This window comes from Cupressus sempervirens, chromosome 2, assembly GCF_028749045.1.
Source record: "Cupressus sempervirens isolate cs-2001-9-10 chromosome 2, ASM2874904v1, whole genome shotgun sequence".
NCBI lineage: Eukaryota > Viridiplantae > Streptophyta > Pinopsida > Cupressales > Cupressaceae > Cupressus > Cupressus sempervirens.
Window position 1 is genome coordinate 758,146,291 of NC_143119.1, and position 144,179 is coordinate 758,290,469.

At 35.0% G+C, this 144,179-nt stretch overlaps 1 protein-coding gene across 1 annotated transcript; it reads left to right on the plus strand.

Moving 5' to 3' along the window:
• Nucleotides 1-2,444: 2,444 nt before the first annotated feature.
• Nucleotides 2,445-71,114, plus strand: AIM1 (Enoyl-CoA hydratase/isomerase family). Its single transcript, XM_089815404.1, has 18 exons — nucleotides 2,445-2,692; nucleotides 5,557-5,628; nucleotides 5,770-5,832; nucleotides 5,943-5,999; nucleotides 6,264-6,331; nucleotides 6,433-6,514; nucleotides 66,857-66,912; nucleotides 67,181-67,483; nucleotides 67,922-68,008; nucleotides 68,105-68,279; nucleotides 68,472-68,593; nucleotides 68,881-69,044; nucleotides 69,198-69,452; nucleotides 69,575-69,696; nucleotides 69,856-69,977; nucleotides 70,275-70,423; nucleotides 70,547-70,685; nucleotides 70,782-71,114. The coding sequence occupies exons 1-18, from the start codon at nucleotides 2,599-2,601 to the stop codon at nucleotides 70,821-70,823; spliced, it is 2,172 nt and encodes a 723-aa protein (XP_089671530.1). The 5' UTR covers nucleotides 2,445-2,598; the 3' UTR covers nucleotides 70,824-71,114.
• The last annotated feature ends 73,065 nt before the right edge of the window (nucleotides 71,115-144,179 follow it).

Genomic DNA, 144,179 nt, shown 5'->3' on the forward strand with positions numbered 1-144,179 from the left:
CGATTGTTATTAAGCATCCATTGTTCTTTATATGACAATTTATATAATCTTTAGAATCTTCTCCTTTTCAATTTGCTTATCTCAGTAAATAAATAAAACATGTTCCTGTTTAATAGTAATAGAAAAACTTGTTGTAGGCACATTGTTGCAAAGATACCTACAATTTATATAATAAAAATGAATAACAAACTAAATAAATTACACATGATTTCAAGAAACAAGTAAAATTAACAACTCTACAAATAAGATGTGATTAATCATCAAGCATACAAATAAGAACAAAATAGAAGTTTAGAGTCCAAAAATAGTGGTTTCTCTAATCAAATCTTGCAATCTAGACATATTTGGGCATGATGGTAACCTTCTTGATGTGGACAGTATTGAGATTTGTGTCCTCAAGCAACTTGAAAATCAATCTTTTTATCATTAAGAACATGCCAAGAGACTACAAAAGCATTTAAGGGATGCAACTCTTGATGAAAGCAATGATAGATTTCTTTGAAAAGCACATGCAGTTCATCAAGAAATGCTCACATAATTGATTATAGGGTTGTGATTTGCTTGCACCACAATAGTTAGAGAATCTATTTTTGCATTGTTTAAAGAAATTAAAATGCAAAGATCATTAATCTATGTGTTTCCCATTCTTCAAGGTTTGTAATTTAATGCAAACATTTCCAAACACTAAACCACCATACTATTTGACTCTTTAAATTGAAACTATAAAATAATAAAAAGGGTTCCTTATTAATGCATTAGAACTCAAAAAATTGGTGTGTGGCTATAGGTACATCTCTATGTATTGATATTTTAAGAGCACATTACTTAAATTTTATGGTTTATGATATAAAAGTATTTGTAGTATTATTGAGTACCAATGTTATAACTCATTATATCATAGAAGAAAATGAATCATGAATGAAATGATAGATAAATACAAATTATACTAATTTTTATATGAAAATCCTTATAATCTATAAATAATTTTATATAATATAAAAATAATGGGTTCTTCTTGTATGGGTCTCGAGATCAATTTTCTTTATTTGAGCTTATTTGATGATGATGCCTTGTACATGGTTGCTATTGTCCCTAATAAAACCAATATCACCCTAAAGAGCCTTAGTTCAAGTTGGGTTATGGGAGCACCCTTAGATTATTATTATTATAAATAACCAATCAATATTTTGAATTTGACACCCTATATATTTATCTTGGGCCCTAAATTTTTTGTTTACGATATTTTTTATAACGAGAAACCAATAAACCCAATATGTGCATGAAAATAGATGTATTGACAATTATCCCAAAATATAATTTTCTTTGGTAAAATTTAATCCAAATGATGCTTGCATGATGCCACAAGGTACTAATAACTTAAAGACATTTCTTTGTGAAGCAACAAACCAACTTAGATAATCATGATCAATATCCTTTGCATAAAGTGCAAGACAATCAAATGCATCAATGCAATTCATTTTCATTTATTATTTATCTACTCATTATATATGTACACGAGTGTGTAAATTTATTTTATTATTTAACTTTGCCTACAATATATATCATTCCCCCTCCCCACCAGCCCAACTCTACATCTCTCCCTCTCTACCTTATTCCCTACTATCTAATTATATCTCTCTTTGCATCTATCCCTATCCCTCTTTATCTCCCCATCTCATATCGTTCTCTCCTCATATCTTTCTATCCATATCTTTGTCTACCTATATCTCTTTATCTCTCTTCCTATTTCTCCATTTTTTCCCCATCACTCTATATATCTTCATATAGCCCCCTATCTATATCTCCCCCTCTCCCTATCTATATTTTGAGTTGTCTTCTTCTCTATTACCTCTCTCCCTCTCTTCTCCCTCTTCTAGCTCCCTCTCTCTCTCCATCCATATCCTCATCTATGTATCTATCTATCTATCTCCTCTCTCTCCCTTTCTCACCTAACACAACCCTCCTTTTGCCCCCACCCTTGTACACCTCCCCTTTATTTATTTATGCATCTATATTTGTCTATCTCTACTTATCTTTGTAATCTCTCTTACCCCCTTCCACCTTGCCTTCTTGCTATCTTCTATTTTCCACTCTCTTTAGAGCCCCTCTTACTATCCATCCCTCTAACTCCCACCTCCCAATGCTCTTCATTTTAGTTTGATATCTATTTGCCTTTATATTTTTATCTTACCATATTTATTCTTTCATTGTGTACTCTACAAAAATATGAGAAAGCCTTACATTTTTCCTAATTGACCATATACACACCTCTTTGAGTGTACCCATTTCCATGGAGGTGCCTTGCTACTACTAATTTGGGATGGCCTACCGTGATACTAATGTATGGCTTTATTGACGCACCATATGATGTAATCGTTTCCGTCGTAACCGTCACTTTCCTGACCCTCTCTCGTCATCTCGACCTTAGTGCAACTGCAAAGAATATACAGCAAAACGAGAAAATCACATGATTGACTGGATAAGACAAGCACGGAGGCAATTTCGTACATATCAGATACCTCTCAGCCTGTCAAAAAACTGGATCGTGATTCCAGGGAGTAATAGAATTGTGTTTTTGTTTGAGGCTTGCATTCCATAATGGGAAAAATGGAGGTGACCATGGAAGTGGGAAGGGATGGTGTCGCCCTTATCAAGATCACCAATCCCCCTGTCAATGCTCTCGCCACACCGAGTAAGGATTATAAACTATTAGCAAATTACTCGAGTTCTTTTTGACGATGTAAGATCCCGTCTTTCATGCAATTTTAGCGCAAAAATTGAAAGTCTCTATTTGCCCTAGATCTTTTTACCGTTAATATTTAAAGCAGCTAGTGTTTCAAAAGGTTTGGGCAATTGCTGTACATTTGGGTTTTACAACAGCGTCCATTCTATGAAATGTCGGCCTATCTTTGTATCTGAGGCTAAAGGAATTGCAACTGCCAAGTTAAGATACGGGTTGCGTCTGATTGAGGAAAATTCAATTTTGGTCGATTTGGTGTTTCTATGCACTGACTTTGGCTTTACTTTGACTAGTCACGAAACCCGACATTGAGATCAGGGAATTGGCAAAGCATCACGAAGGACTCTTTCCATTATCAGTGTATAACTTTTGGCGAATCAACCTAAACTTACACATCCCTGGGCAACCTTTTTGATAATATGATATTTATTTACTAAATTCAAAATTCAGATAGGTCATTTCCCAAAACTATAAAAAAAGGGTCATGGGGAGGGTGACATTACATAGCTATTTCCATATTTATGATAGATTTCCACAGCCCATGATATCAAGATATAGCAATTTCTAGATTAAATTATGCACAAGAATTTATTATCAGTTATATTAGTGCGTGGATACAACTGTATATTGATTCTTATTTCAAACTTTTCATCTCTTTTTGAAATCCCTCTCCAGGGAATTAATGGATGGATTAGTTGTTTTTTGAATTGCTTTTATTGTCTTGTAAAGACATATGTAATGGGTTTGAAGTTGGCCACATGCATACATAATGCCTTTTTAAAACATTTAAATTTTTTTGTTCAATCTTATGCATAAGAGGCCTCCAAGAAGGGGCATAAGCATTAGCCAGTGTAGCAGACCATTTTTGTAGATTTTTGGACAGCGGTTGGTCCTCCTCCTTTTATTTCTCACGAGTAAATCAACTAGCAGTGTCTGTAGATGAGCTCTCCAACAAATGAATCAAAAGCTCATGCTCAGCTATGCTCTGAAAGGCATTATAACATATTTATCTTCATTCTTTTCCTCTTCCTCTTCCTCCTGCTCCTCCAGTTTCAAATTATCCATAAAATCCTTTTTGAATATATTTGAAACGTATGCTGAATTTTCTCTTACAAAATGATTGATTTCTTGCCAGTGGTAGTGGCTTTACATGCAAAAGAAAGAGAAGTACGTGAAAATGCCTCCCAAACTAATCCTAGAAGAGAGTAATTAACAAAACTTATATCTGTATAGTTTCAGAAAGGAGAAACCATATACACATATAATAAAGTTTATCATAATACAAGTGTATATGGGGAAATTCCTTTCGAGAGGAAAACTTACACTCTAAAGTATAAGCCATTTGTATAACCTAAGTAGCTGATCTTGATTCTGGTTGAATTCAGAATCGGCAAAATAAATTTCGGACCAGAGTCCAATATCATATATATATATATATATAGACGCACACACACGTGTGTGTATGTATGCATATTCATAGATTCATACATGTAACATGTCTATGTTCATTTATAATTCTTTTAGAACCTCAAAGTTCAATCATTGAATAATAATAATAAGAAAAATGCTGCAGCTGTATAATAGTGCTAGGGTTTGGAAAGGTCATATTAGAGTTTAGTATCACTTTAATTTAAAAAAACAAAAAAGAAAAGTGGGGCCTGTTTTTGGACGCCCAAATCCATGGATTCCCGCAAATTCTGCAGGGTTCCGGAATGAAATTCAGTTTCCATTCTGAAATTTGGGCGGAATCCAGATCTGGATCACACTGGAATCAGGATCTGGTGGTTTTTGGAGGAATCCTGTATCTTAATACAATAACTAGCAAGAAAGGTTACAATATAATTTCCAAGACGTGCCCTTACAGGAGTATCACCAAAATACAACTCTAGAGAAAATACAATAGCTTAGTAATACCTGTAAATTAACTATCCAAATTCTCCATCACAAGTACTCAATAAATTGTAGTGTAGGAAACATCAAATGGAGATTATGAACACCAAAAAGTAGGACATCCAAATAGGTAGTTGAAAAACGAACACCCAAAGCCCATGATGGAATCACTTGTTAAAATTTGCATATTCCTTCCTTCTGTCAATAGCACATCATTATCTCTTCAGCAACTCGGGCATTCCATTTTGCCTTACATTATTTCTATCAAAGATGCTTTATGACACATCATAACACGTCATAAGTTGATGAATAAGTTTAGTTCACTGTTACAATTCTTTCGTGTCTTAGATGTTTTTGTACTTTAAATATGGGAAGCTCAACTTTCAGAGTTCAGAACTTTTATCTGTGAGGACCCTTTTAAAAAATTTGTAGAGCTCAAAATTATGTACGCCATAGGCATCCCTGAACATGATGCTGAACAACTTGGAAGTTCTATTTTGGTTAAAAATCAACTCCATGAAAAGAAATCAATTTGCTTTAATATGCATATTAAGGCAACTGTCTGTAAATCATTTGACTTGCTCAAGAGAGAACCACAACCCTAGAAAGGAGAAAAACTCACAAAATAACAAGGGAAAGATTTCTTGACCTTCTTTTGTTATATTAAGAAATGAAACTGGAGATTAGATTTAAATGAGAGCAATGACCAGTAAATTCTCAACTAATGAAAATTTAAAGAGCTAATTAATAAACAGTCTTGTATTATTACCTTTTCAGTTTTTAGAGCACAATGTCATGTTTTAATATTGTGTAGTTTTTTTCTTATGTCAATGTATTCTTTATAAGAAGATATTTTTTATGACCATTTTAGTAACTATGCTAACATCGCTATATGCTTGTGATTTGCTTATCTTGTTTCTTTGCAGTTCTTGGTGCACTTGGGGAAAAGTATGACGAGGCAATGAGAAGAAATGATGTGAGGGCAATTGTTGTTACTGGTATGTATGCCCGTATAATATCAACAGCATATTCAAGTTCAAGGGTTTTTGGAGTTTTATAATTACACCCTGTCATACATAAATAGAAACACGAAAAATGACTGTATGTTCTTTCCCTACTCTTGTTTTCTTATCCACTAGGGCAGGGAGGCAAATTCTCAGGTGGTTTTGATATCAGTGCTCTCCAAGACTGTCAAAAGACTGGTAAGAGTTTCTGAAGGACTGTTACCAAAACTATTTTAATCTGTTGTTTCATATAATTTCGCAAGCTCCAAATTTTCTTAATGTTCGATATTGTAACTGTTCTCTAACAGGGGACACATCTAGCCTGGGTCGTGTGTCTGTTGATTTGATGATCAAAAGAATTGAAGGTTGGTAATGTGGTATTCAAGTTTTTTAATATAACTTTTTATTTCATTGGAAAGCTAACATTGATATTGTGAGCATGAAGGTGAATTTGTACTTTGGAGATGTTGTTTTTCAAGATAATATAAGTGTACATGAAAACATGTACTTTTTCTCTTGTTAGTATTGTTTCATTGCATGATTAAGAACATGAGATGTTAGAAAAGAACTTTTCTTGTTTTTATCAATTTGAATTGTGCCTCATAACACTGATTTGTGTTCTGATGTAGATGCTAAGAAGCCCTCCGTTGCTGCTATTCAAGGGCTTGCACTTGGTGGAGGGTTAGAATTAGCAATGGTATGGAACAATGACTCAGTTTCTTATTTTATATATCCAAAGGTTCCTAAGATTGCATTACATGATCTGTCTTAAGTTTCCAATTCATTCTGTTTGTGAAGTCTTGTCATGCTCGTATTTCAACGCCAAAAGCACAACTTGGGTTGCCAGAGCTTTCTCTTGGAATTATTCCTGGTTTTGGCGGTGAGTATTGGTACCTTATTCTTGGTTGTTTGAATTTCCAAAACATTATATTTTTTAATACTTATAAGGATTGAAACTGTCCTCTCAGATATGTTTGAGTGTGCCTCACATCATTCTTCATTATTTGAATATATTTATAAAAAGGCAATGAAATACCGTAATTTTACAGCAGTTTAAAAAATCAGTACTGGTCTTGGGATTTTTTAGGTGGTCTGTAAACATATATTGGAATTATTGTCTCGAATGTCAATTTATTGTTTGACCATTTCAAAATGTTTCCTAATACTGTATATCTAATAGAGAATCCATCAGTTGATATAAGGCAGTAAAGTTAGCCTTAGTATTTTAATTTTTTAACAAGGGCTCTAATATTGAGGTCAAAGACCATAGGGAAAACAAAGGAAAATTAAACAGACTCACTTCTTATACTGTGCCGTTTTGATCCAAGTTCCCTGGTTTTGTCATTTACCAGTCAATTTGTAGAAACAGGAGTCTTTTCGTTCTGAGAAAACACTCTTAAAAAATGCTATTGGAGCAAGTCTTTTCAAATCGGATTGTATTTGATAGTTTTTGCAGCAAACTCATAGCAATCTGGCCATTCTTTTTTATTTATTTTTTGTTGTATTTTGCAATGGTTGTCTGTGCCTGGTGTTCTATTTTATGGTGATGTAGTTTACTATCTGTTAATGTGAGTTTTGTTCCACTAGAGCATGCAGAATCAAATACTCAATGTTTTGGAGTGAAACACCGATTATTCAATCCTCTCCTAATATAAGGTCATCTCTCATGCTAAGATTGTAAAGTAAGATCATGAAATGACTTCAAGCTTTCTTCTATTGTGGATACTCGCTTAGTGAAATAATGTGATATGCTGGTAAACACTTAGGGGGCTTACGCTATTCATTCTTGATGGATATCAACGGTTTGCACTTCCAGAGGTTTAACTTCACAATGTGCAAAGAAAATGTAGTTTTGACTTTCCAACATCTACTTCAACTAAAAACTTGCTAATCATTAGCTACTTCTACTTCTAAGTATGAATATAAAGAATCACGGATAAACTTGGAATCTATTGTATTCAACCCTTAGTTAATTCAGATGAGGATCTGGAAGTGGATGCAAGAAGCGGGTGCACAATTTTTTTTTTTGTGTTTGCGGGGGGGGGGGGGGGGGGGGAATGTGTACACACACACACACACACATGCAGGAGCATTTTGGGGTAGTCAGCAATAAACTTGGACTCTACAAGATGCAACCCTTAGCTGATTTAGATGAGGATCTGGAAGTGGGTGCGCAATTGTTTTTGGGTGTGTGTGTGTGTGTGTAGGAGCATCCTGGGGTAGTCAACGATTCTGTACGCAAGGGCATTGAGCTTGGATTTGTGGACTTTTGGTTTGTGCAGTTCAGGATATGTTCGAGACACATTGGGGAACCTTGTCTTAAGTGTGCATCAAGTTTGGAGTTACTACGTTGGAGTTAGAGCCATTTTTGTGGTTGTTTGTGGGTGCTGGTAGTGTGTTCTTGATTTATTGGTGGAGTTTTTTTTGTGAGCTTCGATCCGAGGCAGTAGGCATGTGTGTTCTTGGTTTTGGATTGTTGGATGGCAGGTGGACCTATGCCTAAAGGTGCATAATTTCATATTGTCATTTGAGTTAGTTATGCTTGGGGCATGTCCTAAGTATTAAGTTATTTCATGTATTTAATATCTGTTGCCAAGCTGACTTGTGGCTTGAGGGTTTATTAAATGTAAGGGTTTATGTAATGTAACTTGTTAGGCCGACCTGTGGCTTGGTTTAGTATAAGTAGAGGATCTTGTGAAGTCTACAGTCATCATTCATGATGGAGTTGAGCATGGAGCAGTTGAGAGGAGCGAAGTTAGGAAGACCTAGTAAGAGCTAGTAACTAAGTGTGTGCTAGGAAACAAGAAGGTTGCTTGGTGGCCTGCGAGCACAAGTTTAGATTCTTCTTGGGGTTTCTACCAGATTGTGGGTCTGGGCTAGCTAGAGTTTGGATCTTGCAAGGTCTTGCAGATTTGCTTTTGTAATTGTTGATGTATAACTCGGAAGGCCTTACAGCCGAGCATATTGGATGTAAATCTTATGATTCTATTATGAGAATTGGTGTTGTTTTGGACCTAAATCTCTCTATTATTATTTGTATTCCATTGTGTGGTTATTTGCTTGGGGCTAGGACATCTCCTTTGGGGTCTCCTACCTTGTATTGCATTAAGTGGTATCAGAGCTAGTTGATCTTGTGGTGCTTGTTGATCTTGTGGATTTGTTGCTTTGGGTTTGCGAAGATCTTGAAAGATGCCTCTGAGTAGATTGACCCTAGGGCGATTGTAGATCTCTGTGATGCTATGAAGCCGAGGATTACAAAGAAGATTAGATTATATTTTAGATCTGAGATGAATTTTATGAAGAATGATATGGTAGCTGAGATCATGAGAGCTATAGCTAGTGTCCCTAGGAATGTTGGTATTGAAGATGGTTATGAGGAAGCCGCTAAAGTCTTTGAGGTTGCTGGATCTAGTGGTGAAGACAAAGATGATCATATGTGTTGTCCTGCATTTTGTCACCACAAAATAGAGGTAATAGTACGAAACTTTTTCAAACTAGTTTCATATTTCTCTAAGCTTATTTCATTATTTAATTGGTTTGTATTGATCAATCAAACAACAACAATTGATATAATGAATCTTTTTACTAAAGGCTTTCCTCAAGTCTTTTTTCATTTTTCTTCTTGTCAAGCCTATACTTGATTTTTGAGGCCTTCATCCCTTTGTTTGCTTTTGAGTGTGTTTGTTGGTTTTTAGTCTTTTGGTTTTGCTCAAGTGATTGCTTTCAGTTTGCCCTTCAATTTGATCTATCTTAGGGCTTAATCAGAGTTGACACTCAAAAAATATGACCATTTTAGTGCCCCCAAAAAGTGGACTTTTTTGATGCAACTGCATGAATCAAAAATATCATGTTATATTTTTAATTTGACATTCACTTTTTGAAAAATATAACTTAAATTCACTTTATGTTATGTTTTTAAGGTACTTTATCATTTAAATTTTCACTTAAAGTAACTATAGTGCACTTTATGTTATATATTTTTAAGTTGAGTTTTGTTTTTTAATTTTTCACATAAGTGACTATATTAACTATATAGTTCAATTTTTTTTTTTTTGATATTTAAATCAAATACTCTAGTAAATATTACTTATTAAATGATATTTGCATATTATATTGTTAATATGATAATATAAATATAATTTATGTCCCACTTAAGTAATATTTTATCAAAATTAAATTGGCATGTGCTTAATTGATCACTTAAGTTGTGTGCAACATGTAAATGAGAAAAATATGCAATAGCACCTAAAAGGTGTGTTATTTATGCAAATGCATGTAAACTCAACGTAAATGTGTAATGACATCAAAAAGTTGAGTTACATATGTTTTATGCAATTGCACCAAAAAAGTGTGTTTTTAGCTTAAATGCATATTTTAAAAATATGCATATGTACTAAAAAGGTCATTTTTTGCCTTGAGTTGCATATGCAAGTAACAAACACATATAATTGCACCAAAAAGGTATGTTTTGCACCAAAGACATACAAACACATCTCTAAAACCCCTTTTTGGGCAAAAAACATGTTTATAAAACATGCAAATGCACATAAAAGGTGTGTTTTTGCCTTGGGAGAGCTTATTACATGTTTTTAAAAACATGTAATGGCCTCCAAAAGGTGCGTTTGGGCCTATTATACATTTTTAAAACATGCAATCACACAAGAAAGGTCCGTTTTGCATTCAACTTCATGCATTTGCTCTTCCAAAACCCGTTTTTGAAAAGTTTATTGGCTTTGGCCTCCAAGAATTTGTTTTTGGTGATTTCTCCTAGATTTCTCTATGGAATGACTTGAAATTTTTTCCACAAGGGGCTTTTTCCCATTTCCATGCATTCTTTTATAAAAAATGTTGGATTCCTTGTGAAAAATGATGCATTTTATGGCATAATGCAGCCACGTTTTTCACCAAAAATGTCCATTTTAGAGTGAAAAAGATCACGTTTTTGCTTGGAGAAGGGGTGTTTTTGGCATATTTATCAATGTTCAAAGCACTAAGAATCACCTTTTTGCATTCCAGAGTGTAAAATGACTCATGCAATGCACTTGGGAAACCACGCTTTTACCCAAAAACGTCCCATAAACTTGCATTTAACAAAAACGTTGGAGGCTTGAGGGATTTTAGGGCACGTTTTTCATATTGGGCATGAAAAACGTCTCATTGGATGCTCATTTCGAATTCATCATTGCAAGGTTGAGAAGATCCAAGTTTGTTTGAGAAATTTTCAACATTAGAGCTTCTTTCTCCTTCATTTAGGGCATACAATCATCATGTAAGTGGACATTTTTCTTTTTGTTAATTAATTTGTGCTTATCTTGCTGATTTTGTGCATGTTTTAACTTGATATTTCACACTTGTTGATTTTGATGCCATGGAAAGTGCATTTTTCCTTTAAAAATGATGAAATGGTTCATTTTTATGTTTTTGGTTTTTTCCCAAACTCCAAATTTGATTTTGCATGTTAAAGTAGCTTACTTGTTGACATGTTTGAGTCTTTTGCCAAAGGTACGTTTTTCTTTTGAGTTTGTTTTTGTGTTTTGTGTGTTTGCATTTCTGTTTTTCTTCATTTTGAAGAAGTTGCAAGTTCTTTTCCAAGAACTTGAACATGTTTCATTCACGCCACCTTCCATTTCATTCCATTTCCATCTTTCCACGTCACAAAACTTCACATCTCATTCTTTATATGCGATTACATGTATTTCCATCTATCATCTGTACGTACATGTAATCTCATTTTCCATTTCCATTTTCACTCATCTCACTTTCTGCATTCAATTGCATGACATGATTACATGAAAAGTCTTTTACATGTAATTGCATCTTTAGAACCCATTTTTGACTAAAAATCACTTTTTAAAAGTCAAAAGAATGTCATGTGCATGTTTTCCCATGTATTTTGATTTCACTTTTCCTCAAAGATGTTTATAAAGTTCACTTCGCCTCAAGTTCAATTACATTTCCACCTTTTCATATGCACTTGCACTTAATGAGCAAAATACACGTCATTCCACTTCCTTTGTCATCACGCTTTTCATCGCATTTCATTCGCACTTACATGTAAGCTCATTCTTTATCCACATTTGCAATGTCATGTCACTTTCCAATCCCATTACATGTAATCTACTTTCTGTGTAATGACATCTTAAAAGCCCAAGTCACTTTGTAAAAGTCAAGAGTCTCCATTCACACACATTCCCATGTATTCCACCTTCATGTCTTGAAACACATTCATCTCCTTCCATTCTCACCTCATGGTTTCTCTTGTCATCTTCCATTTCCATCCACTGCATATGTATGATGTATCTTTTTGGGATAATTTCATCAGGTCTACAAAATATCTAATCCATACTTGAACCTTTTTTGCTTATCAAGAACCAACCTTCTATGGTAATATCCTCTGATGATGTATTTATTACAATAATAGATAAGACGTCTATTATTAGTTAATGGTTATCTTGTAAATATCTTTAGCTTTAGTTTGCTTTCGTTTTTTGCTTTCTCTGGAATAGAATGTTTCTATTCTTTACGATCGTTTCCTAAGGAAACATCATCTCTTCCTTTTGTATAAATTGACCTTTCGGTCTCTGTTATTAATAAGCAAGTATTTACCAATTACCTCGTAATATGGTATCAGAGCTAAATACTTAAATTTTTTCGGAAAAAATTATAATTTCTTCTTGAAATTATTTGTTTAAATTTTTCCAAAATTATTTCAGCTAATTTCTCCAAAACCCACCTAGGGTTTTTCTGCTTGGAGAAATTCCCGAATTACGGGTCTGCAAATCGCATGGAAATCGTGGCCATTTTTTGGAGACTCGCGTTTTTGGGGTGAAAATCTGCATGTTTCTATATCAAATCTTCATGCTCTTAGCCGTCTCAGTCTGTCATCGTGCTCTGGGAAGCAGATTCGACCATTTTTCATCAAGAAATCTGAAGTTTTTTCAAGCTTTTTTCAGCTAGGGCCGTTTTTTCGAAACCCTAATTTTTGGGGTCGAAATTTTTTTTTTGTTTGCAGATTCTTGGTGGGTTTTTCGAGAGCTCAATTGGTTGTCGTCCATTTTTTCTGGGTGCCTCGATTTTTGTGCCTCGATTTTCGAGCCAGCGGAATCAGAAAACGACAGCAGATTCCTTCTGGGTTTTTCGAGCTCTCTTTTGGGTCATTCTCTGATTCTTCCGTATTTTTGCCTCGAAGAATGTGCCTTCACAAATTTTCACAGTTTTTCATTGAAAAACGTGCCATGGCATCTCTGACAAATATTCTGCTCGAGCATAATTCCAAATTCAATGGTCGCAATTATGGAACCTGGAAGCAGCGCATCATCGCAATCTTCGAATATCGAAACACCGATCAACTTGTTCTGGGTGTTAAGCAGCGTTCGACTTCTCCGGGTCCTGATCAAGATACATGGGATCTGAACAATCGAGAGGCAGTAATGCTTCTCAAACTCTCCGTAGCTGATGACCAGCTTTCTCAGATTCCATCCGGCAAGACAGCGGCCGAAATTTGGACACATCTAAAAGGTCTTCATGAGACTTCCGACAAGAGCAAAGCCTTCTTTTTGAAAAACACTCTGTTTTCTATTGTCATGGATGAGCGCACCTCGCTCCAGGCACACCTGAATTGGATTCAGGAAATCCGTGATCAGTTACTTGCCATTGGTCGCAAGATGGAGGAAGAGGATATTGTGGTAATCACTCTTTGGAGTTTACCAAATTCCTATGAGCATTTTATCGAGACTCTCAACATCACATCTACTGGTGTTGATCTAAAGTTCACTGATCTCTGCACCTTGCTACTTCAGCAAGATCGGTGGAAACAACAGTTCGGTAGCAGCTTCAGTTCCACCTCCACTGAGCAAGCCTTTGCTGTGAAATCCTTTCAGAAGGATAAGGGCAAGTTTCAGCAACCATCTCGGCAGAAGTCTTCTGCTCCAGCATCCGATGGTACCAAAAAGAAGAACATTCAATGCAACTATTGCCACAAGTATGGTCACATGAAGGTTGCATGTCGGAAACGCTTAGCTGCCCAATCTAAGCAATCAGGTTCGCAACCCAAAGCGAACAGTGCAAAGCACATTGAGAAGGTGGAATCTGCCTTTTACGCCTTCATGGCTAAAAGACCCGCAGATCATGTACAGTCATCTGCCTGGTACATTGATTCAGGTGCCTCTCGACATTTCACTCACTGCAAAGACTGGTTTACTGACTACCAGCCTTATTCAGATTCTGTTATCTTTGGTGGTGGAGAAGAGTACACGGTTGTTCGTAAAGGCAACATTCAAATTCAGTCTATTGGGAGGAAGCTCATATTCCTTGATGTGTACTACGTTCTAGGGATGGAACTAAATCTACTCTCGGTCAGTCAGTTGCTGCAACATTCTCCACACTTGGCAGTCACCTTCAGTTCACATCAGTGCACCATCACTGATCGGGCGACTAAGTCTACTGTTGCAGTTGGTCTTGAGGATCATGGTCTTTTCAGACTTACTGATTCTAGTGATTCTCAGGACTTAGCTATGGCTGCTCGGCGATCTTCCATCAGCACACTTTGGCATCAGCGATATGGGCACTTAAATGTGCATTATCTCTCACAACTTGCTTGGGATGAGCTTGTTCTTGGTTTGCCAGAGATTCAAACCCAACACCTTGGAGTTTGTGATGCATGTCAGGCTGGGAAGCAACATCGCACACCTTTCCCCAGTGGCGATTCTTGGCGAGCTTCTCAAGTACTTCAGCTTGTTCATGTTGATATCTGCGGCCCTATGGCCACTCCTTCTGTTCTTGGGTACAGGTATTTTCTGTTGTTTGTAGATGATTTCAGTAGAAAAATGTGGGTGTATTTCCTTAAAAAGAAATCCGATGCATTTATTGTATTTCAGAAGTTTAAACCCTTAGTTGAAAAAGAGTTTGGGAAATCTATTATTACTCTTAGATCAGACAATGGGGGGGAATTTTGTTCTAATGTTTTCTCCAACTTCTTGGATACACATGGCATCCAACGCCAGTTCACCACACCCCACACGCCACAACAGAACAGTGTAGTTGAACGTCGGAATAGGACAATCACCGAGATGGCTCGTTCCATGCTCGAACACAGACATGTTTCAAAGCGTTTTTGGGCAGAAGCAGTTAACACTGCAGTTTATCTGTTGAACTGGTCACCCACAGTGGCGGTCAAAGGTAAAACTCCGGAAGAGGCCTGGTCAGGTCGCAAGCCCAAAATTAGTCACCTGAAGGTTTTTGGCTCTCTTGCTTTTGTTTGGATCCCTGATGCTTCACACACCAAGTTGGATGCCAAGAGTCAGAAACTGATGCTTGCTGGATATAGCAGTCTTCACAAAGCCTATCGCCTTATTGATGTTGAGACATCTCGTCTCATATACAGCCGCGATGTAGTCTTTGATGAGCAGCGAGGACCATTCATGCCTGTTTCTCCTGTTCCTGATCCAGCAGACCAGCCTATGTAGGTTCATGATTTGGGAGTTCGGCTTCCATTAGGTCCACCTGATGGGAGGGCTCCAGTAGCTCCTACAGCTCCAGTCCTGCCTGTGATACCTGTACAGCCACCTTCGGCTTCTCCTGTAGGATCACCTCGTTTTGAAGATGCTTCACCTGAGTTTGATCCAGATTCTTCTGATCAGGATCCTCCTGATCAAGCATCTCCTAGTACTATTGTTGGTCATTCTCCTCTCCGGCCTAAGTGGTGGGCTAAGACACTTGCTGATCTTCATGATGATGAGCTCATTGATGGGAGAACTACTCGGAAAAAGAGCAAAACTATAGATTCTGTTAAATTTTCTCTTATGGCCAACATTCACAGTGTGTTTGAACCTCAAACATATTCCGAGGCTAAAGGAATTCCAGAGTGGGAACAGGCCATGCAATCTGAACACCAGAGCCTGCTGAAGAACAACACTTGGGTCCTTTCTGATCTTCCCCCAGGGAAGAAACCCATTAGCTGCAAATGGGTCTACAAAATCAAATACAAATCAGATGGTACTTTGGATAAGTACAAAGCTCGTTTAGTGGCAAAGGGCTTTTCTCAGCGTCAGGGCATTGATTATGAGGAGACCTTTGCTCCTACTGCAAAGATGAGCACCATCAGATTAGTCCTAGCCATGGCAACACAGTTTGGCTGGAAGGTCCATCAGATGGACGTAAAGAGTGCTTTCCTGAATGGTGATCTCCATGAAGAGGTCTACATGACGCAGCCTCCTGGTTTCAAGGTTGCTGGTAAAGACCATCAGGTTCTCAGATTGGTAAAAGCTCTCTATGGTTTGAAGCAGGCCCCTCGGGCATGGTACATCAAGATTGATACGTACCTCAGTGATCAAGGCTTCAAGAGGAGTTCTTCAGACTCAAATCTGTACATCAAGACTACTGACAGTGACATCATCCTTCTGATTATCTATGTGGATGATCTGATCATCACTGGCAGTTCGGCATCTTTGATTTAGGGAATCAAACAACACTTATGCCAGTCTTTTGATATGACTGACCTTGGGCTCATGCATTATTGCTTAGGTTTTGAAGTTTGGCAACAGTCTTCTGGTATATTCATCTCTTAGTCCAAATATGCCAGAGCCTTGTTAGACAAATTCCGAATGTAGGATTGCAAACCTGCATCTACACCTATGGAGAAAGGTCTCAAGTTATCAGCCAAGTCTGATTCTCCTTCCGTTGATGATACTACGTATAGGCAACTAGTAGGCAGCCTCATCTACCTATTTGCTACTAGGCCTGATATCAGCTTCGCAGTCAGCTATATTTCACGCTTTATGACAGCTCCTAAGGCTGATCATTGGATGGCAGCAAAGCGTGTGCTTCGTTATGTGAAAGGCACTTCTGATTATGGACTTCTGTATTCTCGGAGTTCTAATCCTAAACTCAGTGGGTTCACAGATTCAGATTGGGCAGGCTCTGTTGATGATAAAAAGTCAACATCTGGATATGTGTTCAGTTTGGGATCCGGTGCAGTCACATGGACCAACAAGAAGCAGCAGGCAGTTTCTCTCTCTTCTACAGAGGCTGAATATAGAGGGACTGTTAAGGCAGGATGTGAAGCTGTCTGGCTTCGTCGGATGCTTGGGGATATGCAGATGTCACCAGCAGGACCGACTACTCTGTTTGTTGATAACGAAGGCGTTATCAAGTTAGCACGGAATCTAGTCTTCCATGAACGAACCAAGCATGTGGATGTTCATTGTCATTACATACGACAGCTGGTTGAAGACGGGACTATAGATCTGCAGTATGTTCCTACCTCAGATCAGACTGCAGACATTCTCACCAAGCCTCTTGGTCCTGATAAGTTTGTCAAATTCAGAGGACAGCTTGGTGTGTTAGATAGATTAACCATTAAGGGAGGGTATTACAATAATAGATAAGACGTCTATTATTAGTTAATGGTTATCTTGTAAATATCTTTAGCTTTAGTTTGCTTTCGTTTTTTGCTTTCTCTAGAATAGAATGTTTCTATTCTTTACGATCGTTTCCTAAGGAAACATCGTCTCTTCCTTTTGTATAAATTGACCTTTCGGTCTCTGTTATTAATAAGCAAGTATTTACCAATTACCTCGTAATAGTATTCACGTTTTGGAATTTTTGTGTTGCAGCACAAGCACAAGAGATGCCCTCACCATCAAAATCTAAGGGCAAAATGAAATACTAGTTTGATAAAGAGTTGGCTCATACAACTCAATCTCATGTTATTACCATTCTTGACAATGTATTAGATACAAAGATCGGACATGTGGACATGACTGATTTCTTGCGAAGAGTAGAAACTCTTGTTGGTCATGAAATGAAATGTATCAAGAGTAGTCATACTCACTTGGTGTGTACATTTCCCATCACTGCATGGAACCATATTTTGTTCTTGGATGCGCAAAGCGTTTCAGCCCAAAGTCAAAGACGATCAATTATGCTACCCAAAGTCAAAGACGATCAAGTATGCTAACGGAAACATTATTATAAGCCTTGATCCGGAGGTTATTGAGCAAATTTTCAAAGTGCCACATAATGCAAAGTGTGTAGATCTAACCAAAGATTCATCTTTAGAAATATGGAATGAGAAAAAGGGAGATTATTAGAAGTATGTGAATCTATATTGGTTGGATACCAAGAGAAACAACTTTTTGAGATGACCACAAACCGTTCATAGATCTAATTTCAAGCAAGAGTACAAAGATCTTATTATTTTTCTCAATAGGATCTGTGGTCTCGAAGATTCCAACAATTTTGAACCATGGATGTATAAGTTTATTTTCCAGGTCATGGAAAACAAGGAGCATATCTTTTGGGGATAACTGATCAGCACTGCACTCTGTCAAAAGTTGCTCAATGTAGGGACTTCAGTGTCTTTGTACATGAATTCCTACCTTGTTTATATTGCTGCTGCCATGGGATCTTTCTTTGGACTTTCAACGAAAGGAGATCGTCTTCAAATTCCAATTTGGGATTACTATGATCATATTACTTTGGCTAATAGTAAGTTCCATTTCGGAAGAGTTCAGGATGCTTTCTTTGGGCATTTCCACTGTTTGTTTGATAGACAATTATCCGTCAAAAGGGTATCTGATGAAGCTTGGGAGAAGATGATGATGACAATATCCAGAATATCATCAAGCTAGTTTTAATAAAAGATGCTCTTTTCCTATTCAATGGCATTAGAAAGAAGGTACATCTATCTTTGATATATTTTAATCCATTTTAGCAAACACCAATGGTGCAGGGGCACCTAGGTAGGCTTGTGAAAGACCTAGGGCTCCTAGGGTATTTTGGCTTGTAGTGGTGCTAGCCACACCATTAGGTGAATAATAGGCCTAACCTAGTCTTAGGTTGAGGTTAGTTAAGTTGTGGAAGTTTCAAAAGGTCCTAGTTCCTCCTAATTGCTTAATTAGGCTATAGAGCATTTTTTTGTGTTTTGAGGGGTAGAATGGTCAAACAAGTGTTTAAAGGACCTTATTACATGTTTTATAACCATTTAAGGCTTTTGGCAAGGTTTGACAACATTTGGAGCAAGTTTGAGAGTCAAACTCCAAAAGATGTAAAAGTTGCTAAAAAATTGTCAATGTTGTCAATGACAACATTGACGACTTTTTGTTACAATCAAGCAACTTTTTGGTTGGAGCTTGGTAACTATTTGAAGCAGTTGGAATCGGTGTGGGGATGTGTTTATAAGGCCATCCTTGACCTTTTGATAGGTTGGAAGTTTGTGAAGATTTTGTGTGTATGGATTGAACAAGTTCATTATCATAGTTTTATGCTTTTTAAGTTTTTAGCATTTTAATGGATTAGTTTGAGGACTATTATTGCTTGAAGTGTTAGAGAGGTTGATGTGTGATACTGTACAGTACTAGTTTGTGGTTTTGTAGAGTTTTAGTTGCTTGTTTAAATTGTTTTGGTTTTTGTTATCCTACTGTTTTGGACCAAGTGCTTGAACAAAATGGAGTCATAACTCCCTCTCCCACGGTAGGATCTGTATGACCTCTTGGGCTTTGGGAGATGACTCCTTGTACATATTATACAACAAAGGAGGAACCTTTGGAAAGAAAAGCAAACATTTCTATGGTAATGCCCTAGGCAAGCCAGAGATGCATGGGTAGGGATCACAGTCAAGCGTAGAGGTGTTACAGTGATTGAAAATGTTCAGGATACTTTAATCAAAGCTTGGTAAGTGTTAGGAGGATGTGTAATGAAGCTTCAATCTCCATGGGAGGCATTAGTGGAAGTTCTATGGTGGGCAAAACATGTTTTCTTGCAGATAGCTTGTTAAACCTTGAAAACCCTTGTTTTTAGGCATATTTTGTGGCGATATTGTACAGACAAGTTGGGAACCCTAGACCACCAAAATCTCTAAGTTCTCTGAAAAGTGTGTCTCGGTCAGTGGTTTATTTGACCCCTTGTTAAGGACTTTTGCAAGATGAGGAATTTTCTTCATTAGGAGGGCTAATTGCTTGTAGCCTTGTTTCAAGCAATTTTGTGAAATCTTGCATGATTTTTGTAACTCGATAAAGGGTTTCAAGTTTGTTTGTGGTTGTGAACCTTTAGGGAAATCCAAATGCCTTCTTAGGTGACCATCCATCCATTTGGTGAGTCATGTGAGTACTTGGGGTTGGTTGTAATGTGGAGAGTTATTGTTCTTACATTGGTGTGCACTAGTTGAAAAGCCTAGGACCTCTTTGTTAGGATCCTAAGGGGAATAGGTTAACCAGTAACCCTATTAGGTCAAGAGAAAGACCTAAGGTATCCCTAGGAGTAGCTAGGGTGGGAGCAAGACTTGTTGTCACATTAGAGTGGTATCAGAGCAGGTTAAAGACTTGGGAAGAAGGTGTATGTTTGTAGCTACTCGAGAGGTAGTGGGTGAGTCAAGCATGGTGACTAATGCAAAGCTAGCTAAGGAAGTTGATGAGCAAAAGGAGAAGAATAGACTCCTTGAAGTAGCCTTGGAAGAGAAGAAGACAAAGTTGGAGGAAGTTGTTGATGCAGCCAAAAGGAAGAGGAAGACAATGAGAAGGGTAAGGAGGTAGCAGAAGAGGATGTTGTCTTTGAGCTAGACTTTGTCTTCAATGAGTAACCTTTCTTGAAAGCTATTAAAGCCCTAGGTGGACTCTGTCTTGAATGAGGAACCTTTCTTGGAAGCTATTAAAGCCCTAGGTGGAAAAGCTTTGGAAGGTGTGCCACTATTTAGTGGAAAGATGGACATAGATATAGTGATGGATTGGTTGGATGGCATTGAGAACCATTTTGAATGTGAAGGGGTGCTAGAGGCACAAAAGGTCAAAGTGGCTAAGTCAAGACTGAGGGGCTCAGCCTTAACTTTGTGGAAATATGTCCAAGATGAGAGGATCAACATGGACAAGAAGCCTATAGCCAATTGGAATGCCATGGTTACCAAATTGAAGGAGAATTTTCTACTTGAGGATTTTGAAGTTCAGCTTCACAAGAGAAGACAAGGACTTAAACAAAGAGACTTGGATGTGGCCTCTTATACAAAGGAATTTCAGAGGCTATGCCTTCGTCCAAGAAACAAGAGGAAGAGCCAATAAAGGTGGCTAGGTATTTGGGTGGTTTGAAGTGGAATATTCAAGATGAGTTTAGCTTGTGGACACCTACTACTGTTCAAAGGTGCCATCAGCTAGCCCTAAAGGTGGAGGAAAAGAATAAGAAGAAAGGGGATTCCAATTGCAAGGATAGAGGCAAGGGCAAAAATCAGAGAGGACAAAGAGGGGGTTACCAAGAGGAAATTAACAGAGGAGTCAAGGTGAAAACAAGTTGATAGAGCAAGCCACTGAAAGCACTCCTAGAGGAGGATATAGTAGAGGAAGAGGCAACCAAGCAGGTAAATTATAGCGGCAAAGGATCAAGTAGAAGTAACTCATACTTTACTAGTATGAAGTGTTACAACTGTGGTCAACTTGGCCATCCTATATATACGTGCCTTGTAAAGCCATCTTCTTCAAATCATGTAAAGAGAGTAGCATATTCACAAGAAGATAACTCAAGCAACAAGGAGAATGAGGTTGATCACAGAGTCTGAGAAAGGTGAGAACCTCATGTTTATGAGGGTACTAATCAGTCAACTTGCTCCTAATGAACCTAAGCATAGGAGGGCTCCGTTTAGGATCAGATGCAAGATCCTTGGAAAAGTTTGCAAGGTTGTGGTGGATTCAGGTTCTACTGATAACATAATATTAGAGGAGGCAGTTGAGAAGCTTAAACTAGCTAAAATACCACATGTGAATCCATACAAGGTAACTTGGCTCAACAAGGTCAAAGCATACTAGTGAATGAGTAGACTTGGGTGGACTTCTCCATAGCAAGGTATAAGGACAGATTATCGTTTGATATTTTGCCCATGGATGCTTGCCATCTACTGTTAGGTAGACCCTAACAGTATGACAGAGAGGCCATTTATGATGGCAAGGCAAACTCAATATCCTTAAAGAAAGGAGGCAAAAATTTAAAATCCAATCTCTTTTGGAGGGAGAAGAGCCACAATCTAAGGTGCCTAGTGTGTTGTTATGCAGTGGGAAGGAGTTTGTTAAGGATCTTAAAGATGAAGAGAGTCAAGGCTATGCAGTAGTGTTGAAGTCCAAGGGAGAAGACAAGATAGTCAAAGACCCTTTACTTGCAGAGGTTCAAGCATTGCTTGAGAAATATAAAGACATTGTGATTGATGGCACTCTTGCTACCCTACCTCCTAAAAGAGTCATAAGCCACCAAATAGACTTTGTTTCTGGTGCATCCCTACCAAACAAAGCAGCATACAAGCTCATCCTAGACCAAAATCTAGAAGTGGCAAGATAGGTGCAAGAATTGATGGACCAAGGTCTGATCAAGAAGAGCATAAGCCCATGTACAGCCCCTGTGGTACTAGCATCCAAGAAGGGAGGAAAATGGAGACTATGTACGGACTCAAGGGCCATAAATAGGATCACAATCAGGTATATTTTCCCCATACCTATGATTGAGGATCTCATGGATTGTCGTGGAGGAGCAATGTACTTCACAAAATTAAATTTGAAGAGTGGATACTGTATGCCTAAAATGTGGGCACACTTCTATGAGTCATTATATTCAAGATTTCTCAAGAATGAGGTCTCGAATGGTGGCTCATAGCTCTCTATTCATGGAGTCCAAGGGTTTGTAATGGAGGCCCTCAGTTTGACCTAGTTTGTGCCCATTCAAGTACACTATGAAACAAGAGATTCAAGAATCCAAAATGCATGCAAATGGAGATGAAAACTAATCTATATGATAACAATGCAAAACAATGCAAGATCTAATCTATGAAAGCAAGATCTAATCTATCAATGCAATATCTAAGCTAATATGAAAATGCAAGGATGAAACCTCATGATGGAAGCCATGGATGCATGAGAGAAGAAGACAAGAAGATAGAAGTTCTCCCCAAAAAGCTTTAGTATTCAAACTCCTCCTTCAAAAATTGCTCTCCAAACTTGCAGCATAACAATAACATAATAATGGATGTACAAAAATGAGGAGAGGGCTCTCCCTTATAAAGGAAAATATGGAGGTGAGAGGCTTCTCACAACCAATATGGGATAATAGAGTTTGATTCATGTGAGACAAAATTCCACCAATGAGAAAAGAGGAGTGTTTGAGAAGTGGAAAGACAAAAAAGAGGACTCCCACTTAGAGATATGTGCATTTAAGTGTAGAGAAAATAAAAAAAGATTTATTTCATTTTATTTCCTTTTTCAAGTGGGATTTATTTAATTAAAAGGGAGCAAGTTCTTTTAATTAAATAGGAAATATTTAATTAAATTAAAAGAGGGGTTTTTCTCTTAATTAATTAAATGTGGATGAATTTAATTAAAAGAGAGGTTTTCTTTTAATTAAATGGGGACTTATTTTATTTAATTAAAAGAGAGATTTTCTTTTAATTAAATAAGAATTAGGATAAAATGATCAACCTTAGAAAAATAAATAATCGAATTTGATCAAAGAAATTGATTTGAATTGATTTAATAAAATATTGCAAACCATTGATTCAGGAAATTTGATAAATTGATAAATTGAATAATGGGGGCCCATAGTCTAGGCAACCATTTTAGGGTGCATACAGATACCACCAAATCAAGATTAAGGAGGGAGATGAGTGAAAAACAACATTTAAGACAACAAATGGGCTTTATAAATGGCTTGTGATGCCATTTGGTCTCTCAAATGCTCCTAGCCTTTTCATGAGGCTCATGAATGAAGTGCTTAAGGACTTTATTGGAAGGTTTGCGGTGGTATATCTAGATGATGTACTCATTTTCAGCAAGACCAAGGAGGAACACATCAAACATGTGGAAGCAGTATTGCAGAGGCTTCATAAGGAGAAGCTTGCTATAAACCTTGAGAAGTGTGACTTCTTCAAGCAAGAACTGGTGTACTTGGGTTTTGTAGTATCTAAGGGATCCTTGAAGATGGATCAAGAGAAGGTTGCTGCTATCCTCGACTGGCCACCACCTACAACATCTACTAAAGTAAGAAGTTTTCATGATCTAGCTCAATTCTATAGGAAATTCATTAGGAATTTTAGTGGTCTATGTGCACCTTCACTAGATACCATAAAAGGTGGGGTCAAGTCTAAGTTCAAGTGGACCTTAGAAGTAGAGAAATCCTTCGAAATGTTTAAGAAGTAAGTAGCTACCCAACCTCTTTTCCAATTGCCTAGCTTTGAGAAACTTTTAACTATAGAGTGTGATGCAAGTGGCCTAGCAGTAGGGGTAGTGTTGAGTCAAGAAGGTAGGCCAGTAGTCTTCTTTAGTAAAAAGCTAAACAAAGCCAAAAAGAAGTATTCATCTTATGACCTAGAACTCTATGCCCTAGTTCAATCTCTTAGGAAGTGGAGACACTACCTATTACCCAAGGAATTTGTGGTCTTTACAAATAATCAAGCTCTCAGCTATATTAACAGCCAAGAAAAGTTGAGTAATAGGCAGTTGAATTGGATGGAGTACTTGCAAGCTTTCACCTTCACCATCAAGCATAGGAAGGGGCAGATGAATAAAGTGGCAGATGCGTTGAGTAGAAGGTTACTAATAGTTCAAGAGGTACAGTTGCATAGCATTGGGGTAGAGAGCTTCAAGCATCTCTATAAGGAGGATGAAGATTTTGCAGAGGCATGCAAGGTATGTTTTGACTTTGACAATCATTTCCATAGCAAATTCTTTGAGATTACATTGCAGGATGGATTGCTCTTTAAGGGTAATCAATTATGTGTACCAAGGGGATCAATAAGAGAAAACCTAATACATAAGAAGCACAATGGAAGTCTAAGTGGGTACTTTGGTGTCAGCAAAACCTTAGAATTAGTCCAAAGGTTCTGCTATTGGCCTAAACTAGTCAGAGATGTGACTAAGTATGTGGAGCAATGTATAGTGTGTATGAAAGCTAAGGGTGGAATGAGTAATGCAGGTCTTTATCAGCCCCTATCAATTCCAAATAGACCATGGGAGTGTGTGAGCATGGACTTCGTAGTAGGTCTGCCTAAGACAAAGCAGGGATATGACAGTATCTGTGTAGTTGTTGATAGGTTCAACAAGACGGGGCACTTCATTCCATGTAAAATTCATGAGTCACTTTTGGAAGATGTTGTGGAGCAAACTTGGTACAAACTTGTCATTTGGTTCAGCATACCATCCCCAAACTGATGGTCATATTGAGGTGGTCAACAGGGTGCTTGGTAATCTCTTGAGATGCCTAAGGAGTATAGGCAAACTTGGGATGTCATCATTCCCCAAGCAGAGTATACCTACAATGATAGTAGGAATAGAACCATAGGCAAAAGTCCCTTTGAGATTGTCTATGGAATGCTTCCAAAGGGTGTGTGTGAGTTGAAGGATCTTGGAGGGATGGAACATAGGAGTGGACATGTTGAGGATTTTGCCCATACCATAAAGGAAATCCAAGAGCAAGTCAAGAAGACTATTTAAGACAATACACAAAAATGGAAAGCCAAGGTGGATGAAAGAAGGAAGGACATTCAGTTTGTTGTTGGTGATTGCGTCATTGTGAATCTAAACAAATCTAGATTACAAAAAGGCATTCCATGCAAGCTGCAAATGAAAAGAGTGGGACCTTGCAAAATCATATCCAAATATGGAGCAAATGCCTACAAAATTGATTTGCCATCAGATTTGGGCATCTCTCTTATTTTCAATGTGCAAGATTTGGTTGAATTGAAGGGTAGACTACCTCAAAGTAGTCAAGGAATTGCCACTGATCTAGAACCTACAGTAGCACCTTCAACAAGCAACTTGGAAGCTAAACAAGTGTTGGATTCCAGAGTGACGAAAGCTACCAGACACTAGGTGTATATGGAGCACCTCATCAAGTGGAAGGGCAAGCCTGATTCAGAGGCAACTTGGGTCACTGAGGCAAATTTCAACAAGGAAGGCATTCCCCAAGACCTATTGTCCACAGGAGTTACATAGTTTTCTTTTGTGGGGGAGTATGGTGCAGGGGTACCTAGGTAGGCTTGTGAAAGACCTAGGGCTCTGTTGGTACCCATATGGACCCAATATTAAAATTTACAGTGTGATTTCATTCTAGTTCGTTTGGCCCATGATGGTTCAGCAGGGTATGACATGGTTCAGACTAGTTCAACGGATTCGATGGTTCGACAGTTTAAAATGACAGTTTTGTATACCTTCAAACAGTCACCTAGAGCTTTCTACTCAAGCATAATTTTGCAAATCACTTCGGTGGAAAGGAAGAACATTAGGATTGTGCTAACATATCCGAAAATCAAAAAGATCCAACAGTGGGATAAAAAGTTATAGAACCCGTACCCGGACCTAGTTTTGCTGCCAGAAATATTAATGATTAAAATTTTCAGTGTGGAATCTTGAACCTCTTTGAACTAAGGTTCAAAGTAGTTCGAAGTGGTTCAAAGTGGTTCCATTTAATAAAGCAGGTTTAGATAGCTTATTTTGAGTCAGCCTGATTCCAAGTTCAACAAGTTTCATACTACAAAGTTTCTGGTGATTCCACTTCTAAAGTGTAGGTTCAGAAGCTCCATGACTCTTGGTTCCCATTCAAAACGAAAGTCCATGAGATTTGAATTGTTCCTAGGGGGATTCAAAGATATGTCCGAAGTTCTTTTTTCGTGATAATTATGGGATCCACTTTGGTACAGTTAGCTCAGTTGAGGTGAAGAAGCCCAAGTTTGATTATTAATGGATATGATTACAATTTTAGAATTCAAAATCTAGATAAAGGGAATTAAAATGAAAGTGAATATCTTGATAGGCAAGTGGAAAATGATGATGCTCAAACCTATCAGATGGATGAAAGCAAAGATGAGAAATACAAGGTTGATGCTGGTAACATTATCTTAACAATTCTGATTTGTGACAGTTTGACAGACTTTCAAACAGTAGTGAATAACGTTTGACTCAGATATTATTTTCAAAATCGCTTTGGTGAGAATGTGGCTAACTAGGATTCTGACAGCATATCCAAAATTCAGCAAGAGCCAACGATGGGAAAATTAGTTATGCCTCCCATACTGAGACCTATTTTTGCTATCAGAGTTATTTTAAATCTGCCCAGCATCAAGAATATTTCATTTTAGACTAAATCATTTGTCCAAATAGAATTTAATATGCTGAAATATATTCTTATAAACTTTTAAATCAAGAGTTTATGAAGATATTAAAATATAAAGGTGGGAGTTATCAAGAGATAAAAATAAATATGTAGATAAAGAGTATAATCCTTCCAAGATTCAGTTATAAAACTGAATAACCACCCAGCAAAACTATATATTGTAAAAATATGAGGAGAAAGGGGTTCCACTTTTTCTTTTCGTAAGGAGAGACTGTGTGCTACAGCAGGAGGGAAGAGTTTTCCAATTTTTCAGTTCTTTTTTTCTTTTCTTTGAGAAAGCAGACTTTGGGGCTATAGAAGACCAGAGCTTTCATTTTTCTGAACTGTGTGTTGGAAAAAGAAGGGAAATTTTGATTTTAAATGTAATGCAGGGGAGGGATTTATGTTTCTTTTAGATTGTGATTTTTGATGCAATGTGTAATAAGATCTTTGTTATCTTTTATGCTTTAGAGAAGGGAGATTTGGAAACTAACTGTATATCAAAACTTGGGGTTTGGACGGTTTTCTTCCCATTGATTGTGATCTTTGTATGACTTTTAGTTTTTTCTAAATGCATTTAAATGCTGCAATTTCTTGAATACATTTTGATTTCAAGATATCTTTAAAGCTTTAATCCTTCATTTTCTCAGGAGGATTGAAGATACATTCTTTTTTTTGTTCTCTTTGTAATACAACATTCGGGTAAATGAACTGTGTCATTTACACCTCATTTTTTTTTAGTCACTTAGTCATTCCGCATCTATTTCGTGTTTACGTATAGATGTTTGCAAACCTTTCTTGTTGTCAGGTTAAAAGCATTATCAGTTATAGTGTAGTTGATTCACCGTATATCCTACACGGGGAGCTATACCCGATAAAATTCAGAGGAAGGTTATCAATCCAATGATAACCTATCCAACTGTTAGTGCTGAGTTAGTCTTCCTATCTGGGCATTTAGAGTTAATTTGTATTTATTTTCGTGAAAGACAATCTGTTCACTAACAAATTTTTGGCGACTCTACTGGGGAATTTGGAAGCAAAGATTTAGTGCCTAATATTTGTTTCCTCATTTTTCTGATCATCTCCGTGTGCAGGAGACTGGCAACTATAAAGACCATGCCGGATATTAAAGTCATTAGAAGATCAAGGCCAAACCCTTCTCTTCCGGAACTTTATCAAATGGATGATAAAGTGTTACGCGAATTTGTGGACAGCTTTAAAGAAAGCATTTCTTGGGTTGTCCAGAACAAGTCTCGAAGATGATGCCTCATCTTGGCTGCTATGGAAAAGCCTTTGCACGAGATTTCACAAGTTGAAAGACTTGCAAGAGCTTGAGGAGAAAGTGTCTCAATTGAAGAATTATTTGGAGGTAGATGAAGAAGAAGCTTCGACTATCTCAGTCTCATCCTCCTATTTTAATCATCTTGTCGTGAATGACCAAGAATTCCAGCCGGATTTGCGCCAGTCTCATGCTGATCCAGTTTTAAAAGATGAGAACATCTGTAACAACAATGGAGAAACGGTAAGCACTAATAATGATGATTATCTCTTCTTCAAAGATTCTATTGAAATGCTTTCTAGCAGTGCCTTATTAGAAGATTAATCTATAAAAGTCACGAAAGATTGTGAGAATAATGATTCTTTGTATATGAATGCTGAAAAAGGCCCCATTCTGGAATCATTTCACTTTGAAAATAATGTAGCAGCAGATCTTATTGTTAATGCTGATTTTAAAAATGGTGCTGGAATTCATTTTGAAAGGAATTTTGTTGTGATTGAATGTTTGGCCAAAAGGATGAATTTGGAAACAGAGTCGGAGCAAGAGGCCTTGTTATTTCAAGAATTGTTGCAGCCTCAAGAAGATCAGACATGGGTGGATCGAACATTCAAGCTGAAAATGGAAACCATGGCAGCAGTGACAATGAAGATAAAGAAGAGTTGTTAGAGGAAGAATCTCCAGTGACATCATCTTACTTCACCTCTCACATCCATTTTGTTCTTGTTGATCATGATGAAACTTAGGGAAACATTGATGAAGGTGATCTTGAATTCTTTTCTTCTCCGGTTTTAGAAGGCTTTGTATTTGAAATCAATGATGATCATCGTGCTGTAAAAGTTCCTCCTATTTGTGAAAAAATTGCCAATAACATGTTGCCGGAGCTTGAATCCTTTATCTTTAACGAGAAGGCTGAAAGTAATCTTTCCTGATGTGAAATTGATGGCCAATCTATGGGAGAATCTTGTCAATCTGAAAATAAAAATGATATTTGTGATGAGGTAAGGATACCTTTGACCAGAGCTTCTCATCAGGAAATTCTTTTTGAAAAATTTGGTGATTCAGCTAGAATGTTGAAAGACACTCTTCTTAACGAAGAAGAAGAAATTATATATGAATTTCTATCATCCCTCAAGCCGGATTATCTCTTCCATGATGACTCAGTTATTCATTCAAATCAGATTGATGATGAAGCATTTAATGATAAATTTTCTTTTAATTCATCTATGTGTGGTTTTGCTGATTTCGATTGTGGAAGTAATGCTGGAAAATGTAATGGCACTTTAAAAAAGAAAAAAGACAGCATATATGGCTTGTTTGATGACAGTTTGATTCTTGAGAGGGATGAGGAAAACATATATTCTAGAATTGATCCCATGTTGGATGAAGCATCTCTTTGTTTGCAAGTTGATCATGATGTCAAATGCCATATACAAATGAGTCTTTGTGACAGCTTTTCCGGATATTGTGCGCCTTTTCTTGAAAAGATTTCTTCTTTTCAAAGTTTTTAGCTTGAAGTGAAACTTGGCCAAACGCATGTTGAGAATCATTTCTTGGATGAAAAAGAGTGCTATGATGAGTTGTGGCTGTTCGGAAAGGAGTGTTGGGTCAGCATATGCATGTATGTTTTTAGTTTGTGGTTTGATATTGAAGAAGTCACTAGCCGGCAATGGTGTGGAGCTGCTCTATTGAGACTTGGTTTGCTGATGCAGAAAGGCTCCTACTTCTCCGAACCGGTAAATGGATTCACGTGATTCTTTTTCTTACTTTTGGCTCCTTTAGTAGGCTCGTTTTCTACCTTTGTATATATTGTAAATATGTTTTTGGTGTGCGTAGTGTTAGTTTGAATAATGTGCAAGCTTCGTGCTTGTTGGTAGTTTAGGAGTTTTGGTTAGTTGGCTTTGCCTTGCTCCCCTCCGCCCTCTTTGCAAGAAATTCTCGATTTTCTTTTTCTTGGTGACTCTATTTGCTTATGGTTAAGACACTTGTCTTTTGCCAAAGATTGCTGGAGTTCTCTGTTTTTGAGTCAAAAATAGTCCCACAGTTAGAGCCCCTGTTGGTACCCATATGGACCCAATATTAAAATTTATAGTGTGGTTTCATTCCAGTTTGTTTGGCTCATGATGGTTCAGCAGGGTATGACATGGTTCAGACTAGTTCAACGGATTCGATGGTTCGATTGTTTAAAATGACAGTTTTGTATACCTTCAAACAATCACCTATAACTTTCTACTCAGGCATAATTTTGCAAATCGCTTCGGCAGAAAGGAAGAACATTAGGATTGTGCCAACCAAAGTAACGAGAATCGGAATCGGCACGGCCGAATCGAATCGTGAATCGGGGGCGAATCGCCGGTGAATTGGCGATGAATCGGCAAATTTGAAAAAACCCTTTAAATGTAGAGATTTTAACAATTTAAGACTTATTTCATGCACCCTTTATTGAATATAACTTAAACACACTATAACATCATCAAATAGAAGTTGAAACTTAACATATATAAACATGGAAGTTTGTGTTTACCACATGGGGTAAAGAGTTTTTATAAGACAGCTTCACATCCAACACCTACTCCAAGTGCTTCAAAGCATATCACCCTTCTCGAAAGGCTTGCTCTATTGTTCTCTCCACCACAGACACTCCATGCCTGCAACAGCTTCAGGTCTCATCAACTGGTGAGACTTCCCACGACTGATAACCGCAGCGACTGGGGGTCTAGGGGGCAACTCCCCCAGCGGGGTCGAGGGGCAACGCCCTCGCGGGGTCTTGGGGCAGCGCCCCGGGTGTGCTCCCTGTCGCGATACAGGGCGGGGTCGAGGGGCAGCGCCCCCGTCGCCAAAACCAAATTTGCACTCTGAAACCCACACAAAACTATATGGAACACAGTGTTTTTGTGATTTTCTTTTGATCCCACACTCTTTCTGGGAACCGCTGATGTTTTACTACCTGATTATGTCTTTCCCTTCCCTTGGGCATCATCCGTTATACATTCTAAACATTTTTTATTTGTCGTCGTTTTTTTTTTTTTATAACCTATGGTTCTTCTTTTCTCTTCTCCTCTCTTCTAGTCATGCTTAACAATTAGAAGGCCCTTTAGGGTTATAACAAAGAGGAAAGGTAAAAAAGAAAGCAAAAAACATAAGTGATTTTTTTATTATTTTCAACTAAACATGCATGCTGTTGCCAGCCGATTTTTGGCGATTTCTAATGGCGATTCAGGCGATTTTTTGAGTGAATCGCCGATACATGCGATTCATCCGATGAAATCGCCGATCACGATTTCCGACTCCAAAAAAATCGGGGTGCATGAATCTGATCGCTGAATCGGCGATTCACGCGATTTCAGCGCGATTCTCGTTACTCTGGTGCCAACATATCCGAAAATAAAAAATATCCAAGAGTTAGATAAAAAGTTATACCCCCCATACCTGGACCTAGTTTTGCTGCCAGAAATATTAATGATTAAAATTTTCAGTGTGGAATCTTGAACCTCTTTGAACTAAGGTTCAAAGTAGTTCGAAGTGGTTCGAAGTGGTTTCATTTAATAAAGTAGGTTCAGATAGCTTATTCTGAGTCAGCCTTATTCCAAGTTCAACAAGTTTCATACCACAAAGGTTCTGGTGATTCCACTTCTAAAGTGCAGGTTCAGAAGCTCTATGACTCTTGGTTCCCATTTAAAATGAAATTCCATGAAATTTAAATTGTTCCTAGGGGGATTCAAAGATATGTCCGAAGTTCTTTTTTTGTGACAATTATGGGATCCACTTTGGTACAGTTAGCTCAGTCGAGGTGAAGAAGCCCAAGTTTGATTATTAATGGATATGATTACAATTTCAGAATTCAGAATCCAGATAAAGGGAATTAAAATGAAAGTGAATATCTTGATAGGCAAGTGGAAAATGATGATGCTCACTTGGCCTTTCTAAGAAAGAATGAGAGTCTAGCTAGAATAAATCATAAACCTATCAAATGGATGAAAGAAAAGATGAGAAATACAAGGTTGATGCTGGTAATATTATCTTAACAATTCTGATTTGTGACAGTTTGACAGACCTTCAAACAGTAGTGAATAACATTTGACTCAAATATTATTTTCAAAATTGCTTCGGTGAGAATGTGGCAAACTAGGATTCTGACAACATATCCAAAATTCAGCAAGATCCAACGGTGGGATAATTAGTTATGTCTCCCGTACTGAGACCTATTTTTGCTATCAGAGTTATTTTAAATCCGCCCAGCATCAAGAATATTTCATTTTGGACTAAATCATTTGTCCAAATAGAATTTAATATGCTGAAATATATTCTTATAAACTTTTAAATCAAGAGTTTATAAAGATATTAAAATATAAAGGTGGGAGTTATCAAGAGATAAAAATAAATACGTAGATAAAGAGTATAATCCTTCCAAGATTCAGTTATAAAATTGAATAACCACCCAGCAAAACTATATATATTGTAAAAAACATGAGGAGAAAGGGGTTCCACTTTTTCTTTTCCTAAGGAGAGACTGTGTGCTACAGCAGGAGGGAAGAGTTTTCCAGATTTTCAGTTCTTCTTCTGCTTTCCTAAGAAAGCAAACTTTGGGGCTGTAGAAGACCAGAGCTTTCATTTTTTTGAACTATGTGTTGGAAAAAGAAGGGAAATTTTAATTTTAAATGTAATGCAGGGGAGGGATTTATGTTTCTTTTAGATTGTGATTTTTGATGCAATGTGTAATAAGATCTTTGTTATCTTTTACGCTTTAGAGAAGGGAGATTTGGAAAATAATTGTATATGAAAACTTGGGGTTTGGATGGTTTTCTTCCCACTGATTGTGATCTTTGTATGACTTTCAGTTTTCTCTAAATGCATTTAAATATTGTAGTTTCTTGAATACATTTTGATTTCAAGATATCTTTGAAGCTTTAATCCTTTATTTTCTTAGGAGGATGGAAGATACATTCTTTGTTTTTGTTCTCTTTGTAATACAACATTCAGGTAAATGAACTGTGTCATTTACTCCTCATTTTCTTTTTAGTCACTTAGTCTTTCTGCATCTATTTTGTGTTTATGTATAGATGTTTGTAAACCTTTCTTGCTTTCAGGTTAAAAGCATTATCAGTTGTAGAGTAGTTGATTCATTGTATATCCTACACAGGAAGCTGTACCCGATAAAATTCAAAAGAAGGTTATCAATCCAATGATAACCTATCCAACTGTTAGTGTTGATTTAGTCTTCTTATCTAGGCATTTATAGCTAATTTGTACGTATTTTCTTGAAAGACAATCTGTTCACTAATAGGCTCCTAGGGTATTTTGGCTTGTAGTGGTGCTAGCCACACCACTAGGTGAATAATAGGCCTAACCTAGTCCTAGGTTGAGGTTAGTTAAGTTGTGGAAGTCTCAAAAGGTCCTAGTTGCTCCTAATTGCTTACTTAGGCTATAGGGCATTTTTTTTTTGTGTTTTGAGGGGTAGAATGGTCAAACAAGTGTTTGAAGGCCTTTATTACATGTTTTATAACCATTTAAGGCTTTTGGCAAGGTTTGACAACATTTGGAGCAAGTTTGAGAGTCAAACTCCAAAAGATGTAAAAGTTGTCAAAAATTGTCAATGTTGTCAATGATAACACTAACAACTTTTTGTTGCAATCGAGCAACTTTTCAGTTGGAGCTTGGTAAGTGTTTGAAGCAGTTGGGATCAGTGTGGGGATGTGTTTATAAGGCCATCCTTGACCTTTTGGTAGGGTTGGAAGTTTGTGAAGATTCAGTGTGTATAGACTGAACAACAAGTTCATTATCACAGTTTTATGTTTTTTAAGATTTTGGCATTTTAATGTAATTAGTTTGAGGACTGTTATTGCTTGAAGTGTTAGAAGAGGTTGATGTGTGATACTGTACAGTGCTAGTTTGTGGTTTTGTAAAGTTTTAGTTGCTTGTTTAAATTGTTTTGGTTTTTGTTATCTTGTTGTTCTTAACCAAGTGCTTGAACAAAATGGAGTCATAACTCCCTCTCCCATTGTAGGATCTGTATGGCCTCTTGGGATTTGGGAGATGACTCCTTGTACATATTGTACATCAAAGGAGGGCCCTTGGAAAAAAAAGAAAACATTTCTATGGTGATGCCCTAGGCAAGCCAGATATGCATGGCTAGGGATCACAGTCAAGTGGAGAGGTGTTAGAGTGATTGAATGTTTAGGATACTTCAATCAAAGCTTGGTAAGTGTTAGGAGGATGCGTAATGAAGCTTCAATCTCCATGGGAGGCATTGGTGGAAGTTCTATGGTGGGCAAAACATGTTTTCTTGTAGACAACTTGTTAAACCTTGAAAACCCTTGTTTTTAGGCATATTTTGTGGTCATACTGTACAGACAGGTTGGGAACCCTAGACCACCAAAATCTCTAAGTTCTTTGAAAAGGGTGTCTGGATCAATGGTTTATTTGACCCCTTGTTAAAGACTTTTGCAAGATATGAGGAATTTTCTTCATTAGGAGCGCTAGTTTGTAGCCCTATTTCAAGCAATTTTGTGAAATCTTGCATGATTTTTGGAACTTGAATAGGGTCTCAAGTTTGTTTGTGGTTGTGAACCTTGAGGGTATCCAAATGCCTTCTTAGGTGACCATCCATCCATTTGGGGAGTCACGTGAGTACTTGGGGTTGGTTGCAATGTAGAGAGTTATTGTTCTTACATTGGTGTGCACTAGTTGAAAAGGCTAAGACCTCTTTGTTAGGATCCCAAGCGGAATAGGGTAACTAGTAACCCTATTAGGTCAAGAGAAAGACTTAAGGTATCCTTAGGAGTAGCTAGGGTGGGAGCAAGACTTGTTGTCACATCAACCAACAAGTGGCTGAAAATTAAAGTCTTGAAAAGGGTTAATCCGAAATTGGGTTTGGATTTTGGAAGTTGTGGTCTTCCTGGAAGTAAGTCACAGCTAGAAATTATAGGTAAAGATGGAGCTTCTTCTTCTAATGTCAAGAAGTCTCTTAAATTCAAGTTGAAGGGTGGAAAATGACTTAAATCATTTCAAATCCCTGAACCAATTCAAGAGTCAGAGGAGGAATCAACGGAACAATCAGAGGAAGAATCAGACGAAGAAGATGAGGAAGAAGGGGAAGTTATGATCATATCTCCCCCAAGACTTGCACAAACCCATGAACCATCCATGTAGGAAGCACCTTTTTTGGATGAGATAGATGATGATGTGGATTCTTTTTCCACTGTTTTCACACCTTCCATCCTGGCTTCAGGAGTCAATACATTGGCTCTTCCTATATCTTCAGCAGCTCCTCCCATTTTAACAAATGAACAATATGAACATTTGGGAAGTGTTTTTGAAGATTTTTCAACTCTCACAAAGGGTCAAGTTTCTCAACTTGATACATCTCTGATAGGTTTTGAGTTATTTATGACAGTATCCTCTCATCATGCACCTACGAATTCAATTGTACAAACTAAATCTTGTTCAGTTACAATGGAGATACAATCAGGATCAATGCCAATAGTCTCCACTGTATCTGCTTCCATAGATGAAAGTTTCACCTTGCCTGCATGGTTAAGCAAAATCACAATGAAGAGAAGGAAAGTGGTCATACCCCCAGATAACCTTCTTGTAAAGAAAACTAAGTCCAAATCTTTGAAAGATAAGAGTGTTTCAAATATCTTAGTTGGTTCGGAGAAAACTAAGTTTGTAGAGGTTGTTGAGCCACTAGTAGACAAACCTTTTGAAGAGCTTACCCGTTCTGATTACAAGTTCATCAAGGTAGAGATTGGTAAGCAATCATGACTTAGTTGCTTACAAGATGCTTAAGATGCGCTTGCCAATGTATCAAAGAGCAACCAAGAATTATGGGAGAAGAAAAATCAGTTCAAACGTAAGGTTGATCGCTTAAATGAAGTTATTTGGCAATAATCTTCTCAAAATGTTGTTGTCGTGTCTGTGACATGCAGGGAGAAAAGGATAGTTGAAGCTGCCAAGTCTTGGGTAGGAGAAGTCTCTTCTGAAGGTGTCCAAGCTATTACATATATAGTTAAAGTCCTTAGATGTATCAAAGACATGGATGAAATGGAACAAGATTTGATTTCCTCCTTGACTCAAGAAGCTGATGATTTGAAAGGGATTCTTAATGACTGGGATGAGATTGCTAAGTTTGCTCTAGACGCTATGGTTTCATGTGACATTCTTCCATCATGTGAAATGTTTTTTAGATAACAAGAACTTATGGGCTACAAAGAAACATAGAGAAAACTGATAACAAAGTTGCAAGTAGCCCTTGGAGATTGCCAATCAATAGAAATAGGGATCACATGTGACTTAGAGAAAATGGGATGTCAGATTCTTGATGAACACGGTAATCTGATTGCAGTTGAAAGAATGACTTCAGAATATACAATCAGGGTCAATGTTGATATAGATTCTGAAGATTTTGGTTCTCACACAATGAACAAATTTGTTTCACATAAATCTTTGGCAAAACACTTGCAAGATTCTCTTGTAGCAAATTCCAAGGTTGTGCAATCAACATATGTAGATGTAGTAAGGATAGAGGCAATATTAAGGACAATGGAGATTTTTGATCTTCCTATAGTGCGTGATGTTATCATCAAATTCAAGGCACTAAAGAACAATCTTTAAAAGATTGTTATTTTGTTTTTATTTCTGTTTGTAGATCAAAGAGGATGCATTGCATGAAAAGATGTAATTACATGTAATGCGAGTTGCATGTGCAGTTGCTTGTAATCCAATAATTTCTCTTCTAGTTAGACTCGGTCAAAGATGGTTGAGTTGCTCCCACTTTTTCCTCCATATTTTTCTCAGCTCCTTTGCCTATATAAAGGAGTGCCCTCTTATTGTAAAATCATCTTTTATTGTATGCAATAGAGCTCTAGAGAAATTGTGCCAGCAGAACTTTGATTATGTAGCACTATTTTGATAAAAAAGTGAATACAAAAGAGCAATTGAAACTAGACTTCGATTGAGTGCAACTGTTACTTGTGCGAATTAGAAGCTTTGTTTGTGATTTGCATTTGTTATCTTTGGTTCATGTAATCTTGTGTTCTTGATAATTGAGTATAAAACGAGTTAAGAAGCAATTGGAGTCGGAGCTTTGACTAGGAGCAATTGTAGAGATTTATAGACTAGAAGCTTTGTTTGTAGCTTACATATTTTTCTTGATTCACAAAATAATTAGGATATCTTTATTTATGGAAGTCTTTGTGCCCTATTAGCAAAGCTTATTCATAGAGAATTATGACCGGACTTGGAACCAAATTGGTATACTTTTAGCTAGCCTTTGAGTTAGTGTTAGTGTATTAGTATCATTGTTTTCAGCTTTTAGATAGAAGTGTAGTTAGAGATTTCACCTTGCCTATTACTCGATCTACTAGTAAGTGGATTCGTTCTTAAAAGTTAAAGAGGAAAGAATATTGGTAACACCCTTTTACAAAATCTCTCGACTTCTTGCTTACCTGGAGTTGATCCAAGGAATGGTGAGACGGGGGAGCCTTCCCTTTAAGGTAGGAGAGACTCTGTCTCATATGCTATGGTTGTTCATCCTATTTTGCAACTGGATTTTACCCAAAATTGTTAGTTGCAAAATATCCACCCAACAAGATGGAGAGACCTGTGGTAGACAAAACTAGTTAGTTAGATAGATCTAAAGCTCAATTGAAGCTGAAGCATAAGATGAATGTTTCTAACTTCTCAGGTACTTTGAACCTTGAAGACTTGATTAATTAGATCGGTGAGTTGGAAGACTACTTTGAGTTAGAGGATATTGGAGATCCGCTCAGAGTAAGGTTGGCACAGACTAAGCTAAAAGAACATGTTGCTTTATGGTGGAAAGAATTGCAAAGAAATAGAGAAGAGGAAGGTGAAATGAAGATCACTAGGTGGAGATTGATGGTGACTAAATTGAAAGCTAAGTTCATTCCTTCTGATTATGAACATGAATTGTTTAAGAACTTGCAGAATCTGAAGCAAACAGATATGTCTATGAAGGATTACACTGAGGAGTTCTATAAGTTGACAATTCGGTCTGCGCATAGAGAATTCTCTAAAGAAAAGGTGGCTAGGTATATCAATGGTTTGAGATTAAATATTTAGGATGAGATTGGTATGTTGAATATTGCTTTAGTTGAGGATGCTTATTAGTATGCTCTGAGGGCAGAAGATAAGTTGAAGAGAAAACATCAAGGTAATTCTCGAGGGAAGGAGAATTAAGATCACTTGGTGAAGAACAAATAGATTGTTGAGGATGGACCAAAACCTATTGAGCAGAAGAGAATAATAGGTAGAGGTGCATTTAAGGGTACTTGTTTCAAGTGTGGCGAAGAGGGACATAGAGCTTTTTGAATGTCCCAATGTTGATTGGAAGGTCAGTGATAGAAGAGTTGCTGTAGTGAGCGAGAACGTGGATTCAGTGAATGAGCCCGTGCAGGAGGAGAACTTGCTGGTTCAGTGAGTGTTACTTGGTAAGAAGATATTGGAACGTTGTCAAAGGAGGAATTTGTTTAGGAGTCGATGCAAATCTGGAGGTAAATGCTGGAATGTAATTGTGGATGGTGGTAGTACTGATAACCTAGTTGCTGAAGAGATGGTTCAGAAACTTGGTTTGAAGAGAGTGAGACATCCTTTTCCTTATAGTGTCAATTGGTTGCAAGATGAACATGCTTTGGAAGTGAGGGAGCAATGTCCTAAGTATTTAGTTATTTCATGTATTTTATATTTGTTGCCAAGTTGACTTGTGGCTTGAGGGTTTATCTTATGTAAGGGTTTATTTAATTTAACTTGCTAGGCTGACTTGTGGCTTGGTTTAGTACAAGTAGAGGGTCTTGTGAAGTCTAGAGTCATCATTCATGATGGAGTTCAACATGGAGTAGTTGAGAGCAGCAAAGTTTAGAAGAGCTAGTAGTTAAGTGTGGGCTAGGAAACAAGAAGGTTGCTTGGTGGCTTGCGAGCACAAGTTAAGATTCTTCTCGGGGTTTCTACCAGATTGTGGGTTTGGGCTAGCTAGAGTTTGGATCTTGCGAGGTCTTGTAGAATTGCTATTGTAACTGCTGATGTGTTTGGCCATAACCTGGACAGGTTTATAGCTGGGCATGTTTTACGTAACTCTTATGATTCTACTATGACAATTAGTTTTTGTTGGTGTAAATAAGTATTTACTTATTACACTTACTTAAGTTTACTTAGGTTAATGCATTATTTAATTATTTTGCATTATTTTATTATTTATTTAGGTGAGACACTTAGGATTTTGTGTACTCTCATGAGTTACACAACTCTAATTATGCACATGGTGTCTACAACACAAGAGTTTGCATCATTCACTGAGTTGTCATGTTGACAACACAGTTATTCGCAGTCCTAATTTAGCACATGTTGTCTACACCACTGATTTGCGTGCTACACCATTGTAGGCTTATCCTCACATCATCGCACTTAATTCTTTGCTTAATGGAGGATAACCCATATTTGGTGGACATGTGCCTGGTTGTATGACTTATCATGTTGCTGAGTTCTATGCATTCTAGAAGCTCTCCTGAGGCCTTTCTATACAGGCACTCTTAGTGTACTCTCAAGTTGGCATATTGAATGAATATCGTCATTCTGATCATATTCTCTCTATTGGTCTACTGCTGTGCTTGTGTTTGAGTTCCTTGGTCTTGGGTGAATTCTGGCCTAAGCCAAATTTTTATAGTTTTGTTTTGGATCTAAATCTTTGTGTTATTATTTGTATTCCATTATGTGGTTATTGGGGGCTAGGACATCTCCTTTGGGGATTCTCCAGTATATACACACAGAAAGTTATACTATGTATATGAAAAGAAATATACAAAATTAAAACATTTGTTAGCTTGTAACTTCACCAATCAATATTCAAATATTTAATAAGATTATAAACCATATCAATAATATCATATATGTCTATGTTCACGATTCTAGTGCAAATCAACAAATCAGCAAATCATCACAATGGAAAAATCAAAATATAGTTTATCATTTAATGTTTATCGATATAAATCTGAATCATATGGATTCACATAAAAATCCTCAGCATCTCCAACTCCTCTAACTACTACAAGTTCAAATTCATTTCAATCGAAAGCAGCTCCACTTGCACTAGATACACCATATATCATGATGTTATCAGCATCATCATCCGTGATTGTAGTAAGATCTTGAATTGTTGTATCCAAATTTGCACACTCGTTCTACATCCCAAAGTTTGGCTGCCCCTTCCTTGTAGTGATCCTCCTTACATGAAAAAAGATGCAAGTTGGTATGAATGCAAACCGAGTCTTCAACTTTTCTAGAGCCCAACCAGTTACGCTTCACTGGATGGATAAAGGATTATGTACTCCACTTCTGTTCAACAGCAAAAGAACTTGCAACTTAGACAATGTTCATGTTGAAAACTGGACTAGAAATCATAAACAAAACACAACAGTATATCCTAGGAAAAACCCTCTACAATGAGGGAAACAACTCAACCCCACCAAATAAATTCTTATATTGAAGAAGTAATCATAATTACAATGTTCTAGAGGCACTGCTCTAAAATTCAGAGATACAACTCTAAGATTCAGAGATACAATCCTATAAACACAGGATAACAATTCTCCAATGAGCACCTCTGATCAAACGGGTGATTGTTTCTACAGAACACCTCAATTTGATTGATGCATCACCTAAAACAGAGAGAGATTTTTATTTTGGCTGAGATGCAAATCATATATCTGATATGAGCCGTGCATGCAGATCATATATTTGATACAACCCGTGTATCCAGAAAACAACAGTTCATCGGATGTCGTGCGTATATGAGAAACTTATCAAATCATGAATAGGGAGGATACATTTGATGAGGTAACGTAGCAGAAGATCTGTATGTAGCTGCCCATAATGTCAACGCTTGAAGAATGATTATGTACTTGATGTGAGTGGTGACAGGATAAAGACTTTGCACGTTGACATCTGTTACACAAGACTCAGGTATGTAAGCGATAACAAATAATAAAATTCGTCTTAGGCAAATGGTAACCGCAACAGACAAGGATAATTCCATATAAGTTTTCGAAGCCAAACAACTTCTGGAGCTGTTGAGCAGGCTGCTACATATTCAGCTTCAATAGTACTTTGAGCTACACATTTTTGCTTCCTGCTGCACCAAGCAATCATATCTGAATCAAGGCTGAAACAAAAACGTGATGTATACTCTTTCTGTCCGCTATACAACCAGCCAAATTAGAGTCTGAGAATCCATGAAGTTGCAAATCATTAGAACAGGAGAAACTCAATCCATATTGTAGGGTCCCTCTGACATATCTCAAAATATGTTTAGCTACAACGAAATGAGATTTTCTTGGTTCACTTATAAATTGACTAAAGTTATTAACAACAAAGCAAATATCAGGCCTTGTATTGACGAGATACATGAGGGAACCAATAAGCTACCTATAAGGAGTACAATCAATTAATTTTGAATCAGCTGAAACTACTTGAAGTTTCTTCAAATTAGATTCCATAGGAGTCACATTTGGCTTACAATCCAACATACCAAACCTCTTAAGGATGTCTAGAGCATATTTTCCTTGATTGATAATGATTCCATTAGATTTTTGCCGAATTTCTAAACCAAGGAAGTAGTGCATTAAACCAATATGTTTCATCTCAAATTCAGAAGTTAAATTTTTTTTGCATTTGACAATCAGTTCATCAACTCTTGTAATAAATAGATCATCAACATAAAGAACAAGGATTAACATGAGATAATTATACCTCCTTAGATAAATATTTGGATCAGCTTCATTTTTTGTAAAACCCAAACTCAAGAGGTAGCCATCAATGTGCTCATACCAAGCTCGAGGAGCTTGTTTAAGACCATACAATGCCTTTTTTAGTTTTCTTAAGTGAGATTCTTTGTTATGAATAATGAATCCATCAAGTTGCTCTGCATAAACCTCTTCTTTAATAAAACCATTGAGAAAGGCTGTTTTGACATCCATATGATGAAGCTTCCACTTTTTAACTGCAGCAATAGCAATAATGGTTCTAATGGAGGTGTATCTTGCTACAGGAGCAAACATTTCATCATAATCTATACCTTCCTTTTCACTGAAACCCCTGGCTACAAATCTAGCTTTGAATTTGTCCACACTTCCATCAACAATATGTTTTTTCTTGAATAACCACCTAGAGGAGATGACTGATTTATCTTTAGGACGAGGATACTTTATTTTTAAGAATTGACTCATATTCTTCTAGCATTGCATCCTTCCAAACTTGCTGACCTAAAGCTGATTTAAAACAAGAGGGGTTTAGTGTCAATGAGATTACACATTAAAACAGAATAATTATCAAATGTTTGAGGTCTTTTACTTTCTCAAAATGTTCCCTTAGGAGTTGAGTAATTTTCAGCTTCTTGCATAATATTCCTTGCCCACAAGGGTCTCTTCTTTTCATTTGTGTAAACACTAGGACCAGCTTTTGAAATATCTTGAATCTTAGGAGGAGTACAAAATGGAGGTGAATCCTCCATCTCAGAGAAACTGGAGGAAGTAGGAGTAGCAAGAGGAGGTTTTTGAAGAATAGAAGGAACAACCAAATCAATATCAATAGAAGAATCAACAGATTTGCAACAATCTAAATTTTCTTCAAAAGAAATATCTCTACTTAGCTCAATTAATTTTTTCCCTAGAATGTAGATTCTATGTGAAGATTCACTATAACCAACAAAGATTTTTTTTTCGCTTGAAGGATCTAATTTAGATCTTTCATCTTTGGGAATATGAACGTAAACTGAGGAACCAAAATCTTTGAGATGACTTATGTCAGGTTTAGAGCCGGAGAATGCTTCTTCTAGAGTCATATTATGAAGGACATGATGAGGATTTCTATTTTGAACATATACTACAGTCCTGCAGGCCTCTACCCAAAGAAAAATGTGCAAATTTTGATCATGAAGCATGGCTTTAGCAGCCTCAACAATAGACTTGTTTTTTCTTTCAGCAACCCCATTCTGTTGGGGATTGCACGGAACGCAAAACTCCCTCTTGATTCTTGCTTCAACACAAAAGGATTGAAAATAACTTGAAATAAATTCACCTCCATTATCAGATCGAAGAGTCTTAATTTTCTTTTCTGAAAAGTTTTCAACTAAGGCTTTAAATTCCTTAAATTTGGATAGAACTTCATCACACTTTTTAGATCTAAGGAAGTAAATCCATGTCTTGCGAGAACAATCATCAATAAAGGTGACATAGTACCAAAAATCACTTAAAGAAGCTGATGACATTGGTCCACACAGGTCTGAATGAATCAGCTCTAATACATGCTCAGCTTGATTTTCACTTAAATGAAAAGGCCTTACTGAAAATTTCCCCATTGCACAACCTTTGCAAACACCACCATGAGAGGGGCTGAGAGAGGGGAGACCTACAACAAACTTCCCTAAAGATGAAAGTGATTTAAAGTTGAGATGACCAAATCTTTTATGCCATAATAAATTATTTTTGGAAGCAACATGATTTAGAACTTGAACTTGATTAGCTGAAAGCTTATATAAACTTCCATGACGTTCTCCAATAATTTGAGCAGAATTGAAATTAGAATTTTTCTTCCTAGCAACCACACTTCCATTAGAGAAAGCAAATATTAAAACCTTTATCTTCTATGATTGAAATGGAAATTAAATTCCTCTTGATACCAGAAACAAATAAAACATCACTAAGATGAAGCGGGATAGCAGATTTTAATTTTAAGGTATTGCCTACCCCTTTAACAGAATAAGATTCATCATCACCAATGATAACTCAAAGATGAGAATCTTTTTCAATCAGATTTGAAATAAGTTGCTTTAAACCGGAGATGTGACGAGAAGCACCACTATCAATCAACCAAGTATTGCGATCAGCTTGAACATGACTAGATAATGCTGATATAAGTACAAGACCTTCTTAATGGTCACAAGAATCCTTAGGAGGAGAAGAATCTTTCATATCAATCATAGTCATATTATGAAGATTAAATTTCATAGTGCAATGCTTAGCAAAATGACCAAATTTTTCACACCTAAAACATTTAATCTTGGAGGAGTCCTTTTTTCTTTTAAAATCAGAGGATGAGGAAGGATTTTTATCTTCAAACCTTTTGAAATACCTTTTTCTTCCTCTTTTTCTTGAAGTGTGAGAAGTAAGCACTTGATCTTCCACATTGTGAGATTTACGAGAACTCCCTCTAGCCTCCAGCTGATACTCTTCTTGGATACAATCAGTTCTCAACCTGTCAAAGGTTGGAAAATCACTTCTGCTTCTTATGCCTTGATAAATGATTCCTAAGAATGAGGGAGACCATTCATTGCAAGCATGACCAGTCCTTTGTCATTGACAATCTCTCCAATGGTACTTGACTGATCTTTAACTCAGAAATCTTCAAGAAGAAAGAAACAATGGAGTCACCTTTACACATCTTAATATGAAGAAGCTGCATACGAAGTGCCAGAGCTCTGCTAGTATTATTATCTCATACGTGCTGTGCAGAGAATCAAACATCTCCTTGGCAGTTTTTAGCTTGGAGATGGTAGGCACTAAATCCTTCGTGGAGTCAATGATCATCCTCTTGGCCAGAATTTTTTTTCTTCCAAGTAGCTATTTCTGCAGGGTTAGCGTGTTCTTGAACTTCAAATTCCACAAATGAAAGAAGATCATTTTCCTCAAGAACTAACAAGATTCTGGATTTCCACGAAATGAAATTAGATGCTCCTTCCAGTCTATCATCAACCTTCAAACCAGGCACCATGATGGAAATGAGGAAGCAGGATTTAAAGAAGAAATCTAGTCCAACCTTAAAGATCAAAAACCGAGCTCTGATACCATGTTGAAAACTGGACTAGAAATCATAAACAAAACACAACAATATATCCTGGGAAAAACCCTCTGCAATGAGGGAAACAACCCAGCCCCACCAAATAAATCCTTATATTGAAGAAGTAATCATAATTATAATGTTTCAGAGGCACTGCTCTAAAATTCAAAGATATAGCTCTAAGAATCAGAGGTACAGTTTATAAACACAAGATAACAATTCTCCAATGAGCACCTCTGATCAAAACATGTGACTGTTGTTACAGAACACCTCAATCTAATTGATGCATCACCTAAAACAGAGAGAGACGTTTATCCTGGCAGAGATGCAGATCATATATTTGATACGAGCCATGTATGCAGATCATATATCTGATACAAGCTGTGTACCCAGAAAACATCAGTTCATCAGATGCTGTGTGTATATGAGAAACTTATCAAATCACGAATAGGGAAGATACGTGTGATGAGGTAATGTAGCAGAAGATCTGTATGTAGCTGCCCATAATGTCAATGCTTGAAGAATGATTAACTGATGCAAGTGGTGACGGGATAAAGATCTTGCACGTTAACATCTGTTACACAAGACTCAGGTATGTAAGCAATAACAAATAATAAACTTCCTCTTAGGCAAAAGGTAACCGCAGCAGGCAAGGCTAATTCCATATAAGAATATGCGGGACTTAGAAAGAGAGTGAGGAACAGAATACGTTGAAGTAGTATAAGACACCTGTTGGATAAGAATACAAAGTTTCTCCAGAAATCTGTTAGTACATATTTAATATAAATTTTCTATCTCTAAATCATAGAATTCCAGAAATTCATATAATGCTAAAATATTTAACAGTTCACAATTACAAAATTAATTATTAAGGTAAAACATAAAAATGAAAACCAATTTAAAGAACTGTAGAATACATGCAGTAAACAAAAAACAAATAAAACTTACTTGTGAGAGGATTTTAATTGGCAGAGGTTGTCGATGCTTAAACAGTTGACCATAGAGGTGTTAGAAACAGAAGTCCACCAACACAACTGAGAGGGGGAAGGGGAGGGGGTGCATCAGTTGTGTGTCAAATATACAACTTAAATCCAACTTCAATTACCAAAACAGTGAGCAATGCCAAGAGATAAAACATACACAATAACTTTGTTAACTAGGGAAATCCTTGATCAGAGAGAAAACCCAGCTGGGGATGTGATGGAAGTAGTGTCACTGATGCCAAAGGGTTTTGCGAATATTGACAAATTGTTAGTGTAAGCATCATCAATAATATGAATATGAGATTGTCTTTGATACGAAGTTGATTAGTACTATGGACAACATAGGCATTACTATTCATGCTCAACAAACAAACAAACTAGTAAAAGATGAGTATAATTGTTAAAAGGAAAATGACGATGTGTTACATCTTGAATATTATCATACGTACAGATTCAAGATAATGAATCTAATATGCAAAACAAAGAAAGTGGTGGCAGTTTGTGTATACTGCAACAGTTATATGGTCGGCAGAGATATAATCCAACAGTCAAGATGAGCGTATACTAATGACACATGGAAATTAAAGAGATACAGCAGCCATCCTGTGGGTTATAAATCAAAGAGAATTTGATGGTGAATGTGCCGCTGAAAAGTGGAGATTATGGTTATCGAACAAATTTCTTAAACTAGATATGATTATAAATATTCCCATCCATGTCAGCATCTAATACAAAAGTTTTCTAAGCAGAAAAGATTATTATAATGATAGCATATACAGAAATAATCCAGACAATGTTACTATGAGGGAATTCAAGACATCATTATGATTCAGTGATCATTAGCAGCGATAAGATAGATGAAGGAGAAGATTATATACATATATAAAAGATTGGAATACTCCTCAAGTCAAAGCTAAAGTTCATGAACAATATGTTCTGAAACAATATAATCTATTTAGTGCAGCTGAGAGTGCATGTCTCTATTCTCAGAATGAACAAATATCAAATCTGATTTTGTGAGAAGTATAGAAGCAAAAATGTATACCATCCTTACTATTAGCAACATGATTATACACCAATACTTCTGAAATGGTCGGATGAAATGAAGACTCTTTATATGAAAAATACAAGCAAATAATAAGAGACGTAATTATCTATCCAAGCATAGAACAATGGTTTATACAGCAGTCAATATTCAAGATGTGATCGAAGCAGATGTGTCCAAGTTGTGAAAACATATGCACTTACATACTGCGATACAAAAGAAAGATATGAAGTCCGCTGTGTGAGCAAGTTTTAGTATAAAGACCAGTCCCAATAAAAGACAAGGAAACAACGCACGATTATATGCAATTAGTCATATTTGTTCATACCGTCCAAGGACGCAATAAGACAAATAAATATTACGATGTAAACACATCAGTAAGAATTGCCAAAACAGATACATCCCACGCCAGCATAAGTGGAGGTGGTTTCGAATGGAACCTTGTTTAGAGTTTTACGGCAAGAGAAACAGTGATTGAATCAGAAGTATCACGTCAGGTTAAACACCCATGGGTCATCGTATGTCAGAGATGTAAGAAGATCATAAACAGAAGTAGACATTATGATTCAGAATTATACATCATAAGAGTATCAGGTTTATGAAGCCATGTCAAAGGTGCCATCAGGGTAATAGAAGTTCACCAAAAATGATGCAATGATATAGAAGACTACGGTCAACCATGAACAAAAATCCCCATTGTCACTGTCATTAAGAAATACAAAACATATGAATGGTGATTATGGCAAGTCATCTCAAAATGAATATTGAAGTTGCTGAAAGAAACAAAGAGTATCAACGCTAGCACAACGGGTCAAAGGGTCATCGGGTTTAAAAATAAAACACCAATTGCATCCTGTCTATCCTAGTCAGTGCTAAGGAGCCCTATATCACTGTTGTGCAATCAGACTTAAAATAATAAACACCACCAGTAGGAGGTTTTCACAAAGATAAGAAATTAAATTAAACATCAGAAATATTGGATAAAGTAAGTAGGCATGGCTCCAGCATGGTTAGATGTGGATAGTTTCAGTGTTTGACAACAGATTGAAAAGAAGGAAATGAACCGTTACAGCTTAAGTAATAATAAAGGATGCAATTAAGTTTGATTTAAAATTAATTAAGAAAAGTCACAACTTTTATGTGAAAGGTTTTAAATGATATAAAAGATAGAAACATAAGTGAATCGAAAAATATAAGGAGGTGCAGAGAAGAATATAAGTGTGTGTGTGAAAGAAGATTATTTAACAAGAGTAAGGGGAATGTGGAGCAGATTGACGGAAGGAGTATAATACAATATAAGTTCAGATCTTTATTAAATTTGAAATCTCTCTCTCTCTCTCTTTCTCTCTCTCTCTCTTTCTCTCTCTCTCTCTCTCTCTCTCTATATATATATATATACTATAAGTGTGTGTCAGAATTATAAAAGAAAAATTAGAAGGATTGCTGCTATAGAGGTGAATATGAGTTGAATGTAGAGAAAAATATCAGTTTGAAAAAGGGGAAGTTGTACAAGAAAAATGTCCATCATTATTTGAGTTGGCAACATTATCAGGGTGGAACTAAAGTGTGTGTGCTGTGGATTGGTGCTCACAAAGATAGCGGACGGAGTTGGAGCTTCCTTTAGATTGGAGCCTGCGAAGTGTGGAAGTTGGACCTTCCAGTGAGTCGGTGCTCATAAACATAGAGGACGTAGCCTCTAGTAGGTTGGAGCCCACAAACCAATTTGTAAAAGAACAAGTTTATATATAAAGCAATTATTTTTCGTAAATCTTGTGTTATTGTGTTCATGTGCATAATTGTTCATTTCAACATTTGAAGTTACTTGATTGAATAAAAGTTTTAAATGGGCAAATTTGTTATTATATTGATTCAACACCCCCCCCCTCCCCCCAGTATAATCGTGTGCTCTTCAATTGGTATTAGAGCAGGTTCCTTCTATAAAACCTATCCGCTTTAAGGTAGATCTAAAAGAGCACAATGGGCAAAATCTTTCAAAACAAAACACCAATGTTTGATGGGATGAACTATGCCAACTAGAGTTTAAAAATGGAAACTTATCTGACAGCTATTGGTTTCAATGTTCGGCAATCAGTTGTAGATGGTTATACACCGCCTTGAAATCCACCAACGAAAAACATCCGGAAAGAGAAAATGTGAAAAAAATGCCAAAGAAAAACATGCAATTTTATGCAATCTTGCCGAATCAATATTCTCAAAAGTTATGTACTATAGATCGACCGAGGACATCTGGGATTGTTAGAGTAAGTTATTTATTATTCTAGTTGCTTTAGCTCTCTTAGGTGCATATAATTAATATTTTATATTAATTATAATGCACAAACCTAGTTTTCTTTCCTTTAGGGTTTCGTTCACCTTAAAAAGTTGAACTTTTATATTTTGTTTTCATAAATTAGAACACATTTTTCGCTTTCACATTCTTGAGAACTTCTAAGCTTTGCTTTTTCCTTTTTTTTGGCTTCTCTTCATTGCAGGATATTTGCATGTAGGTGTTCTTGAGGGTCTGTGAAGTTGGTTTTCTCAACTTCTACATGGTATCAGAGCGGACCTGCTGCTTCCTTGTTTGAAGATTCTTGAAGCCACGATTCGGAGTCAGAAACTCCAGCTTTTTTAGAGTTTTTTTTCTTCAAAAGGGTGAGGGAAAAATTTTCGGGGCACTTTGGGCCCAAACGGATGCCACCATTGGATCCGGAAGGCCATTTACAGTCAAAAAACATATAAAACATTTTGTTTTCGACTATAGAGCATTTTGGAAATTTTTTTTGGCCCCCTTGGTATGGTTGTACGGACGCAGGGTTCAAAAATAAATAAATAAAAATTAGAAAAGTGTGATTTTTGGGTGCTCCACCCATGGGCCACCCTTGCGCCACCCTTGCGCCATTGGAGCGCAGCTTGTGCCCGGCCTGTGCTCAACCGTAGCCGGCGCAGCACCAGCGGCCTGGCCAGCGCCCCACCGCTACCAGCTGGCCACCCAGGCACCACCTCTCCCCAGCTCCAGCTAGCGACATCGCCGGGTTCTCCTCTCGAGTGCCACCGCCACTGGCGGTCCTTGCCAACTTGCCTCTCCGACGTATGACATTAGCCTGACATCACTTTCTCTCACGCCTACATCAACAAACTGTCCTCTGATATCATCATTCCAACTGTTGACATCATCATTCTGGTTGCTGACGTCATCTTTCCGACAAATGGATTTTTTCCAGCAACAGTCTGTGATGGCCGTATGGGAATCAAATTTAAGCCTGTGTCTGTATTTTTCCAGTGAGCTCCTTTTTGGACCTACAATTGATTTTTCGCTCATAACTTGAGCATACAGACGTATTTTTGCGATCCAAAAGAAGTGCCGGAAAGCTAACTCAGAGACAGAGACAATGGTGCTGGTTTCGTTTGATTTTGAGTTTGTTTGAGCTTCCAAATTTGGTGTTGAAGTAGAGACTTCTGTTTTCCTCTTCTCTGCATCCGAATTCTAGGTTCTTTTCTCAGTTTTTTTTGTTTTTCTGTAGTTGTTGCTTTGGTTTTGAGGGATATATTTATTCATTGTGGGGGAGAGCATTTTCTATTCTGTAGTTTGCTTCCGAATTAGACCCTTCTACTTCTGTCTTCTTCTTTTTCTCAATGTCGGATCCTTCTGTGATCCGGCTCATGCCACACAACTATCACACCTGGAAGACACAGATGACTAGGCTTCTCATGTCAAGAGGCTTATGGTCATGTCTAGATGCGAACCAACCTGTTCTGCAACGACCTTTTGAGGTTCTTCAGCATAGAAACAAAATGGATGAAGCCATGGGATTGATTGCACTGAACATTTCAGACAGTCTACTATTTCACTTGGATGGTTTGACTACTCCACGAGCTTATTGGCTCAAATTTCAGACCTTGTTTGGCCAAGTGAATGAGTTCCGGGCACTTCAACTTGATGCAGAGTTGACTTCTTTGACACCTGACCGCTTTCCCACCATTGAGGACTTCTTGATGAAGTTTAAATCTTTGCGCACAGTCTTGTAGGGATGTGGTAGAAACAAAACAGATGATGAGTGTATTTTTTTGATACTCTCAAAGTTACGAGGACAGTATCAGATCTTTTCTTCCACTTTCTACTCCACTATGGATGCCTTGGGTAATAGACATTAGATGCCTTCTTTTGAGATATTCTGTGACAGGTTAACTCGTGAGCAGTCCAAGCTCACTCAGATGGATTCACTTATAGGTTCACCATCATAGGCATTACTTGCCAAGGATACATAGGAGTAGAAGCCGAAGCAGATATTTGATTCCTCTTCTCAACACTCTACTGGTCCATCCCTTTCTTCTAAGAAGGAGAAAAAGAAGACTGAGACTCCTTCCTATTCCTATTGTCAGAAAGGAGCTCATGATGAGGCACATTGTTTTCAGAAGAGATTTGATGGCTATGAGAAATAGATTGCAGATTTGCAAGCGCTTCTTCAAAAGAGCTCTATTTCATCCCCATCCTCTTCTACCTCACAGGGGTCTAGCTTTCAGTCTTCATCCACTTCTTCGACATTTTCACCAGATTTTGGACAGGGTCATGCATTACGGGCTTCCATTGCATCCCCTTCCCAGGTCCCTTGGATACTGGATTTAGGTGCTTCTCACCATATGACATCTTCTCAAGGGGTCTTCTCCTCTATTAAGGCTTCTCCGATTCCTCATATTCTCATGGGGAATAACATTGCTCTAACAGTTTGCGGGAAAGGTTCAGTTCGCATTCAGGATTGCACATTCAATGTTGTATTGTATGTTCCATCTCTCTCTGCAAACCTTCTCTCAATGTACAGATTACACACAGTGGAATAGGGAAGACAATTGAGTTCACTACAAATTCAGTCTACATTCAGGATAGTGCAACAGGAGGCCTTATTGCTACAGGAACAGTTGATCATACCACCCGTCTCTACACCTTCTCGCACTTTGGTCCACCATCTCCATCATCGGAGCATACTTCTTCTCTTTCACGAGAGCATCATGTGGTGCAGTTAGGACACATGAACCTTTGTATTGTTGTTGAGATCACCACACCACATCTCATTGAAGTCTTTTCTTCTTTAGCTCTGCCGAACCCTCTAGCTCCACTCATTGAGCCTTCAGGAGCACTTGTTGCGGATTTTACAGTGGACGTTCATCTCCTCTTTCATGACAGTGTCAGCACACCTGCATTGGGGATTCCTTTTCAGGATCCTCATGTCTACTCTTTTGAGCATCAGTTAGGTCTTCCTGTCATTCAGTGGTTTCCTTGTTTTGTGCCCTTGTTTCTTCCACATTGGAGTTCCATTGGTTCGTTCATTTCTAAAGGGGCTTCTTCATTCTGGGGGGGCTTTGATGTCTCATCTCTCTCTCATGGGGGGGTTGTTTATGGTTTGTGAAGTTGGTTTTCTCAACTTCTATAGGGACAAGTTGTAAAATGTTTATGAAGGAACCGATAATGTAAAGAAATCCAAACTGCAAACTCATCATAAAGTGTATTTGCAAGTCTCAACATGAAGGAAGATGAGACTATAGCCTCTTTTCTTGATCGTGTAGATGAAGTTTTTAACTCTATGCAAGCTCTTGGTGAGGAAGTAAAGGAAAGTCTTGTAGTGGAAAATATTTTAAGATCGTTACATATCAAGTTAAATTCTAAAGTATCTACAATTGAAGAAAGAACAGATTTTGATATGTTGACAAAAGATGAATTGCTTGGGATCATTACTACTTATGAAATGCGAGTTGGAGGAAATGAATCAAAGAAGGAAATAGCATTCAAGACGTCTAAAAAGGGTAAAAGCAAAAACAAAATTTCAAGTGAAAGCTCATATAGTGAATCAAATGAATCAAATGCTTACTTTAATAGAAAGCTGAAAAAGAGTAATGGGAAGAACAAAGGAAAATTAAAATATTTCAATTGCGGAAGACTGGGACATTATGTATTAAAATGCCCTCTAAACAGCAGTGACTCAAGTGATGATGAAGAAGAAAAATATTCAAAGAAAAAGGATAAGAAGCATGCTAAGAACCATCATAAGAAAAAGAAGATGCACAAGCACAAAAGGAGTCTATACTCGAAGAAAGAAAACAGCTCGTGAAAAGAGAGCAATGATGATGATGATGCAGAAGATGAGATATTCTTTTCGGCCATGACCAACGAGCAAGAAGAAGAAGATGTTGATAAGTCATGCAGCGAGGATGAAGAAACTAATGAGGCATGTAGTGAAGAAGAAGAGATTGATGAGTCGTCTAGTGATGAAGAAGATGTTGATGTAATAAAATAGTTACATTATGCATACAAACAAAATACGAAATTGAAAGAGAAAGTCACTAAGTACAAGATGCAAATCAAATAATTAAAGAATCTACTAAAAGAATCCAAACAAGTTGAGGAAGGTGAAGAGGAGTGTACCAAATTGAGACAAGAAATTGAAAAGCTGAAAAATGACCTAGAGGAAAGTAATACCAAACTGAATAATATTCTCAAATTTGAAAAGAGTTCTGAAATTCTATCAGATATTATTGACAGTCAAAGACCATCTACAAGCAAGATGGGAGTAGGCTATGAAGGAGAGTCAACTAATCAAAAATCATACATTCAAAGGATTTATCAAGGAAGGAAGTAATGATGATTCATTCACTAAATTTAAAGGCACTGAACTTAAAAAGAATTACAGAAAACAAGGATATAAACCCAGATTCTATGGATATTGCTACTCATGCAACTACTTTGGTCACAAGGCGAGAGAATGCAGAACACAAATCAGAAATCCTCATCGATGGAGAAATATGAATTATAATCCATATTCTACTCTATTTTATAAGTGCAATAACTATGAGCATATAGCAAAACATTGCAGACTTTATGTTGAAGAAACTCATAGAGATGATAAGAGACGAGATGCCAAAGATAATCACAAAAGAAAAAGTATTAAAGTTTGAGAAAGAAGATAACTAATGTAGAAGAAGAAACAAATGCAAGTGCTACTTTCAATTCACACACTTCTTAGTTAAGAGGAGAAGCATGAGTTTAGGGGGAGCTACATGTGAGATGCTCATTAAACCCTTGAAAAGAGTGAAATAGGATTGCAGATTACATTTATGCTTTTAATGGCAGCACTAGAGCATGTATGAGCATTACAAAATTCTTCTCTAACAATGCACGAGAGAACCTTTACAAGGGGAGCATTTGATGACTAGTTTACAAATAGAAGTTTGATGATCATCCCTTTGCCGTTGATGTCAAAGGGGGAGAGATATGGAAAGGAGGAGAGAGAAAAGTATTAAGGAAGTTGCCATCAATAACGAAGGGGGAGATTAATGGAAGTATTGTCATTGATGTCAAAGGGTTTCTAGAATATGGACAAATTGTTAGTGTAAGCATCATCAATAATATGAATATGAGATTGTCTTTGATAAGAAGTTGATTAATACTATGGACAACACAGGCATTACTGTTCATGCTCAACGAACAAACAAAATTAGTAAAAGATGAGTATAAATATTAAAAGGCAAATGACGATGTGTTGCATCTTGAATGTTATCATACATACAAATTCAAGAAAATGAATCTAATATGCAAAACAAAGAAAGTGGCGGCAGTTTGTGTATACTGCAATAGTTATATGATTGGCAGAGATATAATCCAACAATCAAGATGAGCGTATACTAATGACACATGGAATTTAAAGAGATACAGCAGCCATCCCATGGGTTATAAATCAAAGAGAATTTGACGGCGAATGTGCCACTGAAAAGTGGAGATTATGGTTATTGAACAAAGTTCTTAAAATAGATATGATTAGAAATATTCCCATTCATGTCAGCATCTAATACAAGGTTTTTCTAAGCAGCAAAGATTATTATAATGTTAGCATATACAGAAATAATCCAGACAATGTTACTATGAGGGAATTCAAGACATCATTATAATTCAGTGATCATCAGCAGTGATAAGATAGATGAGGGAGAAGATTATATACACATATAAAAGATTGGAATACTCCTCATGTCAAAGATAAAGTTCGCAAACAATATGTTCTGAAACAATACAATCTATGAAGTGCAGCTGAGAGTGCACATCTCTATTCTCTGAATGAACAAATATCAAATCCTATTTTGTGAGAAGCATTGAAACAAAAATGTATACCATCCTTACTATTAGCAACAAGATTATACGGCAATACATCTGAAATGGTCCGATGAAATGAAGACTATTGCATAAGTAAAATAGAAGAAAATAATGAGGACATAATTATCTATCCAAGCATAGAACAATGGTTTATACAGCAGTCAATATTCAATATGCGATTGAAGCAGATGTCTCCAAGTTGTGAAAACATACGCACTCATATACTGCGATAAAAATGAAAGATATGAAGTCCGCTGTGTGAGCAAGTTTTTGTATAAAGACCAGTCCCGATGAAAGACAAGGAAACAATGCATGACCATATGCAGTTAGTCATATTTGTTCATACCGTCCAAGGAAGCAATAAAATAAATAAATATTACAATGTAAACACGTCAGTAGGAACTGCCAAAACAGCTACATTCCACGTCAGCATAAGTGGAGGTGGTTTTGAATGGAACCTTGTTTAGAGTTTTACGGCAAGACAAACAGCAATTGAATTAGAAGTATCACGTCAGGTTAAACACCTATGGGGCATTGTATGTCAGAGATGTAAGAAGATCATAAACAGAAATAGAAACTATGATTCAGAATTATACATCGCAAGAGTATTGGGTTTATGAAACCATGTCAAAGGTGCCATTGGGGTAAGAGAAGTCCGCCAAAAATGATGCAATGATATAACAGACTATGGTCAACCATGAACAAACATCCCCATTGTCACAGTCACTAAGAAATAAAAAACATATAAACGGTGATTATGGCAAGTCATCACAAAATGAATATTGAAGTCGCTGAAAGAAACGAAGAGTATAACACTAGCACAACAGGTGAAAGGGTCATCGGGTAATTAAAAAAACACCAATGGCATCGTGTCTATCCCAGTCAGCGCTAAGGAGCCATATGTCACTGTTGGGCAATCAGACTTAAAATAATAAACAACACCAGTAGGAGTTATCCACAGAGATAAGAAATTGAATTAAACGTCAGAAATATTGGATGGAGTAAGTAGGCATGGCTCCAGCATGATTAGATGTGGATAGTTTCAGTGTCTGACAACAGATAATGACAAGACGTCAATGGACTGTTACAGTTTAAGTAATAATAAAGGATGTAATTAAGTTTGATTTAAAACTAATAAAAAAAAGTCAACTTTTATGGGAAAGGTTATTAAATGATATAAAAGAAACATAAGTGAATTGAAAAATATAAGGAGGTGCAGAGAAGAATATAAGAGTCAGCAGTGTGTGAAAGAAGATTATTTAACAAGAGTAAGGGGAATGTGGAGCAGATTGATGGGAGTATAATAGAATATAATTTCAGATCTTTATTAAATTTGATATATATATATACATATATACACTATAAGTTTGTGTCAGAATTATAAAAGAAAAATTAGAAGGATTGCTGCTACAGAGGTGAGTATGAGTTCAATGCAGATATAAATATCAGTTTGAAAAAGGGGAAGTTGTACAAGAAAAATGTCAATCATTTGTTGAATCGGCAACATTATCAGGGTGGAATTGAAGTGTGTATGCAGTGGGTTGGTGCTTAGGAAGATAGTAGAGGGAGTTGGAGCTTCCTGTAGGTCGGAGCCTACTAAGTGTGGGAGTTGGAGCTTCCAGTGAGTCGGTGCTCATAAACGGAGTTCCTAGCCTCTAGTAGGTTGGAGCCTACAAACCAATTTGTAAAAGAGCAAGTTTATATATAATCTTTTGTTATTGTGTTCATGTGCATAATTGTTCATTTCAATATTTTAAGTTACTTGATCAGATAGATTTTTGAATTTTTAAATTCGTTATTATACTTATTCACCCCCTCCCCCCCCAGAGTATAATCATGTGCTCTTTAGGATGGAACCCACAAAATGGTGTACTACTATAAAAGTTTATTGTGAAAGGATGTGACCCCACAAGGAGCCGATTGCAGTACAATAAGTACAGTAATCCTGTTAGGAGACTTAGAACTCTTGTTAGAAGGTTCTAGCATTGGTAGGAGCTTAAAGGAAGACAACTGAACCCACTGTCCAAAGCTTTAGCAACTGTAAACAACTGACCTTCTGGATAAAAAATCCATAGAGTGATTTGACCAAAATTGCAACTCGATTGCCAATAAAGTTGCTTCAAAGCTCCCAAACCATTATCAACTCAATCCTCTACTTTGCTCTAATCAAATTCACATCTGAACAATCACAGTCACAATATCACACTTACATCCAAGGAAAACATCTTTTCATTATACCTTGTCCTATCAACTAATTAGGATGGCTTTTTGAGCTTCCCCAATATACAATTAGTTACATAGGACTCATTAAGATATTTCATTAATGTACCACATGATACTATTCACATCTTCCAAAATAATTTTCAATACAAAATTTGGCTGCAAGTAAACATACCACATGTTACACTTAAGTGACCTCCATAGAATGATCTTCAATATGTGCTAACATGAACTTATCATCACGAACATGTCTTAGACCACGATCTAAGCTCGCTCACCTTAATTTTATCTTGCTCACAAGATACAACCAATTATTTGCAACCTATTTTATTGCACATTGGTTTGCCTCCAATCTTCACCAAATGATCTGTAACTCAACCAATACTCATCCAAAACATACGTGAACACAAATGTAGTATTTGCACACATTCTTGAATGCGACTCTAAGCTGCATAGCTTAACTTGTCATATCCCAACTTCATTGATCGATCCAACCTCTGTGATGTACATAATCTATCTGTCATGAATTTAAATGTAATATTTTGACATCAATGACAACTTGGCATCAACAGAACACATAAACAACATAACCAAGTGCCAACCACTTATGTAATCCTAACAAGAGGTACCACCATATGATAGCTCCCATGTCACATTGGTCCTTTATTGCAAGATGACTAAGTTATTCTTTCGAAGCAAATAACCCAAATTCTGTCCTAACTTTTTTGTGAGTGTCATCAACTAGGAAGAGTCCTGCAAAAGCTTTGTACCACCCACTAGCAACTTCTTCATCACATATGGTGCTAGTCTATCTGGCATACCAAGTGCTTCCTCATTGTAGTACCTTGTACATAAGGCATATGCAAGGAGGTGCAATGGGGTAGTCATCTTTTCTCAATGATGATGAATGTTTGATTCAAGTTGATTGCATAAGGCTTCACATTTTGTGGGGTCATCATCATGTGTTTGTATAGAAAGTTTTACCTTCTCTATCATTGTATCCATGCCATCAGAGACATCCCCCAACCAAGGCTAATCTGAATCAACAAAGCGAAGCATAATCATGATAGGCTCTGTGAAATCTAATACAAATTGCACATGAGCCCAGCAACTGTTATCCAAGATCAATGCCTTGACCTTTTGTGCCCTCTTTGAACTCAAAGCCTTCCATATACCCCACTGGCTAGAAATAATCATTTGGTTAAATACCCCTTGCACCTTGACAAGTTGTCTCATAACAATAGTATGAGATGCAAATCGGGTTTCAACCACCTAAGTAAGTTAATTTTAACAATATGTCAATAAATATTAAGCAAAGTTATAGACAATTTGATAATTAAATATGACATAAAATATATTCAAATTAAATAAATAAATGAAATCTACTAATTGCAATTTACCTTCAATAACTCTAAATCGGAGAATGGTCTAAATATGGATTGTGACATGTGGTGGTTTGTCACAAACATTTGTATCTCCTCTCGCACTTAGTATATTTGCTTCACCCAATCTATTTGGGTGCCAATTTGTTGAATGATCAATTTTAGGGAGTGTGTATGGTGTATGGTATCCAAAAAATATGGTCATACTAGCCCTCAACCAAAACACTTGCACCCCTACATTTTTTTACATATCTTTAATCACTTGAACTACATTCTCACTAACTACCATCTCTATGACCTCAATTAGAATTTTGGAAATGAATTGTGAATCTTTCACTACCCCTTCACAATCAATTGCCTTAAAAACATTACCGTTTTGGGTGACATTACAATCAAGTTAATCAATGGTTGGTTTCTTGTACCTTTCCATCCATCCGAAACAATAGAAACACCTTAAGTTTTCTATGAATTTCAAATTTGTTGAATAGCTCTCTGTACACAAACCCTCTCTTTTTGTAATAAATTGATATGTAACTTTTCATACTTGAGACTTGTGTAATCAGTCGGTGCTTTATTTATAGCGGCCACCATTTCCATTCAATATGGTGTTCTCACCAAATTAAAAGGAAGACCGTTGGCATAGAGACATTGTGTAATGACTTGATCAACAAGCTCTCTTGCATCCATTTTAAATGCAGTTTTTAGTGGACCTAGTTTCTAAGCAATAGTTTCTACTTCTTCCTCTTCCGCTCTCAGCATGGGTACTTGCAATAATGGGTGTTTGGAGGATACAATCTGTTCCATGGGTACTTCCATTGTTTTCTTTTGAGGATGGAGGTTGGTAAAAAATTTGTTCTGATCTTTTTATCAATTTATCAATAGCTTCTTGTTCTTTAACAAATGAATCTATTTGTGCATTAGACAACCCCCTCCCATCTGTGCCTTTGCACATTGAAAATTGTTTACCAGCAGGGCCCATAAAATGAAGTTTGACCCAAGAATATGAGCTATTGAATGGTTTGCCTTTGTTACTTTTATAATAATTACGCTTCCAAATTTACAAGCCACCTTTGGATACCTGTGACATTCTTGTGGTATGTCTCCATAAAGGAGATCCTACATCAATTTTCAAAACTATCGGCTCCTTGCCCTCCCACTAAACTTTGACTACTAGTGGCGATTGTTCTTCCACAATACAATCTAATTTCTTGATATGCTTATAATAAGAAATTAAATAAATTTAAATTAGAAAAAAAAAATGAAGATTAAGCATACAAGTGCAAAAAAATTATAGAAAACTACTAAAATAGATAGATAATCTTGTTGCTTTATTTCTCTTTGTCAAAAACAATGGAAAAAACTTGAAAATTTCTTCACAAACTTGAAAAAAATCATGCTGTTGAGAAATGAGGATTGCTGCAAATGTAATAGCACTGCCTGTATGTGGTATGTGTTTTTGAAAGGCAGCAAATCCTCTAATATATATATATATATATATATATATATATATATATATATATATATATATATATATATATATATATTATAAGTCAAGAAGAGACCTGTCCCTTCATGGGACATTTCTATTCATTATTAGGTAATTAATATAATAATTAAAACTTATTAAAGCTTGTATACTTTCATGCATTATTATTATATTAATTTCTCTCTCTCTCTCTCTCTCTTTCTCTCTCTCTCTCTCACACACACACAAACACACACACATCTCACTATCTCACATATATACTAGAGAATAAGGTTTTCACCTCAAACTTATCTCTCATAGAGAAGAATGTATTACGAGGGATTGCATTTTGAACTTCTTCATGAAGAAACACTAACCTTTTGACCTCTTTGTCGAGCTTACTTATAAAAAAGTGTAACTCCCTTTGCATATAATATTAATCTTCCTACAAGAACATAGTTGGAGGAAAAGATCAAGTTAAATAGCTCTTATCTTTACGTTTTGTACTCCTATAATGGATCTCTTTATATTTAACATACATCATATTAAATATCATTTTGAATGCATATAATTCAAATGCAATTATAAATATATACATACATGTATACAAATCTCTCTCTCTCTCTCTCTCTATATATATATATATAGCTGTCATTTTCTTATTATTGTCATATAATAATGTCAAGGAAGAGAACTTAATATACTGCCTATACTTTAATGAGATTGGTGGAATCGGTGTATTTATCACCTTAGGACCGCCTTGGGTCTCACATTAGCAAAGTGGTAGGTAATTTAACTTTCTTGAGCATGTGCCTCTTCTTTAATCTTACTCGATTCTATTGTATTGGTATTTATTTTCAATTTATATAGAAATCTTATACTTACCTCTCTTATTATGTGTCGATTATTTTTCGTTACCTTTGACCAGTCATGATATGCATCTCAATCATCAAGAAGAGGCAAATGTAATTGCATTGCCTATATGTAGTATGTGTTTTCTGAAGGTAGCAAATACTTGAATTTATATATTGAGAATGAGCCAAGAAAAGACATGTCCCATGAGACATGTTCCTTCATGGGACATGTCTATCTGTTATTAGGTAATTAGTATATGAATAAGGTTTATATATATATACACTTTTACAAATTATTATTATATTAATTTCTCTCACATAATAATACTTAGATATATATAATTTTTCTCTCTCATATATATATATATATAAATTATTTTTCAGATATAATAAATATCTTAGTTACTGGTTCGAGTTTGATTCGAAATATGAAATACGGGTTCGGAGAACCGGTTCGCCGGTTTGCCAAAAGTTTGGAAATGGTTTTGGGTTAGTTCGTATAAAAACATGTAAAAATTATAAAAAATTATATATATACATATTTATGGAGCCTAGAAGCATATAGTATCATAAAATCATACTATTTAATCATTCAAACAACAAAAACACCATAGGCACAAACTGTAACTTGTAAGTTGTAATCATAGCATCACGAATCAAGATCATACCAGCGTATATTTTAATTTTCAAATTCAACATCAAAGATTCAAAACATTAAAATTAAATCATGATCCATGAATCATAACAGCAAGTTCAAATATCATTGTTCACTCAATCACCTATTTGCACACCACAAATGATGTTAGAAGCCAAAATAACTTATTTACATTCATTTTTGAGGGCTGCGAAACTCAAACAATATCAAATATGTTATAAAAAATGACTTAAAGCTGTCCGTCAACGGAAATTTGCCCAGGTTCAATGCAAATTCGATTTGGGTACATCAAATTCGCTCAGGTTGGAATTTCCAACCTATGGGTTCGAACCACCCCCTTCCAAATGGAACCCTGCTCGAATTTGGGTTGAACCGGACTAGTGTTTTGAATTGGTTTGAACCCAAACTTGGTTCTAAGGGCAAACCAACGAACCCAAGCACCTAAGATAAATATATGTGTGTGTGTGTGTGCGCATACGTGTGTGTGTATATATATCTACAATAGCATTGTCTCAAGGTTTATTTGACCGAAGCTACCAAACATGAACACATCCAAATCTAAAAGAAATCATTAAAGAACTCAAGAATGGGATTAAATGCTTACCTTAGATGTTTAAAACTCGTTGTGTGTGTATATATATCTACAATAGCATTGTCTCAAGGTTTATTTGACTGAAGCTACCAAACATGAACACATCCAAATCTAAAAGAAATCATTAAAGAACTCAAGAATGGGATTAAATGCTTACCTTAGATGTTTAAAACTCGTTTGTGGAAGCTATCTCTTGCCCTACGGATGATCCTCTACAAAAATAACCACATTACCTTCAAAATGCCAAAATGGAGAGCAAATGAGAAGAGAATGTAACTGTAAACAAAATGTGATAAAGAGTGGTTGAATGGCCTCTTTTAGGGCTGTTCTAGGGTTTAGAAGCAAAAATTAGGTTGAAAAATGCATTTTGCCACCTGTTTTAAAAGGTGTTGTAAGTGGCAGAAAAATATTTTAAAATGCTTTAAAATGCGTCTGGACCTGCGGAAGGTGGTGGAGGCTTTTAGATGCGTTAGGATGCTGGTTGGGAGCCACTCCTAGCCAGCCGGATGCGTGTGGAAGCCACTATATTTTGCGTGCATATTGCTGGCTGGAAGTGGCTTTCGGTCAGCAGCTGGATGCATCCATGCAAGAATCAATACCCATTTGTCTCCACCTTCGGGCTTCAACCCTATGAATCGGTATCCAAGATGCAACCTGATCAATGACTACATTAATCTAGTGCAAGCTTCTAAGAAATACACAGATGGTTTTCACATCAGAATCTCCTTTTTAATCCCTTCAAATGGATGCAAATTAAAGATTGAGTGTCAATTCAAGTTAAGTGTTTTTAATCATCGGCTAACCACACAAGGCACTCTTACCATCAAAAAGAGGCTAGTGGCCCGTATTTGTTGAGTCGATCAAGAAAACATCCACAATCACTTTCATTCAATTTATATCAAGTGAAAGATTGAGGAAACCATGCAACACTCCAAAGAAATATTAAGTAATTCACCATGAGAACCAACAATGAATTGTCAAATCACTTTGATAGCCATCATAGCAACAATTTGATCAAGTCTCTCCCTTACCTAGACTACTCTAATCTCATACTCTAATGCCATACAAATGAGAAGGCCTTGGCCTTTTATAGATGTTCAAAGAAAGCGAAGGGCCAAGATCGAACTAAGATCAAGGGCCAAAGGTTTGCCAAGTTTACAGTCAACTACGTAGAGGCACCAAATCATGGACCAATAAGAAAATCAGTATTACAAATTGTATCACAACCAATGAGAAAGTAGGACACTTGTCATGCTGTGGATGACCATGCTTGAATTTGGAATTTTCTGATTGGAGGAGCCAACTCAGTGCTACCTCATCCTTATCCCGTGTTTGGATTCTTGGCTTGAGAAGATGTTTGTTAAAACTACAAATATTTCTTGCTCGATTGTTAGAAAGTAACTCTCAACATTTGAGATCTTCTCCCTTCAGAAATTTTCATATATTCTAGACTTGAATTTGTATTTAGGACTTGTGAACTTGGTTTGAATTTGATCTATCTTGAGCTTCTCAATGATGCCTTCATGAGGTTGGATACTTTTCAAGGCAAACTTGAGTTCCACCTTGATCATTGAATCCAATTTGAAACTTTCCCTCTCACTTGCAATCCTTGAGCTTGAAATTGAAGCATCCACTTGAAGTTTCCATCTTGCAGCTTCTCCTTATTGAATGATCACCTTGCAAGACAAAAGAAAAGAAAGGCATTAAACTTCGTAAAGCAAATGAGTACAACAGCAAGAAGAATCTGCAAGCTCATGACATAATGCATTAACATCAAAGCAAAATGGAATAGAATTTCCCCATTCACAATCAAACCTTTCTCCAGATTTAAGGATCCTTCCTTATTATCTAAAATAAAATGAAATAATATAGAAATTTAGAAAATAAGCAGACTTCCAATACACCATTCCCAGATTTCCACCATTCCCTTTAAATCTCCAGTTCTGATTTTGATGGAAGAAGTCTGCTCTTGCCTGCAAGAGTTTACTGCCTTAATGATGAGTAGTTCGCTGGTAAAAGAATAGGAGTTTGCTGGGTTTAGAGGGCCTGCAACTCTGAACAAATTCACTTCCAAAGTGGCTAAAATAGATGAAAGCCTTCTGCTGATTCTGGGCAAGATATGCTGCCTAAAAGTAGAAGCGAATTGGATTTATTTGATGTTGAAATGACCCTCTTTCCCCCCTTTATATGGGCATTTGAGGTATTGAAAGGGGCTGAGCCCCCATAGGGGCAACCTGCCCCAAAAAATGTTTTATTTTATTTACACTGATGCCTCTCCAGGCCGACTTTGCACAAAAAATAAATTGGAATTTGATTTGAAGTTTTTAAGGAAATTGCCCAACCTTGGAGGAAGAAGCTTGGGCGGAAGTACCTCTAAGTAGAGGAATTCCCGCCAGGCTTCCCTTATCAAAAATTTTGAACTTGTCAACTCATCATTTCCTTTTTCATCAAACTGATTACTTATAGTTATAGTTATTTTGTCTAACTCCAGTTGGTGATAGTTGCATTTGGATGGTAGGGGGAGACTTTTAGCTGTTGGAGGAATGTTGAGGGCGGAAGCCTCACCAACTTGTTTTGGCTTGATGAATACCTTCTACTTTCAACCAAACCTCACTCCTTCAAATCATCATCTTTGCTTCACCAAATTCATCCATTTATCTACCTAACTTCGTGTATTGATGGGCTTCTCTTAGAGTCGGGGGAGGAATTTTTAGTCCTTAGAGGAATGTAGTGGCAAATATTCCTTTAATAGAGGAATCTCCGCCAAGCATGTCTTGGCCTAATGATTACTTCCCTTCAAAATTTCCCTTAAATTGTCATCTTCCAGCTCCCAACTCCTATTTTAGATCAAATTCAGTTCAATGGAGGGGTAGAGCTTTTTCCATGAGAGGATTTTATGGGTGGAAAATTCCTCTGATAGAGGAATCTACACAAGCACTTCTAGCCCTTAGTTTGTTCAAAAAAATGGCATTCCTCACCCCCCTTGCTCCATCACTTGAAATTTTGCTCAATTTGCTGCCTTGTGATTACTGAAGCCTCAAACTTGATCCAATCATGGCTCTGAAAGGGGGCGGAAAGTTTAGGAAGGTGATGCTATGGGCAGAAATTCTTCCAATAGAGGAATCCCTGCCACCACTACAGCTGTGTACTTTGTCGTCAACAAAACATCTTAAACAACTTCCTCATTTCAATGTTGTAATGCTTAATGTTTGCTCTCTTCGCTTGTCACTCAATTTTATCAAGATTAGAAACCTCTTTCTTGGGCAGATTTTTGAGATCTAGATGATTTTTATGGGCAGAAATTCCTAGGAGAGGAATCTTTTATGGTAAATCGATTTGTTGTAGTTGTATTAAACATAGTTACATTGGCCTGGGGGACACGGGGATGGGGGACAAGTTTTCGGGATGGGGGGACAATGGGGCCTCAATTTGGGGATGGTGGTGATGGACGGGAGGGGTGGGGGGGTTGTATATACTATATACTATACATGTGGTACTTAAAAGGCTAGTAATGAAACTATGTATAACAATATAAGATAAAGATGTAAAATAGTAAATACTAATTTGCTAAAGTTTAAATACTTGAGTCTTGAACATTGCATTAAACATTGAATATTAAAGTGGAACATTGAACATTGAACAATAAATATTAAAATTAAAATTACTCGAATGAGCAAATGAAAGAGTTCTAACTTCTAAGTTCTATTATATAAATATTAAATAATAATAGTTATAGATATCAAAAGTATTAGTATCTCATGATAGAGATGATTACATTGAGCAACATGATATGATATTCAATACACCCAATAGAATATTAAAACATCTATAATTTTTTTAAACAAACAACATTTTTTTTGGTTGGATAGCGCACACCCGCCATTCCATGGAAGGGTCAAGGGACTTGTTCCTGTCCCTTGTCTCCCCTTCCCCGCAAGACGACGGCCTAATGGTGGCACCGTTGGGGACGCGGGAATGTTGTCTCCCTGTTCCGGGTGCGTCCTCGTCTCGAGTGCGTCAAGGAAAAAGAGAGCGGGCACGTCCCCGTGTTACTATGGTATCAAAAAAAGGAGATGAAAGTTCCTTATATAGATTTACAAAGACGATATTTCTAAAAGAAACAATTGTGAATTAAATACAGAAATAGAAACTAACTAATAAACTAAAGACTAACTAAGATGACCATTAAAGAAACATTATAATATTCTAATACCTTCCCTTAATGGTCATTGTCTAACTGTTGTCTTTTGGGTCACAAATTCTTAAAAACATTTTTTTGCTCCTTTCCATCCTGATGATGGATCACAGAGTGTGATCCGAAAGGTTGATATTAAAAATACATACACAATCAAAAGTAGAAGCTTATTTTTGAATTATAACTTATTGGCAATTATGAATTTATGATTATTGCTCTTCTTTTTATATATTATAAATTTGATGTTTGAAATCACACATGAATATCCAATATACCCATATTTGTAACCAAGGGGAAAAGCTCTTTTGCCATACCCATATCCTATATCCTCTACCCATACCCAAATTGGCAACAAAGTTGTAGACAGAAATATCATATATAAAATTCTGCTTTGACACTTGCCTTACATTTCTTAGCGCTTTAAATTTCTTTAAATTGGTTTCAACTAACTGAAGTTTCTTTTTCCAAAAGGCACCCAGCGTCTACCTCGTCTTGTAGGGGTTCGAAAGGCAGTAGAAATGATGCTTGTAAGTTGGTATTCCTCTTATTCAAGTATTAATTGGATGCAAATTGTTTCTTGATGCTTCTTTTGACTCTTTGAGCCTTGCTTAGTGTATACTATATTTCAATAGTTAACCCAAAACAATTTTTTCTTTTTAATACTGTCACATTTATGATCATTCTACTGGATAAGATTGGAACAATTGAAATGTGGAATTCTTGATAAGCAGTATATGATTTTTTTCCTGAAAATTAATAAGTGGTTGATTGGAGAATGCTTTTTGCTACAAGCAGTTGTCAAAACCAATAACATCAGATGAGGGGAAGAAACTTGGAATCATTGATGCAATTGTGACTCCTGGAGAATTAATAACTACAGCAAGAACATGGGCTTTAGAAATTGCAGAAGGACGTAAACCTTGGATAAAAAGTCTTGAGAGGACCGATAAATTAGAGTCTCTTGGAGAAGCTCGTGGAATTTTGAGATTGGCAAGAGCTCAGGCAAAAAGGTCTTCCCCAAATCTGCCGCACCCCCAGCTATGTCTAGATGTTATTGAGGAGGGTATCGTTTCAGGAGGTTTTGCAGGAGTTCTGAAGGTATGTATGTAGTTTGTAACACAGAAGCTCAAGCTGTCTAGTTGAAATCATTGTACGGGCTTGTCTTCTTTACTGATTTGAATATTATTCTCCTTTCAGAATTTAGTTGAATCTGCTAAAGATATAGTATTATCACAATCCAATGTTTGTTTTGTTAGTGTACCATAAGGCCATGTGTAAAAGGCTAGTTGTCATATCTATTGAAACTTTGACAAAAGATATTTATTTCTCAACAGCACAGAGCAATTGGTAGAAGCTGCTTTTTCTTTGAGTTCAAATTTGCTTTGGATTAATTACTTTATTTTTTAGTGAAAATCTATCTATTTTAGAGGTTTTGATTTCACTTTCAATAAGTTTAATAAACCCTAGGCAGTTTGTCATTATCATATTCTTCAGTGGTCACAAATAACCTTACTATACTGGTGATTTCTATTGTAGGAAGAAGTGGGATTTTTTGATATTGTTCTCTCAGACACTGCTAAAGGCCTTGTACATTTTTTCTTCAGCCAACGAGCAACTTCAAGGGTGACTGCATTTCGTTCTCTGATATCGTTTCTTCTATTTATTGGCAAGTATTTTCAATAGAATGCAGTAAAAAAAATATCTACTATACAATTGCAGGTACCTGGAGTGACTGACTTGGGATTAAAACCAAGGACAATTAAAAAGGTAGCTGTTATTGGTGGAGGCTTAATGGGTTCAGGCATAGCAACAGCTCTTATTCTTAGCAACATTCCTGTGGTTCTGAAGGAAGTAAATGCCAGTTTTCTTCAGCAAGGGCTTAATAGAATTTCAGGTATACTTCTTTAGGACCCTGGTTTCTAAGTTATCAATTTTGAACCCTTTGGTTTTGGTATTTCACCTTTTTATGTCCTCTTCAAAACTATATTTGGATAATTTAATCCTTAGTTTCTGCTTTAATTCTATATCATCAAGGTGTTCTTGTTGTGCCTTCCATTTAAGCTGAAATCATTTTTCTTTGTCACAGCAAATTTAAAGAGTCGTGTAAAGAAAGGAGTCATGTCAGAAGAAAAATTCAGTAAAAGCATGTCTCTAGTAACAGGGGTGGTGGATTATGAAAAATTTAAAGATGTTGATATGGTGATAGAGGTTTGTACAATCTTTTTTGTTTGATTTTACATTATGAATGTTTACAGAATCAATATTTCTTATAGATTCATTTTTCAGCAATCCAATTTTCTGGTTGTTTGTTTTATATTAAAAATACTTATGGAATAAATATATCTAATAGATTCACTTGGCTGCAAACAAATTTTCTCATGGCCCCTTTTCCTTTCGTATTTTGCTTATTTTTATGTTATAGAAGATTACAGAATAAGTCTAATAGATTCATTGGTCTGTGACCAATTTCTGATGGTTCCTCTTCCTTTGCAAAGGCTGTAATAGAGAAAATTCCGTTGAAGCAAGAAATATTTAGTGACTTGGAAAGAATTTGTCCTCCCCATTGTGTCCTGGCCACAAATACATCTACAATTGATCTTAATATTATTGGAGCAAAGACTCATGCTCAAGACCGTATAATAGGGGCACACTTTTTCAGGTGATTGTGAGAATGTTCATCTGCTTATTCATTTTTCAATATGCAGTAGCATTTTATTTGGAAAATTGAACAGCCTTATTTAGTTACTTCCTTCTTTTCAAATTATTGCGTATTGTGCACTTTTAAGTTTCTATTGTACTCTATTTTGAGCAGCCCAGCACATGTGATGCAGCTCCTTGAAATTATTCGAACAGAGAAAACATCACCTCAATATGTTGTTGACCTTATGAATCTTGGGAAAATTATAAAGAAAGTACCTGTAGTGGTGGGGAACTGTACTGGTTTTGCTGTTAACCGGATGCTCTTCCCATACACTCAAGGATCACATTTGTTGGCAAATCTAGGTGTTGATATTTATAGAATTGACAGGGTTATAAAAAGTTTTGGAATGCCAATGGGCCCATTCAGGTAACTGTGCTTGTCTTTGTCAATCCAAAGAGTGTTAAGTCAAATTAAAAAATAAGAATACAGATAATTTAGGTCTACAATTTCTTTCATGGAAGAGCTATAATCAGGTTCATTGCATGCAGATTGGCAGATCTTGTTGGATATGGGGTATCTACAGAGGTTGCAAAAATGTTCATTTCAGACTTTCCAGATCGTACCTTCAAGTCACCTTTAATACAGCTAATGATAGAAAACAAACGCAACGGTACATTATTATTTTTGGTTAAATATATATGGGTTTTAATCTTAACTCAAAATTTACTGTTTGTTTCATTCCCTTGGTGCAATCACAAACAAGCACAACTACACTTCTGTCACGGTGATAATTGTTCCTTATCACTAACATAATGCTAGCATATTATAGGAGAAAAGAATGGTAAAGGCTATTATTTATATGATGAGAGAAGGAATGCTCGTCCAGATCCCATGGTCAAGGAAATTATTGAACAGTCAATAAAAATTACAAAAATAATGCCTGGTGGAAAGGTCTGCTCGCTATTCTTCTATTCCTTTCAGCTATTGTTTCATTTGGTGCCTCCTTTTTTCTTTTCCTCTCTAGAATCTTTGCTTGATTACCTTGGATTCATACATTCTCAAAACTGATTTATTTCATTGGGAGCGTGTCAACCTTGTGCCCTTTGCTTTAGAAAACGTTAAATTCTTTGCACTTTTCTAGTTGTTCTTGGAGACAGACACACACATAGATAGAGGAAAGGGAGAGTAAGGGATGATTATATTCTGATTCCTAATCTTTCTGAACATTTTGTTGGTTGGTATGGATAGCCTGTTGTTCTTACTGATGAGGAAATTCTTGGGATGATATTCTACCCATTTGTGAATGAGTCATGCCGTGTTCTTGATGAAGGAATAGCCATTAAAGCATCAGATCTCGATATATCTTCTATTCTTGGTCTAGGTTTTCCAGCATACAGGTTTGTAATTTTTCTATCCATTTAGATAAATTTCATTATTATTCTTTGCACAGATTCTTCCATATCATTTCTCTACGGTTAAATATTTTTTCATTATCACTGGTCTTGATTTGTTTGTTGTAGAGGTGGGATAATGTTTTGGGCTGATTCTGTTGGTGCGAGGCATATATACTCAAGTCTCAAGAAGTGGTCTGAGTCCTTTGGTGGTTTTTACAAGCCCTGCGAATTTTTGGAAGAGCGAGCTGCAAAAGGCATTCCTTTGGTTAGCTTGATTCTCCCTTTTTCTTTCTTCAATGTGTTTTTCATTCCTTTTTACCAAAAAAGAAATTGTTTCTGACTGCTGATTCTTACAATGCAGAGTGCACCAGTTGCTCCCAAAAATTCAAGGGCACGCCTTTAATATGGATGAAGTTCAAGCAATTTGATTTTCATGACAAAATTGTGATAGAAGCAATTGTAAAGTTGAAGGATTGTCTTTTATTCTGAATTATAGTCCTGACTAAAATAATGTCAGTCTCTTTGTATTAGGCATATAAGCTTAATTTATGTCATGTCTGCTAAGGTGGTTTGAGGATTTTGACTTGAACTACATGCTGAACTAGCTTGGACCACCGCTGGATTCAAATGAGTGCTTCGCAGCTCAAGTTAAATTGAAGTAATAAAAATAGGATAAAAATGGATTACTATGGAATGGGCATATTTTATCTTGATTTATGATTCAATTATGTGCTACTGTTTGTTGACTAGTAGCAGTCATAGGCCCCTACCAATATGTTTCATTTTTTAATTTATTTTCTTGACAAATTGTAAATGTTTCAATCCTTTAGGGCTTCCTTTTAATGTAGGAATTCCTTCTACATGAAAAGTTGATGTGAAATTAAACAACATTTCATTACACTTTAAAAACTTTTCTTCAGAAAAAAAACAACCATCTAATTTATTTAGGGCTTGATCCTTTGGTGAAGTGGTGGCGCTTCTTGCTTGTAGTGCCAACCAACCATTAGCTCTATACCGTGTCAATAATTGAGAGCTTTGGTCTTGACCCTTGATGAAATAGTGGGTCTTCTTGTCTATAGTGCTTATAACAAAGTTTCATAAATTTAATCCTTAGTGTCATTGAGAAACACTTTAAGACCATTTCTAAAGAATGAGTGATGAGAGAGAGGCGATGAAGGAAGGGGAGCTATGGTCTTAGGAAGTTTGAAACTCGCAGGGTTTGATTCGAGTGACGATGAGGATGGCAATATCGAAGGTGATGGTGAGTAGGGCCATTTGTTCAAGCTCTAGTTTATGTTGGCATTAGTCCCTAAATCTTGTTTGATGTTTCTACCTCTGGTTGTCCAATGTTTTTGGGGTTTCATCCCTAGCTTGTAGGAGTTTGGCTCTTCTTTAGTTAGGGATTCATCCTTTTTGGTGGATTTGGTGGCTTTTCTCTTCAAATAGAGTTTTGGAGAGACCCCATTTGATCATCTAGGTTTGCTTCTACATTTGCAGTAATTTTTGGGTGTTAATGGTTTCTTGGGTTAATAGTGTTTTGGTGGTGGCAGAGGGACCTTGTTGGCTTGAGGTCTACTTTTGTGGTACCCTTGTTGTCTATTATGTTATTTGCCCCATTTGTGCCTAGTTTTCCCTACTTTGTCTGTGGGCCTATTTTGCAATGCCTCATTTGGGGTTATGTTGCTATTGTGGTTGGTTTGGTGGTTATGGTATCCTACTTTGTTCCCATCATTGATGGCCTCTTTTGGGGTGGCTTTGTGGTGGGTTTTGTGGATGATGTTGTGATAGATACCTAGTAGTGTGTGATGTGGAGGCTTCACAAGTGTTGGATACTCGTGCTCTGTGTAGATATGATTTTTCCTTATCAAAATTTTCTCCCCATTTTCCCTTCTCATCCTCGACCGTGCAGTGTGTGGCACAACTTTTTTGGGGGGGAGTGTTTGGAGGGTGTAATGTGTTGGTTGCAATGTCAGCTTTTTAGGTTTTTGATGCAACCGATTTCCCTAGTTGGGCTTTCTTCCCTAGTTTGACCCAATTTGGTGGTGTTCTAGGTTGTGTTATCCTTATTTGGGCCTTGTCATTCTTTGGCAGTAGGGCTTGGGGTTATTTCTTGTTTGGTAGTGTGGTGGTGCCCTCTAGCTAGTGTTTTCTTCTGCATGGCTTGTGGGTGGTTTTCGTTGATTGTGTTGCTTGACCCTTTTGCCCTTCTTGTTAGCAACGTTATGTGCATGAGTGAATAGTTGTCTAAACTAGTTGGCATTTTCTAGGTCCTATGAAGACAATCTTGATAATTCAACTATTGGGGTTATTTGGTTCTTTCTCCATGTTTTTTACAGGGTGTTCTTCCAACTTTTATTTCTCTTCTCCACTTGCTCCTATTGAGGTAGGATCATTTTGCATAGGGGTAGAATGGTGTTTTCTTGTTGAGGATGCATTTTTTGTTTGGTTAGATCTTATTGGATGTCGCTGGTTGATTTTGAGATCAGTTTTGAGATTCCTCTTTTTTCATAGTGTTTCAATATTTAATTTCTTTGTAAGAGATGCTTTGTAACAAAATCCACCTATAGACTCTCAAGAGGAAACTATTCTTGGCACTTAGGTCTCTCATTGACCCTCAATCTTTCCCAAAATGTTTTGTCAACTTGACATTAGATAAGAACTCACCAAATGTATCAACAACCTCAAACAAGATTAGGAAAGTATGACCAAGGACTTATCACAAACTAAATTCCAATGGTTTACTCTTACCTTGTATCACATACTCTATTATTGCTTCTTTTATCTTAACCAACTCCCAACAAATTTCACGGGACACATTTACCCTTGCCACAAAATAAACTTCAAGGCCTATTAGGCCTTGGTAACATACCAAAATGTCTTTAATAATTCTTAGTTGTGATGTATTAGTCAATACCTAACCCAAATCTCTTCCATTACCTTCTATAAACCAATGACTCACTTTCCCCAAAGGTTATTGTGCATTGACCATAAAACTAAGAATCTGCTATCTACTAAATACAATAAAAAACTCTAATCATTGTCACAAAAAAGTATAGTCATATCCTTTGGCCAAATTCCCACTACCAAACAAACCATGTGAATAGATGCAACAATCATTGTTATAGGATAGTTTGACAGTACATTTATTTATTTGCAATACAAAAACCATTGTTATGTATCTCAAAGGGTCTTCTAGATTTAATATATCTAACTTGTTCATCTTTTTTGAACAATTAGAAACTTTCACATAATCCTCCTGCTAAGCATCCTAAACTTATTCATAAAGTCCTATGGTTTAAGGACAACTTAAACAAATGTTGATCACATTCATGTGAGGTAGGTTTGTGTGGGTGTAGGCAATTGTTTGTTGGTTTTTGGTTGTGGGGAGGTTGGTTCTATCCAACTTTGATCCATTTTGGGACATTATTGCTATTTTTTGTAAGAACTTTATGGGGTTTCGGGCATGATATATTTTAGTGACTAATATTCATCAATTAGCTAATTTTATAAAATTTTGGCTAATAATTTAGTTCTTAAATTTTTTTAAAATCAACACATTTTTATAAATTTTAGTTTTAAAAATATTTAAATTATGTAAGATTTGCCAATTAAATAATAGTATTTTATTTTTCAAAATAATGTAAGATTTGTCAATATTTTTATATCTTTTTATTGGAGGGGGGTTGCTTAAAGTTTACCCTGTACTTTCAGGTTCCTTGAAACCTATTTTAGCCTCTAAGCGAAAACAAATTTTGATCACTTGTATTGTTGACCACTTTCCATCTTTGATCCAGTGGACTAATCACCTCTTCATCTATGATAGTTTTCGTGACTCTTTCCCCTTTCTCACTCACCCAATGATCCCTCGAGGTCTAACCCATCTTTAGGTCTAGCACTTCCTCCTACACAACCCTCAATATTCTATACCAAACTGATTATCAGACCAGATGTTGATCTCATTACAATCTTATTACACCAATTGACTTCAAGATCTTATTTGCATATGCCTTTTCCATTGGTGCCCTATGAAAACATCCCCCTCTCCTTGACACAATAAGGATCATTCTCCACCCCACTCATCCCATCAAACTCTCACCATCCACTTCCTAAGGCTATTGGTGCCATAGCTAAATAACTCTACCTATATATCAAACTCACTATCCCACTTCTTCAATCACTATAATAGGATTCTCCTCTTTCACCAAACACTTAAACTCTTGGAACTCTAACTCCACTCCAAAATCTTAGACCTTTCGCATATAATTTCCAATTCCTAATACCCCACCTTCATAGTTCACCCAACTAAGAACAATACTATAATCCCTTGATATTCAATATGATAGTGAAACATCCTTCTATAGTTTGCCAAGTGGTCTCCCTTATACCCACAACCTTTACCAAACCCTTTTATGTTCTCGTAACCTTCTAACACCTTGCTTTCACTCCTTTTCCTAGAACCTCTCTAATCCACTCTCCACTTCATCATAAAAGAACATATGTTAGAGGCAAGACAATATGACTTTGAACTTATAGTTCCTCAATCTTTTCTACATCTTAAACAACATCATGCTTATTACCTCAATGCAATGACCATCAGACCTTGATGATCCACTTTACAATCTCAACTATATTTTATTAATCAATCATTTGCATCCTTCGATAAAATTGTATTATCCATCAGTTGTGAATGTAATATAACTTTTTTTTTGAATTAAATGGTGAAAGCTTTGGGTTTTAGAGTCAAATTGCTATTAATTCTATGTGAATAGTCACATTCTTAAGTGTTATTAAAGCTTCCTTGCACATTTTTTTGGGAATAAACTTGTTGCAAATTGGATTGAGAGAGTTAGGTTGATAAATCCAAATTGGTTTGAATCCATTTTTATAGTTGGTCATGACTCCTTGTGAAAGATTCATGTGAGTTTTCAAAAATTGTCATGAAACCCTCAGTTACATAGCAGTTGGAAAGGGTTTGTCTTTGTTTGCATTAATAAACAATTAAAAAAATATACTTATTGGCCAATTTTAAAATATATTTCAAATGATCTTGTATTCTGTATGTAATTTGATGCCCTAATAGGCTTAATAAATAGTTTCTTGGGTTTGACAACAATTACTAAGAGTCTTGATTCTTGTCAGAATTTGGTACAGATCAAAAGTTGTATGCAATTATCAGAAGATGTTAAAGGAATGCACTAGACCACATGTAGGTCTATGAGAATGGTCCAAGATTAGTCCAAATGTTTGACTTCATAAATAGTTAAATTGTTGATACAATGACAATGTGATTTTAATTTGTACTTGTTTGATCAGAACCTCTTTTAGTGTATAAAGAGAAGTTTGTTTTGATGAGAAGGAACCATGTTAGTTGTTGAAAATGATCAACATATTAATGGTTGGATAGTAAGGTTGTTTGAATGGATATGGTAAATGCAATTATAATAACATTTATGACAATGAATAATTTCACATGATTAGGATGTTGAGAGAATGTGGCCAAAATGACATGACCTTGAGTTAAGAATTGACTGTGTAATGTTAATGCTTGGATAGAAGATCCTATTGTAATGATAATATTTTGATGATGATAGTGATTGATTAATTGATGATTAGCGCCTTGTTTTGATGAGATATGCAATGTCTCCTTTGATAGGATTGAGAAGCCTATCATAGTTCCATATTAAAGACTGAATGATAATATTCAAAAAATCCTACACAACCGAAGGCATTATATACCAACTCTTATGTGTTCTTTCTATGAATTTGTGGGTCTTGAGCATGCATGGTATCTTAGGACATTGCTAATTGGTGTTATTGCTTTGAGTCCCTCTGTAGACAACAATTATGCCCCATCTCTCTCCCTCTTTCCTCATTCCATGCTAGTTCCCAAGAACCATTACTCCAGTTCTTGCATCAAGATAACATCTAGGCACTATCATTTAACCTAGGCACAAGAACAAATAGCTTTTAATTTATCACTTGTGGAGTTCTCTATAGATATACCAGTGAAGTCTTTAATATTAGAGAAACCTATCTCGATAATGTGCTTATGAAAACCAAGCTGAGAGAACAATCAAAATAATATACTTTGTTAAATTGCAAAGAGAAAAAATGTAAATTATCGTAAAGATATACACCAGAAACACAATGAACAAGAAAAAGGTTGACATAGGGATGGTATACACTAATATATTCATCTAAGTAGCACAACACTATCAGATAAAGAAATTTGGAGTCACACCGACACTTGATGGGTCAGTTGAGATAGCCTATATTGATGGATATACCAAATGAAAAAGTAAGATTTTCAGAGAAGGTCTTTCCAATAATAGCTATCAAAATAGCTAAAGGAGTTGGCTAGACAATGTAAACATTTCCTTGACACTCAATAGGCTTATGATCAAAATAACCTAGGGCAACATGATACCATACAAACAATGAAATTGTATTGGGGTATCTCTTTGCGATGATTAGAATAGATTTACACTGTTGGAAACAAACTAAACATACTATGACACCCAATAATACTATTAGAATAAGTTTTGTCGATAAGTGGGTTTAAAAAGGGTTATGTATTGGTGGTGGGAGATGTTGAACACATGTACAAGACTATCAAGAGAACACATGTTGATTTGATAGATTGAACATTAGAGTAAGATATACCAATAAAGGACCATCAGAGTGAGATAACATAAGCATAGTAACAATTTGGAAACTATACCACCACCTGATGAAGCTATCAACTTGACTTATATTGATGAACATGCCAAAATAATTCTCATAAATACTATACCAATGGCACCAAAAAGAGTAACTTTTTTGGGAGGCCTTGTGTAGATGTGTGTTGTTGTCATGTTTGCAACTTGATTTCAAAATAATATTGCAATACATATGCATCGGACACACATGCTAGTTTGTCCAATCGTTGTCTAGTTTACATAACAACACTTGATGTCAAAATGTAAATTTCTACTAGAGCTACAACTACAATTTGTAACTTATAGTATACTTATTTCAATACAAGGACTAGGTGTTATCCAACTTCGCATGGTGTTTAATCTTACTAGCACTTGCACCCAAAGGAGCAAGGGGTATGTCGATAGTAACAAAAAATGCAAATCTATATAAAACAATAGTTCACATGTATTTTTTTTCCAAAATGTTTATTAGAATATGAAGGAAATGTAAAAGAGGAAAACAAAATAACATAGTGAAATTGAAATAGTTAGATAATAAATGGGCGAGTCACATACGCAATTGAAATGTAGAAGATGAAAATAAATTAGTTCTTAAATTCATATACATGTATTATAAAACAAAAGAAATGTAGAAAAGGAAAACAAAAAACAAAGATAGTTAAATTGATATGTGTTTTGCCTACAAAGTAAACTATTCTTGAAGCAAAATAAGAGAGACATTTACACACTTTTGTATTTGTAAGTTTAATAGAATGCATTACAAGGTAATGAGTAGTTTATTTTTGGAAGAAGAAGAAATGGATTTCAATGGCATGTAGCTACAAAAAAGGTGTATTATTTCAGTGGAACCAACAAATCAAAGTGCGGCCAAGGACCAATTCCAAGCAATATAAGTTTGGATGACTTTCTATAAGGGCATCTTCTCACCATACCTGTAGCACAACAATATTATTCATTAGGGAAATAGATATTAAATTGGATAAATATAGCAAATAAAAAGTGAAGTAAATGCACAAAGAGACATATATTAAGGCATATATTTTTGAGGTAAAGATAAATACTTTACTTCTGGCTAATTTATTCATTTTCAAAGAAAATAGAAAATGTATGTCACTTGGAATCACCTAAATTTAAAAGGTCTAGAAAGCATTGAAGCTTATACGGGTGGAGAGGCTTTAGCAAGTGGTTCTCTCCTAATGGAGGATGATGAGACTTTCAGAGGTTCATCAAATTACTATATTTTAAGCCCTTAAGTTCTCCTTACCACAACTTTAAATATTTCAAAACTTTTCAAGGTCAATGTAAACATTAAAAATGTCATTCCAGTATGTACATTCCATTTTTCTAAAAAGAAGAGTGGCTAAATATCAATGTGGGTAGTGCATACATTTCTTTTAGCTTTAATAATATATATAGATCAAAATGGATGCAAAAATAATATTTGAAAAATACACTAGTAAATTTAGGCTTAATTTGTGACGCAAAAAGGTCTCAATTTCAACAAGAGTACGTTGCTAAAATGAACAAAGTCATCGTCGCACAAATTTGGTCGATTTTTCGCCACATTCATTTCACGTCAAAATTTCGACTACATAAACGTGGATTTACCGACACAAATTTCGTCAAGTACTCTAGTCAATGTAAACTATTATTTTCTCAATTCCGACATAAACTTGCCCAATTTTTTGTCGAAATTCCGACCAAAGACGCTTAGCTTTCGCGCTGGTGCTATACTCGCGACCTAAAAGGTTGCCAGTTTGGTGTCTCAATTGCGACGAATATTGGTCGCAATTGAGACCAAAATGTGTCGCAATTGAGACGCGCTGTCCCATTTTTTTTGAAAGCTTTGCTCTCATAGAAGCGTTCAAAACTACACAAACCTTGATTATAAAGTGTAATTGCTTGATGCATGAGAGTCAAGGTATCATGCACATTTCTTCCTCCACACCATTGTTTCGTTTGTCAAATGATTTATTTTATACAAAAAAATGGGAAGGAGGAAGAAATGTGCACGATATCCTGTTTCCACCGAGCAATTATGCTTTACAACTCAAATTTTGTGGAGTTTAGAAGGCTCCTATGAGAGAAAAGGCTTTGTAATAATTGACATAGCGCGTCTAAATTTTGGTTCCTGCAGGGAAGAATAAAATTAGGAAATAATTATTTATCAGGAATGAAAGCCAATAATTTCATCTATTTTTCAAACAGATAAACATGACAAAAAAAACTTATAGTAACAATCACATCATCATAAGAGCACATATATAACTATAACTATAACTGTCTAAAACCAACATAATTTACAAATATCCACAATTCAAATATTATCCCTTGATGTTTTCTTTAATAATGCTCCAATGCCTTAGGGCATTCAGTTAGAAACTTCAAAATTAATGCTATCAAGTTAGATGTCGTTTCATAGCCAACAAGGATAAGGTCCATAATAAGATTCAATATCTCTTCATCCATAATGTATATTAATGCTATCAAGTTAGTTGTTATATTAATAAGATTCAATATCTCTTCATCAATATACCTCTGGTTCTCGATGGAGACGTGCTCCAATCAATAGGAAACGTCATCATGAAGCAGGAGGTGAGGTTGAAGGATTTTATGGAGGCATTCGGAAGTTAATTACAGAGGAAGAGATTTTAGCCTGGAAGAAGTTGTGGCCAAAAGAATCACTAGAATGATTGATTGTTACATTAGAGTTATCTTCATTTAACATTAAAGCTGCATGCATATTGGAATGGCTGACATCATCGTTAAGTGCATTTGATGATAGCACATTTGTTTAGGATATACATAGAGAATGCCAAGAGTGTTGTTGACAACTTTTGTATTTCTTTTGGCTTTTTCATGTTGGTTAGTCTACTAACCCTAACTCATCTCATCTAGGTCATATCAAATCTTGATAAAGGCTAGTTTGCAACAATTTAACTTCTAATAGCTAGTTTGTAAAAGTAGTTAAAATAACTTGTTAGTAATACAATTATCTTCATAAGGAGGTCTAATTTGCATTCTTAGTACAACACTCACCCAAATATTCTTTCAAAAGGTATTTAAACAACAATTAGATCTTGACAAAATTAGATATGAAAGTGGAAATGATAATCAAGTCATGTACCTCTTCTTATTCTCATTTGCGCTTGTTTTCCTTAACCTTTTCGTGAAGATTTGCAATGTACTTATCAGATATCTCCCAAGAGAAGCTTTCATCACTAATTGCCCTGAATATTCATATCCAATATATTTATAGCTACTACTAGTGTAAGGTACATGATAACTACCTTTAATTACTCACAATAAGATTAATTCCTGATAGTGGCTCTTTTACCTGTATGCTTCCGCATCTTTGAGAAAAGGTATGCAATCCTCCCATTCTGAGGAAGCAACAATTTCCTGAAATGGAAAAACAATATATAACTAATTTATCGTTACATAGATAGAAATTCGTTTATGATAAGAATAGAAATTCATTCATATTCAGGATTTTTAATGTACAAAACTTTGTGAAATTTTACTCCAGGTGTAAAAGTAGTAGAGGAAAAAGAGACTGCATTAGAAGGATTTTTTCCAAAATGAATAATGTAAACCTTCAGAGAATAAAGCAAAGCCGTGAAATCATCTGCCAGCCTTTCCCTCCTTTTTGCTTCTTTCTCTTCCTTTTCCTTTACTTGTTCAATCACTTCTTCAAACACAAGCTGCAAGCAATACACAGGATGTCAGTAAGACCTAACAAAATCATATATCCCAAAACAACTTGCATTACTTTCAACATTTGCAATTGTTTCAGTTTAACCTAATAAAAATCCATTATCCACTAATGAGAACAGACTAATGCATTTGTGATAGCGATTCACTTCCAGCAACTACTTACCAGTGCAAATGAGTCCAAACATAATATAGCTGATGCAATGATCGAATCAGTTAGGAACCAAAGTCATATGGAACATAAGGATAACATCCTTGTTTGTATAAATAGTAGTTACTAGGAACATAACAATATGTGACAACATTGTTCAAAGGCAAATACCAAATACTTTTATTGTGAAGTCTTCAGTAGCTGAGACAAAAAATCTAGAAATGTAACCAGAACAAACCTTAAGATTTGTTTCAGATGCGGCAGCCAAATCATATAGTTCCCCAATGGAGGCTTTGAACTTCTCAAGAGTCCATGCTGATGTTACTGTGAGTTACAATCATTACATAAAAAATATTACAATATATTTTACATCCAATGGAAAATCTTAAAGCACAAAAGGCACACCTTTCCCGACTCCATAACATCTTTTATGTTTGATTTGTCCTCCTGGTACTGCCAAAGATACATATTCAAAAAACAGTTACATCAAAGGAATCAAACATACATTGCCTTGAGTAATAATGATTGCAAGCCTGATTGTGAAAGTGCAATTAAATCCTGCAATCAAATCATTAAAGTATATGCAACTTTCTTACCTGCTTTTTCATCCCTTCTGCAACATCTTCAAACAAATCCTTGGGTGGTGAACCAGATGTATTTGAAGTAGGCTCTTTGCTTTATGATCCTCCAATTCTTTGCTTTATCAAAGAACTGGAGGATCATAAAGAAAAGAGCCTACTTCAAATGAAGTGTGCCTTTGCTATAAGCAGGCCAGTTGCTTTATGATCCTCTAGCAATCTTTGAAACTCATCCTGGTTTTTACGTTCTTTTTGGCACAGTTCTTCTTGCATTTAAAAATATTCAAGTCATTCCAATATACAAAAATAAGACAGATGAAAACTATGGAAGCACACTACTCTCTCATTCTAGACAACCTTTTGAATCGTTTGTACTTCTTCCTCCTCCAAATCAGATATAACACGTCAAAATTTTAGGATGTTCTCAGGTCATTAGGTATGAAAGATTTTGGAAAGATAAGATGCCTGTAACCGAAGCCATTATCCACATAATGACAGCAAACTATTCATCAATCAAGATAAAAACCAAACAGCTTTCCAAACACAGGCATTTCACAGCTATGCCATCTCCAGCGCGCCTTCCAAATTTGAGTACAACAATATGGGTTCTAACATTACACCAAAAGTAGGTCCAAAGAGAAATTCAGATAAATTTGCAGGTTAACATGTGTATTCAACACAAGATCACAATTTCCTACAGGGAAGACTTTAAGATAGAAAAAAAAGAATGTGAATTAGAGATTTGCTAGGATACCTTGCAAAGTCATTACAATTTCAGAGATTCCTGACTTCAGAATTCATAAAAGAAATGGAATAATGTTTTAAGGAAGATCAATTGGGGTTATAAAACCCAAGCATGAAATTGAGGAATAGGAAAAAGAATGAAATGTCATTAGTTTATCAATCTAATTTTGTGTTTATGTTTTCTGCTCACCATAACCTTCCTACCCATCTCAAATATTATAATGTGAGCAAATGCCGAAAACTCACCTTGGTTGAGCGACTTGTCCACCCTTTTGATTTCCTCCACTGTTGAAAGAACTAAAATATATCAACAAATTAAGTGTTAGTGAAACTACTTGAACAAATGAAAGGGAAAAGTTAACAAATTTTGTACAATCTAAGGGATTTATTGTTAATTAAGTAGACTTCGAGATAGTTTGATTTCTAACATATGATAATAGATCACACTATTGAAACATTGATATAACAAGCATACAATATATTGAAAAATAACAACAAAAAGCATTACATATTGTAAAAACAATAATATGTACCAGAGATGCAAGGGGTGAGGATGCCATCTCCTATAACCATACAAGTCCCCACAAGGGCTAGTATTAACAAACATCTCTTGGCAAAGTTACTTTGTTCAAGAGCTTCCTTTATCCTAATGGCTCTATTGGGCTGTCTACCTGCAACTTCAAGTGTATATGAGGAGAGTTTCCTGTCTTCTTCCTGGTGATTGGGTATCATGCTGACATTTGCATGGCGGAAAATCAAAGAATAAAGAGAAAACATTCCACCTGCAAAAGAAACTGTCCCTTTAAACTTAGAACACATGTTTTCACATCAAAAAGATCAAACTTTGACCTAAAAACAAAGTGAAACTAGAGCTGTTATAATCTTACCATCTCCATTATCATTGGCCCACAATACAATGAAGACGTATTTGATGAGGGGCAAAAGAGTGAGAGAATATATGATCAAAGACAAAGCCCCAAGAACGTCATCAGGATGTTTGATGCCATCAGGAAAAGTACTCGTATACACATAAAGTGGTGATGTTCCTATGTCCCCATAAACCACACCAATACTCTGAAATGCTAATTGCACAACTGCAGCCATGCTCAACATCTGAGAAACAGGATTTGTCATAAAGTGATGTTAGAATAGTTACTAAAATGGTCATAAATTATGTTATTATAGTAAAAGAATACTTTAACTTAAGAGAAAAAAAACTATACAATATTAAAACATGATATCGTGCTTTAAAAACTAAAAAGGTACCTGTAACGAAGAACTTCATTTTGACTTGCTAATTGGTTGTCACTATTAACTATAAGCTTATCTTTAAAGTTTGAGCTTCACTTGGTTTCGAGAATAGTTAAATATTCTCTACTTAACAGGGCCAACCACGTGAAGGTGGAAGCTCATTTGGCCCCTCCCCCCCCCCCCAACATCACTCTAAATTCCCCATAAACATTTAATAACATTCAATTCATCCATTTTTGAAATAGAACATTCAATCATTATAATCACATGATAACATTCATTAACACATAAAATTCATAAACACATAAAATTCATAAACACACAACATTCATGAATAATTCATTAACATGCAACATTCAAGAGTAAGTCATTCATGAATAATTCATTAACACAATATTCATTAACAATATTCAAGAGTAAGTCATTCATGAATAATCATCTCTTTTTTGCTTTCTTGCCGTTTCTTTTTTTCATAAAATTTCTAAGAGGAATATCAATGTCCTCATTAGGATCCCCCTCCTCTACTGGTTCTAACACATGTCTCCTCCTCATCCGTTCAGGAACACCATGAGGCCGCTGCACCAAAGGGGGGTCCGTTGCAATAACAAGTACTTCATGAGGTTAAATTCCCACCATTTTATATTAGTGAATTACGAGTTTTTATTTAAGTAAAAGAACTATAAATCAAAAAATTAATTTAAAAGAACAAAACATAGATTTTCTTTACCTGAATGTGCCACATGATCTACCTGTTGATCAGTCTGAACATCCTCTGGCACTCGTTCAGCACGACATGATTCTATATCCTCAACACAAAAAGGTTATACCAAGTTCAATTAAAGATGTTAAATTGTATTAATAATTACATAATTAGTTTTAAATAACAAATGAGCACCTCCATCAACGGTACGATGTACATCAGGGGCTTCATGATGCTACGTATGATCTGTGTCAGGATTAACAGGATGCATTGCAATGTCATGCACATTATTATCAAATAAATTGTTGCTCAAGTATTCAATTTCTAATATATTTTTTGGCATATTTACCTGTGCACATGATGCAGGAGACTGTTCGGTTGGGGCAATGGAAGCTTGCCATAGGCGTTCAGCCACCGCTGCATAGCCTTGCTTGAAGGCAATTTTTTTGTGTTCTTCTGTGGCCTCCAGATTAAAATCAACACCCTGCATTTTTTTATTAATTAACAAAATTATTTTCATTTTATAAATAATTTTTCTTTTCAATTCATTTATTGCTACTTACAATGCGTGCTTTGATTTTTGAATATCCCCCAGAGCCAAGTTTGTGCTGCCCAACCTTTTCCAGCCTCGCCTTTGTTGCCTTTGATGTGTCCTGCAACCTATGAAAAGTTTGAAATATGTTATATGATATAAAGAGAATACTAGAATAATTGTGGAAACATTTACTTCACTTGGGTTTGATGTCTTTGGAGGAAAAAATGCGCCATATGTATGGGTTCGATTTCCTGGTCAAAATTCATGGGATATTTTTACTGAGATCCTTGAGAAAGCACATATAGTTACAACTCCAGGAAGTGGGTTTGGACCTGCAGGTGAAGGTTTTATAAGGGTGAGTGCCTTTGGTCATAGAGAGAACATATTAGAAGCTTCATTTGTCAATATATCTTCATTTGTCAATATATCTTATGTAGGATTTATGCCCAGATTGAGATTGAGATCTATAAGCAATTGTGTCAGCATATGAATTACATACCTTTCATATTTACACTAACAAAATTTAAATACCAAAATTGAGGATTATGCGTGGTAGTATGTTGGAGAAATAACTCCTATTTTAGGGATTTTGACAAAACAGCATAGCGAGAAATATTGAATTCAAAAGGATGAGAATGTGAAGGAACAAGAGGTGCAGGTGAAGGTTCAAATCACATGAAAATTCATTTGTACAAACTGTGAATTTTGTTGTACATTATGTTGTATTTTAAGAGTGCTCCCCCAAGGTAGATGTGTTAGGCTTGGTACTTTGTCTCTTTACTTCACTGATATATGTGTTTGAATTAGTCTACACACAAATAATTAACATGTTACCAAAGTTGATACGCCTTTTGTGAGCTTGCAAAGAGCTAAGGAACGGAAGAGAAAGATTGGAAGCAGGATGATATTAGGAAAAATCTCTTAATGAGTTTCCATCTTTATAGTTTCCACAGGAGAAAAAGCAGGGATTCCCTACAAAGGATAATCTATTGGTTGGGTATAGACACATAATCCATGTGATCAAAGCTTCAGTAGCAACGGAAAATACTAAAAAAGAAGAATGGATTTTAGATGTGGTGGAAATGCTCAACTTTAAATTCTTTAGGATTCTCAGACTACATTGTTATCTAAAGATAGAGATTAGATTTTGTGATGCTTCACACTTAAATCTGATGTATAGTGTATATGCACTTCTTTTTTGATATGCAACAAAGCACAAAATGGAATTGATGATAGTATAAAATAACAATCACTAATGACAACATTATATACTGTTATCATAGTTAACAGAATACTATAGAATATGGGATTTGATATCTTCAATGATGGATTTCATCAGGATTTACATCCAGATTAAGTTCAGATTTGATGCACACATGACCCAAAAGAAAATAGGGGATAGGAAACTCAAGATAGCGAGAAATTATTGTAAAAGAAAGGGAAAGTCAACAAGTATAGTGGTCAAGGCATTGCCTATTTTTATGACTCAAAATCTAACATGGTACATCATATCACAAGATTCGATTGTCACAACTTTGAGTAGGAATTTCTTAGTTGAATTAGAGTTTGAGTTCAGCGAAAATAAAATTTGAGAAAAGAACCCATAGGAGACATAGCTCTAAAATTTGTCACTAAATATGAATAAAGGGCTTCATTTTGTCAATATATCTTATGTAGGATTTATGCCCAGATTGAGATTGAGATTTATAAGCAATTGTGTCAGCATATGACTTACATACCTTTCATCAATAGATAGATTAAATTGAGCTAGTTGAAATTGTTGATACTGAAGTTGAACCCTAAATTTTCTCATTAATGTACTAGTAGTTAATACTATTGCATACCTTTTTGGATTTGCTCGTGCACTTTCTTCTGGCAGATGTTGCCCTTTCTCCTTTGCATCCAAAATGAACTCATTCCAGTCCCTCGCTGAAACAAAGGGAGGACGCTCGTACTTCGGGTTGTGGACGAGGCTCTTTCTATATGTGTCCCTCACAACCTTGAGATGTTTGGCATCCTTTTGTAACAATTTCTTAGAATAAAAAATATTACTACCAAACTCATGCTCTATATCTTTGATGATCCCATCTTTTAATTTTTGAGATTGGTAGTTCCACCTTTTAAGAAAAAACACAAAATTGTTAGATATAGCTAGTATAAGAAAAGGCTCGAATGAAAGGAAAAATGTTGCACCAATTAATGATATGAAAAAAAATAGTGGGATAAAATTAGTTCAGTTATGATGTACAACAACCTAGTACGTATGGTGGGCCCGAATCTTCGCAGCGTGAGGTCATAAAGCCTCCTATAAAATGTATCGTTTCCTACAAAAAATGTCATGGGATAATTAATAGTAAAAACCATTAAAATGAATCATATGAAAGAAGACTCCCACTTTTGGTTCTCTGTAGAAAAATTAGTTAGTATCTTCTACTGAAAGCATGAAATTGCAATGTACCAAATTCCTAAACTAGAGAATTACTGGTATAGACAAAAGGTCATTGATAATTCAGATGATCCTACCAAACCCCTAATAAAAAGGAATTCTAGAATAATTAAACAAATTGCACAATACGACACACTAAAGGTCATGAGGCATCACTCCACATCAAAAGCCCTTGCATTCACCACTTCCTATCATGTTTACATCTTGCAAGAAAATCCTTATTACAATATAAAAAATAATTATTTAAAGTACCTAGAAGCTTAGGACATTTCAAAGGCATTAATTCATTATCGTCAATCAACAATGATGTCTCCATAGATCCCGTGCTAGAAACACGGGTAGCTCCTAGAAATGATGGTGAATTATCACCAATAGATGTACTATGATCCGCATTTGGCAGCATACCAGACGGTGCATCTCCTACCACAAAAAAAACAATACACTATGTAATGCATCCCAAGATTAAAGTACATATTATCAACTCATAATTAACACAAAACCAAATATAGCAAAACACGGATTTACTAGTTGGATGTCCCCTTTTTGCTGACATTGCAGTCGGCAATCTCGTACGGGCATCCGTCAACCTCGTAGGAGTCTCCTGCACTAGATGACTTGAACAATACATTGTTAGCAAAGACATTCTGAAATAATAAAAGTAAGAGTTAAGAAGTTTTGAATTTTTGAAATAAAAAATTCCTTCTAACTTGTCAACTAAAAGATTATTTTACCAGTGGCAGCCAGAACTCTGCTACTACCGCCCTCACCACGTTGTCCTTGACCACATTCTGGATCAATTCCCAAAAATTCCTGTATAACAAGAATTTAGTAGTTAAAGTTTCTTACAACTCTTTAAAAAAATTGCATCAATAAAGTATTTTTGCACATATTACATATTTTACTTCACAACATAAAAGATTATAAAATATAAATCTTTATTGAACTTTTGTTATAACTAAATATTCATTGGAGCTTACTTCATAATGCTGAACTTGTGCTTTCAATTCTGATAGCCTCTTCCTCATCTCCTCGGGTTCCATATTTGCCTCATCCAAAATTTTCATTTCTTCTAAATTAATTTGCCTAATTTTTTTTTCAACATTTTTATAAAATTGGGAGTATCAGCAATATCGGCCTCATCAGAATGCATAGCTAGTGGCTCGGTGGTCACTGCTACTACTTTACCCTTATCTTGAACATCAAATTGTGAGAGGAATATCAGTAAAACTATCATAAAAACTCAAAAATCGTAAATAAAATAACCTAATAATATAACATTTTTCAACTATCTAATTTGTACAATTTCAAAAAGGTTTACCCTCGCTGAAGAAGGGGTGGGAGTAGCATCCTGCTGACCTCTATCATCTGTCGGATCCATATCATCTTGTCACAAAGATTAAACATAAAAAATTCAGCTAACTGAAAGCAATAGATAGCAAAAAAAAACTTATTAACAAAATGGTAAATAGTACTTACAACCCTCATGATAGTAACATTGTTTGTATCTATGCGATTTAAATGGTAATCAATTAGTAGTTCTTCCCCTGCACTTATTGATTTTATTGCACAAACAAAAACTTCATTCCCCTCACGCGCCTCAAATATGCAATTGGGTTGCTTACTAGTTGAAGCAGGTCGCGTACTATTTATAAAATCTGCAATATTACCTATTGCTTTTGGTCTCCCATCAATGTACATAGCAAATCTTTTACTTTGATCATTTTCTTTCCGTTGTATATAATTAGCTGATACCCCATACCTACGCATACTTTTTTTATATCGAACAATTCACATCCAATCATTGTAATTGTAACATGGACCAACATACTTGAACAAGTCGACAACTTTGTTGTAACATACCTTTATCCCATCCATGGAAAATAGGCCCAAACCATGTAATGAGGATGGAGCAATGCGATATATCCTCTCATTAACACAAAAATCTGTGTTAATTGGAGGTAGCTCATTGGGTATCCATTCTTTCTCAATGTGTGAGTACCGAAAGGGCACCTTGATGTTGCCTTTGGTCTCATCATCATAAGAACATGACCCCCCATTAGCAAGGAAAAATTGCATGCGTTTATCAAATATTTTTCTATTCTTTTGACCTCTAGTTGATCTCCCTCTTTTAGCCGTACTACATGTAGAGCTTTCATCTACCATTTCCTCATTTCCCTCATTCGATGTAGATAGATCTGACAAGTACCTATTTGGTGGGTCCTGCAATCTATCAAATGGAAACTGAAAGTGACATATATAAAATGTAGTAAGTTGAAAGTGATTATACAATTATATTTCTATACAGACCTTCTTTGTCTATATATACATTATATGATTATATAATGTCTATTTATAACATACGTGCTCAATGATAAACAAGAAGAATATAAGAAAATTATGTCTATTTATTGACTTATACCTATTGATCCATGTCACTGTGCACAATCCACGCCAAACAGGTCAAATCTCCTATAGTCAATTGACTGTTTGCAAAAAGGGTGACAATCAGATACAATATAAACATTGGTAATTATAAATAACCTATGTTGTAATCATTAGAAATGAACACAATAAATATGTAATCAAATTTCCTGAATATGTTAATCATTTACCTTAAGTTAGCTAAAAATTACATGATACACGTTTGCTACAAATAACTTAGAAGACAACATGAACAATAGGCAACATCGCAAACATGTCAACAGAAGGGGTGACGATGTACCTGTAGTCAATTGACTATTTGCAAAAAAGGGTCATAATCAGACACAACATAGACATTGGTAACTATAAATAACATATGTTGTAATCATTATAAATGAACACAATAAATATATAATCAAATTTCCTACATATGTTAATAATTTATCTTAAGTTCGCTAAAAATTACATGATACGTGTATGCTATAAATAACTTAGAAGACAACATGAACAATATGCAACATCGTAAACATGAACAAATTTACCTTATATATGGAATGCAAGATTGTCAACATAAGGGGTGACGACGTTTGTAGTCATTGATTATCTTCTTATTCTTCTTCTTCTTCATCATCATCATCATCATCATCATCATCGCCATCATCACCATCATCATCGCCATCATCATCGCCATCATCACCATCATCATCGCCATCATCACCATCGCCATCATCATCATCATCGCCATCATCATCATCATCACCATCACCATCACCATCATCGTCATCACCATCATCTTGATCTTCATCATCTGCTTCTTCATCATCTTCAATATCTTCTTCTTCCATAACATTATACTTTATCGACCTTCCTCTTGGATCATGTCTAACAACAAATGACCAACCCTGTCTATTTGGAACCTCTGAGTAAAACACTTGCTCACATTGGCTTGGAAGAACATAGGGCTCATCTCCAACTGGCTCAAATGACCTTGTATTGATCATTGTAAATCCATTATCATTTTGAATAACCGTTCTATCTGGATCATTTTGATTTAGTCGTAACCTGTACCATTTGACGAAAAATAGAACTACTTTGAAGGTGTTAAATTCACACTCAATTATATCATCCAAGATGCCATAGTATTGATTTTGAGATTGTTTAGGATGTATGTCGCTTCTAGATGATATATTGGTGACCTCGAAAACTGCAGTTATCCCAGAATCACAAGTTTTCTTTGTATCATCCAACCTTTTTATGCGAAATTTGTGGTCATGATAGTACATAGCTTTGTGGTGCTTGAGCTGCAATTTTTGAAGTCTGTGTAAATTATTTGCATCATGAGTTGATACGAAACATACGTCGAGTTATGATCATTAATAAATTTCTACGTACCTCTCCACCTCTTAAACCATTTACTAGATCAACTACCATCGACATAACATTGGAATTTCCATTATGATGAGCTTCTGTAACCAATGAACCAACACCTTCCCATGTTAATGAGCAACCATTTTGTTGACATCGTTCAATCCATTCTGTCATCCAATCAAGATTGTTCGCAATATACAAATGTATTGCATCCCACTCTCGACCACGCGTTTCAAATAAATACACCAATTAAAAATAACTTATATTGAAGATTTATATGAATTAATTAACTACAATAAAATATTAGATTTACCTCTCACTTTCCTCGATCTACCTTTTCCCATCAAGTACTCTCCTTCGAATTTGTTAATTGAGTTGGGATCCCAAATACGATCTACATGGATGTTTGCTGCAAACTTAGGAAGATATTTAGTAATGTACACCATGGTCTGGTATACCATATATCCCTCCACCATGGAACCCTTGGGATGTGCTCTCTAGCGAACCAAGCCTTTCAAAAATTTCAAGTGCCTCTCAACCATCCACATTGACCTGGTTGGTACAGGTCCACACAATTCAATCTCCTCAAATTGATGTATGAGGTAGTGTTCTTGTGCATTGAAAAAACTTGGAGCTAGACACTTTTGCATTTCACACATCAGAAGAGGAATTTTTCTCTTCCAATATTTTATATATTCTTTATTGATTTCTTTAGATGACAACCACCTCATGTATTTTCCAAGATCATATATAACCTGTTTGACATTGTTGGAAAAGTGGTGTGGGAGAGATAGAGGTAGAATGTACTGCAATATTTGTAAAATGATCTTGTCAATATTTTATAAAAGAATGCAATTGAAACTACATGCAGTATATAAATATATAGTGAATACAAAATAACATGAATTACCTTAATAAATGTATGCCAATCGTGTGTTTTCAACCCTGGCCCAAATTCACTTTTATTTGATATGACATTGTTTATGTTCACAACAAATCTTGTGGGAAATTGTAATTTTTTTTATGACTTCTTTTATAGCATTGCTCTGCTGCTCTGACAATAACCAACTAAGGGCACTTGTATGAATCCGGTCTCCATTGTTATTTGGTCGAATACCATTTTTCATTGCATGGTTGGATTCTTCAATGTCACTACAAGTTTTGACAATTTGATCTTTGTCATGCCTTCCATCCAAGATTTTCCATAATGTCTCTGCTACATTCTTTCCAATATGCATAGGATCAAACAAATGCACAATTGGGAGTTGCTCATAGTACGGCAACCTAGTAAATTGTGTAGGATAAATTTTTAGTCCTTTTGGAAGTTGGACATTGATGTCTTGATGACCTTCACAACCATCAATCTGTTAGTGTAGTTTTTTATTTTTCCTATTTTGCTAGGTTTTTCCTACACTTTTAATAATCTCGCTTAGGTTAATAAAGCATGTCTTATTAGGTGAATGGTTGTGAGGTGTCACCTTCCTACATGTGAGCATCCATTAGCTATCTTGGGAAGATACTTTTCTATCTTTAGTCTGATAGATGGTTGCTCCTCATTGGTTGGTGTTGCCACCTCCTCCCTCTTCCTAGCCTATATAAGCATGCTACCTGGTTTGTATTTGCATCTCTTGTTTTTGCATCCTCTTAATGCTATTTTGCTTCCAACATTTTCATTACTCTCTTGGAAACTAACTCTATGATGCTATTTTGATTTTATATCATTTGCATTCATAGTTTAGATATTTACTCTTTGCACTAGTTTTCTAGGTTATTAATCTTATCATATTCTAACATGGTATCAGAGCTTTTCTATGTGCAAGAGTAGATTTTAGTTTCCTTATTTGAGAGATTTGAGGAGGGAGGGGGGGGGGGGGGGGGGGGAAATAAAATTTATTGTAGTTTTTTGAAAAATGAAGTATGCTCTTCTCTTGCATCTTTGGATGATCCTGAGAATCAAAAAAGTTTTGACAAAAATGGTTTTTCTCTGGAGTTTCAATCTCAAATCTGACAACCAACTTGCATATTTGGAGTTTTCAATCAGTTTTGCAAGTTCCAGCATGCCATTGATGGACTTAAGAAGCTGATCCAGCATTTGCATATCATATTCTCGTTGATGGGCTCATTTTTTGATTTTTGGAGCCATTTTTTTACTGTTAAAGGCGTCTGATTTACACTATAGCAACATCTTCTGTATATCAGAAAGAAAAATGCTTTCTAGGTTTTGTTCGCAGCCCCAAAAAACCATTTGGGTATCTTTTAGATTTTGCATGCAAGCTAAAAATTTTGCAGAATCGAGCATGCAAAGCTACAGCCATACCCCTCTCCATTGGCAGTCGCAAATTTGAATGCAGTTTTCAAATGTCTCATTCTTGCTCATACGGACTCCGATTTTGATAATTCTTGTTATGAACTTGGCTATTTTTTTGTGCTCTATCCATTAGTGGAGTTGTTTTTTTGATTTTCATGCATGAATTCTTCAGAAATTGCAAATTCTCAGCCGTGACTGTGCACAGTTCTCATTTTGGAAACTTCGGAGGATCATAACTTTCTCATACGACCTTGTATCGTGGTGATTCTTTGTTTGAAAGTGCATGATTTTTCAAGTAGATCCCAGTGGTGCTATTTGTTTCTTTGATTATTGTGCCCAAGTTTCACTTTTAGCATATGCTCTTCATGAGGAGGCCTTGTCGGTTTTTCTTCCGTAACTTGAGCATACGGACATATTTTTTCTATTCAAAAAATGCATCAAAAATATGGTTCTGAGACGGAGATGATGGTACAGGTGTTTTTGATTTTTGCTACAGTCTAGTTGCCTATTTTGGCAGTCAAAGCCAGATGTTCTATTTTGCCTTTCGGGAGCCATATCTCGCTCATTCAGACTCTTTTTTGGGCTCACCAGATATCATTGGAAAGCTGGTTCTGTGAGTTATTCAGTTGCAGAGGTATTTTATCTAGATTCTGCTCAAGGTTCTTTCTCCTCTGAGTTTTTCACTTTCGCACTCTGGCAGATTACTTGGATTCTACAGGTCCTGGAATCTCTTCTTCTATTCTTTTGGCTCACTCTTCTTTCTGACTTCTGAGCATTGTATGCTTCTATTCTGTTGCATTCCTTTTTCTGTAAATGCACTAAGATAAAGTGCATGCTTTTGCATATCTGGGATCTTGTACACCTTGTGTTTGTTTGTACTCGCACTCAGTTATAAAGTGCCATGGGGGGTCATGATGTTTTGCCATTTTGTGCTCATCCACCTTTTTCAAGTGAATTTTTCTTCCACGACATTAGCCCATGCAGTGTGTCGGTGACACCGCCCTTTATCCTGTGCTTGTACTTCTATTGCACTATTGGTGTTCCTGATTCTTCTTCTTGCAGATGTTTTTGGCATTGCATTTTAGTGTTCTTGTCACCCCTCTCCCTGTTCAACATTATGGGGGGGTTCACCTGTTGGATCTATTACTTCTTTGGTTTGGTTGAGTGATCTACGTATTTAATTTTTGTTCCTATGTACTAGGCAGATGCAGTGGCTATGCACCTATGCATTTCGGTGAGATGGTTCATCTACTATATAGACACTCATTCATACCTACCTTTGGAGGTCACTTCTTCGATTGATCAGCTCTTCAAACTTTGTCTTCTTTACTTGGTCATGCACTATTTCAATGGGGGTTCCAACAGTTTCTTCTGACAGTGTTTGCAGCTTCATGCTTCAGAGATGCTTCATGCTCTTTTTTGTTCCTCTCTTTGGGACATTTTCTAGATTGGAGGCTTAGTTTCCTTCGTCTAGTTCTTTTTCTTGTATTGGGTACCTAATCAGGCCTTGTTTTCGAGACCCATTTTCCTGCTTTCATAGCTTTGCTAGGTTAGCATCCACCTAAGCTTTGCTTATGGGGGGGTGTCAGTGTAGTTTTTTATTTTTCCTATTTTGCTAGGTTTTTCCTACACTTTTAATAATCTCGCTTAGGTTAATAAAGCATGTCTTATTAGGTGAATGGTTGTGAGGTGTCACCTTCCTACATGTGAGCATCCATTAGCTATCTTGGGAAGATACTTTGCTATCTTTAGTCTGATAGATGGTTGCTCCTCATTGGTTGGTGTTGCCACCTCCTCCCTCTTCCTAGCCTATATAAGCATGCTACCTGGTTTGTATTTGCATCTCTTGTTTTTGCATCCTCTTAATGCTATTTTGCTTTCAGCATTTGCATTACTCTCTTGGAAACTAACTCTATGATGCTATTTTGATTTTGTATCATTTGCATTCATAGTTTAGATATTTACTCTTTGCACTAGTTTTTTGGGTTATTAATCTTATCATATTCTAACACAATCACATCATCAGTAAACAAAACACAATATCGAAATATAAATTTGAAACAAAAAGCATCAAATGGAATGACATTACCTCGATGATTTATTTTATTGTATGCCAACTTCCATAGGTGAGGTGTCATTCTCTGTGGCTTTGATGTAGTCTCTTCTAGACCATTGAAAAGATGTTTTTCGGTAATTCGGTACTTATGATTTCTGTGCAGAAAGTGTCTATTCTCATCAAACACCTACTTTCTTAAACTTTTTGAATGACGAGATTTCGTCTTTGGACCACAAACTGGACATGCAAATTTACCCTTTGTTTGAAGACCTACAAGATCGTGTATAATTGGATTAAATGTGTTAAATTTGACATACCAAAAAAGAGGTGTCAAGAAGAGAACATACCACAAAAATGTGTTAGCCCAGGGGCATCGTGTATTGTCCATACAAGCATTGCATGAAATTGAAATTGTCTTTGTCCTATTGGTCTATAAATGTCATACATAGTAACCCCATTCCATAACACCACCAACTTGTCGATAAGGGCTTCAATATATACGTTGATATCTTTGACTCAGTACTTACCTAGTTGAATGAGAAAAAATATTACATAATTATTTTGACCATTTGATGGATTAGTAATAATAAATTAATTTAGATGACCACTAAATCAAAAAATACCTGGAACAATCAGTGTCAACATTATGTGCTCTCTCTTTATGGACAACCAAGGAGGTATGTTATTGTTGATAACAAAAACAGGCCACATTGAGTAAGTAGATCTCATCTCTCCATAAGGATTGACATCGTCTGCTGCCAATGAAAGCTTGAGATTATGAGGTTCTTCTTTAAAGTGTGGCCATTTTTCTTGTATTTCCTTAAATGCCGAACCATCTACAGGCATTCGCATAATGTCATCTTGACTTCTATTGCGTGCATGGTAATCCATAAATTGTGCCAAGCTATGGCACTTGAATAATCATTGCAGACATGGAATAATGGGAATATGCCAAAGAACTTTGCGAGGCACCTTTTTTGTTAATCAATCTGATTGATATCTACTGATATGACAAGTAGGGCATTGTGTTGCAAATTCATGCTATTTATAATATATAATATGATCGTTCGGACATGCATCTATTGTTTGATATCCCATTCCAATATCTTTCATGATGGCAGATAATTCTCGGTACGAGCGAGGTAGAAAATTTGATGGTGGTAACAAACATTCACCTATCAACCTACGACCAAAAATATAAATTCTTAATTTAAAGAATATTAATTGCTACACGAACCCAATGTTAATTGTAAGGGAACTACGAGTAAAATAATGAAAGAAGATGGCATACTTTAACATACGTGTCATTGCTACATTGGATAAACCATTCATTACCTTCAAGTTCACCAATAGCAATATAGCGGCAAGAAGAGTTGTTTTGGAGCCTTCATATAGGGGCTGCTCTACCTTCTCAAGTAAAGGTACATCAAACTTTGCATCATCATAAACATCATCATTATCATCTTGATCATCGTGATCTTCATCATCCTGATCTTCTTCCATGGTATCATTACCTTCTACTTCAATATTCACACCTCCATGTTCCCTCGTTTGGAAATCCACATTCTCCGAATTGTCATGGTCCATAACATGAAACTCAGGGATGTTGACCTATATGAAAATGATTACCTTATATTAACCATGACCATGATTTCATCATCAAATCATGTCTCATGTAATTTATAAACTATTAAAATACATACCAATGGGTGATACTCATTTCCCCCTTTAATGTGACCATGTTGCCTAGAATGTTGCTTAGCTGTTGTGATTAGATATCTTCGAGTCTTTAAGCCCTTACACATTTTGCAAGAACAATAACATTTTCCATCACCTTTTATTTTTAAGTTAGACCGCAGTCTAGCAATTGCCTCCCTATTTTTTTGTGCGTTGATATTGTCAGACATGGTCTTTCTTGAATGGAATGACTTGTTGGTGGAAGAAGGATGATTTGTTTGCAACCTGCAGATGGAGTAGTAAGAGGAAGACACATATAAAAAGGAGTATGGTCTCTGAACCAAGTAGGAGTTAGGACATGCTAGAGTGGGGTCAACCCAAGATATTTTGGAATCTTGAAGAACCTGGTAAAGGGTATCTGGAAAGGTGAAAATAAACAAGTATTTTTACAGCTACAAAGGAGGAATCGAGAGCATTATAAATAATGAAGAAGAAACTTAAATCCATACAAGTTCACCTCTATTTACAATTTGACCTTTCTGCAAGTGAAATATGACAATATACAAAATTTCCAATCACATTTTCACTTAAAAAAGAACACCAAATATACCTTTACTACAATATCTTCTTCAAATTCTTCGCTATCAGATTCTTCAGAACTGCAAGCTCCTGTGCAGAAAAAAGATGAGATGTACTAAGTAATTTTTGATGGGCAATATTTAAACAAATTGACTATCAAAAAAACAATTTATGAAATTTAGTTGCTTTATTATGTACTGAAGACTTGGCAAGATGTTCCCAAGTCTATCTATAGAATGCCTATCTACATGGTTGTTTGCAAATAGTCTAGTATGGTGCCGCTTTTGAACAACAACAAATGTCACTGGGGCTAGTAATTTGGCTCAAGAAATGCACAAGCCTGTTGACACCATAGAAATTTTAGTTCATCATATAGCATTCAGCTATCTTCTTTAACAAAATCCAAAGAGAATACAAACAAACTAATGAGCCGTGTCTATCTCAATTGAATAGCAAGTACTATAGTGAGTGTTAGGAAACTGACCTTGCAAATAGCATCCAGTTCATAAAGTATTAGGAAAGTGACCTTGCTGATTAGTTTAACATAGATTGGTGAATAGAAAATTCATAATAAAATTTTGATTTTTTTCCACACTTGTTCAAACCATATAATGAAATGACAAAAAATGAATTGTATACAAAGACCATATTGTAGGCTGTCCAAGTTGAAAGTGAATAGATGACCTTTATGGGGTGTTGTACCAAGTGGAGCAAGTATGTGAGAGCTTGAAGATGAAGGGCTCCTATTTTGGGGCCAATATTTGGTGGTTTCAAGGTGCTTAGGGAGAACCTTTGATGCTAAGTCTTAGTTATGTAGACTTTGGCGAATCTGGTGAGCTTTCTACGAGTTTGTACTTGTTGTATCAGTAGCCACTATGCCCTATTCTAGACCTTCAATATTCTGATTGACATCAATTATAAGTGTGCATCCAGATGTTAGCTACAATTGATTAGGGTGGCTTTTAGTGTGTATCAGTCTAATTTGACATGTGTGATGGCAGTATCAACTTGTTATCAGCATCTTACATTATTTAGAAGAGGTGTAGTTCAGTGGGTAAATGTTCGATCATTGTGGGAATGGTATTCTATGCTTTCTGTTAGGTTAATTTGTGTTGTTGCAGTAGTCTGATTTTATAATCTGAATGTTGTATCAGTTTGTTTCAATAATGTTCTTGTTATTTTTCTATATTGTAATGCATCTCACTATAATGTCCCCTTTTTGACATGACATTCAATAATAAAAATAAAAAGTAAAAATATAAAAAATTAAAATAACATGTAATATAATTATAATTTAATTAAGTTTAGTGAATGATCAAAATGAATGCAATAAAGAGTTATGAGTATTGAAGGATTAAGATATAAAGGAGAGACCATTCAATATTTAAATTTATATTGGAAAAGGTAGAAACGAATACTTATTGATTTAACTCAATTTATAATTGTTATTTAAATATTTCTTAAAATAACATAATCCTTAATCTTTTTTTTAATTCTCTTCCAACTATCTCTATTTAGTGCCTACCATGTTTATGTGCATGTTTTTTTATGTGTTTTGGATAATAAGTCTAATTTAATTTGTCTATGGACTAAGACCTTAAATTATTGAGCTTCTCTTTGTTTTGTGAAAACTATAGCATTCTCTACTTAACAGGGCCAACCACGTGAAGGTGGAAGCTCATCATGGCCCCTCCTAGGAGTCTCTTATGACCCTTTACGACATTTTAAGAGCTCTAAGATTTATTCTTAGGGATAGTAAATGGTCATAAAGGGTCATAAGGGATCTTAGGACACAACAACTACGAAATATAATTGTAAGCATCATGGTCACATTTTTTTGGAATCAATGTAATTGAGTTGTATACCCAAGAAATGAAGTGTATCTAGAAAATGAAACTACAACCTATTGGGATTGAGACAAACCTTATAAAACAAAAGCAGCTATGAATGATCGCTTGCCAATATCTGTTAAATAGATTTGTTGGAGGACCTTGTATTCATGAGCTAGGAATGATCGCTTGCCAACAGTTGTTGAATACATTTGTTGGAAGACCTTGTATTCATGAGCTACAGATGTATTCAACAACTATTGGCAAGCGATCATTCTTACAGATGCATTTGACTTGGAATTGAAGGTGTGGAAGTTGCTTTGCATTGCTTGGGTACACAACCCAATTACGTTTCCAAAAAAATGTGACCATGATGCCTACAATTATGTTTCTTAGCTATTGTGAAATCTACATATTTGATAGGAGAAGCATTTGAAGTTTATGTTGTGAATCCACTAAATAGGGTCAAGATTTGATTTGGGAATGTTGGTCAGATGATCTGAGAGAAAGAATGGACAGACAGATGGAGAGAGAGATAATACAAGTGGTAGAAAGAGCCATGCCATTTGCAGGACGCCACCATCCTTTTGGTAGATCAAAGGAAAACATGGTAAGGACTATAATACACATTGTCCTCAAGAATATTATCTAGGAGTCTTTCTATCACTTGTATTATCTCTCTCTCCATCTGTCTCTCAACTCTTTCTCTCAAATCATTAGACCATCATTCTCAAATCAAATCTATTAAATCAACAAAAATAAGTTTGACCCTATTTAGTGAATTCACAGTTTCTTTTGCATTCAAGATCAGGATTAATGCATACGCAGTAGCCTGACACCAATCACCCATTACATGTCAACTATTAAAGCTTGTCAAACAGTTGCTGAGTTGTACTTCATAAGAGTCAGGTGCTCCTGCACCATAGACGGAGATGCTGATGCAAGGTATGATGTTACTGACTTCCCTCTTAGCGCCCTAGTCCACCAAATCATACATGAAACCATGGGACAAAAAAGAAAAAAAATTTAGATTTAAAAGCTTTTCCGATCAGTTATTAGGAGTATGAACGAGGTCTGCATGTCAGATTTGAATGAAGCCCTAATATTCATTCAAAGCCCCCACACCAATATCGGCATGGAGGCTTCGAGTGAAGCCCCTTGGGACCTTCATTCAAAGATTTGGCTTCATTTGAAGCCCCTAAAATTTAGCTTCCCCACTTTCCATGATAGAAGCTAGTTGTTTTACAAGAGTCAAAAATAGTTTGTCCTCCATTGTAGAAGCCACTTGTAATACGCAGTTGTTTCATGCAAATCAGAGTCCACAGAATTTACCATCAATCTCTTTTAATAGCTTAGTCCATCTTATCCACTGCACAATAATTCAGAGGAATGTGCCAAGGCATTCCAAATCTTTGCCAATGTATAGACATGTGTCTTAAAATGGACCCACATATAAGATAAGATTCAATGTATATCTGCACGAAATGAAGCTGAATTCTGAAACCATTTAGCTTTCATTTATTTCAGTATGGCCCATTTAATTTTCTATATAAATGTCAAAATGCAAGAGATATTGAATTGAGTATAATAAAGTAGAGAGGAACAACCAATGTCTTTGGTAAATGCAGTGAAATTGAATTGTGTAGCATTTGCTGCACTGCCATTATTACCAACACAAGTATCTCAGTGTGAAAGGAAGAGAAGGAAATCAAGAGGTCAGGTGAGGTATGCATTCAATGTGAGTTCAAGTAAAAGTGTGGAAGTGGAAAGAGAGGAGAGGATTGAGATTGTGGAAGAGATTCTGTCTGGAGAGTGGCCTGAAAGTCTTTCTATACTCAATTTTGAGGATTTGTCAGTTTACTATGAACCATTTGTCTTCAAAGCTCAGGTAGATTTTGTTATAAATGTTTTTGTTATTATGTATTAAAGTTTCAATATATTCAAATCTAAGATTTCCAAGATGAAAAATTTACAATTTAATTTGATTGTCTCAAATTGCTTTTATCAAATTTTGAAATCACACCCATCATCAGAATTATATAGATCTCAGAAAGTAGAAAAAAATTATGAACTATAATTAATTTTCATGATTCTTAATTCAGATATATAAATCAGAATTGAGGTGTCTGTAAGTGTGAGGAAGCCAAAACTTATGGACAAGAGATTTTTCTATTGAATGTTTATGGCAGAAATGATCAAAGGCCCTGTATTTGACAGTCAGGTTTTTGACAAATTGTATAAAGTTTTCCCTTTTATCTAATACAAGCTTATGAATTTTGAATCTATTTTAGTAAAAAGAACAGCAATACGGGCATCCACTTTGGCTTCCAATAGAATCCTAGGTGGATCCATTTACCACTCAAATTTATGTTTGCTCGCTCCTTAGCTTTTTCCTTGGAGTTGAGATAAATTTTAAAGAAAATATTAATAGATTATATAAATAAATATTTTAAATTCACATATGTGCTAGGTTTAACATCTGAAAAATTTAGTTAATTTTTTTTACATTTACACTAGCCTATATCTTTTTCATAAGAAATATTTTGGTATTAATTTTTTTTTGTAAAGATTTAATTTTTTCTTATAATATATTACTATAATAAAAATATATTAAAGTAAATATTAATTGACATTGTGGTAAATATTAATAAAAATATATTAAAGTAAATATTACTATAATAAAAATTATGAAGACAAGGCAAATTTTGTGTTGCTGAACAAGAAAGCATATTTCTAATTGAAGTATTGACATAAAATTTTTAGTAACTATCCTAGAAAGTAATCTTGACAAAAGAGAGCATATTCTTAAATTAGTGACTTGGTAGAAATCCATTAAAAGTGTCCATTAAAAAACACAATACAGCCTGAATATGTCAGTATATGGCAGAGAGTTTTATATGGCATTCCTGGGATAAATAGAATAGTAGTCAAACCCTATTCAAGAATGAAAAAGCTTGTTATTTTCCAAGGAGAGGACTTCTATCAAGAAAAATCATTAAATGTGGAGTGCACTTTGTAACAGACACAAAAGATTGCATGAAAGTTGTGAAAGGAGTGCGGAAGATGCTCACTTTTTCCTTGCAGAGTAACAAGTAGTTGGTGTTGCTGTTTCTATTAGTGTGAATTATGCAAAGTAGCCAATTGCATTTGATAAGAAACTCAGTGTCAATTCAGACGACATCCATTTCAAAGGAAGAAGACCTGATAAAGATAAGGCTCTTCAAGCCATAAGGAGATCAAAAGTGTTCAAAATTCTAGAACCCTACACAGTCGAGAGAAGACAGAGTGTGCAGAGTTTCCCCTAATAGTTGAGATCATGAACATAATCCAAATAGGCAGTTCGTGGAAAGTCGCATAGTATGAGTGAAGAATCTAATGAGATGATACACTGCATATCATAAAAAGGATGCCCCAAAAAAGAGTTACAGACTACAATCCTTATCCCTAATTATGTAATCTAATCTATGCCGGAAGTTAATCAGGTCACTAAACATCTCTTTGACTCCCTAAAATCTCTACCCTTAGTTTCACCATTTTAAGATTTATGTATTCACCCATGTTTTATACAATTTTTTACATTTTTCTGTGCAATTTTCCAATCATTCCCTCAATAGACATACCCATAGTATACGGTAATAAGTTGAAAGATTGACCACATGATGACCATTTTGACTGTGATGTTAAACGATGTCTTGCATGGGCTATATAATTGAGATATTGAATAAGTTTCAGGAAGGTCCATTTTTATTATGGTGTGTGATGTGGTCTTGTTGAATAAAATATTTGGAAAAAGATGTGCGGTGTAAATGGCATTCAACTATGAGTGTTGTGGCCTGCCACCCAACTCATTTGTTCCCCAATACTATGAGAAGTAATCTCTTCAAAGATTTATGTAATGTTGTTTGGCTTCCTATAAATGCCTATGAAACCATCTAATTCAAGTAAAATATCAAAAATTCAGAGATAAAAGTTGTTTCTTTGAAAAGTCGCTATTCTGAATGACCCACTGACCATTTTTATCACTATCTGATATAAATGGTTAGTGATAAAAATGGTACTGTGATTGGTTGGAGTTCCTTCACAAATGAGAATAAGTGGAATTTTATGCCTATACAAATCAAAACATTGAGCCAACTTTAATTTTATACAATAACCAATTAATATGAATGCAAACTATCATAAACCCATCAACTGATGTCAAAGCATAATGCAGTAGATTGTTTGAAAGCAATTTCAAATGGAAATAGAAATGAAATGCACCCAATACATTATTTTAAAGGCACATTGCAATGGTTTTCATAAATTAGTCTAATGGAATCACATGGAACTCCTCAAAATTTTAGACGTGCCCTCAAAATTTCTACAATCAAACGCACCAGATCACACGTGCCCTCGCGCCAATGTTGATGGAGACCCTCGCACCAAAGCTAGATGAAAAGGATCTATAGTAGAGCCAATGTTGATGGAGACCCTCGCTTGCGCCAAAGCCAAATGAACCTCGCGCAAAAGCCAAATGAAATGTTTTGCCCTTTTTTTTTTTGTTTTATGCTTCCCTGTGTGTTGTAATTACGACCAAAATAATTGGTCACAATTGCGACCAACACGGGCTAGTTATTAAAAAAAAACAAAAATTTTCTTTATAACGCGACCAAGCAACCCATTTCAAAAACTTGGTCGCAATTTTTGGTCGCAAAATGACCTCAAATGCACTAGTGATAAATTGAAATGGATGCTATGATGAAATTCCTAGGGGGTAGGCTTTAAATTATTTCCAAGAGGCATAATGAATGTACCATCCTCTTCTTCCTTCTAAAATATGTGCCTCTAAAGTTGGAAGGTTCTTTTGTTCTTTGTTCTTTTGGTATGTTGTTGTGGTCAAACATTATTTCTTTGCTAGACAACCAAGACCAAAATATCAGAATATCACATTAATACTCATGAGATTCATATAAAATTATAGTTATAATTTGAGGGACATACTATAAAAAATTATAACATTTCTTATAAGAACAAACATTTATAATTTCTACAAATGCTATATGCAAAGAGAAACAATACTATTAGAGCACGCATGTCCATTGCTAAAAGTGATATTATTGAGATTGGAGAACAAAGAAATGAATGATTTACAATCTATTTCCCACACTAATATAATCTAAACATTCAACAAAAGGTCATGTCATGCTTATATTTTGATATGAAAATTTTTTACTATTAAGCTTGCCACCAATGTGTTGGTTATCAATAATTTTAAAGAAGCATGATTTCAATGTCCAAATAATATATTAAATTTTTTTGATTTTTTCGGTCTTCCTTTATATTAAGTGAAAGAGATTAACAAAAAAATTACCAGTTGTTTAATACTTTAAAATTATATAAATTGGAATGATTTTAAGTTGAGGGACAATCATAAGCATGTGAAACATACCTAGGAACCTAGTCACTTATAAAAATAGAAATATATAAAGCTGATACAATAGGATGGAAAGCAAAGAAGGGAATGGAAAAGGGAAAAAAACTATAGCATTTTACATTTTCCCCAACCAACATAACAACCACCCTCCTCTTTTACAATGCATTAGCAATATATAGTGTTTTTTTATCAAGCAAGAGTAGGGGACGCCCTTCGTATTGCTTGCGATAGTCCATTGCAATCATGTTAAATGAGGAAAAAACTCTATGAGTTGGCTTTCTTTCTCCCCTTCCTTGACATTAAATATCATGAATGATGAATCCCTATATTGGTAATTAAATTGTGTAATAGTGTACCCAAAATTGAACTTCTTAAACCCCACATTCAAAACAACAAATAGAAGTAGAACGAATTATTTTTATCATTTACTTTCAAAGAAAACCTCAAAGTAAATGAACTCTCATATTTTAGAGGACCCCAAATAAGATGGAAAATATGGTGGTTTGCCATTTATGAAGCCACAAAATGTCATGATTCCAATTACTTTGTTGGATTTTTTTTGAGTGATAAACTTAACTTGTCCATTTGTAAGAATTTTCCTTAAGGAAAAATCACCCAAGACCAAGAAGCTCAATAACTAGCACAAAATAGACCAATAGGGTATGATCAGGATAACAATATGATATTCAATTGATGTACATACTCACTAGAAGTGCCTATATATAAAGGCCTCTAGAATGACTAGGAGTTAGCAAAATGGTAAGCCTCACAACTAAGCACATGTCCACCAAGAGTGGATTATCCTCCATTGAGCATAGGGGTTAGTGATGATGAGAGGATAAGATTACATAGGTGTGTCATGTAAAATTATGTTGAAGACACCATGTGCTTAATTAGAGTGCGAACAACTATTGTCTACATGAAAACTCAGTTGATTATGAAAACTCCAATGTTGTAGACACCGTGTGCTAGAAAAGAGTTGCTAACTCTTGTGTTGTCAACATGAAAACTCATATGAGTATGCATACTCCTAGGTGTGTAACCTAATAAATAATAAAATAATGCATTTATCCTAAGTAAACTTAAGTAAAGTTTAAATATTAATTATTCACACTAACACCCTCCCTTAAGTGCAACTTAAGGGAATGCACTTAAGCTCACAAAAGCTATGATGAAATGCACAATGGGTCTTGCCTACTAGGCCATGTTAGGTACCCAAGTACAAATGCAATGCTATACATACAATGCAATGCAAGGTAATCTCTCTGAAAATAGAGAAAGAGGGAAAACCTCATGGGAAAAACCTCCCCCAAAAAGAGAGATAAGTACAATAAAGAAAGATGCATGTATGGATGGAGTAATCAAGACCCCCCCATTATGACATACATCATGCATAGACAATAGAGAATCCCTTGATGAAATCCCCCCCTTAATGAAGGATCTCTTGATGATGAATGCTTGAAGACAAAAGTAAATCCAATGCCAAAAAACAACATTTCTCCCTTTAGGAAGAAGATACACCAAATATAGGTTCAAATATGCTTCCCATTATGGATAAAAAGATGGAAGAGGGATCTAGATATAGTATGGTGTGGATGCTACCTCTAAATTATGCTCATATGTTGACAAGTCCTTGATGAATGTAGATGCCACAAACCAATCTAGTGGATGCACAAAAGAAGGTGGCAAACAAGGTAGTATGTCCATGTAGGAAAAGTGAATCAACCTGCAAAGACGATGAAGCATCCTGATAGGAAGATAATGGAAGAGAAGAAATGTCACCTCCCCTTAATGATGTATGTACACCCTTCAAAGAAGCTCCTTGATGATTGAAGAAGCTGCAGCATGAAAGTTGAATGATGTTCCTCCTTGTAGGAAGAAATGGTGCCATAGGTGTAGAAGACAACGCTCCCCAACTAATAGGAAGAATCCTCAAAAAATATGATGTTTGACAAAACTGGAAAACAATCTCCAAAGACTAATATGACTCCTCATAAGTGAAAGAGTCCTTCTCCATCTGTTGTAAAGAAATGTCCACAATCATGTCAGAATGATCAAGTGGTTGAGGGTCAGAGTGTGCCCTCACAATGAGTGAAGAAGTCTCCTCAAAAAAGAGAAGATTGTTGTCATGGATGATGTTTTCCATATCTTCAATGTGAGACTCCATGAACAACCCTACAATGTCTGATAGGAAGTCATCCCATGAAGCTGAAGTAGGAAGACATGGTAATTCCTGTTGCATTGAATCAAAAGCATCTATAGTTGGAACTGGATCAGTAGAAGCAATAGGAGCTTCAGGAGGTAAGATATCATTTGGAGTTGAAGGTATGATAATTGGAGTGACTAGAGGTAGAATGTCCTATGGGAATGGAGGAATTGTTGGATCTCCATATGATTTCAAAAGAGCCATCCAAATGTCATAAGGATCATTAAACTTGTCAATGATATCAAAGCAATATTTATTGAGACTGAAATAAATGACATCCATAATTATTTTATTGGGTGTTCGATCATCAGAGGGTCATTCTTTGGAAAATAAATAAGGAAATACTTCCTTATCCTCTCTTCTTGGATGATCAATTATCAAGGCACTCCATTTTTGATAGTTCCTCTTTGTCAACCTAGGTCTTACACCAAATTGACATGTGAAACAAAACTCCATTAGATCAATGTGTGTATGCACCCTCCAAAATGCAAAAAATAATCAATCAACCCCTCCTAATGTATGATTTGGCACTTTATACTTAGTGTGATTACAATAGGCACTTGCTAATTTTGGCATTAGTGGTCTTCTGATTTTCTATTTACAACCTCCTTTTGGAGTTCAAATCTAAAACTATACAACAATTCTAAAATTTTATCAAAGCATTACAATGCAAAAAAGGACCTAATTCTAAATGTGGTATTTTTGTCCACACAAGCCTATAATCTGATCACTGATTTGGAAAGTAGACAAATAATTATTCACTTTTTAAAAAAATGGAACCTGATTTGGAGTCCAGATGAGCTCGTACAGAGCAATTGAAGTTGTAAAATGAAGGATTAGACAAGTACAGTCACCAAAAATTGCAATTTATGACAAATCCATGAACCAAAACTAGAAAATAATAGCACTACTAATTTTTTTTGGGAAATTCTAGCCAAAATATAAAAAAAAATTGCACCTGATTAAGAGCCTGGATGATTGAGATATGGCCTCCCAAAGTCGAACTATCAAATCAAAACTAAATATGGAGAGGGGTCTAATTAGTAAATTGTGAGGTTAAATTTGACATCCAAATGACCATCATGGCAGTGCAATCTGGCCTGCTAATGATGGTCAAACAATTGTCAATTTTAAGCTAGTGTCCAGTTGACGTTAGCGAAAAAAGCCTTCCTGGTTGACGTGGCAATACAAATTGTATGAAAGGTTACTGACATGGGGATGACATCACTATGCTGAGTCACAATTCGTGACATGGCATCTGTGGGTCAAACTACGTACGTGGAGTGAGGATGTGTATCGATCGACATGGATGTATCTGTGTGGGTAGGAGTAGTTGGTGTACTACTGAGCTATCTAGCTAATTTGCCGTGTGGCACTGGCTTGGCCATTGTGTTCATGGTGTTGGTGATTTGAGTAGCAGGGTTAGAAAAAAAATGTAGTCGCCAGTGGGAATGATTTAAATGTTGGAAGATGGTGGTTGGAGGTTCTTTATCGAGCATTGGAGAGGAGGGTTGTCAGTGGGGAGGGATCTTTGGTGGGTGTTTAGTCCCACATGGGCAAGGGGGGAAACTTAATTGTGTTTTAAAACCTTCTTGCAAAGGAAGGTAAAGCAACTTAAGGTTTGTCGATGATTTTGAAGTAGGAAGTTAGGGTCGGACACAAGAATGTATGAATGCCAAAATTTGTAGATTAAATGATCAGTTTGTTGATAGTGGAATCTGCTAGAATAATAGAGAATATTCAACCTGTGAGGTCTAGGATTTGACCACCCAGTTCCTGCAAAAAACAAATTCTCTACAGGCCTGATAGGCTAAAAAACTTTTTGAAAATACAAATTTGAAAAATCCAAAAATTGCAGAATAATGGCAGAAAAATAGATCTAAAATTAAATTAAATAGATTTGAAAATGATCATACTGAATTTGCAAATTGAGCCTTCGAGTGTTGGTTTGCAAATTTTTTTTACCTCAAATTTGACTATGGCCCAACATAGGTGAATTTATAATCAATTTTCACTGGGTCGACACTTTGGATGCCATGGTGAGGTTTGCTTTAGCTCTAGATGCTCCCAATACCTATGGATACTTCAGATTTGAATCAAGATGTCCTTAGAGAGGTGAAGCAAGAATGGTCTCCAATGGCTATGAAATGACACCTCTATGGCTCTGATACCATGTAAGAATTTTCCTTAGGGAAAAATCATCCAAGACCAAGAAGCTCAATAACTAGGACAAAATAGACCAATAGAGTATGATGAGAATAAAAATATGATATTCAATTGATGTATTGATTGATGTACATACTCACTAGAAGTGCATATATATAAAGGCCTCTAGAATGACTAGGAGTTAGCAAAATGATAAGCCTCACAATTAAGCACATGTCCACCAAGAATGGATTATCCTCCATTGAGCACAGGAGTTAGTGCGATGATGAGAGGATAAGCTTACATAGGTGTGTCATGTAAAATTATGTTGTAGACACCATGTGCTTAATTAGAGTGCGAACAACTATGTTGTCTACATGAAAACTTAGTTGATTATGCAAACTCCAATGTTGTTGACACCATGTGCTAGAAACGAGTTGCCAACTCTTGTGTTAACATGACAAATCATATGAGTATGCATACTCCTAGGTGTGTAACCTAATAAATAATAAAATAATGCATTTATCCTAAGTAAACTTTTTTTTTTTTGAGGGGTAAACGCTTTGACCTGGAGCTATGAACCAGTGAGGCCACAAATGGGGGACCTCATCCCCATGAGATTTGAACCTTGATGGAAAGAATAACAACGCAACAACTTAACCATCACAACATGCCACTATTGGCTATTTATCCTAAGTAAACTTAAGTAAAGTGTAAATAATAATTATTTACACTAACACCATTAAAAATCAAAATACAAATGAATTTATATTAAACACAATGGTTATAAAACTAACCATTGATGTGCTCAAAAATCTTAGAGATCCCATTCAACAGATTTTCGTAGAAGCACCACTTTAAAACATTCATCCCCAATTTGTTATGTTCACCCTCTTATAGCTGCTCGCCAAAACAAATAGTACTTTTTGCACAATGGTTTAGTCAGCAACCAAGAAAGCTAACAACCCCATTTTCTCCACATTCCTTATCAAAGAAATTACAGAATATAATATGACTTCACTAAATCTTTATAATTATTTAGAACTTCTATATCAAGTTTTAGTTTAGCATGATAAGCAAGGAGTTGTCTTACTCACATGAGAGTTATAGAAGCATTGCTTTCTTTGGTCATTTTCTTGTTTAAAAAAATGCACCATACGAACTTATATATATTTTGGATTCATATGAAATGTGTTTTATTGTTAGTTGGAAATTGATCCAGCTTGTAGAGTTTCAAAAAATGATTAAACATAGTGGAAATCTTATCACAAAGTATAATAATGTGTTTGGTGGGTTTACAATTTTAAAGCTACAATTTCATTGTTTTATTGTTTAAATAGAATTATCACATAATAGTTTGGCTCATGGGAAGAGATATCATCATTTATATTTGTATAGTCTCTTGTAAGTGTTGATGTTTGTCAAACAAGCCTAACAATAAATTAGATTTGCTAAGATAGAATTGGAGATCCATGTTTCATCACATTTCAACAAATTTTTAACATTGTTTACCACTCATGTGAATGAGGCAAGATGGATGGTAAATTGAGGGAGATGCAATCAACATAATTTTGCAAGGACTTGATCTGCATATGTCAAGATGAGGTAGAAAAATTGCCAAAGTATTTTCTTGCCAGAGTTTGTTGAAAAAACTACTGAAGTATTTTTCCATTCCAACTAGAACTTCTCGGCCTACAGGCAAAAGCTACAATCTTGTATCACCTCTGATCTTCTACATGACTGAAATGGATTTGTCAAGGTCTATTAAATAGATCATTAGATTCTGAAAGGAGCTTTTCTACAATGCCAACTAGAGTGAGTTGTGTCAGGGGATTTCATGTTGATTGACCATTTGATAGATTTCATATATCATACCTATTTGGTTATAGGCATAGGAATGGACAATATGAATGTAATATTGGGAATAAGAATGTCTGTTCCAATAAAACTATTTTTTGGAATGGGTATAAGCTCATTTTAGAGGCAAAATGGGAATGTGTATTCCTATTCCCTATTCCAATTGACGAACCAAACAAAAAATAGAAAATGTATTCAAATTTTCTTATTCCTATTCTAGCAATGAAACAAGCAAAAGATCTTTTCAGATATGTAAAGATCATGGAGATATCAAATATCTAAATAAGAAAATTAATATGGTAGTGTTTTAGATTAAATCAGATTATAATTGATTATTCCATCAACAGTTTTGAATAGAGAATAAAGCTATTGGTATGTGGTTTTAATGAACGAACAAGTTTATTTTGAAATACCCGCCTATAATAGCCTATCGGCTAACAAGATTTAGAATAAATTAATTATCCGACTATAATTTCAATATCTCCCCATAATTGAGAGTGGGTGGTCTTGGCTTAAGGCCTTGTTAGGTACCCATTTACAATCTCTCTTCAAGAACTATCAATCATATTGTTCACCTTATCACAATCACTTTAGGTTTTTTACGGATTAGCCATAACTGATACTTTGAAATGGTTTCAAGCTCACCATGAACTTCATAGACATCATGCAAGTGGTTTCAAGATCACCACAAACTTCACACTAAAGTCATTTTGGATTACCACCAACCTCACTCACAAATGCTTACAAAATCATCATAAACTTTACAGTAAAGTGGTTTTGGATTACCACAAACCAAGCACACACTGCTTGCAAACTGTCAGTACAAAGAAACCACCATTACTTTGGGCTTTTTCTCCATTTTTACTTGCATCAAACTAATTATTGAGTCTATATAAAAAGAATCCATCTATCAAGATACATGGGTACCTAGCCGCTGTATTAGCTAGTTGTATAGGAATCCTTTTCTGATACATGGTTCATCAATATATCAAACAACAAACTAGTAGGGTATCGAGCACAACCGATAATGCATCCCATACATTCACATAGCCCATTAAAAATCATTCACTTATTCAAACTCCATTGTTCTCTTGAGGGATGTTAATAATCACTCTTCTATTACATGACCACATCTTCACAATATTGTAGACTTCACAATTCACCAAATCATACAGAGGGAACCCAAACCAACATACACATATGAGACATATTCTCTCACTTTTGATCTCAACACGTAAACCCCAAATCAGCACACACAAATCTTTGTATCATGACAACAAAATCTAGCATGCCATCTAATTTCCTAATCAATGCTAACTCCTACAATTGACTTATAATAATCGACACATATTTCAAATAAAATACTGTTAATAGTAACAAAATATGTTTTCACCTTCAACTTTAGCTTCCTTCTTTTCATGGCTTCTCTCTTTCTCATAGCAATTCCAAAGCTTCCACAATCTCCAAGATCTCCAATGTTTCTATGAAAATAAAATAAAATTCAAATGTTACTTGTAATATCTTTCTCCTCCCAAAAACAAATGGCTGCAGTAGATCTTATTTTCTTCAACACTTCCTCTTTCTTCTTTAAGATAATGTCAACTCCAATAGTTCAAAGAAACACTCAACTCCAACAACATCTTATGTATGGAAAATCTTCTCACAACAATAATCTTCTTCAAACCTTCAGTAGATGTCTTCTCCAACATGGGGCTACTCTTCTATCAACAATCTCTTTTACTTTTAGACTCAGCTGCAATCTCCAAACTAGCACTCACAATTTCATGTTCATAGCTCCGATACCAAGAACAAACTCATAACAAAAACATCAATGCAAACTTAAGTCCTGCTAAACTAAGCCCAAGTTGTTGTATTTATAACCAAAAATGTACTAAATGTACAAAAGTCTCTAGAATGGTGTTTGGTGTATTCTTAATGAGAGTAGTTGGTATTGGTAGTTGGAGGAATGGTTGCACATGTTTCTGGAGTCTTCCTTGTCAGTGTTGACCATGCTACAGTGGTATGTAATTAGTTTACATTAACATCCCCACTAAATTAATTACATAGTCTATGTTATACTAACTATCTAAATCCCCCCATAAGCTAAACAAGATGGGTCTCAGCATAAAGCCTTGTTAGGTATCCATTTACAATCATGTATCTCTTAAATACAATCATTGGAATTCACTAGAATCTCCCCTAAATGAAAACCACAAGAGAATCAAGTTACTACTCTTATGCCCAAAAGATTTTGAAGAGATAAAAGCTTTTCTTCCCTTTGATCTATAGGTTCTTCTTCTGTGACTACTTCCCATAAATCTTTCATTTGTAAAATTAAGTCCATCTCACATTTCCAATTAGCATAATTTGAGCCATCTAATTACTAGACATCTCATTGGCAGCCATAGCTAAATTCCAATCAAATATCAACACACAATCACATAATCACCAAGCCTCTAGTAAATGAAACACCTTGATATTGGTTTCTTATGAACCAATCAAACAAGGACTTAAATTTTTTTTTATCAAATTTTTCTTTTCCACGCAATTTTTTTTAAAGTCCTTGTTTGATTGGTTCATAAGAAGACCAATATCAAGGTGTGGCATTTTCTAGAGGCTTGATGATTGTGTGATTGTGGGTTGATATTTGATTGGAATTTAACTATGGTTGCCAACAAGATGTTTAATCTTGTGGTTAGTAAAAAACTAGATGGCTCAAATTATGCTAATTGGAAATGTGAGATGGAGTTAATTTTACAAATGAAAGATTTATGGGAAGTAGCCACAAAGAAGAACCTATAGATCAAAATGAAATTAATAAATGGAACAAAAAGGATATGAATGCACTTGCTACACTTTTATGAGAAATTAGTCCAGGGATTAGGCCTCATGTTCAAAGTTTAAAAACAACAAAGAAAATATGGGAAACTTTGAAAACAATGTATGAAAGAACTAATAAGCTAAAAGCAATGGATATTAAGAGGCAATTAACTCATTTGAAGATGAAAGTAGGAGATAGCATGAATGCTCATATTGCTATATTGAAAAAATTAAGATATCAATTTGCAATGATGAAGGTTGAGTATGAAGATGATGAAATCATAGATTTTTTAATTGAAAGTTTTCCAGAGGAGTATAATAATTTCATTTGTACTTTAGGATTAACTAAAACAATTGAAAATATAAAATAGGAAGAAGTGTATGGTGCTTTGTTAAATGAAGAAGAAAGGCTTATAAAGTCTACAAATGAGTCTAACAAGAGTCAAGCTTTTGTAGCTAGAGAAAAATACAAGAATTACAATCAAGGATCATCATATCAAAATCAGAGAACTAATCAAGGGAATCAATATAGAAATAATCAAAGGCAATGGACTCAACAAAAGGATAACCAAAATAGGCAAAATTATCAAATGCCACAAAATCAATGGAGAAATTTCAATAATAATCTTAAGGAGGAAAATCCAATCAAATGTTTTAAGTGTGGAAATGAAGGGCATAAAAGTGGTCAATGTTTTAAGAAATGGAAAAGGAGATTTAATCAAAGAAGGCAATCAAATTTTGTTCAAGAAGAGGGCGATCATCATATAATGATAGCTTCTTTGGCTACTCAAGGTGATTCAAGTAACACATGGTATATTGATTCAGGAGCTAGCCAACATATGACTCACAAAAAAAATATCTTTAGCTCTTTAGAAGCAACAAGAGGTGCAAAAATATTTCTTGGTGATGATAGCTTGCATGACATAGAAGGAATAGGTACAATTTAAATGAAAGGGAATGATGATAAAAATTTGGAAATAACTAATGTGAATTTTGTACCTAGATTGGCTAGAAATCTTCTTTCAGTGAGTCAAATAACACAACATGGTTATAAGGTGGGGTTTTATTCAGATAAGTGTTTGATCAAGAATATTAATCATGGATACAAAATAGTGGCTAGAGGAGTTGAGAATAATGGAATATATAAATTTCTATAAAGTGTTGATAAGAAGTCTTATTTTACTACAAGATCATCCTTAAGTGAGATATGGCATCAAAGATATGGTCATTTAAATTATCAAAGTTTGGCTATGCTTTCAAAGATGAACATGGTTGATGGATTACCTTGGAAAAAGTTAAATAAAAATGTGTGTGAAGGATGGATGGGTGGAAAACAACATAGAGATACTTTTGAGAGGTCTACATTGAGGGTAAAGAAAAGTCTAGAACTTATCCATAGTAGTTTGTGCGGTCTAATGAATCCAACATCAAAGGGAGGAGCTAGGTATATATTAAAATTTATTGATGATTTTTCAAGGAAAGTTTGGGTTTATTTCTTGAAACAAAAGGATGAAGTGTTTAACAAATTTGAAATGCTTAAAACTCTTGTGGAAAATGAAAGTGGAAATACGATCAAGAGAATTAGAATTGAAAATGGTGGAGAATATGTAAACAATAGGTTCAAATCATTTTGTGAGCATCATGGGATCAAAAGAGAGATAAATATTAGATATACTCCTCAACAACATGGCATTTCTGAAATAAAAAATAGGACTTTAGTGGAAATGACACATTGTATGCCACAATCTAAGAATCTTCCTTCGTATCTATGGGCTGAAGCTGTTAATACCACATCTCATGTTTTGAATAGATCTACCACAAGTGTTTTGGAAAACATTACTCTTGAAGAAGCTTGGAATGGGAGGAAACCCAATTTTAAGTATTTTAGAGTGTTTGGATGTGAAGCCTATGCTCATGTGCTAGATGAGATAAGAGAAAAGAAATTTGATAAGAAAAGTATCAAGTGCATCTTTGTGAGGTATGATGACCAAAGAAAAGGATATAGGTTGTAAGATCCTAGTGTGGAAAATGTGTTTACAAGTAGGGATGTCAAATTTAATGAGGGGTTTGATGATATGCCAATATCCACTCCTATTCCACAAGTGTCCATAGAGAATCATGAAGATTCTAATGATTTTGAAATTGGTAAAAGTTCTAAGGGTCCCTTTGATATGGATGAAGAATATAGTCCTCCACCAAAGACCAAGAGTATTCAAGATATTTATCAAAGGAATAATCAAAATAACTATGCTTTAATGACCACCATAATGAAGACCAATGATCCTCAAACATATGAAGATGCTAAAGTAAAATATGAAGAGGGAGAAGATATGCAAAATGAGTATGATTCCTTGATAAGAAATAAAACTTGGGAATTGGTAGGGTTGCCAAAGGGTAAGAATGTGGTTAACAATAAATGGGTTTATAAAAACAAGTTTAAGTTAGATGGGAGTACTGAAAAACATAAGGCAAGACTAGTGGCCAAAGGGTATTCACAAAAAATGGGGATTGATTACACAAATTTTTTTGCCCCAGTAGCAAAGATTAGTACTATCAAGGCTATTATAGCATTAGTAGCTCATTTTAAGTGGCCTCTACACCAAATGGATGTTAAAAATGCATTTTTGAATGGTGAAATTGATGAAAAAAATGATATAACTCAACCACAAGGATTTGAAATTCAAGGGAAAGAGCATTTGGTTTGTAAATTAAGGAAGTCTTTATATGGTCTCAAATAGGCTCCAAGGGCTTGGTATGCTAAAATTGATGAATATTTTCAAATTCAAGGCTTTCATAATAGTCCTCATGATCCAAATTTGTATGTGAAGGAATTTTATGATGGTGGTATCATAATCATTGTACTTTATGTTGATGATCTTATTATCATAGAACATAGCTTGGATCAAATCAGTAGCATAAAGTTAAGTTTGCAAGACACATTTGAGATGACATATCTTGGTTTTATACACTATTTTATTGGCATACAAGTATGGCAAGAGGGTGATGGTATTTACCTTTCTCAAACAAAGTATGCTCTAGACTTTTTGAAGAGGTTTAGAATGGAAGATTGTAAGAGTGTGTCTACTCCAATTGCTCCAAGATTAAAGTTAAGCAAAGACATGGAAGGTGAAGATGTTGATCCTACCTCATATAGGCAATTGGTTGGTAGTCTTGTATATTTGACACACACTCGACCAAATATTTCTTTTGCACTTAGTATGGTTTCTAGATTTTCAAGTTTTCCTAAAGTCCCACATCAAATAGCAGCTAAAAGAATAACAAGATATGTGATATAGACTTTAACAATGAGAATCTATTACTCATCTCATGGAGATATTCCCCTTATTAGCTATTTAGATTCTGATTGGGCAAGATATGCAAATGATTGTAAGTCCCCTATAGGTTATGTTTTCTTTCGTGGTGTAGGTCCCATTTCTTGGTGCAATAAAAAGTAGTCTACCATTGCTCTATCCACTACAAAAGCTGAATATATTGTGGCAAATAAAGTAGTGAAAGAAATCACTTGGTTATGAGCTATCCTATTAGTCCTCAAGCAACATCATGCAGGGCCTACTCTACTTCATTGTGACAATCAAAGTACCATCTCATTGTCCAAGAATCCAACGTTTCATGCTTGCACCAAACATATCAAGATCTATCATCATTATATCTAGCATTCAATCCAGAAAGAGGTGATTCATCTACAATATTGCAAAATAGAAGACCAAATTGCTGATTTATTCACCAAGGCCTTAAGTGAAGCAAAGTTTGTATCTCTTCGAAATATTTTGGGCTTAAGAGTAGTAACTTGATTCTCTCATGTTTGTCAGTTAGGGCAGATTCTAGTGAATTCCAATGATTGTATTTAAGAGATACATGATTGTAAATGGGTACCTAACAAGGCTTTATGCAGTGACCCATCTTGTCTAGCTTATGGGGGGCTTTAGATAGATAGTATAGCATTGACTATGTAATTAATTTAGGGGGGATGTCAACATAAATTAATTACATACCACTATAGCATGGTAAAAAATAACAAGGAAGACTCCAAAAACATAAGCAGTCGTTCCTCCAACTGCCAATACCAACTACTCTCATTAAGAATATGCCAGACACCATTCTAGCGACTTTTGTACATTTAATACTTTTTTGGTTATAAATATAATAGCCTAGGCTTGGTTTAGCTCCACTCATTTTCTTGAGTATTTTGTTGTGTTATGATTGAGTTTTTGTTAGCCTAAAATGAGTTTAATGTATATTATTCATGGTAGCCCAAATTAATATGGTAGTGTTGCAAATTTAAATGAGAATATAATTGATTGTTCCATCAACAGTTTTCAATAGAGAATAAATCTACCGATATGTGGTTTTAATGAATGGACAGGTTTATTCTGAAATACCCACCTATAATAGCCTATTAGCTAATAAGGACCTATGTCAAGAGGGGCATCAAAAAAGCTTATAAAGATAACATTATCATGGAATTGGTATAGAAATAAACTTATTATACCAACCTTATTGGTTATGCTGATGAATCTCATTAGGGAAATCTATGTCAATAATATCATCGACATAGCTTATAACAAGAACATTATATTTATATATATATATATATATATATATATATACACACACACACACACATACATACATACCAACTTTATTGGTTATGTTGATGAATTTCATTGGGAAAAGCTATGTCGATAGGGTAAACAAAAATATTTAAAATAATTACTATTCATTACAATTCTAATGAACTAGGTTCATTAAAATTTTGACGAACCTCGTCATAGCACTAACGACCACATACCCTCCTCATCTGGATCTTTCTAACGTATATGTCAGAATTATGATGTATGCCTTTATTAGGACTTCTTAGATAAAAATATGGATGAGTTCTTTTACGACATTTGTTAGAAGTCTGACAATTGCTTGTCAAAATTTTGACAAACTCTCATTGGAAAATGACCCCAAATGAATTGGCAGGGTCTAGGTAGCAAACAAAATTACTATGTATTGACATTTATTTATTATTTAATATTAAATGTAATTTGCAATCTTATTGTATTATAATTTATAAATAAATAATTAGTTATTATAACTAGCCACTAGCCATTTTGAAATGACTTAGTGCCACCAAAAAGGTGCACTTCAAAGGTACAGGTTCGACTAAGTGTATCAGTGTTGTTACGAATCATGTAAAAATGGAGGTTTTTCTTGAGTCTACTACCAAGATATGTAGCAAAGAGAAGAGGGGGTAACCCCATGATCATATTGTTAATAAAGTTAGGAGCATAAAGATTTTTAAAATTTGAAATAGTGTAGATTTAGCTAAGAATTTATAGATGGTTGGGGTACCAACCCCTATTTTTGGTTTTTGTTACTTGGCTTAGGAATTCTTGTTAGTTTATTATTGGTTATACTATTTATTTTTTGATGTTTAAAACTTGGGTTTCATGTCCCTATAAAACCAACTTTCCCTTAATCAAAACTAATGTAATCTTTAATATTTTATTGTTACTAAAGTTTCATTAGATAATCATGATAAAAGGTGTAACAGTATATAATGGTGTCAAAAATTCCAACTTTCTATTCATTGTGCATTGTTGTTTCTATGTTTTTAAACACATTTTATAAAATCAAAAGTTACCAAGTCTGATCTCTTAGTATCTTCTACATAAATTGTATTTGTAAATATGGATATGCTTTTAATTTATTGGTTGAATCACAAAATCTTATCTAATTTTGTAGAATAGTTGAACTTTCTAATAAATTATAATTGACTTCCTTTTTAAGAAATCTATTGTGGTAAAGATATTTGCTTTTATGAATGTCTATTTATAGAGATAAAGATAATTCTAAATTTAAAATTAAATAATTGAATATAAATGAACTCCTAAACTATAACCCCATATAAAATTCTAAAAAACAACACCAAAACTACATATAGGTAGAAAATATTGATCTACTAGGGGATCAAAAAGACTAGGGATGTAACAAAGGCTTAAAGAAAGAGGTTTCTATTTCAAAGATTTGTATGAGCATTGAATGCATTTTCTATAAATATATGCATCCTAGCGAATCACAAAATTATATTGATAAACTCTTAAAATACAAGCTTACACAAAAGCTCAGCACAAAACCACCAAATATAGAGTTTAAGCATAAAATTAGTAGTTGTTGATCAAATATACAATAGAGAGAAAGAAAGAGGCTTTCCCTTCCAAAGATGTATATGAGTATAATAAAATTTGAGCATAAATATAAGTATGCTATTGAATCACAAAACTTCATGGTATATAAAAACTCCTAAACTACATCCCTACACACAAAAAATAACCCATCAAAATTGGAGCATAGCTAGAAAATTATTGATGTAGTGATAGATCATATAGGCCAAGGGTGTGACAAAGAAAAAAAGAAAGAGGCTCTCTCTTTCAAAGATGTGTATGAAATAAGGGACACAAGCATCATAGATTTAGCCTTTGGTCAAATGAGAATTTGGTTTGCTCAAGAAATTTGAATACTAAATAGTTGAAAACTGTAAAATATTTAATGGTAAATATGAAATTATAAATAATAATAATAATAAAATGACCTATATTATATTATTAGAGAAAAATGATTTGCACTAGGGCTCCTCCATTGCCCATAATAATGCCACTTTATGTTTAAAATTAAACTGTGTTCATGATACTCATATTCTCTTAAAATAGAAAAGATATAGGAGCTTGATTTTTTGTAGCATTAAAATAAGAATAAAGAGCATGCAGATACAAAGGAAACAAATTGAGCATAGGTGTAATTTAAGTTAATACTTTTGTAAAAAATTATGTTCATTTAGACTTAATAGAAATTGTGTAAGCATTACTAATTTTTCAATAGTAAATTTTTTTTTTGTTATTTGTTGCATGACTTCCAAACTTCCTTAAACATAGAGAAAATTATATAACCAAATACTTTGAGCATAACATAGAAGATCAAATGTTGAAAACAAATTTTTTTAATAAAAAATGTTTAAGCATTGCATCTGAGATTTGAACAATAGGGCACACTTGGAAAATGTGTTATAGTGAAGTAGTGACATCCTAGTCTACTAAAGACTTTCAATAACAATACTTAACCTAGAAAAAACTAATTCAAAGACTTGAGATTGCATCTTTAATATTCTAGGTGGTGCAAGTAACTATAATGAGTGTTGGAAGTCCTTAAAGTTGCAATTGTAGACACTATATATGCAAAGAAAACAAAATGCATGGAGCTATAGAAAAATAAATTTTGTATGCTAGTTGTTGCATACAAATGAAATAAGTTTGCATACAAATGTGAAAAGATGGATTGGATAGAAACAATTGGAACATTAGATAAATGTAGAAAAAAAAATAAGACTATAATATCTTTTTCCAAAATGTTAATGAAGGGAACATGGAACACCAAATACATTGTAAAGAAATATGTATTATAATAAATGTCTAAAGGCACAAGATTGCAACTCTATATGGTGCAAGTTTTATTCAAAAAACAACATTGTACTTGGGATTTTTTTAGTTTGATTGGTATGTAACATGATCAAAATAATAGAGATAGAGCTTATGTAAATTGTATTTGTTAGCATTGAGTCTACTAAGTGTATCTGAGAGAAAAAAATATATATCCGAGTATTGAGCAAAATGTAAGCATGTAGAGAAGTTTTGAGTTGGGTCAGATGTATGCATAATGCCCTTCATCTTTGTAGTGTGTTTCATGTATAGTAATATGCATGTTGAAAAAAGTTACTATTGTATAGTAGCAATTAGTGAAAACTAGATATTAAGCATGTAGATGAATAATATGCTTACCTTTGGTGGGGATGTCTGTTAACTATTCTTGAAGTAGAGTGTAAAGACTACATTTCCTTAACAATGCCACATAAGCAAGATTCATATAATGTGGAAAGTTTTAGTTGAAAAGTCAAGAAGAGCACACCAAGAGTCTAAATCCAACATTCTTCTATTTTAAATGTCATAAGAACATATAAATAGATCATTTTTCCAACAACATAAATAGGTATGTATATTGCATCACATGCTAATAAGTACATAAGGAAAGTCAACCAACTGTTGAAATATGATAGTTTACATCATTCATAACAAAGGTTCAAAATACATGACATAACTGACCAAATTTTCAAATTGACATGTCATAACAAGACAATACATGTTAAAAATATATTAAGAATTACCATATAAAATGTCAACCTACACGTCAAACATAGACCAATAAGTGTATCATATAAGAATAAAGCCATGAAACAACATCAAATACATAAAATAAATTTCATCAAACCTCTGTCCATCTACATCAATCTCTATCTCCAAAGCCCTCAGATCAAAGTCCATTTGCTATCACAAGACGAGAGTGTGGTGCATGCACTTTTACCCCCAACCATGGAGTGGTTAGCTCCCTGAGGTTCTTCCTAATATGAAAAACTCCTTGACCTTGCACAAGAAACCTAATACCTTAGGATGGTTGAATTGGTAGATCTGGTGCAACCATGTGACTAATCTATATGTACATATAACAAAATAGAAACAAACACATAGATGTGATAGGGAGCAATAACAAACATGCATAAACAAAATATGTATATAAAAATAGCTTGTTCAAGCATATATTTCTAGAATTATAACTAGTATGTAGAAAAAATGAAACTACATGTATTTAACATTACCACCCTTCACTGTTTAACTCTACATTCTTTTTTTTTTGTTATTCGCTACATGACTTCCAAACTTCCCTAAACATAGAGAAAATTATGCAGCCAAATACTTTGAGTATAACATAGAAGATCAAATGTTGAAAACACAAAAGTTTATTCAAACTTTAATAAAAATTGTTTAAGCATTGCATCTAAGATTTGAACAATAGGGCACACCTGGAAAATTCAAAGGCTTGATACTCCATTTTTAATATTCTATGTGGTGCAAGTAACTACAATGAGCATTGGAAGTCCTTAAAATTGCAATTGTAGACATTATCTATGCAAAGAGAACAAATATGGAGCTATAGAAAAATAAATTTGGTACTGCTAGTTGTTGTATATAAATGAAATAAGTTTTCATACTAATGTCAAAAGATGGATTTTATAGAAACAATTGGAAAATTAGATAAATGCATAAAAAAATAAGACACTATAATATCATTTTCCAAAATGTTGAAGGGAACTTGGAACACCAGATAAATTGTAAAGAAAACCAGTATGTATTATAGTAAATGTCTAAAAGCATATATTGCAACTCTATATGGTGTAGGTTGTATATTTAAAAAACAACATTGTACTTGGAATTTTTGTAGTCTAATTGGTAAGTAACATATTCAAAATGATAGAGATAGAGCTTTTACAAATTGCATTTGTCAACACTGAGAATTTAGAGTGTAATTGAGCAACATAATTTTGTCTTTGGGTATTGAACAAAATGTAAGCATGTAGAGAAGTGTTGAGTTGAGTTAGATGTATGAATAATGTCCTTCATCTTTGTAGTATGTCACCTATATAGTAATCTACATGTTGAAAAAAAGGTAGTACTATATAGTAGCGATATGTATTCAACATTTCTACCCTTCCCTATGTAACTCTATATTCAACACCCACCTCATCATTTTCAGTTTCCAAGAATAAGAAACACACTATAGCTCATCGTAATATATTCTCAAATAAATAAATAAATAAAAATTATTTCAGTAAAAGAAATTTTGAACCATTCCCTACGATATTCTTAAAACTTTTTAAACAATAGCAACAACCTAGGATTGGGAGTTCTATTGAAAGATCAATATAAGTTCCTTAATAATTACACAATATTTTTATAAAGAATACTTATACCCTAGAAGACTTCCCACTCACAACATAAATTGGTATGCCTAGCATCTTCAGTTCCACTTCAATTCCTCATGTAACTTAAATCTCATATTTTCAAAAATCATAGTGTTTTCGATAGAAAATTATAGAAATAAACATTAAATTTTAATCAATGAAAATGAAATTAATTTGTACCCTATGGATATGATGCAAATAGAAGAAAGACTCCTTCCCAACCAAAAGGAATCTAAAATGTAATTTTCCCCCTTTTCCAAATGTTGTGCAAATTTTCTTTTTATGCAAACCCCCCAACAAATTTATTTTGCATGCCCAAAAATGAAGAAGTGTTTGTGGTTTTTAAAGAAAATTGAATCACTCAAGTTCTCCCTCTTCCCCCACTATGGTAGTGGCACTAAATATCAATAACTATATGGTTTTAACCTCTCTCTATGAAGGAGAAATCAACCTCCTTTCTTTTTGGTTACCAATTAAATGAACAACTCGTTAAGTATTTGAATTTTAAATATCCACATCTCCTCACTATAATTACTTACTGTATCTACTAAGAGCCATGGAATCATATGCTTGTATTCTTCTTGTCTCAAATTTGCACTCTACAAAATACATTTCTCTAACCTAGTCAAGTATAATTATTTAAAATAACTTACATTTTCTTAAAGAGAAAATTTAGAACACATTTCTAAATTTAGTTCTAATTCAATACATTCACATAAGAATAAGTTAATAATGTTAGCAATGAGATATGATTTTCAATGTTCATTATATGCACAAAGTGGTGTTATAAGCCACATTATCTGAATTTAGCCATACTGAGGAGCTAACCTCAGCCACACTCTCCCCTTCAGTCTACACAAGTTTAGACACTCGTAACATATCCACAAGTTAGTATCCAGTAAGATGTTATAATCTTTTAGCATTACATTTCATGTACATTTAGACTATTCATGAATCATCATATTTCTTTCATATGTGTAACATAAATTTAAAGATACATTATTACATACATAACATCAAAATATCATAATCATGAGATCATCAATAATGATAAACATTAAACATAAAATCAATGTCATATGATTGAACATGTAAGATATCTAACATCATAACATCAACCAAATAGTCTAATAAAAAGATCCAACATGTCAACATGAGTCAAATAATCTAAAAATATTTACTTACAACATAACATAATGCAAGAAGCAAGTCTACTCAAAGTCATAACATAAAGTCTAAGTCAAACATAGTCAAATGTTGAAAATGTTCTAAAATGTAGGTGGTCATAGGTCAATTTGTGACATAGAGTGACACGTACAATTATATATTTTTGATTGAGAGTGAATTTTCCTCTCATTGTGAAGTCTCCTAAAGTAAATATGACTACTAGATGTAATACTATTGTTAAGTTTGATAGTGTTGAGTATTCCTATAATAAAATGTTCATATAACAAACTATATTGTACATTTAATAATGTGAATAGACTATTTCTAAAACCAATACTTCTTGAATATTTGTCAAAGCAAAAAGGAAGAATTTGCTTCTTCTTTTTTTTTTTTGTGGGGGGTGAGGGTAGGGGGGAAGTGAGGGAAGTAAAATGTAGTAGAATGCTACAATATTTGGAGAAAATAGAAGGCATAAAATGCATGAATTGATAGACTTCACACCTTAGGTGTCCTATATTGTCAATTGGTTTTTGGCTTTGTCAATTGTTGTATATGCAAGTGTCAATGCATGTCTATAGTTGGCAAAAGAAACAATATTATAAATGTAAAGGAGAAACATCATATTTGCAAGTTTGAGAAAAATCTCTTGGAAGTTATCACCCCAATTGAATTTTTTTCCCCTCATGGATTGGATACTCTTTAAAGTCCACAATGATTCCCCCACCTTTCACAGATTTGATACACTTTGCACTAACAGATTGATGCATGATCCTTAAATGAAAATATTAAAGCACATGCAACTCAATATATATAAGTTTGGTCACACAACTCCACATTCAAATTCTAAAATCATTGACCAGCATTTGAAAATGTTAATTTTACACTAAATACAAAATTAATATAGATAATTTAATTAATGATTTACCTTAAAATTGGGTGGTTTGAGCTTGCCCCAAGGACTATTCACTTTTGGTCCTTCCATTTATGTGAATGCAAGGCTACTTCAATTTTACAATAGTAACAATCATATTAATATAAATGTTTACAAACTTATAGCCAAAATTGTTACTCATCCTATTGAAAATTGAACAATTCAATATAATTTGACGTGACCAATAATCTTGTAAGTACTGGAAGAAGTGAAAATAAAATAGTAGTTTTCACAACACTTCTATAAGAATCAATGAACATGCATCTTGACATTGAGAGCAAATAATTTATTTTCTTTCCATATTTTGGAAAGGAAAACACGACTAAAGATATAAATTAGATAAATTCAAGTCCTTTCTTGTAGCATAGAAGTAACATGACATGGAAAAAAGTAGTCCATAATAGTTTTTCTAGTGGAGCTTAGTCAGCGTAAGCCACTAAGCTTATGTTAATAATATTATATGCACTTCTTTTTCAGTTGTTGAATATGGGTTTTGGAAATTTTATGTAAAAGAAGAGGAATGCAAGATTCCTTATTATTTTGTTAATATGTATGAGAAATTTTTCTTGGTGATTATATTGTAGTGAGAAATACTTGATCTTATATGAAATCTAAGCTTCTGAACCAATAATTGAACACATTATTGATACAATTGGTAAGAAGATATGGTGGTGTATGATCTTTTGAGTGAACTAAGCATGCTAGTAAATTGGCTACTGAATACAAAATCCAAAGAAAATATCACTCGTATATGTGGTTTAACTACCTATCTATATCATTTTGAATTTGATCTTGTACTATTTTTACATTCAAATGAATCAAATCAATACAAATATCCTTCATGAATGCCTTTCGCTTTTCAATAATGGAATTTGATGCCCATATTCTAGAATATTTTTATGATCGATTATATCCTCAAATTATTAGCATTTTAGGCTTTTCATTTTATTTGTATATGACAAGTAAGGAGACCTTGGTATATCTCTATATTTACTTAAAAAATTTACCGAAGTATTTTTCATAGTGACTAGCATTTCACTTCATTGCATATTCAAGTATTTTTGAAATAAACAAAGCTTCTTTGTCTCAGGCATTATAGGGCTAATGGTGTAAAAGATATATAGAAAAATGGCTTTGTAATCAAAACAAGTGGGTGGGCTATACTAAGACACAAATAATTATATATATATTTTGTTTTATTAGTCTATTCTAAAGTTGCTTATATGGGGAAGTATCATCAATGAATCATTATTTTGTTACAGAATTATGTTAATGATGATCCATTAGTAGATCTAGAGGAAAATTGTTAAGTAACATTTTGCATGTTCTTTCTATTGTACCTACTCATTGGATAGATGATGTATGCTTGCTTTTCTAGGAAGATTTCATTTGTCAACTATCTGCATTAGATGAGGCCTCAAATGGACCTTTGAGAGTCCACACATTTCAGTGATTTGAGCCTTTAGCTCAAGAAATTAATAGAATAAAGTATTGGTATTTTTAAAAATGTTCTAAAGTTTATTTTAAGTGTTTAATGTTTGATGAATATGGTTAATTACATGTAGGTCCAACTTTCCAACCAAAATAAGATTGGAGATCATTACTCATCTAAGTAGCCAAAGAAGAAGTTGACAGCTAAATGTCACATTCTAAGTAAATGAAAAATATAAAGGGGTATGAATATAGGAACTAAAATACCAAATCAGGAGATCATAAGTCAAATAAAATTAGTTAAAAAATATAAGGTAGTCCCCTTACACAGAAGAAACCAACCTAGAACATGCTAGAACATGAGCTTTTATTTTTGTGTATATACGTAGTCACAACTCTATATATAAATATTAGAAAATTGGATATACCGAGACTAGGAAATCAAATCTAGCAGCAAAAGATCACATTTCACTCTAAAAGTAATAGATTAAATTCTCCAATAGAGAATGATGGACAACCCAAATTCCTTGTTAAAATCGTATAATGTTTTATTTGATTATCTTTTCAAAATCATGCTTTTGGGTTTGTGTGTCATCTTAAATTGGAAGTATCCCAATATAATGAAGGTTTAACACCTATTTAATGTGTGATCATCAATTTCCTCTCCTCTTCCATCTCTTCTTCACTTTTCCATCCTTCCCCCTAGGTGGAATTGGGATAGAACCTAATAGATCCTCTTTAAAGCTCCTATTTTTATGGTGTTAAGCTTAAGGTAAGATCTATTTCCATTAGGTTTCTCTTTTTCATGCATCCATCTACTTGGAATTTTATCCTCCCACCAAAATAGGATTTCCTCATAATTTGGACATAATTTTGATATTCTAAGAATTGTTTTGGAGCCTTGAGATAGCTTTGGGGGTTTATGATCCTCATCATTACAGGTGAAATTTTCCCCTAATCACCCTTGATGGGCTAATCCAGGGAAGATTTTGCCCCTAATGAGGCCCTATTTTGGCTCCTCTCTTCGAGACTTGTGTTTTAGGGTGTTTGGGTGCTAATTCCTAGGTTGTTCAACCTATTGGAGTTAGTTAATTTTGAGCCTTATATAAACAATTCAATTTCCTCATTTTCACATCAGACATTCGCAAGTTCAAGCACTCCCTCTCAAGCTCTCAAGTTTTCAAGCATTCAAGACATTTGAGCTCTCTTAATTGAAGATCAAGGATTCATGCAATCAAGCTATTAAAGGAGTTTATGCAAGATCTATCATTATGACATTCAAGATCTCCCTTCATACATTCAAGATCCTTTGTTGTATCTTCTACATCCATCTTCTCAAGGTCTACATTCACCTACATGCATTCCTAAGGTGGAATTCAAGAACATTCATTCATGAAGGTTTTAATGTCATTTATATTTTCTTTCTAGGGTTTTGAAGTTGATTCAAGGCTATTACATCTACATACTTTATTACATTCCAAATTCAAAAGCATATTCATAGATTTAAATTGCTTTTATATTAGATCTATCATTACTACTTGCTAGCACTCCAATTTGATTATTTTAATTCAAGGTTAATTCCTAAAATGTGGTTTGACTAAGGAAACCCCCACAAGCATTAGATAAACATCTCTCTTTTTTGCAAGTTTTAGATCTTCGATTTATGAATAAGTAGTAGATCAAAGTACCCTTTTCACCATTTAGCAGAACTAAGAAATTAGAATCAATGTCACACACCTTTCATCAGGGGAAAATATCACCCCTAATTGAAAAGGTTACCCCTAATTCCACATCAAATTATTTCTAGGTTTTATCTATAGTGTAGTTTTCAATCTATATTGTGAGAATCAACTCTTTTGAAGGCCATTTGACATCCCATTTTAGGGTTGTATCTCACAAGGTATTTCATCTTCCTTTCTTCTATATACTTAATCATTTTGTCACATCTTTATATATCAGCTCTATATTTCATATCTTCTTTCTTAAACCCTCTTAAGGTAGAGGTAAGTGAAATAAATATGAGTTATTGATTCTTATTTTGCCCATTAGATTTGGATTGATACTCCCCCTTTGGCGTTGATCCAAAAAAATTCAAAAAGGATGGATCTCGATCTTCCCCCTTCTAAATGTGTTAGGGTGATTGCTTCACTTTCCCCCTGCATAGTTTCCAATACATATTATTTTTCCCACCTTTTGCAAAATCTTTACATTTGAAAATTCCAAAGTGAAAAACACACACTAGTTTAACATGACCCACATCAGGTTCTCATAAAATTCCTTGCACACAACAGAGAAACATAGACTGGATATGAACCCATGATTCTTGACACTCACTTCACAAAATGTTAGGATATAACATTTTTGTTTTGTATACAAGAAAAAAAATAGTATAAAAGAACAAGAAAAACAAACTTGCAATTTAGAAAAAGAAAAAGGAAACCTAAAAATAGGGGAATGGGGAGCCTAAACATAGCATAGAAAGAATAAACTCACAAGTCAAGATAATTATTTTCCTAGAAAATAGGGATTTCTTGGCAAAAAAATGTATAGAGCTAGGGAGCTTAAAATTTTTCTCTAGAAATAGAAATACTTAGAAGCCCCATCAGTAGAGATAGAAAATAGTTACATCTTGGTGGAGGATTCTTCTATCAAACTCGTTTTTCATTTCAAAGAACATGTTTGTTTTCACTGAAGAGAGGTGATAGTTTTAAATATAACATTTTGGGAAAAAAATTGAAAGAATCATTCCAGACGCAAAGTGGGAAAAAAAGTAAACAATTTTAGCAAAGATCTTTGCCCACATTCATTTGGAATAAAAAAATAAACTTTCATACAATTTTCAAAGTAAACAATTTTAGGAAAAAAGATCTATTGAAAAGAAGATAAAAAGATAAATTTCAATGAGTCTTTTCTTAAATAATTTTTGTGAGATCTATTGAACAACAAAACTTTCAAATAAAAAAGCTAAAATCTTTAAAAAATATCTACATTGAACCAAAATGTGTATACTATAGATCTAATCTATAAATAACATCACAAAATCCCCTTGCGATATATTGCAGCTGTGAAAATGTTCTAAATGCCTGTGAATCCTAAGGGGTTCTATCAAGAATTCCAATATGATGAAGATGCATGGAGGCTTCCAAATAAGGGGTCCCAAGATAATGTAGCATCTAGAGGACAAACATTAATACACATTAAATTTACCAAGACAAACATTAATAATAATAATAAGTATTAAATAAATATGGTAGCCACTACCACTATATAATTATATATGTTTTTTCCAAATAAAATTTAATTTACTCATTGTCTTTTACAGCTACATCCAATAAGATTTGAGATTAGTGTTCATTTTATATTTTAATAAATATGAGAAAAATTTAAACTTTATTACAAATGTTAGACATCAAAAAATTCTAAAATATTATTGGTCAAGTTAATTAGTTTTTAAAATTCAAGGGATCCAATAGTTTAGCTTCCTTTGGCAAGAAGGGTAGCTTAGTTCCTGCCAAAGTGTAGGTCAGGCAAGCTTTGTCTTGAGCTAAGTGTAGCAAAGATCTTGTAAGTTTGGTTGAGTTGGAGGTTTTGGTAAAAGATACTAGTAGTCCCAACATTGATTATCTCAAAAAATGCAAGAGAAAATATATTTTTTCATAAGAAGGCTACAACTGATCATCTACCAAATGACTGATTGATTACTGAAGTGGCATAACATTTGCTAGTTGAAAATAAACCCCACAAAAATTAGACATGTTGGAACATGAATCCTTGAATGCATGGGAGAAGGTCAAGAGAAGCCAAAACTAATAACCAAAAGATTTAAAAATTTAAAAACTAAAGGGTTTTATTTTCAAAGATAGCATCTCAATTATCTTGTAAAATTTTATTTATCTCCTAGGTATTTAACTCCATAAATAGTTTAAAAAGTCCCTTGCATATAATAGGTGATGTAAATACTATCTTAAATCCTATAATATAATTCAATATTATTGAGCCTAAAGAAAATTCTAGTATTGTCCATCAGTGCAAAACACTTAGTTGTTAACTAGGAAGAGTTGGTCGGTCAACACTACGATCGAGCCACAATATAGGTTGAGCCATAAAGTATCAAATTATACAAGGTCAATATGTGCTGAGGCAAATATAATTGCTGAGCACATTGCAGTCACTGAGCATTATAGTTATTTTTGAGTGTTATATAAGTCGACTAGGTCAAAGTTAAAGTAGTACAAGCCAAGAAAAGTTCATGCCAAGGGATAACACGAAGAACAAGCATAAGTTGAGCATCAAAAGGTATATTTGTTGAGTAATACATTTTTTGTATTTGGGTTTGGAATGAAATAAAATCTGTAAACCATTTTTGATGAGCTGGAAATGTGTTTGTATGTTTGAGGTGAGAATCGAGGAGGTAATTACGCTTGTGATTACACATCATTAATCCCTATGTATTATGATCAATCAATCAAAAAATAGGAAAGTCTAAGTGACAAAAAATATTAATCCTAATTGTTGATCAAGATCTAGAAGCTTCATGAGATGGTTATAAAAGAAAGGTTTAAAGATAGAAGAAGGTTTTTGCGAGTGAGAGGTATGGATGAATACGAAGCTAAAGGTTAATCCATGTTATGAAGGAGTAAGGTGACCAAGCAATATAGTGAAGAGTTATTGCATTTCAGTCACAAAGAGGTGATTATAGTTTTGATAGAAAGGATCTGTTATCAGTGATCCAATGCAAACGAAAGGATCAAGGATTATATTCTAATAATTGTATCAGGTGAATCCCTTAACAGAGTAGTCCTAGAAGGTCTATTGTAAATCTCTTGACAAAGTGCTCTTGTGCAGTTTAAATCCTTTAGTCAAGGTAGACTTAATAGTCATGTAAGCTTCTAACAAAGAAGATCCCTCACAAGGTAGATCATTAGAAGTGATGAAATTTTAGCCCTAACAGGAACTTTATTGTTGTAGTAGTGAAGATTTTGTGGGTACCATTCCACCATAGTTTTATCTTCACCTTGGATGGTCTTTGGATAACCAAATACTGTGTTATGTGTTGATTAAATTTTCATGTGTTTTCTTCAAGCAAGTAGATGGTAGATCTGATATTACATGTTATTACATGTGATGATGCATGGTTAATGTTAATGTAGTAAAATAAATTTTATGTGGTTTATGTTTGAAGTGGTAAAAGTTTTGAAGATCATTATTCACCCCTCACCCCCCGCCCCCCTCTCAACATCTTACTTTCCCATTAGGTTTCCAACAAATACATTGGTTGAAGGGACATGTCAAAGAAATCTATGTTTGGTGCAACACATAATAAAATGCACCAATAAAAAGTATGTGAGATAATGTATTTTTAGAAAAACACTCTCTTTGTTAATTTGAAAATAGCCACCATGGCTTCCATTGACATAGGTATGGTTGGGTAAGTTAGGGCCTAAGGCACACCTAACAATCCAAATACCCTGCTGAGTAAACATAATGGAAGCACATAACATACAATAGCACCAAGGAGAGAAGGAACAACAAATACTTTATTAATTCAACATGTTATTCACATACATGCCTAGTTTTGAGGCCTTCTAGGTTACGACTAAAAATGATTTATGAAATCCTAAACATAGAATTTTCACATATCTTTCATGCTAACTCTTTCAATTTACTTGACCACTTCGCACTCCTTAACCTTCCCCTAATCTAAACCTAAACACCCCTATCTATACTTGTCAAAATGGATTACAAAAGATTTTGGATCATTACATAATAGAAGTTGACCTTAAAATGGTTAGCACACATCCCAAGACAAGATCTATAGATTAAATTCATGATCCAAATTAAATACACAAGCTGGATCAAACTAAGAACCAATCACAAAAAAACTTGATCAAAGAAGTAATCGAGCATTAGCAAACATTAGGTTCACTTGGCACATGAAGGAAGACTTGGCCACCAAAGCACTTGGACAACACTGAGGAACTCGACCAACACTAAACAATGTGAACAACACTGAACTCAACAGCAACTACAACTCGACAATGACACCAACTCGACACTTACTGGTAGAATGAACAAAGATGAGAAGGATTACAAGGCAAGCCAAGATGCTCTTGCATCATCCATAAAGTATGATTTTAAAGATGATATGAGTATATGCACTACACCTAGAAAAATTATCCACATACTTTATTTACAACATGAAAAATTAGGGCATGTATAGTTACATTTTGATTAAATTGATAACATAAACTTTACACAACTAATAAATTTGCAGCTACAAGTATATGTAACAAACATCAATTTGTTAATTGTGCTAGAAGGAAGTTATCATTGTGAATAGTGAGAAATTATAGTTGGAGCATTCATTTGCCCATTCCACATCACATTCAAAGAAAAATTGATAACCAAACCTACACAATCCCATGGGAAGCCATACTAATTTAGAAAAATAAACGAACACTAAATCTACATAAATATTTCACCAACTTGGTGGATGTGAGAGATAAAGATGATAAGATATAAAAATCCAGTTTACATAAGGGGCTCCATTCACTATGAAAATCCACATTTTCTTCCTTCAATGTGAGAGTCGAATAGTAGGAAAGGGACAAATGTAGTCACAAATAAGCTACCATGGCATGGTCCAAGTTTGATATCCTATGAAAATGGTTGATCTTGTTGTCAGTAATATGCAATGGAAATCATGAATTATTCAAGAGGAAGGCAAAGCATATTTTATGACATCTTAAATATATGCATATGGAGTAAAAAGAAATATAGGCATAATATATGAACCTAATAAAAGGTATATGTTTAAGAACAAGCACAATTAACATTGAAATCTATGAAATTATTAAGAATCATTGTGAGCCAATCAAAACATATACATGCATATAATGTCTCTATTTATAAATAATTTCATTGAAATTCAACTACAAGAGTAGAGAATTTCTCTATATATGTCATCCATAATTTAAAAATAAATAAATTTCTTAGGTCTAATATTGTAAATAGATCTCCAAGTAAACTAGCAAATATGTTAAAATTACACATTAAATACGGGGTTTATATAAGAAACAATCATGAACACATCAATTTGGTTTCACAAAAAAATGAAATTAGTATTATTGGAAGTTGTCTCAAGTAGAATGTTCTTTCTAAGGTAAACAAGAGACTTTGAACTAAACAACCTAAAAATACAAATTAACTACAACTAAGATAGTAGTGGTCAGAATTACACTAGAAGTAGAATGGTCAATCAAGAGTCACAACTTATGGAACATTTCCAAAGAAGTATTTTTTAGTGATAAATTTTTCATTCCAAATAGAATGTTCATTCACAATCACATGCTATGGAACATATAGCAAGAAAATGTGGATGTACTAATTTTTTATTGTAAAACTATAACTTTATGTATTCCATGTCTAAAAATCTAGTGTGATATAATTTTCAATTTGTATGCATCACTTTAGAATAAGAAAATAACTAAAAATTATATCTCTTACAACATAAGCACAATCAACCTAGAATTAAAAGCCAACAAAAATAATGGAAAAAAACATTATTTAATATGATATTTAATGAGTTGTGTCATCATACAGACTAGGGAAGAGAAAAAAACAATGCATGTAAACACGTGTATCTTTCTAAATTACCTTACTCTTTTTACCCTCTTCTTGAATTGATTTAAATTTGGATATTACATATTTTTATCTTGTCTACCTCATATGTTTGGCTATGGATTTGTTTTCTAATAGGGAGTTTGAAACAATATTTAGATAAACTTTAAAACTTCATTAAATCATGATGAAATTTAAAATGCCCCTAAAATCTCTTAAGAAAATATTGTTAATAGAATTGATTTTGGAAACCTAGATCTTTGGTTGAAGTTGCATTTTATTTTATTTGTAGAGAAACATGTACGAAATGACACAAAATTAAGAATGAAGATTGGGATTTTTACAATTGAATAAATGAAAGGATAATTCTCTAATCTTCATTAAAACCAATTAAAATTGCATATCAAACAAACCTACCAAAAAGGATTGGCAATTACAAAAGCTTATTCACAAAAATGGGAGATAGTTGTCAAAGCTCATTCACAATGATGGGAAATAGCCACTAAAAAAGGCTACCACAAAAATAATTGGTCCAATATTGTCTACAACTATTTTTAAGGTCCCTGAAAGCAATATGCTTGATAGAATTATTGTGGTGTAACTCCTTGTGTTATTGGTTCTTATATATTGTTTGTATAGTGTTAGGATATGTAGTTGAAGGCATGCCTAGGTATTCTACCCCATATCCACCTTTGGAGCAACCTACATTTGCACTACATCCATGTGTAATGCCTTTTCCAAATCCTCTCATGCAAGGAGTTTGTAGAATGCCACAAGTTCTAAAGTATCATCTTCCAGTCTCAGGAATAGATCCTTCTTTGAAAGGTGTTTTTCCATTTACTCAAATGTTAGGTTACACGAGTTGGATTTGTATAACTCACCTTTTTTATCAATAGATATGATCAATTTTTTAAATTAAAGTAATTTATCTCATAAAGGAATATTTTTCTCAAAGTACATTGGAATTTTTCAAAGGGGGGGATATTGTTTTTTCTTGACCTATGGTAATTAATTTATCTATGGTTTCTCTAATGTACATATAATCCTTTTTCCTTCACTTATTCTGAGTAATCATGAATTATTTTGAGTATTTGTGGCATATAATTGACATTTTCCTTATAAATTATAAGTGTTCACAAATTATGAGTCTTGCTTTGTAATTTTCCATGGTACTGGCTATGCTTTTCACCTTTTTGTGTGCACTCATAATACCATAAATATGGTCAAAGATCATTCTTATATAAACCTTGTTCCACTTGTTACAGTGCCTTTTTATTCATCCTTATTGTATTTCTTTTGGTGAGTGAGGTACCCAATTTTCAACATCAAATAGTTCTATTTGAGTCCTAGTTACCTTATCCTACGTTGAGACCCATAGTATTTCCCTCCATCCTAGCTAGTGGGCTCCACTTCCTTTCTTGGAGGTCTCTCTCCAATTATTTTTGCACTCTATGTACATTTTTTTGGAATACTTTAGAATAACTAAGAGGGGGCTTGTGAATCAGTAATCCAAGGTCCAAATGTACAAATAAAACTTTTCAATACTTAACAAATTCTTATTCATAAAACCATATCATGCATGCATCCATTATAACATCTAATACCTTAACTTAGTAGGTCACCATCCTAGGTCAAAATAACTTTGTAGAAATGTTAGCATGAAATAACACAAACTCATTCACACAATTTCACACATGGATCTTATATGGAAAGCCAATTTAGGAAAAAACACTAGTAATGTGCTACCCATTTTCATTCTTCGAAAGTGATGCCCTATTAAAATCCAACCTTGTTAAAGGTTAAAATACACACTATTAAATGTGACCTATTAAAGGATTTCAATCAACCTATTAGGAGTGAGACTGTTAGAGGACTTTAGGAAATTCCATTAGAATGTCACTCGATTAAAGGATTTACAAATAACTATTAGGTTAGCCTTAATCCAAAGGATTTATCTAGATTGGTACAATTGTTAGAAAGTAACAATAGGATTTGATATGATAATAAAACACAACTCACTTGTAGATTACAGATCTCTAGTTTAGTCCTCCATTCTGCTCGACATTCCTACCCTTCATCTTTGACAACTTGTTCACCCTTCAAGCATTCATCCTCTTAAGCCTTCTTGGTTTACATGCCAACTATAGACTCTTCTATTCAACCACCACATAAGGAAACTTGCAAGAAAGAATATTACCATTTCCACACAACCCATAATAGATCTAAAATAAATATATAATTAAAATCCACAGGCAAGAGAATAGACAACATACCCACAAAATTGTGATATAAGATATACCCTAGGAAACCCTCATTGAGGGAAAAAATTCAACCTTCAAAAGCATCCATCACCATGTATTACTCAACAAAAAAAACCATTGCAATACAACCATGGAAGCCTTCAAAGCCATAGCCATAACCAAGCAATCCATGTGAATAGGCATGAATCCACACATCCCATGACATGCTTCCAACCTTCACAAATGCTCCCTTGGCTAACCTATCAAGCCTTGTCCCACTCGAGTCTTTCCCTTTTTGCCTTTCATCTTGTCTTCACACCAAAAACTACCCTGTGGCTTCTTATATAGTAGCAAATCCCACAAAACCACCAAGTGGTATTGCATAAACCATGTGCTACCTAACCCATTCACCCCACATTTAATATTGGAAATTTAATTCTTTTCTCCAATATTAAACAATGACATGAAATATTATCACAATGTTACTATACAACTCATCAAGTATATCCCATGGGAATCTTTACATGTTGCACATCCATCTAGGTTGAACATTACATAATAAAATAAAACAATACAACATAACAATATTATGTAATGTGTGCAACACCCATTATCTCAACAATATCCCACTTGTATACATTGCATAAGGACAATCTATAGCCACATAAAAGAACATGGGAATAATCCCTCCTAGTACATCCATCATCATGGATCAAAGTACACTAGGTATTCCATCCTAGTACCCATAACAAAATCAAAGTATCTAGCATCTCAAACATAAATGAACTCACCTATTATTATGCCACTGCTATTGGACATACATAGAAGCCACCCAACCTATCATATTAGAAGATCATACAACCTTGTACCAACTAAAATGGCAAGAAAAAAACATGATCCAAAGGTAATCACATGTATCTATAGTTTCCAAATATCCATTGCTTAAATAACACCCATAGCAAGTGTCAAACCCATCCAACTATCGATACCTCCAAAGGTATACCAAGGGAATCTCACATCATCAACATATCCAATCTATAACCTACAATCACAAGCCTCAAGAGCAATACCTATCACATATATACCAAGAAGCTCTCACTACAAAAGATAATGTCAAATCTATAATCAATCCACTCACAACATCTCAAAGAAGTGAACCCATGTAGTATCAAGGACATCCACAACACATAAACCAATAACCTGCAAGAACAACTCTCATAGTCCAACAGTCTCCTAAACTCTCCACCACCAATAGAGAAAAGAGATAAAGAAATAACCATGTCATCTCTCACATGACATACATGAACACAAACCAATGATCAGAATCTCTAACCAATCTCAAATCCAATGTAAGAAAAATCAATCATCTAGGAAGATAACCAAGACCAAAGAGAAACTATGAAAATCATAACATGTATCATGTCCTACACACACCTCTAGATGTAAACTGTACAAGTATGATCTCTTCCATAAAACCCCAACAAGAAGCCACAACAACACCCAAACCATACTATATGACTAATCATGGGTGTAAGCCTCTCACAAGAAGATCAAACTCATAAACCATTCCTAATCAAAGAAATATGCCAATATAAAACTATCTCTCAAACTCAACTAGCATAACATCATATGCAAGTGGAGACAACCAATGCTAAACTATCTCTCAAATGAATCCTCTAGAACTAACTCATGTACTATAGCTCAAGATCCATATCAATAAAAGATAAGCATAAACATAATGCACCTAAGATAAACAATGGACTATACCTCTCAACTAGCAAACCACTGAGTAGACTAAGAGTGGGGAATGAGAATGCTCATCACCAAGTCTCCAACCAAGACTCATCTAAGAACAATCTCCTCTCAATTCCATATCAAGTGAATGCCCCTTGGAATATCCTGCTGAAACCATCAACTATCCCAACAAACATTTCTCTTATCCAAGAGAAATTTGCATCACCACTATCTCTAAGTATCCATGAGCACCTATAACCAATCAATCCATGCCAACTCCAAATGCAACATAGAAATATCATGATGTATCATTCTTATGATCAATGTACTCAATACCAAGAAACTAAATCAAGATCAATGTCAAAGACCATGGCCTCAAGAACATAAATAGGACAACATGGTCTAAACCATCTCAACCAAAGAGATAACATGCTCCATAAGAATACAATATAACATGTAAAAAATCTAAATGTGTATCAAGAGTATACCATGACATAAAAAATAAACCATCTAACACCAAGGATAACATGTCAAATGAAAGCATAAACCACACATTTACCAAGAACCCCATGAGTCCTCAAGATGCAACCATCTCCACATACCATGAAGAAAACCATCTCTACATACCATGAAGAACCATCTCCATACACCATGAAGATAACTAAGTGTAATAATTTGGCTTAGGCTAGAATTCAACCAAGAATTAAAAAACTCAACACAAGCACACAGTAGACCAAAATAGGTAGAGTATGATCAGAATGACGATATTCATTCATTAACTGGATACAAGAGTACACTAGGAGTGACTGAATATAAAGGCCTCAAGAGAGCTTCTAGAATGCATAGAAGTCAGCACTATGATATGTCATACAACTACGCACATGTCCACCAGATATGGATTATCCTCCATTAAGCATGAGATTAAGTGTGATGATGTGGGGATAAGCCTGCAATGGTGTAGCACACAAATCAGTGGAGTAGACAACATGTACTAAATGAGGAGTGCAGAAAACTATGTTGTCATCATGACAACTCAGTGAATGATGCATACTCTTGTGTTGTAGACACCATGTGCATAATTAGAGTTGCGTAACTCAATGAGAGTTCACAAACTCCTAAGTGTCTCATCTAAAATAATAATTAAATAATGCAAAATAAATAAATAATGCATTAACCTAAGTAAAACTTAAGTAAGTGTAATAAGTAAATACTTATTTACACCAACACCCCCCCTTAAGTGCAAGTTAGGGGAATTCCCTTAAGCTTACGCAATCTAGGATGAAATGCAAGATGGGTCCCCGCTACTAGGCCATGTTAGGTACCCATGTACATAATGATATGCAATCTCCCATAAAGCAGGGAAAGGGGGAAAACCTCATGGGAAAAACCCTCCCCTAAAAAAAGAGATAAAGAAGGATGCATTGATGGATGGAGTAATCAAGACCCCCCCATTATGACATACATCCAATATATACATAAGAGAATAAGAGAAGGAAGAGAGATAGAATAGGCTCCCCCCCCCCAAAGAAGAATGCCGAACAGTGAATGCTCTGATGAAGAAGTTGATCCAAGACTACAAAATGGTGTCCCTCCCCTTAGGAAGAAACAATACCAAAGGTACAAATGAGATGCTTCCGCTATGTGCGGAAAGAATCCCATGGATAAGTGATGTCTCTGAAACTTGCTCAACTAGCTGAAGAACTTGTCCCAAAGAACTATTTGTCTCTACAACTGATGAAGAGCCCTACTGCAATTGCTGATCATGAGTATCCACAATCACTTCAACCTGTGATGATTGATCATGTAGAGAATGAACAAGACATTCTGATGGAACTCTCGTGACAACTGAAGAAGGTAATTCTACATCAAAAAGAAGAGGTAGATCATCAATACTATCTCCCAAATTTGTCACTGAACTTGTATCTAGAAGACTAGAAGTACCCTTCTGTTTCAGACCTATCACTGTGGCGATGTATGCATGCGGACTGAATTGAAGAAGTGACCTCTCACTGTATCTATTGATAGAACTCCACATGTCTGAATCTATTGAAGCACTATCACTGGTATCACTATCAGTATCCACACTGTATGATGTGCAAAGAGGAGTAGAGGATAAGCTTGGAGAACTTTCCTCAAAATGTACATCCTTCTCCACAAAAAATTGATGTGTCTCTGGATCTAGAAGTCTGTATGCCTACACACTATCTTCATAACCAATGAAAGTACAAGGCCAAGATGATTGTGCCTTGTGACCCCTAGAAGATCTCTTTGCCCATGTAGGACAATTGATGAATTTGAAGTGTGTCACAATAGGTTTTCTGCCGCACCATGCCTCAAAAGGAGTTTTTCCATCTAAGGCTAGATGAGGAGAATGATTAAGAATGTGAGTGGCACTTGAGATTGCTTCGACTTCTAATGATGGATCTAGAGACTTGGGATGAATCATGCAACTTGCCATAGACTTAAGAGTTTGGATCCTCAATGTTGCAACACCTATCTTATGCGGACTGAATGCTAAAGGAGTCTGAAGATCAATGCCCTCATGTCTGCAAAAATCCTTAAGTCTTCTATTCACATCCATGTTTCCATTGTCCATTTAGAGTACTTTGATGGCCTTTCTGGATTTGCATTCTACACGAGCCTTGAAGTCTAGAAATGCGTCCAAAACTTCATTCTTGTTATGCAGAAAGTAGACCCAAGCAAACCTTGAAAAGTCATCAACAAAGGTAAGTATGTAGCAACCCTGGCTGAATGCAAAAGGACCTGCTAGTACCATGTGAACCATCTGAAGAACACTTGTTGCTCTAGAAGACTTCCCTCTTTGTAACTTCCCCTTTAGATGCATATCCACTGAATCTGATAAACATTTACCCTTGGAAAATTTGATTTGAGGTAGACCTTTGACCATTTGGTATGTGCAAATTTGCTGAAGATAGTGATAGTCAAGATGACCATACTGCTCATGCCATAATTGCATGTTTAAATGAGATTGTGATAACAAGGCCTTTGAAGGAGACTTGGGTACAAAATGCAAGAAAGAGTACAACCTCTTGTGATCATTCACTTTCCCCACTGCAACCAAGGAATCATCTTTAAGACTATGCACTTGAACCGAGTCTAGAAGGAACTCATCTCTATGTCCATCTCCAAGGTGAGTGATTTAGTAGATTGAGAGGAGATTCAAACTTAGGTTTGGAAAATAGAGAACCTCTTGAAACTCTCCATTTTCTAGCTCCACATTTCCTTTTCCTTCAACTTCCATTTTGCTATCATTCCCCATGAAGATGTGCGGTACCTTTGAGTGATTCATTGAAGAAAATCCTCCCTTGAAGAACCCATATTATATGAGACACCTGAGTCAAATATCCATTCTTTTGAAGAGTATGCATTTTCCATGAATGCTTGCCCTTTGCCCTTTGAATCTGAAGAAGATCCCTTCTCCTTGTAAGCATTAGGCAATGGAACATTATGTTTCCTCATGATGTTGGTTAATTCATCAATCTTTTTAATGTAACACTCATGCTCTTGATGACCCAATTTCTTGCAATAAGCACACTTCTTCTTTTCCTTATTATTTTTGTTGTCCCCTTTCTTGTTGGAATTCGAGGACTTGCCTTGTTGATTAGATTGAGGTGTTGTCTTTTCTTCATCCTCAAATTTGCTCTTCCATTTCTTCTTACCCTTTCCTTTATTTGAAGATTGTCTAACTGAATGTTGAGAACCCTCATTGGCCACCAATGCTTTGGACTAAGGTGATTTGAGAATCCCCATTATTTTCAACATCTTTTCTTCATTATCCAACAGTTTTGCATATTCATCAAAAGTGACTTTCTTGTAGGCAGACCCTAAGGTAGTCTTTGAGGTGTTAAAAGAAGATGCAAATGTGGAATATTCAAATGGCAGCTTGTTATGGATGAGATAGATCAGTCTGTCATCATTGATAGAATTCCCACAATCAGTAAGCTTTGTCCTTAATTCATTCACCTTGATGATGAAATCCTGTATTGAGTCATATGACTTAGGATCTAAGGAAACAAGCTCATCTTCTATTTTGAATACATCCTCTTCAGACACTTTACCATAAAGGCTTTCGAGGGTATCCCAAGCTTCCTTGGATGTAGTACATTTCTTAATTTGATACATGATTTTATCATCTACCCCCAAACATATATCACCTAGGGCTTTCCTATCCATGGCTACCCAATTATAAATTTCACTTATTGATACATTATCACCTACTAGTTTAAGAAGAGTACCATCTACATATTGTGAAACTCCATTATGGATTGAGTGATACAATATTTTGATTGACCATGAAGCATAGTTATGAGGAGTTAATTTAGGAAACTTAAAGTTTCCCATAATGCAAAAAATGAAAGAAAATTGCAGAAAAGAGAGAACACAACACCAAGAATACCCCCACTTTTCACTAAATCAAGAAACCCCCCCAAAATAGATGCTTTGGGCACTTTATTAGTAGTGCAATTACAATGGGTCACTTTCCAATTTTGGCCTTTGAGGAATTTTGATGTTGCTTGTTACAACCTCTTAATGGAGTACAAATCTAAAACTTTACAATGTGCTACAATTCTGAAGCATTACAAAACAAAGATAGGCCCTATGCTGAAAGTGAATTTTTTTTCCACACAAAATTACAATCTAATGCCAGATCTAGAAAGTAGACAAAAAAATACACACTTTCAAAAAAAACAAATCCTGTTTTCGACTCCAGATGTGCCCGTACGGAGCATTTGAAGTTGCAAAATGCAAGATTATCCAGGTACAGTCACCATAAAACACAAATTTTGAACAATCTATGCACCAAAACCAAGAAATAGCTGCACCACTAAAAAATTTAGAAAATTTTACCTAATTTAAAAAAAAATGCACCTGATTTGGAGTCCGAATGTGCGAGTTATGGCCTCTTGATGTCAGACTACAAAAACCAAAATCAATTTGGTGAGGGGTTGCACCAGAAAATAATGGGGTTAAATTTTATGGTCATAAGGCCATCATAGTAGTTCAAATTTGGCCTGTGATGATGTCCAAACAGGCGTCAATTTTAGGCTCAGGAAATTATGACATAAGTAAAAACTCAGCCTCTGATGACATTAGCAAGATGTCATGATGATGTCAACGTATACAAAAATGTATGAATTCACCACATGGTAGTGCATGGAAGCTGACTAGCATGTATGGTGCAGAAATGGATGCTGATGACTATTTCGAGTTTGCGTGGCAGTGTTGCTACGTGTCGCTAGGAGATTGGACAACATGTTTCTGCTTG

Bases quoted from the DNA above. Each gene is read 5' to 3' on its own strand.
- AIM1 (XM_089815404.1), top strand. From the start codon at position 2,599: ATGGGAAAAATGGAGGTGACCATGGAAGTGGGAAGGGATGGTGTCGCC. The intron at 6,000-6,263 runs GTTGGTAATGTG...GTTCTGATGTAG, and splicing joins GATGATCAAAAGAATTGAAG to ATGCTAAGAAGCCCTCCGTT. The intron at 69,045-69,197 runs GTGATTGTGAGA...TATTTTGAGCAG, and splicing joins ATAGGGGCACACTTTTTCAG to CCCAGCACATGTGATGCAGC.